At 36.3% G+C, this 144,179-nt stretch overlaps 2 protein-coding genes across 5 annotated transcripts; one reads left to right on the top strand and one right to left on the bottom strand.

Annotated features, from left to right (window-relative positions):
• Nucleotides 1-26,093: 26,093 nt before the first annotated feature.
• On the top strand, nt 26,094-80,489 carry LOC149806041 (polycomb protein suz12-B-like). Of its 2 annotated transcripts, none has more exons than XM_089950903.1 (15): nt 26,094-26,279; nt 32,324-32,370; nt 34,474-34,538; nt 39,418-39,486; nt 45,253-45,305; nt 49,744-49,811; nt 52,828-53,062; nt 55,649-55,860; nt 57,658-57,829; nt 62,392-62,618; nt 65,698-65,855; nt 68,299-68,388; nt 70,037-70,142; nt 70,673-70,752; nt 74,941-80,489. In XM_089950903.1, the coding sequence occupies exons 1-15, from the start codon at nt 26,180-26,182 to the stop codon at nt 75,140-75,142; spliced, it is 1,884 nt and encodes a 627-aa protein (XP_089807029.1). In that variant the 5' UTR covers nt 26,094-26,179; the 3' UTR covers nt 75,143-80,489. The 2 variants fall into 2 exon arrangements, with proteins under 2 accessions (XP_089807029.1, XP_089807028.1); XM_089950902.1 differs by having other exon boundaries at nt 55,646-55,860.
• A 17,075-nt stretch (nt 80,490-97,564) lies between these two features.
• Nucleotides 97,565-139,156, bottom strand: LOC149806040 (methyltransferase-like protein 22). 3 transcript variants are annotated; one of them, XM_089950901.1, is made up of 11 exons: nt 138,974-139,134; nt 134,044-134,158; nt 129,745-129,926; nt 126,536-126,749; nt 122,249-122,289; nt 118,263-118,407; nt 115,998-116,117; nt 111,989-112,069; nt 108,919-109,018; nt 100,347-100,518; nt 97,565-98,843 (listed from the first exon to the last, which is right to left on the bottom strand). In XM_089950901.1, exons 2-11 carry the CDS (start codon nt 134,102-134,104, stop codon nt 98,805-98,807), a joined length of 1,155 nt encoding a protein of 384 aa, XP_089807027.1. In that variant the 5' UTR covers nt 134,105-134,158; nt 138,974-139,134; the 3' UTR covers nt 97,565-98,804. The 3 variants fall into 3 exon arrangements, with proteins under 3 accessions (XP_089807027.1, XP_089807025.1, XP_089807026.1); XM_089950899.1 differs by lacking the exon at nt 134,044-134,158 and having other exon boundaries at nt 138,974-139,156; XM_089950900.1 differs by lacking the exon at nt 134,044-134,158 and having other exon boundaries at nt 126,536-126,746; nt 138,974-139,156.
• Nucleotides 139,157-144,179: the final 5,023 nt, after the last annotated feature.

The following is a 144,179-nucleotide window of genomic DNA, read 5'->3' as shown; positions in this document are numbered from 1 at the left end:
TCCTGGGTGTGATGGCAAGGCTGGTCTTGGTTGCACGTTTCGGCACAAGTACGGCACAAGGGAAACATCAGTTTGCCTTGACAATGGTGAGGTAAGACGGGATGGTATAGGTTCGTGGGAGGCAAAACTTTACACTTGATGAAACCTTCGTATTGTCGAATGTTTTTAGGGTCGATGTGTTCCGTCAGCAATTGCGGGTGCCCTACAGGAAAGTGACAATATTTGCACACGTAGGGATACAGCGAACACACGTCCAAGTATTTGATTTCTTCTCCTTTCTCTTCGTCGGCTTGGTACAGCAAACAGGTGGCATTGGTCCTTCCTCCATACAAACTATCCCTCGGGTTCAGCGGGTCCATGAACTGGTAACTTTCCACGAGGCGTTTAAACTCGGGATCGGTTTTCATACGGTGATCGTACTCGTGTTCCCACATTTCCACCACTTGGTATCCTTCCTGTTCCAACTTTAGGCGCCGCTGACAAGTGTCCTGGTACAAGTCTTCCATTATTCGTTGTAAAAACTGATTTTTAGTGCTAAGATCAGGGAAACAGACGGGACATCCGTGAAATAAGCAACCGTTAAACTCGTACACGATCTTTGGGTTTTCTAAGTCCCAACCATCTACCGAATACGTTCCGATGGTCTTTTCACCCCCTCCTTTGCGGGCATGCTGAATCCATTTGTCTTCCTTGTCGCACAAGTAATGTAACCAACGTAGGGCTTTGACCGAGTATTGACGTTTGACAAAGTTGGTCGTTTGAGGGCTGATGACAGCCACGGTGTTTTCAGGCATGAATCGTTGTCGATACACTAAGGAACACGCTTTGGCAATGGTGCAAGCTTCTTTCAAAGGATCGACCCCTCCGTGTTCCATGAACAGTTCTCGAAATTTTCCACAGCAACGCCGTAAAATGTCCACGTCGGAACGACAATACTTTAGCATTTCTTCCTGAAAGTCGAAAGGGTCCGAGGCTTGAGCCTGGTACCAAGCGTAGAAAGCTTCTCGTTGTTCGGTACGCATGTTGTCGGGGTCGTAATAGTGAGCCTCAGGTAAATGGGGTAGAACGGCGTGTTGATTGGCTTCCGTATTGAAAAAGTGTGGAAAGTACCCTTTAGCCATTTCTGTCATTCCAAACGTTTTAGGCATTCGACTCAAAGGCATGGCCAAGTAACTCATTGAATCTTTAAACTGTACTTGTCCCACTTGCATTAAAATGATTTTGGCTCCGTTCAAAGTCACTTTAGGACGCTCGGTGCCTTGTTCCGTATAGTATCCCAAAAGAAACTGTCCATCGTATCCGGAGAAATTGTGAGCCATCACCGTGGCATGACGATGACAATCTCCGTAACGTTCGATGTCCTCTTGGCTCCACGTCTTGTCGATGGAGTCTAAGACACATCGAGCGAAATCGGCTAGCGTATTCGGTCCCCGAAAGATTTTTTCACGTCCTCCAGGAATCTTGCTGCAGTGAGGGCAATGACTGAAGATAGGTTCTTGAATGCACTTCTCGCACGCTCGATGAGCCACGCAGAAATTAGGAATGTGAATGCCGGTCTCTTGCATGCATTCGAAATCGAAAAAGATGAAATTGCCTTTCTTCTTGTGACCGTCCTCTTTCTCTGGTTTGGGTTGGTATTTTTGCACGTAGCATTGGTGTTCCAAGTCCACGATGTGGTGACAAATGTGACATTTTTTCTTTCCTCGACATACGTGTACCTTGGTACTATTGGTACGTATGCCTTGTCCACACGTAGGGCACAATCTCAGGAGTTGACAAGCACATTTCTGCTGTGAACCTTGCGTCTTCAGATGTTGTTGGTAACAGGTAGGGCTGACAAACGTGCGCAGACAAGTTGAACAAGGCATTGGTTCTTCGCTCAGACAGGGTGGAGAGGCCAAACATCCTGGGCATTTCATTCCACAATGCTTGTGTTGATCTCGATTGTTATAACCATAATCACATTTCTCACAGTAATATCTGTATCCCAGGAATCCAGTGATGGTGGTAATGGTATCGAAATGGTCATCGTGATAATAAACATGAATGTATTTTCCGTCCTTAAAATCTTGGCCTCGAAACAACAGATGCCCGCGCATTTCTTGAGGGTGCACTTTCAAGGTGTAGCGTGGAGCTAGGACATCTTGCAATTTTTGCATCTCAGGAATGCCACAGGGTGCGTCTTTAGACAGGCCAGCTTGTTGCAACAGGAGTTCTGCTTCGTTTCGTTGTTTGGCTCGATGGGAACGTTGAATAGTGTTCCAGGTTCTTTTCCGTTCTACCGTGTCGTTCTTGTTGGCATAGGTTCGTCCCACCACGATGGCACGGGCTAAACACATCTGATCATGAGTGTTGTGAATTAGGACGAGACTCTTTTTGGTGCTGCGAAGGTCGTCCACCAATAACATCTTTTTGCGTCCAGTTCCTTGAGGAGGAGAGACGTGGGTCATGTCCAGTGTGGCTTTACCATCGGTGATGTCAAACTGATCATTAGATTGTTGCACGTGTTGAATCTTGTCCATGACTTTGGAAGCGGTCAATTCTGCAGGGGTGCTAAATTCGATCCAAACAGGGGATTTCAAACCGTCGTGTTGTATGGAAAGTCTCAAGCGATCGTTTTCTTTGGGTTGACATTGTCGCTTGAGTGAAGTGAGCAAAGAATCCCAGACCCCAGTGATGAACACTTCTGCTTTCTCTAACGGCACTTCAGCCTTGAAATCTTTAAACTTCACCGTGTAGGTGTAAGCCGTGGTTCTAAATTTTCTAGAGGAGCGCTTTTCCGTCTCTCGAATGGAATAGTATTTTTCAGGGTTGACTAAGGGTGGTGAACTTGGTTTAGAGGTTTCAAATTCTGGTTCACTCATGTCCTCTTCAAAATCACTGGCATGAATTTGTGCCAAGATTTCAGCTCTGGTACGAGGCGATAGATCACGTTTCTGCCTCTTACTTTCTTCTTCTTCTTTCTTCTCGAATGAATAGGATCGTTTCATCATGAGTGAAAAACATCAAATGACTCAAGTGTAAACACCATAGACTAATTTATAGTCATGGCAGACCAGCGTATATAAAAGGGTGTGTGTCTTGTCCTTTCACTATTCATTTCACTCTCAAGCCGAGCACAACGATGGAAGAGACTAACCAAATCGAACGTTTCGTCAGAGCTTTGCGAGGGGTCATTAGAAAATTCTCTTCAGACCAGCCCACGGACTACTCTCCTTCCTTTCGAGATAAAAGTCAAGATAGTTGCTATATCTGTCAGAAGAAAGGGCATTGGTCTTCAGAGTGTCCAGACCGTCAAAAAAGAACAAAAACAGGGGCTAAAAAAGACAAAAGTTAAGATACCTGTTATTATTGTAAAGAAAAAGGACATTGGTCTCCAGATTGCCCAAAAAAGAAACAAGAGGAGTCAGAAGAAAAGAAGGATTCTTCAGAAGAAGAGAGGGATTCTTCAGAGGAAGAGAGGGATTCTTCAGAGGAAGAAAGCAGACAGGTGAAGAAAAAGAAACAGGAGAAGAAAAGAAGAAGGGAAGAAAGTGAGGAGGAAGAAGAGGAAAGGAGTGTGATGGTGAAGAAATTCAAAAAACAGAGAGACTAAACAAGGAAACAGAAGAAGTCAATGAACTTTTTATTAAAGTGTTGTGATGTGAATTGTGAATTGGATTGTAATAATGGATAAAAGAATAAATTAATGATATAAGGTAAGTGTCTTTGAGTTGTGATTTTAAAATAAGAAGCTACACTCACGCACTCATACACAGACACGTACTATAGGGGTAAAATGGGCTGTTTTATTTTTTTTTTTTTGTTTTTCTTTGAGTTATTGGTAAATTGAAAGGCTATCTCTTTTCGAGAAATGTGGGTGGCCCTGAAAAGGGCCTTTTTATTTTGGTGCAGGGGTGAGTTTAAGCAATCAACTTTAACTGCCTTAAGCCTTTGCCACGGCCAAGGCCTACTTCTGGACTGCGTAATGTTGATGATGATGATGATTGGGTTGAAATCACTAAGGGTGGTACGGTAGGCTTAGTCACAGGGTTAACGTGTTTAGCTCGGGAAGGTCGTATTCTCTTCGGTCGTAATAAAGAAGTCTGATACATTTGTTTAAGACTTCTTAACTCCGCTAAAATGTCCAACAGTAGCGTGACCGTTTGATTATCACCCTCTTGTTTCTTTGCTGCTGCTACTTCTTCTTGCTGTTGTTGTTGTTTTTTTCTTACCTCTTCTTCTTGCTGCTGTAGGAGAAAAGCTTGTTCCGCTTCCTTTTGTCGTTGTATAAATTTCTCCAATTCTTCTTTCTGTCTCTGTCTAAAATTCTCCACTTGCGGTAATGAAGAAGGTAACGAAGGTTCCGGAACAAATTCTTGCGAGGTAAGAAAATCCACAAAATCCCAATTCACCTCTTCTGAAAGTAAGTCCGGGTTCCCTTGGGCAGTCTCCCCTGCTGGTGCACCCCAATGGATCGTTTTCTGAGTTTCCGTCATGTTGAATCACTGTCGCATAGATTGACTGCACACAAGTGCTAGCGAATCTATATAAGTAGTTAATAGGGTCACCCTAGCCTCCATGGGAATTATCATTACAGAGACCCCTGGGTCACTCTAGCCTCAATTGAAATTTAACATGGAGAAAAATCGTGGGTCACTCTAGGCTCAAGGGGAATTTAACATGGGAAAAAGTCTTGGGTCACTCTAGCCTCAAGGGAAATTGAACATGGGATTTTTTTTTTTAAATTTTTTAAAAAAATTTTTTTTAAAAAAAGGGGTAGGCAATTGAAAGGCTATCTCTTTTCGAGAAATATGGGGGCCCTGAAAAGGGCCTTTGGGTTTATGTTAATGTATTCATTAACATAAAGGGCACCGCATTGGTCTTCTTCTTGTCCTTAGGCTGCGTCTCACTGTTGGCCCGTAAAACAGGACTCTTTTGAGGCATCCTTGCCTCTCCACGTAAATCCTACGTATCCACAGACTGGTGTTTGTCCTGTGGACAACGGTCCACTTGGATCGGACATACATGAGCATGTCCGTCCGGAACATCATGGAAGACACAAACGTAGAAGATTGCACATCGGTCCACATCTTGAAGCGACGAGAACAGGTGAATCAATGCAGTGAACTGCGCTTATTTATAGGTAGAGGAAGGATTGAAACGGATTGAGTTCATTCACCAATCCAAACACGCGTTACAAAATTCAGTCAGTCCGCATCCAATCCGAAGAGAGTAGTCTGTGACGTCACGTGGTCTATATAGATTCGCTAGCGCTTGTGTACAGTCAATCTATGCGACAGTGATTCAACATGACGGAAACTCAGAAAACGATCCATTGGGGTGCACCAGCAGGGGAGACTGCCCAAGGGAACCCGGACTTACTTTCAGAAGAGGTGAATTGGGATTTTGTGGATTTTCTCTCCTCGCAAGAATTTGTTCCGGAACCTTCGTTACCTTCTTCATTACCGCAAGTGGAGAATTTTAGACAGAGACAGAAAGAAGAATTGGAGAAATTTATACAACGACAAAAGGAAGCGGAACAAGCTTTTCTCCTACAGCAGCAAGAAGAAGAGGTAAGAAAAAAACAACAACAACAGCAAGAAGAAGTAGCAGCAGCAAAGAAACAAGAGGGTGAAAATCAAACGGTCACGGTACTGTTGGACATTTTAGCGGAGTTAAGAAGTCTTAAACAAATGTATCAGACTTCTTTATTACGACCGAAGAGAATACGACCTTCCCGAGCTAAACACGTTAACCCTGTGACTAAGCCTACCGTACCACCCTTAGTGATTTCAACCCAATCATCATCATCATTACGCAGTCCAGAAGTAGGCCTTGGCCGTGGCAAAGGCTTAAGGCAGTTAAAGTTGATTGCTTAAACTCACTCCTGCACCGAAATAAAAAGGCCCTTTTCAGGGCCACCCACATTTTTCGAAAAGAGATAGCCCTTCAATTTTGCCAATAACTCAAAAAAATAACCCACCCATTTTACCCTTATAGTACGTGTCTTTTTGTATGAGTGCGTGAGTGTACGTTCTTATTTTAAAATCAAAACTCAGACACTTACCTTATATCATTAATTTATTCTTTTCTCCATTGTTACAATCCAATTCACAATTCACAACATAACACTTTAATTAAGAGTTCATTGACTTCTTCTGTCTCCTTGTTTAGTCTCTCTGTTTTGTGAATTTTTTCACCGTTACCATCTTTTCCTCTTCTTCCTCCTCACTTTCTTCCCTTCTTCTTTTCTTCTCCTGTTTCTTTGCCTCTTGTAAATAGAATTGTCTTCTTTCTTCCTCTTCTTCCTCTGAAGAATCCCTCTCTTCCTCTGAAGAATCTCTCTCTTCTTCTGAAGAATTCCTCTTTTCTTCTGATTCCTCTTGTTTCTTTTTTGGGCAATCTGGAGACCAATGTCCTTTTTCTTTACAATAATAACAGGTATCTTTACTTTTGTCTTTTTTAGCCCCTGTTTTTTTTTCTTTTTTGACGGTCTGGACACTCTGAAGACCAATGCCCTTTCTTCTGACAGATATAGCAAGTATCTTGACTTTTATCTCGAAAGGAAGGAGAGTAGTCCGTGGGCTGGTCTGAAGAGAATTTTCTAATGACCCCTCGCAAAGCTCTGACGAAACGTTCGATTTGGTTAGTCTCTTCCATCGTTGTGCTCTGCTTGAGAGTGAAATGAATAGTGAAAGGACAAGACACACACCCTTTTTATATACGCTGGTCTGCCATGACTATAAATTAGTCTATGGTGTTTAAACTTGAGTCATTTGACGTTTTGCACTCAAGATGAAATGATCCTATTCATTTGAGAAGAAAGGAGAAGAAGAAAGTAAGAGGCAGAAACGTGATCTATCGCCTCGAACCAGGGCTGAAATCTTGGCACAAATTCATGCCAGTGATTTTGAAGAGGACATGAGTGAACCAGAATTTGAAACCTCTACACGAAGTTCACCACCCTTATTCAGCCCTGAAAAATACTATTCCATTCGAGAGACGGAAAAGCGCTCCTCTAGAAAATTTAGAACCACGGCTTACACCTACACGGTGAAGTTTAAAGATTTCAAAGCTGACGTACCATTGGAGAAAGCAGAAGGGTTCATCACCGAATGTGGGATTCTTTGCTCACTGCACACAAGCGACAATGTCAACCCAAAGAAGACGATCGCTTGACACTATCCATCCACCACGACAGCTTGAAATCCCCTGTTTGGATCGAGTTTAGCAGACCCGCAGAACTAACCCCTTCCAAAGTCATGGACAAGATTCAACACGTACAACAATCTAATGATCAGTTTGACATCACCGATGGCAAAGCCACACTGAAAATGGCCCACGTCTCTCCTCCTCAAGGGACTGGACGCAAAAAGATGTTATTGGTGGACGACCTTCCCAACACCAAAACAAGTCTCGTCCGAATTAACAACCCTCAAGACCAGATGTGTTTAGCTCGAGCCATCGTGGTGGGACGAACCTATGCCAACAAGAACGACACGACAGAATGGATAAGAGCCTGGAAAACTATTCGACACTCGGACCGAGCCAAACAACGAAACGAAGCAGAACACCTGTTGCAACAAGCTGGCCTGTCCAAAGACACACCCTGTGGCATTCCTGAGATGCAAAAATTGCAAGATGCCCTAGCTCCACGCTACACCTTGAAAGTGCACCCTCAAGAAATGCGCGGGTCTCTGTTGTTTCGAGGCCAAGATTTTAAGGACGGAAAATACATTCACCTTTATCATCACGATGACCATTTCGATACCATTACCAGTATCACTGGATTCCTGTGATATGTTTATTATTGTGAGAAATGTGATTATGGTTATAACAATCGAGAGCAACACAAGTCTTGTGGATGGAAATGCCCAGGATGTTTGGCCTCTCAACCCTGTCTGAGCGAAGGACCAGTGCCTTGTTCAACTTGTCTGCGCACGTTTGTCAGCCCTACCTGTTACCAACAACATTTGAAGACGCAAGGTTCACAGAAGAAATGCGCTTGTCAACTGCTGAGATTGTGCCCTACCTGTGGACAAGGCCTATGTACCAATACTGCCAAGGCACACGTATGTCGAGGAAAGAAAAAATGTCACATTTGTCACCACATCGTGGACTTGGAAAACCAATGTTACGTGCAAAAATACCAACCCCCACCAGAGAAAGAGGACGGTCACAAGAAGAAAAGCAATTTCATCTTTTTCGATTTCGAATGCATGCAAGAGACCGGCATTCACATTCCTAATTTCTGCGTGACTCATCGAGCGTGCGAGAAGTGCATTCTAGAACCTATCTTCAGTCATTGCATACACTGCAGCAAAATTCCCGGAGGGCGTGAAAAAATCTTTCGAGGACCGAACACGTTAGCCGATTTTGCCCAATGGGTCTTAGATCCCATCGACAAGACATGGATCAAAGAGGACATCGAACGTTACGGAGATTGTCATCGTCATGCCACGGTGACGGCTCACAATTTCTCCGGATACGATGGACAGTTTCTTTTGAGATACTATACGGAACAAGGCACCGAACGTCCTAAAGTGACTTTGAACGGAGCCAAAATCATTTTCATGCAAGTGGGACAAGTACAGTTTAAAGATTCGATGAGCTATTTGGCCATGCCTTTGAGTCGAATGCCTAAAACGTTTGGAATGACAGAAATGGCTAAAGGGTACTTTCCTCACTTTTTCAATACGGAAGCCAATCAACACGCCGTTCTACCCCATTTGCCTGAGGCTCACTATTACGACCCCGACAACATGCGTACCGAACAACGAGAAGATTTCTACGCTTGGTACCAGGCTCATGCCTCTGACCCCTTCGACTTTCAGGAAGAAATGTTAAAGTATTGTCGTTCCGACGTGGACATTTTACGACGTTGCTGTGGAAAATTTCGAGAACTGTTCATGGAACACGGAGGGGTCGATCCTTTGAAAAGAAGCTTGCACCATTGCCAAAGCGTGTTCCTTAGTGTACCGCCAACGATTCATGCCTGAAAACACCGTGGCTGTCATCAGTCCTCAAACGACCAACTATGTCAATCGTCAATACTCGGTCAAAGCTCTACGTTGGTTACATTACTTGTGCGACAAGGAAGATAAATGGATTCAGCATTTCCGCAACGGAGGAGGCGAAAAGACGATCGGAACGTATTCGGTCGATGGTTGGGACTTAGAAAACCCCAAGATCGTGTACGAGTTCAACGGTTGCTTATTTCACGGTTGTCCCGTCTGCTACCCTGACCGTGACACTAAAAATCAGTTTTTACAACGAACCATGGAAGACTTGTACCAGGACACTTGTCAGCGGCGCCTAAAGTTAGAACAGCAAGGATACCAAGTGGTGGAAATGTGGGAACACGAGTACGATCACCGTATGAAAACCGATCCCGAGTTTAAACGCCTCGTGGAAAGTTACCAGTTCATGGACCCGCTGAACCCGAGGGATAGTTTGTACGGAGGAAGGACCAATGCCACCTGTTTGCTGTACCAAGCCGACGAAGAGAAAGGAGAAGAAATCAAATACTTGGACGTGTGTTCGCTGTATCCGTACGTGTGCAAATATTGTCGCTTTCCTGTAGGGCACCCACAATTGCTGACGGAACATATCGACCTGAAAAACATTCGACAATACGAAGGCTTGATCAAGTGTAAAGCTTTGCCTCCCACGAACCTATACCATCCCGTCTTACCTCACCATTGTCAAGGCAAACTGATGTTTCCCTTGTGCCGTACTTGTGCCGAAACGTGCAACCAAGATCAGCCTTGTCATCACACCCAGGAAGAACGGGCCTTGACGGGAACCTGGGTCAGCGTAGAATTGTTCAAAGCTCTGGACATGGGATACCAACTGTTAGAAGTGTACGAAATTTGCCACTTTCCCAAGACACAACAGTACCACAAGGGTGACCCTACTCAGAAAGGCATTTTCGCTGACTACGTGGATACCTTTTTGAAACTGAAGCAAGAAGCCAGCGGCTATCCTTCCTGGTGTCACACTCCCGAAGACCAAATACAATTCAAAGAGAAATACTATGAACAAGAAGGCATCTCTTTAGACCACATCGAGAAAAACGAAGGCAGGCGATCGTTTGCCAAAGTGATGTTAAATTGCTTGTGGGGTAAAATGGCACAACGACCGTGTTTACCCAAGACGGAATATTTGACAGAACCTTCCCGTTACTTCCAGATGATTCACGACAAAACCAAATACATGAAACACGTGGACGTCGTTCGAGAGAATTTGATCTTGGTCAATTACGAAGAAGATCTGGACTTTGTACAAGACGACCCTTTTGGAAATGTCATCATTGCGGCTTACGTGACAGCCCATGCTCGCTTAAAATTGTACGAAGCTTTAGAACTGTTAGGGGAACGCGTCCTGTACTTTGACACGGACAGTTGCATTTACATCCATCACCCGATTCAACATCACCCTGACATCGAAGGAGACCGTTTAGGAGCCTGGACAGACGAGCATCCCGACGACAAGATTCTAAGTTTCGTCAGTGGCGGTCCCAAAAATTACGGCTACGAATACCGTGACAAACAAGGAGAAGTGCACACGACGTGCAAAGTGAAAGGACTGACTCTGAATCATCGTACCAGTCGAGTGGTCAACTTTGGGGTATTGAAAGAAGCCTTGCAATCGGGAGAGGATGCAAACTTTAAAGTGACCACCTATCAACCGAACAAGATTGTAGGTTTACCCACTCACCACATCGTCAGTCGGCCCCTAGAAAAAGTCTATCAAATCGTGTACCAGAAGCGAGTGAGACTTCCCAATCATTTCACCTTACCGTATGGACATGTTGGTATAAAACATTGGTTGTAAGAGGATAGTTACCCTACCAGAAAGATGACTTCGCCACAGCAAGAATCGAGTGAGAAACCCGATGAGAACTCCAAGTTCAAACCCTACCATTTTCCAGTCTTCTTACCTGACTATTGTGTTTGTGCCCGTCGACTGGACACGTTTCAGAAATGGCCTACGGATAGGGAAGGATTACCTTCTTCGCATGTTTTAGCTAGAACAGGATTTGTCTACTTGGGACCTGAGTCAGGATTGGGATACGAGGTACAGTGTTTCGCTTGCGGACTGAAGTTACGAATGGATCTATGTATCTATAAAGATTCAGCTATTCTGGAACATACTCGATGGTCTCTGCACTGCCCTTACCTTTCTATGGCCTTTCCACCCATCACACTACGGTACAATGTTGACGGTACCTTAGAGACGGTACCTTCCAGAACAAGACATAAAAAACGTAAAAAAGGAAAGATGTACAAGCTTGAGACTGCATTGCGACTAGTATAAAAAGGGGGCTGTGGTCAAGATCGATAGTTCATTGTGACTACCAAGACCGAGCGAACAAGATGAATACTTTCAGAGAAACACAGAACAAGTTGTTTAGAAAGGCACAATTCAAGTGTGAGGCTTCGGAAGTGGAATGCGATTGTGAGCCTTGCGATGGGTACGATGCTGTACCTTGTGACCTGAGCGATGCCGTAAAGCATCATGGGAACTTTAGTGTCCCTACCCCTATCATGGAAAGTGATGCTGTGCGTGTCAAACCTGAGGGATGCGAAAGTGATGCCGCTCGTCCTCTTGGACATTTTACTGGGTTTAAAGGGAAATGTCGACCTTCACGTTTACCCCCCTACGGATGTCATCCAGCCTTGAGCAAACTCCTGTTCATGTCCCCCAACCCTCATCGAAACGAACTTGTGAAAGACGAATATTCGTTTCCTGTGCGTTTGTCGGAATACTGCGACTTTGAAAATCGTCTTCAATCGTTCAAAGGAAAATGGCCTAAGTATCTGGGAGGACCGACCCCCGAAGAATTAGCCAGAGCCGGATTTTTCTACTTGGGCGAAGGAGATAAAGTCAAGTGCTTCAGTTGCGTGTGTCACTTCACCACTGGGAACCGCAAGATTCGGCCTACGTTGAACATGCTCGATGGTCACCGAATTGTCATTACTTACCCTTAGTGGGACCGAGACATTGATGTAACTTCTTACCATCATCTGTTCATGGATACTTTACAAGAGAACATTTGTGCTTTGCCTGTGGAGTTGAGAGAACGCATTTACCGAGAACTGATCAAAATACAAGTGAAACGCAAACTCAAAGTGATTCATCCGTTTTTAAATTATGCTATGTTCCAAAGTACAAGAAGACTGATTATGAGTGGATATTACATTAGGCACAAAGTTAAACGAGGCTATTGGCCACCACCCAACGATTCCAAAAACAGTGTATATACTTATGGATACTTTACAAGAGAACATTTTGGGCTTGCCTGAGGAGTTGAGAGAAAGGATTTACCGAGAGCTGGTGAAAATACAAGTCAAACGTAAAGAACAATTGCATCCGTTACGTCATCAGATCTTTAACCACTGGTACCTGAATGGTATAAGAGAACTGATTCGTCAGAAATTGTTTCAATGGTCAGACATTGTTCAAAACTTTGAGGTCGCTAATGATCGACATGTTCATAATTATGGTTACTTCGACATTCACCTAGTGCAACGCATTGAGGAAGACAAGTTAAAGGATTACCAACATTTGTTACGTGGAATCTACTTAGCGGAAGACGAAACTTCTAAACGAACTCTGACGTTTCGGTTACAGTATGCAAGATTTAGATTCCCTACTGGAGTACGAAGATCTCTGGCTAGAAAGTACGTGTATTGCATCCGAAAAAAAGAGAATATAAAAACAGGCTGCCATGCCACGGCTTATGTCACATGTCATTGAACAGATTCCGTGGAAGGAACTCAATGACCATATTCAAACCGTGGATCATTACCATCGATTATTACAAGAATTTTATCCATTCAATTTGGGACGACAAGTGGTGTGTGTCTTAGTGACTTGGTTTCTGGGATTTCGTTTACCAGCCGATTCCTTGTGGACTCTTTACGATCAGTACTTACCACCTCAATGGCCTTAAATGGTCACGAAAAACTCCTTTTGCTCAAAGCCTTGCGTTTTCATCTGGATACTTCTCGACCTCTGCGGGAAAAAAAGATTCGTCAACTTTTAGCTACCCAAGACGTGTATGACGATGTGTGTGTAGCTTGTGACTTACATCCCCATTGGACAGATGTCCGTGCCTGGAAAGAATGGGGTTTTGAGGCTTGGACCCAAGAAGTGGCCCAGTATGCACGAGAGTTGTTCAAGGAAAAAAGTTACTTTTCCACCCGTGTTAGTGACGGTGCCAGAAGAACCCGTCACCCAGGACAGGACTGTCGTAGACAGACCTGAAAGACCCTTTCGGGAGGACACTTGTGTGACCTTACCCCCTACTATAGAACTGGTTAGAACATTACCCAAAACATGTTGTACAGACACTTGTTTTTATTCCACGTTCATAGTTATCATGTGCCTTTTATCCTTGTACTTAAGCCTTTGGCTTTTATGTATTTTTCTCTTTCGTATTCATGTTTGAAAAAAAAAAACATTCAATAAACGTGTTCTGAAAAAGTATATAAACTCTTGTCTTGTTTGTTTTTTCGTGTCACAAGTGACATTTCTCACACAATGGCTACCTCTGCTGTCTCTGCTCCCTCTTCCTTTCCTGTCAAAGTCATCGACGAACACTTAGATCGTGCCAGTTGGGAGGCTTTGTATCTTCGCCATCCCTTTAACATGCTCATTGCTGGACCTAGCGGTTCAGGCAAAACCGAATTCGTCAAACGTTTGATCGAACATAAACATCATTTGATCGATCGGTCCCATCAGCGGATCGTGTGGTGTTACAAAGAGTGGCAATCGGCGTACAGCCTCTTGCGAGAAAGTCAAGGCGATTCCATCGTGTTTGTGGAAGGCATTCCTAAAGAAGACGATGGCATCGTCTCTGACTCCCGTCAAACCCATTTGGTCATTTTTGACGACATGTTAGGAGAAGACGAAGAAGAAATTAAACTGTGGTTCACGCGCAAAGGGCATCACCGTAATGCCAGTAATGCCAGTGTCGTTTACATCACCCAAAATTTGTTTCAACAAAGTAAAGCCCATCGCACCATCAGTCTCAATGCGCATTACGTGGTCTTGTTTAAAAGCCTTCGAGATAAATCGCAAGTGCAAGTCTTAGCCAAACAGTTAGGAACGCCTTGGCTGACTCAGGCGTACGACGATGCCACTCAAACGCCACACGCCTATTTACTCGTCGATTTGAAACCTACGACCCCCGAGGATTTGCGATTTCGTACCCACTTGTTTCACCACTGGTGCCAAGACGGAGGGCCTGTCCTGTACACGTCTCCGTCCTCGACTTCATTTCACTCCACATAAAAAAATCTATAAAAACCTCAGACCCTTTTTCGTCTGGCTCACACAGTGTGAATATGACGTCCCTTCAGTCGCATCTTCCCGTCAAATTGATTCGTGCCTTGTATGGCATCAGTCGAGAAAAAATATCCACAAACACGAGCTCGTGTCTTAGAAGCTAGTCTCAAAGAAGTCTTACGATGGTTCACGGTGACGGCACGTCAATTACTCCATCAAACCAAACGCTTTTTCGATCGAAACAAAGTCGCTTTGGTCCAACTGGCCGATCCCCGCATCGACACTCAAACCAAAAAACAAATCATTTTGAAACCTGGAGGGAGCGGTACTCTAGGAGGGGTCATCATTCGCTCTCTCTTAAGATGGGATCCTAATGCCCCCAAAGTTATCCCCAAGACAAAAGTCCAACGAATCCCCAAGAAGAAGAAAAAGACCAGGTCCCCAAGGAGAACTTCTCCAGTGGCAGGACCCTCCTCTGACCAGACACCACCCCGGAAAAAGAAAAGAAGCCCCCAGAAAAAGAAACAGAAAAAAGTCCCCAGAAAAAGAAAAGTCCACAGAAGAAAACTAGTCGCAAGAAAGGTACTTCGGCCAGGACGCAAACTTACACTCGCAAACCACGACCTGCCACAGCGGTGACTGCGTCTCCGGCAGCCTCACGTTTGTCCACTTCTCCGTTAATGACACCCAGAACTGAAGAGTACTTGGAGACGTTAATCACACCAAGAACTTCTCCGTTGATGACCCCCAAAAGAACTTCCCCAGTGGCAGGACCCTCCAATTTAGTGGCAGTGGCTGCTGCTCACAAAGTACCTTCTCCCAAAATCAAAGTCCATGAAAGATCGGGCATGTTACAAAGTTTACTGGATTTGTCCAAGCAAGAACTGGCTCGATTTAGTCCGTTGCGTACCACTGCACGACGTGTCATGCCTGTCCTCAAACTGATACGACGTAAAGACAATTAGTGGCGACGCGTTCCAGTATAAAAAAGACCTGTGACCAAGTCGGGGGTATCAGTGTTTTTGTTTTGGTGCTCCTGAAGACTCAAAGATGTCACCCTCCAGAAAACGCCAAGGAAAGAAAAGAAAAGGACTACCACCACGTTTAGTCAAACATGGGGACCTGTTATCTATCCTGTCCAAAGCTTCTCCACCTCTACGAAAAAAAAACTCATTCAATCGGCCTCCAAAGAGGTCATCGATACCGTGTGCGAATGTTGTTTGAACGTTTTGAAAGGCACGATCCCTTTGTCCAAACACCAGAAACAATGCTTAGGCAAACATCGTCACGTTCTTCGCCAAATGGTTCAAAAGAAAATTCCCATTCGTCAAAAAAAGAAGATGTTGGTCCAACGTGGAGGCATTTTACCCCTCTTGTTAGGTCCCATACTGAAAGGAGTCTTGGGAACTATGTTGGGAGGACTGGTGGGAGCAAGATAAAAAGGCCCTCGGAAGTCCCAGGATCTCGACCCCTGACAACCCCATGGAAGGACGAAAACTAGCTTTAGTGCCTTACAAACGATGGATAGAATACCATCGGTGGCAAGAACAACGCACCCCGCATTTACCTCCCAATCCCAATTTGAGCGAGATGTCCCAATTACAACACGAATTGCAGTACTTGATGGATCGCCAAGATTTGTCCGAAACAGAAAAATCGCAAAAGTACGGTCAACTCTTGCAACGACTGCAACTCTTTCACCAGAAAGCTTTAGACGAAACAGCTCTACCCACGCTGAAAGATTTTAAGACCTTCATGAAAAGTCCAGCACCATCACCAGTACCAGTACCACCACTACCAGTGACCAAGACAGAAAAAGAAGAAGAAGAAGGGTTTCAAACTCCACCAGAAAAAGTACGCAAGTTAACAACACCACCTACCTCCAGAATTGGATGGATTAAAAAGATGATGGCCACCCCTTCTTCATCACAAGAGAAAAAGAAAGTGAAGACAGAAGTGAAGACAGAAGTGAAACAAGAACCGATATCCCCCGCTCAGACATAATCCTATTCAACACCTATTGCCGGTCGCACACGCAAGGCGTTGCAATCCAAGAAAATACCCCAAGAGATAAAGAGTAGCATCCTCCAAGAGTGGGTGCCTTATTAACACAGCAACCAACACAAAAAAATGGAAAAAGTCTTAGCCAGCATTTAACACGATCCCTCGCATCCTGCAGCTTACGCAGGAGTTCAAAAATTGTATCGTGCTGCCAAAACTCGACTGAAAATTCTCCGTTTACCTCAAGTGCAACGATGGTTACAAGAACAAGCTACCTACACTTTACACAAACCCATTCGACGCAAGTTTGCCAGAAGTCGCACCCGAGTGGAAGGCATCGATCATCAATGGCAAGCCGATTTAGCCGATGTCTCTCATTTGGCCAGCTACAATCGTGGCTACAAATATTTGTTTTGTGTCATCGACGTCTTTTCCAAATTTGCCTGGGTCGTGCCCTTGACTTCCAAATCGAGCAGCGAGTTAGTGCGAGCCCTGCAACGGGTGTTGAAACAAAGCGGTCGTCACCCTCTTCGATGGCAAACGGACAAAGGCACCGAATTTCTGAACCAAGCTTTCCAAAAAGAATTAAAGAAACGTGACATTAATTTTTTTTACCACCGAGAATCCCGAAACCAAAGCCAGCATCGTGGAACGTTTTCAACGCACTTTGAAAGAACGCATGTGGAAATATTTTACGCATCACCACACTCTGAAGTACATCGACATCTTACCGCACCTGGTGCAAGCGTACAACCAATCTTACCATCGAAGCATCGGACGTGCCCCGCAAGACGTGACTCCCGAGAACGAAGTGTTGGTGTTTGAGCGCCTGTTTGGTACGTCCCCGACGAGGGCTGTCCCCAAGAAAAGTGGAGAGTTGACCGTAGGAGATTGGGTGCGCATTGGCAAAACCAAACGCACTTTTGACAAAGGTTACTTACCTAACTGGACGACCGAATTGTTTCGCGTCACTGGACGAGTGCATGGCCGTCATCCTGCCGTCTATAAAGTGGAAGACATGAACGGAGAAGTGCTCAAAGGAACGTTTTATTTGCCCGAGTTACAACGTGTCACCAAAAAAGAAGACGACGTGTACGACATCGAAAGCATTCTCGAACGCAGAACCCGTAAAGTGGGCAAACGACGTGTCAAAGAAGTCAAAGTACGTTGGAAAGGATATCCACACAGTTTTGATTCTTGGATCGACGCTTCGCAAGTCATCGACTATAAAAAGAAGTGACCATCATGCCCTTTCACACAGCAGACGCAGCTACGTCGACCACTCCTCCTTCATATAGTTCTTCTGTGCAAGATTTACAAAAACAACCCTTGTGGGTGTGGTGTGGAGAACGTGTGCCTAAAACGCAAATCGTCTTTTTCTGCCAAATCTTCGTGGTGTATTGTGTCATCGGGGCAGCCATCGCCAATTTGAGTTTGCAACAAAGAGACAAACAATTGTGGACCATTTTATTGAGCAGTTGCATCGGTTACCTGCTTCCCAATCCCTCCCTGAAATTCTCTTCCAACGGGAACCTTGTGTCCAGTGCCAGTGTCAGTCACCACTCCAACAACAACCAGAACCCCATTTTGGGCGGAGACACGCCTCTGACGTCCACTAACCCCTCGGAGAGCCACAGAACTCTGGAATTATGAGTCACCAAAACCAATTTTACTTAACCTTACCCAGTGACAGTTCCATGGAGGTGTTTCCCCACAACACGTTGTGCTCTTACACGGCCAAATTACCTCAGGCCATCCCCTTAGATCACGAAGCCCATTGGGAAGTGGCTTTAGTGGAAATCATTCACCCGACCCAAGTCCTCAATGTCCTTCCCAATCAAAATTTTTTTGATGTGGAAGTTCATGACGAGCAAATGCAACAGTGGATGGATAGCAATGTCAAATATGACAAGAAAACCCGTACACAAAAGTACACCACTTATCACTTGTTCATTCCCCCAGGCTATTATTTTAGTGGTCAACATTTGGTCAGCACCATAGCCACCAGGTTTAATGTCGTGTTTCTGAAAACCTTGGAGCATGTCAACAAAAGTGTCACCATGGAGTACCACAAAGCAGCTTCTCGATGAAATTTGAACGAAGTAAAATCATGTCCATTTTATTTTGTCCTGAATTGTTTGACATGTTGGGCGGAGACATGAACATGAGAATGGCCATGCTCAAGAAAAACGAATTACCCATCGTTTACGACAACGAGTCTTTTAGCAAGTTATTTCGTGCCCCGGTAGAACTGAACCAAGGACTGAATTTGATGTTTGTGTATTCCGATGTGGTGGAGTACAACGTGGTGGGACACACCTCCGTACCGTTACTGCGTGTCATTCCTTTCAAAGTAGATTCTGCCACGAACGCTGACGAGGAAGGTGGAAACACTTACCACGTCCACCGCGAATTTGCCCATCCTCACTATTTGCCGGTCAGCAAGTCGTATTTGGACACGGTCAACATTGCTATAAAAGGAGATTTGGGACAAAATATTTCATTCACCAAAGGAGAAGTCACGGTGAAACTCCATTTTCGAAAACGGTTTTCTCACGACTCTTAAGTCATGTATCCAGTGTACCGAGGGGTTGCTCGACAGCGAGGACACGGTTTAGGAGATATGTTAAAATCGGCCTTTCGTTCGGTGGCCCCGGTGTTGAAACCGATGGTGACACGCGGATTGCACGCCTTGAAAGATGCGGCACTGACGCAAGGCAAAGAATTTCTCCAAAATTTCATCATCGACAAACAAAACCCTAAAGAAGCCTTCATGAGGGCAGGCAAAACTGTCTTGCTGCAAACGGGCAGACATTTTGGGCCGACGAGACACACCTATAAATGCCCTGCACGCTACCGAGTCAGGCATTCAGCAAGGACAAGGCAGAAAGAGACGACGAAGAAAACACCCTTTCACCAGACTTCAAGCTAGAAAGGCCAAGAAAAGAAGAACCGTTCGAGACTTAGACGTTTTCGATTATTGAGAAATAACAAAAAATGATGCACCGAGAATCTTGCGCCTGTTCCAAGACGGAACTGGATCTGTTTGCCATGCCCCCCACCATGATGACGATGCAAGAATCCCAATGGGTGGAATTTCACCCCGTCTCCTCACTGACCGATTCCGCTCCCATCGAGTTTGAAATCAAGGGACAGCCCGAAGATTACATCGATGTGAATAGCAGTTACTTGTACCTGAAAGTCAAAGTTGTAGATAAGACTGGAGGTCCTATAGACACTGAAGTAGTAGCTCCCGTCAACAATTTCATGCATTCCTTGTTTAGCGGAGTGGACTTGTACTTGAATAACAAACTAGTCAGTAGCAGCATGGATACTTACCCTTATCGTGCCTACCTGGAAAATCTCTTGACGTACGGAATAGACGCCAAGAACACTCATCTCAATGCCTGTGTGGTATGGGAAGCTGACGATGCAGGCCAGTTTGAAGAAACCGAAATTGATACAACCAAAGAACACAATGCGGGATTTGTAGAACGAAGAGACAGAATCAAAGGAGACAACAAAAGTTTAGAACTGATGGATCGTTTGCATTTGGACATGTGGTTGCAAGAAAAGTATTTGCTGAACGGGGTGGATGTCCGCCTGAGACTGAATCGTAGCAGTACCGCTTTCCATTTAATGGCTGATAGTGACGGTTACAAAACCAAAATCCAAGAAGCCAGACTCTACGTACGCCGTGTGGAAGTGTTACCTAAAGTGGGAAACGACATCAGTCAGACGTTGAGCAGAACGACCGCCAAGTATCCCATACGACGCGTGGAAGTGAAAACCTTCACCATTCCCAAGGGACAGCGATCCATGATCGAAGATCATCTGTTCCAAGGACAGCTACCCAAACGTTTGATCGTTGGTATCGTCGAGAATACAGCCTTCAACGGAGCTGCCGAAAAAAATCCTTTCTACTTTCAACACTTTGGCGTGTCCAAAATCGAAGTCAGTCGCGATGGCAAAACCTTGTGTACCCGACCGTTTGAACCTGACTTTACCAAGAAGAATTACTTGAGATCGTACTTGTCCTTGTACGAAGCCACCGGACAGTTAGGAACCAATACAAGTCACGGTATTACGTACGAGGATTATGCAGGAGGCTATGCTTTGTGGGCTTTCGATTTCACTCCAGACCAAGGCAGCGACGAGGGACATTTCCACCCTATAAAATCCGGCCAGATTCGTGTGGAAATTCAGTTTAAAGACTGAGACCCTGATGAAACTGTGAACGTCATCCTGTATGCAGAATTCGATAATACCATAGAAATCAACAGTTTGAGAGAAGTTATTCTAGATTACTAGAAGCCATGGAAGACTGTTATCCCTCTTTACCTAGTGGAGAAACTTTGGACATGAAATGTGAGGAGACTGTGGAAGAAGAAGTGATCATGATGAAGTCGAGATGGCCAGAACAAGAAGCCCATTTAGACTCCTGTTTTGCCAAACACTTGGTCGAGAAAATAACGGAATTGATCAAGAAAAATTGTTATGGATGTCAAAACGCTCATCCCAGTCAAATTCAACACGATAAATGCCTAATGTTAAGTCAAGAAGAAAAATTGGACGAGTATCTGGACGAAGCCTGGAGTCTCATCTCGAACAAAGACGTGTTGCACCAGTGGTATAAAGACTTGCGTGAACATTCTTGTCCACCATTAACCACTCAAGAGATCCATCGTATCGAAGCTCTCCTGAATCAGAGTGAGGAAACAGAACGAATAACCGTTTATTCGTCAGACATTGTCAAGCAAAAAGTCAGGATCGAATTGACGACTTATTATTACCTGTGAAGAAGAAAAAAACACACACAAATCAATGGATACCTGGGAACTTTATTACCTTTTGAACCACAGTTCGTATACGGCTTCTTGGAATCCTGTCGTCTGTGCTAAAGATGAACTCCCTCATCGCAAACCTAAAGACCATCAAGCTTACGTGATCAACACGGACGACAGTCATCTCCCAGGAACCCACTGGGTAGCCGTCTACTTTCCTCAAGAAGGATGTGTGGAATATTTCGATTCGTACGGATTGCCCCCTTTGGAAGACGATATCATTGACTTTATGAGAAGAAATGCTCAAACCACCCGATTCAATAACGTGAAATTACAAGGCACAGATTCCTTGGTGTGTGGACAGTACTGTGTGTATTTTCTGCATCATCGCAGCCTGGGCTATTCCTTAGAACATTTAGTGACTCATTTTGATCCTCGTTCTTCTGCTAGAAACGATGTGAAAGTAGATCGATGGTTCTGTGACCATTATGCTTATCTTTTGTCTCAAGCTAGGAAACGTAGTGTCCATCAATGGCCTAATGATTTCCAACAGTGGAAATCACAATTTCATTCACAACGTTGTCAGCCCTGTTTAAAGTAGATTGTCAATTGAGAAAAAAATGTTTGTGATTTGAAACGATTGTTTGATGTTATATTGTTGGATTATTGTTAAAAATGTTAGAGTTGTTGTTTAGTGTTAAGTGATTTTTGAATAAAAAATGTTGTGTTTTGAAAAAAATGCCTTTGTCTTTTGTTTAGCTATAAGAATGTTGGATTGATGCTCTTTGACTTCTCTCTATCCCTCCCATAACACTATTTGAACGTTGCGGCTCGAAAACCGTGTGGGGATGTTTTCCTTCACGTCCGCGCTTTGACTTTAAGAACCGGGGTTGTTTCCAGTCTAACCATCCATTGTCGACTCATCCTCCTAAGAAGATGTGCTCCAAACTAGCTAAGCTCAACGAAGCCTACGTGAATTTGCATAGGGTCAGACACAGTCTGATACCGAAGCCAGAAGAAATAGAGAATGTGAGAATGTTAAAAATCACTGAAGACCTGATAGAAGAACTCTTCAGAGAAGAAATGAACAGGGAAAAAGAAGAATGGACAGAGAAGTACAGACTTCAGAGACAGCAGCAACAGCAGCAACAACAGCAACAACAACAGCAGCAGCAACCTGAACCTGAGAGAGGCTTTGTCGATTGCCGTATCGACACCAAAGAGTTCTTCTTCTCTTTCCGAAGAAGCAGACCTATCGTCAGAAAGTCAATCCTCAGAGGACATCGCATTCTTAGAAACTAAAAAAGAATGCCATAGCAAACAAAAAAAAACAGCCCTTTTCAGGGTTACCCCAATACTCTAGAAAAGAAATAACGATCAATTTGCCAATGTGTGTAGGTAGAGTAGTGTGAATATAAACACTAACTCTTTATTGATAGTGAGAGTGTATGTGTTTGTGTGTTTGTAAGTGCTCACGTACGTTGGTGTGGATAGTAGATTAATATGATGTTAGGTTTTTTTTTATGTTTGAGGTGTATATTTGGAGTTAGATTGGATTGCTTTGCGTATGTAAATAGTCTATTGAAGTGATTTATAAAATTATAAAAAAATTTAAAATAGTGATGGGTGGCATAAAAAGAGAGTGAGTGTTTCTTTTAGGTCCGCGCGTTGTTGTTTTGGGTCATGATCTAGGTAAGATCAGTTTTATGTTTTTAGGGGATGTTTTCCTTCACGTCCGCGCTTTCACTATAAATTGAAACTCGTTCGGCAGTTTAGCTACCCTTGTTGATTGATCAACACCAAAAATGAACACGAGACTGGAGAAACTGTTGGAAATTCATGTGCATCTGGAATATGCCAGGCGCATATTAAATGAACTGGCTGCGGAAGCCATTGTGGAAGAGGGAAGGATAAAAGAAGAGGAGGAGAGAAGATATAAAGAAGAAGAGGAAAGAAGATACAAAGAGGAGGAGAGAAGATACAAAGAAGAGGAGGAGGAAAAGGAGAGAAGAAGAAAAAATTTTAGAATCCCAGAAACCGAAAATTGGGATTCTGAAGCCACATATCCTGCCTCTGCTCTCTCCCCCAAAAAGGTAAAAAGTAACTGGGGGACAAGATGTGTATGTGGCGCCAGGCCTGGAAGGTGCCACCATTAACCAGGTGTCCATGAAGTTCCAAAAAAAAAACAGCCCTTTTGTAGGTAGAGTAGTGTGAATATAAACACTAACTCTTTATTGATAGTGAGAGTGTATGAGTTTGTGTGTTTTGGTTTGTAAATGTTCAAGGAAGTTTGTGTGAATAGTAGATTATGGGTTTCTTTATTGTTTCTTAGCGTATGTGGAGAGTATAGTTTGGGTTTGATTATATGAAATGAGAAAAGTAGGGGATGTTTTCCTTCACGTCCGCGCGTTGTTGTTTCTTTGGTCATGATCTACGTAAGATCAATTTTATGTTTTAGGGGGATGTTTTCCTTCACGTCCGCGCTTTCACTATAAGAACCCACAGTATTCGTCGTTCAAACCATTCTACAAAGAAGATGGCTTCTAACCAAATGGACAAAATACAAACATTGCAAGACGTTTTAGACAACTTAGGAATGATGGAGCAGATGTTAATAAGACTCGTTGAAGACCATTATTCCTATAGTCCCCATCGTGTAAAGATGGAAATTAATAACTTAAAAAAGGTAAAGGACAAGATTAGTGGTGTCATGAAAGAGATAAAGGAGGAGAAGGAGGATGAAGAGGAAAGAATAAGAATAAGCAAATGGAACGAAAAAATTGAAAAAGAAGAAGAAAATGAGAAGAGGAAGAAAGAAGAGCAGGAGAAAAAAAAAGAAAGAGAAGAAGAGAAAGAGTGTAAGAGATAAAATAAGAACTTGGTGGAGAAAAAGAAGAAATTAGAAGCAGAAGAAGAAGAAAACCCAAAGGCCCTTTTCAGGGCCAGCCATATTTCTCGAAAAGAGATAGCCTTTCAATTGCCTACCCCCTTTTTTTTTTTTTTTAAAAATTTTTTTTTATTTTTTTTTAAAAAAAAAATCCCATGTTCAATTTCCCTTGAGGCTAGAGTGACCCAAGACTTTTTCCCATGTTAAATTCCCCTTGAGCCTAGAGTGACCCACGATTTTTCTCCATGTTAAATTTCCATTGAGGCTAGAGTGACCCAGGGGTCTCTGTAATGATAATTCCCATTGAGGCTAGGGTGACCCTATTAACTACTTATATAGACTACGTGACGTAACAGACTGCTCTCTTCGGATTGGATGCTGGCTGGCTGAATTTTGTAACGCGTGGTTGGATTGGTGAATGAACTCAATCCGTTTCAATCCTTCCTCTGCCTATAAATAAGCGCAGTTCACTGCATTGATTCACCTGTTCTCGTCGCTTCAAGATGTGGACCACAGTCGAATCATCCACCCTTGTGTCTTCCATGATGTTTAGGACGGACATGCTCATGTATGTCCGCTCCAAGTGGACCGTTGTCCACAGGACAAACACCAGTCTGTGGATACGTAGGATCTACGTAGAAAGACAAGGATGCCTGAAAAGAGTGTTGATTTACGGGCCAACAGTGAGACGTAGCCTAAGGACAAGAAGAAGACCAATGTGGTGCCCTTTATGTTAATGGATACATTAACATAAACCCAAAGGCCCTTTTCAGGGCCACGCATATTTCTCGAAAAGAGAATGACTTTTCAATTGCCTACCCTTTTTTTAAATTTAAAAAAAAAAATCCCATGTTCAATTCCCCTTGTACGTAAAATGACCCACAATTTATTCCCATGTTAATTCCCCTTGTACGTAAAGTGGTATATGATTTTTCTCCATGTTAAATTTCCATTGTACGTAAAGTGGCCCAGGGTGTTTTTTAATGCTAATTCCCATTGTACGTAAAGTGGCCCCATTCACTACTTTCGTATAATGTTTTTGAAGTACGTTTGATGGTCAGTACTTGGGTTTAGGCTTGTATGATGATTCAGGTTCGCATTGATGTGTGCGAGGTCGTTTTCTGAATCGTTCTACTACTTGCATAAATTCTAGAAATTTTTCGTTACCCTTGTTAACGTCAACTTTTTATTTTTTATTTTAAACTGCTTCAAGCGTTCCGTTATATTGATGAACCATGGGGGCAGTGGATTATTTAAACCCAATCATTCTCCTGTATACCCGATTGGTCCAGACATCTTGTATATTCCTTTTTGTGTCTTTTTCCATGCAGGTACCGTTCCGGTTCTGGGGTCACTTTTATAACATCATTTATAGGGCTTTCAAAGCTCTATTTCATGTAGTAAGGTGACATGTGCGCACATTGGTCAAGGCTCACCAATGGTTATTGTTTACTTGCCTAAATCATATACTCGCGTGTGATTTAAGGGAAAGTTATAGAGTATAGAAGGCGTATAACTGTTGGGTCTGGTTTAAAACGCCCATAATGAAACTACTTGAATAACACGATTTAGGAATGGATGTAGGACTGGATGTTTTATTCCTACAGCTCAAAGTATTCTACTTAATGTATCTGAGGCTTTGTACATCTCAGTAGCCTTGCGAACTTCATCACACAACAGAGACTTTATTGTAGTTGATAGAAATGCATTGAAAATGAGCGTGTAAAGTTTTGTTCTATTTGAAGTGATCCAGCTTTGCTGTCATCATAGGTCACTAAATATCCTTTTGAGAACACAGTTTCTCTAGACCATTACAAATAGGTCTAGTGACTTAATTTAGAATAAATAAACTTGAGTGTTCCCTCGCAATATATTTATAACATTATAACGTGTCAAATATTATTACTGAAGAACCGAAACATGAGAATATTGCCTAATATTATTGATCAAACTTTTTTATTATTATTGTCATTGGGTATACCCATCTGCTGTGAAACAGGTAACTCTCAAAACAGGAGTTGAATGACGTGTTATCATCATCATCAAAAGCACGAAAGACATTAGTTTCCGCGGACGACAGCCTACTATTATCCGGGTTTTTCATGTATAAAAACAGCCTGGTTCGGATTAGAACGTAGGTGCGGAGAGGAAATGAGCCTCGGTTTCGATTGCTTTGTATGGTGGGTTCGCGCGAAAGGCAGAGTGAGGGTGAAATGTTGATCGTTGCAGCATGAGATCCAAGAAGAGAGAGAGAGAACAGAAGATCGAGGAGGGCGATGAAAATGAGAGTATTGAAGCGGATCGAGAATCTTTTCTGCAGGCGTTCGAGAGTAAGGAGGAGTTTAATTTGGAAACAAATACCAGAAGACAAGACAGATCCCGCGAATTTCGATAGCAGATAATGATTTTTGATTGGAAGTTACAGTTTGTCAGATTATCGTTGTTTCTTTTTGTTTGTTTGTTTAGATAAATAAGTATTTATAAATCAAAGCAAGAAAAACACACCATACCTAAACACTCATCCTAGACTTAGTAGTCTGTCAATAATTAACAGATTAGAGGAAGTTAAACCCATTGAAAACCACACATAGACATTATCATTTTTAAAAAATAGAAAGCTCTGTTATATGGAAAGATGGCCCATTTTCATCATTCTTAACTTGTCCAGTAATAAATGAAGTCGATGCATAAGCAGGGTCAAATTAAATGGTACCCGAATTTTAAATCTCTATTCGAACAAAGAGCTGACAAGTGAGATGTATGTATAGTTAGATTTGATGTACCTACCCTTAAACCGCATTTACCCTGTAAAGTGCTTGTCATGACGTACCTACCCCAAAACCACATTTAACCTATAAAGTGTTTGTCATGACACATGTTGTGTACTGTCAGAAGAGTCTTGTAGGGCTTTTTATTGCCTTTTTTTTTTAAAGAATGCAGTTGTTGACACATCTGGGTATGTTGGCTTGATCACAGGGGCTCCAGAAATTTGTATTTAGACATAGGCTCTGGGCTGGTGACTTAAATAAACTCGCAAGCCCTAACTGAAATCCCACAACCCCAGACTATAATTTCCACATGCCCAAAATGTCCCTTTTTAATATTATCACACAACATTGCAATAGCTACAATTCAGATATAAATTCAATAGATTTCAAAGGGATTTGAAGGTAATGCAAGTGTCATTAATGTTTGACACTGCACTCACTTGGGACTGGGTGGTCCTAGTTTTCAAACTTTTCTGCTGGATTCTCTGAGTGAATCCTAGTCAGAACCAAGCTGACATATGTCGATGTGTTGTTTGCAGTATGAGCAAAGAATTCATATTCCCTACCCCCTGGCTTGCTTCACAAAGTAAAACTTTGTCGACCAAGAGTTCTGAAATGTTTATTTTTGGGCTCTTCTGCTAGTTAATGCTTCCAAAATCTGCTTAAAAAATGAATTGCACTTGAACACTAATCTCACAAATGAAATGATCATCCTTTGCATTCTTTATTTGCAGTAAAATCCAACTTCAAAGAAACACTGTCACTGTTCACAGATTTGTCAAAAATATAATACATATGGTTTAAACATTCTCATTCAGGCAAAAATATGTAATAACTTTTATACACGCATCTAGCATCTCATTGATTTGCCTATGATGAGTTGTTCCACTTCCTGATCCTACATATGCAAATTAGTGCAAAGGGCTCACCCACTGCAGCATTCAAAGACATCTCACTTGCAAGGTTAGTGCTGGCTTTAAAAAAGTTGTCACCCCAAAAATCGCCAACCTCAATATTTTGTTGCCAATTTTCAAAAACTGTAACCATTTTCATAATACAGCACAATCTCTTGATCTCGACACCCTCGGGACAAAGGTAATATTGTCGACATGCATGGATGCTTAAGGGCGGGGGGGGGGGGCTGAAAATAATTGAAATTTTGTATACAGGTGGAATTTTTTATGTGACCTGTCGGTGACTAGAACATACAGAGAGAGAGAAGAAAAAAATGGAAATTTTGATTAAATGAAGACAGCTAGTCTGAAATACACTTGTATATTGAAAAATCCATAAATTCAAGTATTTGATAATATGTTAGAAAATTTATTTCAGTCAAATACCATTAGAAAATACAACTAACATATGTTTAGAAAAAAATGGTAGTCCTTGTTTGATCTATATCACTTTGACAACAAACGTGTTTCATGAAACAATTCACACTGATATTCATTATCCTAGAAGCACGTGGCTGTATAGCTGTTTATATGTTACATGTACGTGTACTTAAATTGACCTAGATTTTTGTCAGCCAGACAACTACCATGATGCTAAGGCTAACAAGGGAATGAGGCTATTCATAGGGAAATGAAAACGTGAACAAATTAAGAAGTTTAGGAAACATTGTTGCAAGATTTCCACCTTTCTTTAATTTGATGGCCAGATATCTATTGTTTCAAAAAATTGGAACAGTAGTTTGGGTTTTACACCACGATTGGTAGCGATCATAAGCATGAACTTTTTTGTTGCAAACAGGAAACTTTCATGGCACAATAAATATAATCTAATCATTATGGAAAAAGAAAAAATGCTTTTATTTCAGTTTGTTGATGACTTCCTTTAATCAAAGGTCTTCAGCTTGCTTTGGCGAAGGTATGTGTTGAAGGTGCCACTAAATGCCCTCTTTAACGGACCAAACAAATGTCCGTTTGTTATTGCTGTGGCAACATCAAATAATTGTAGAACATTAAGATAGATTTTTTTTCCATTTGCTTAGTATATTTACAGAACGATTCGTGATATAATGGCAATCAGTTTTCTTTGAAGTTTCAGCAAAACTATTTTTTTCTAGTACATATTTCAAAAAGAAAAAATTATTTCCATCGTCTTGTCAATTGTAGTCATTCTTATTCCTGCCTTCAGAGGTGGTCAGTTGAAGCAGTAAGGTAGCATAAGTGGATTAAGATATAGCCACACTGTGTTAGAGTGGTTTGACAATATGAACGAAGGATTTGTTTATATAACAATAGGTTCCAGTGCAATTTTATATCCAGGTTTGCAACTTCCTGCCATGGTACCTTTGAATTTCTCCATTCCAAACCCAAGACTGTATGTACAATTTTTAGCAGCCAAAAAAATCGCCAGATAATATATTTTGTTGCCAATCAGGAAATAAAATTGCAAATAGATTAAAATCAGATCTCAATTTCACTTAGGACAGTGTGACCTGATTTAGACTGTGTTGTGTTATGGCAGGTATGTCAACATGTTGAAACTACATTTACACATTGAAAAATTGTTAAAGGTACATTAAAAATCCAATCACACATACATTCATCAATGCAATCAAAGTTTCCTCAGGCAATTTTTAAAAAATTCGACAAGCGCAACAGGTTCCTTACTTAGAATACAGTACGGGCCCGATCTAAAATGAGAGGGGACCTGGGTGTCAGGCTATTTGATTTTTTTAGCACTGAGCTCGTATCATTGATTACAATTTAACTATCAGTAATACATGTAGTATTTTAAAAAATCAAGCAATGATTAGCGCATTTACAAACATCTGCAACAAGATCTGGCAGACAGGAATATGGCCATCAGCATGGACTCAATCACTGATCATCACCCTCCCCAAGAAAGGCAACTTGCAACAGTGTCATAACCACTGTACAATCAGTCTCATAAGCCATCCAAGCAAAGTCATGTTGAGGATACTGCTGAACAGACTAAAGCCACAGGCTTGAAAGATCATTGCCAAGAAGCAGGCAGGTTTCAGAGCAGGGCGCAGCACAACAGAGCAGATCTTCAACCTCAGGATATTGTTTGAGAAGTATCTCCAACACCAGCAAGATCTGTACCATGTTTTCGTGGATTTCAAGAAGGCATTTGACAGGGTAGGGCATGCAGCCTTTGGGTGACCATGAGACTGTACAACATCACTATCAACCTCATCACAGTAATAGAGCATCTCTATGACAAGGCCACCAGTGCAGTATATTTCAACGGTAGCATAGGGGACTGGTTCAGAACGAGTCGGAGTTGGACAAGGCTGTCTGCTCTCTCCCACACTTTTTAATATCTTTCTGGAGAGAACCATGGCTGACGTACTTGAAAAGCATGATGGGACAGTCAGCATCGGAGGTAGAACAGTCACCAACTTATGTTTTGCAGATGACATTGATGGCCTAGCAGGAAATAAGCAAGAATTAGCTAGCTTAGTAGAGAGCCTCAACAAAACCTCTGCAGCCTACAGCATGGAAATCAGTGCAGAGAAGACAACACCGAGGGCATCAGCACTGACATCAGGGTTCAAGGTACGAAGCTAGAAACAGTCCACAACTTCAAGTATTTGCAGGCAACTGTTACAAATAAGGATCGTAGCCTGAAGTACTCTTCAGGATTGCACAGACAACAGCAGCGCTGACAAAACTGAAGCCCATCTGGATCGACAAGAACATCGCACTCAGTTTTAAAGTCAAGATGCACTCGCTGGTGATCTCCATATTTCTCTACATCTGCGAATCATGGACCATAACAGCTGTCTTAGAGAAAAGGATACAGGCCACAGAGATGAAATGTTTCGGAAAGATCCTTGGTGTCACATACAAAGACCATGTCACCGATGAAGAAATACGGCAAAGGATCAGACAAGCCATTGGGGCTCACGAAGACCTCCTGATCACAGTGAAAAAACGTAAACTGCATTGGTATGGGCATGTCTCACAATCATCAGGACTTCACAAGAATATCATGCAAGACTCTGTACAAGGAAGAAGAAAGGCAGGCAAAGAAAGAGGTGGGAAGAACACATTCGAGAGTGAACAAGCTTGACATTGAGCGACTAACTGAGAAAGATGGGAAATCGAGAGGAATGGAGGAAGCTGTTTGTTAGGTCTTGTGTGCTGCCTTAACGGTATATCAGACTACGCGACGGATGATGATGATGATGATAAAATAATACAAGGGAGAACATTTCTCTCCTTTTTCACATGACCTATTTAGGAATCAACACTGATATTTCAAGTTAAATTTTTGTGTAACATAATAAATTTGGTACCGATGTTTAGCTCAGGTATTCGACTTTGTATGCATATCCAAAATTTGGCTTAGTATCATACCTCTAACGAAGGCCAGAGCATTTTCCCACACTGTTGCTTGATATATGGCCATGATCGTGCCTGCTGAAGTTTTTTCTCCCAGTTTTGACAAGAAGATTTGTTTATTTACTTAATCTGACCCCCAGCGCAAGCTGACTGGAAAATTGAGCTGGCCCTTGGAAATTTCTAGTTTGCCCTACCAATAATATCCCTACATGAGTATAAAAACAAAAGAAAAAGTAACAGATGGAATGTTTTCAGGAAATTGTATTATAATTATATTAACTTCAGTTTTGATTTTTGTCTTTGGTGGCATCTTAAAATCTTATGCTGATAAATAAAGACATAACAAATATATATGTAAATAGTACATGCAGATATGTATATGATAAAGGGTTAGAAGAGCAAGAAGTTTAATTTTCCACTCAGCATACCCTGATTATGCTGACTTTTATGAGGTTTATTAATCCCTGCAGAAATTCAAATTTCCCTTTTTTATACTTAGATAACATAACATACTCATTTCTTCCACTACATGAATATAATGAAACTTGACTGTTGGTAATGATTTAATTAGAATGAAGGATTTGTGAACACTTATTTTGTCCATTTCGCCTTGAAATCAGTGACATGCCTAAAAATACTTGACAGGTGGACTTTTGAGATTGTGTACAATTGTCTTTGTCCATTTAATTGTTTACCATGTTGTAAGTATGTATGTCTCCTGTTCTTGTTGCGTAAATAATCGGTTGTAAACACTGCTTGTTGGTACTACATTTTCATCACATCGATCATGTTTTTAAACAGAGGCCTTCTGGTGAGATAATCATTAGAAATGAATGCCAAAAATATCAAACATACCTGTGAAAGAAATGCGTCTTATATCACTAACAATTTACACCTACCTGCCTTAAAATCGGCGACATGTATTAAAACAATCTTTGACTAGCCGATTGTTTAGAGTTTGCAAGCTCTTAAACTGACTTGAGGCTAGGTTAGGATCTGAAAGTCAGATACATACAAGGATTATGCTTTAAATGTAATTGATAAGTTAAAATACAAATATTTATTCCTTCAAAGTGTTCTCTCATATTGGGCAGACTGCTGATGTTGCATCAAATATGAATGTAGACACAAAACCATGAGAAATCTTTATACAATTGTTTTTGTGACATATGCAGTCAGGATTAGAAGAAATTTCTGCAGAAAACATCTGGCTTACCCAGGTTTCTTAGTCAACTGTTGCTGTTGGCATTAACTTGATATTATAAAATAATTATTTTGTTCTTGCAGAACCCACTCAGATATACAGATACCTGCGGACTCGACACCTTGCCTCAGTAAGTAAAATTGGACAGATCTCCTTAGCTTGTATTTTTTCTATTTTGCATGGCTTGTAGGATGGAATTCCACGGAAATAATTAAAATGTATTCATTCTGATTGGCTGCCTTTGAATCGGGTTACTTTGCATGCTGTTGTTACCGTAGCCATACTACATGTACCAGTATGTTCAAATTGCTCTGAATTGTAATGTGATTCATTGCAAACCTCCACAGCAAGAAAATAATACAGAAGTTCAAGACGAGATAGTATAATGCAAGAAGTAACCAGCTACAGCAGTTAAAAAGAAGAGAATGTGCATTGAGATGTAATTAATGATAATGTTCTTTCTGTTATTGGCTTTGGGAGAACACTGATAAACTATCTGGTGCTAGCGATCACCGAAATTGGCAGTGATGATGAAATTTTTTGGATGGCAGTTCATCATAATAAAGCATTTGGTGATTGAAAATTGAGGGGCTTGTTCTGTTAATCATGTTTAAAGGTTTTACATGATTTACCTTTACCTGTTATTTTTTATATATTGTACAGAATGTTTATTTGTTCACATTTTATAATTTATTTTGTCCTTAATTGTACATTTATTTGAAAGTCTTTATCTTTGTATGTGTTTGTGCAGTTTAATTTTACATTTATTGAAAATAACCTTTTGTTGGCACTACATAGCCGCTGTTAAGTGGCCATAAAGAACTACACCAACACACACATTGTATAAATCGTTAAATTGGTTGTTTGATGCCAGCAATACTATGATGATTAAATTATGCCATGGCATGTAGAATTATAAGCCTATCCCCAGCTTTAGTCAATATTCACTGATATGATGATGGGAATGAAAAAGGAACCTTCTGGTCCAGTGCATTGGCCACTGAACTTGATGTACAGCATTAAATTTCTTAACAAAGCTCCATGCAGAAATGCATTTTTTAGAAATAAATAAAACTGAAAATAGTGGGACTGCTCTAGTGGCCTAAGTGCTTAGAGTGTCTGTCTCAGATGCAGAAGGTCGTGGGTTCAGACCCCTGGCCATTCATACCAAAGACTTGTAAAAATGTTACTAGCAGCTGCCTTGCATGGCACTCTGCACATATAAGGTAGTGTCAGGATAATGTGACTGGTTTGGACATATTGCTACATGTCTGCTGCATGGTGCCACAGTGCTAGACATCACTGTAAGCTGCCTCACTGCAGACATTGTAGCGATATGACAGAATTTTTTTAAAGCTACATTAAGTAGTTGAGCACCAAGTGGTCCAATCTGCGAACTTGACAGTAGTTAACACCCTACTGTAATGGTAAGTATGTTATTTTTATTGCAGTTTTTCTGACACCATCTTGTCTTCTGAGCTTGCAAATCCATCAAGGCATTAGAGACAGGTATTGTATTAGTGCTATTCCAGTGTAGTTGGGGAGGTGTTAAACAAATTTTAATAATACAATACTTACCTGTTGCTATTGAAAGATTCCCTCCTCCCACCATGCTTGGATAGTTTTTGGTCCTGTTCAGAGCAGAAGAGTATGCCTCATGAACCTATGGCATATAGTCAGACAGGTTTTGGGTTATTTCTGTTATTATAACTTATAGATTCTAGAACATTCTATCAAACGGGAGGTTGAAATTGTGAGCTTGGATGAGGGGACTTGCAGTTATTGTAGGGTTTAACGCCATTTTTCAGCACAAGATACATGCCAGCCAGTATCAGCTCTGGAGGAACAACCCGGGGAAAACCCCGGAAAAGAACCACTGACCCATGAGAATCTACTGGCATTCTTTCTCAAATACTCACATTAATAAAAAGCAGAAAAGAATAATAATGCAACTATGGTGTTTGTAAATGAAGTGGTATAAATGAGTTTTTGAAAATCTTTCTGACCAACGAATCCATTTTTTGTGTGCATGAAAAACGCTATGAAATATTGTTACTCCTAATAGTGTGGCAAGTCAATCCTCCAAACGTTTCCGTACATATATAAATATGCTTTCAGTCTTACTTTAGCCTTGTTGTAAGCACTCTGCTTTCTTGTGCTTTTGGTAATTGTAAGAAGAAGAAAACAATATTTTAATAGTTTAAAACTTTTATATGTGAACTTTGTTTTGCAGCCCCTGTATCTCCAGAGGAACCTCAGCTTCATGAAACACAGACGATCAGTCACAAATGCCAAAAGGTAAAATTAGGGTCCCAACTAGATGTTGTTTGACAGTCATCTATCTGTCTACATATTTGTCCATCAATACTTTGCTTCAGCACCCCAGCATTAGCCAGATTTGATGGTTTTCAGTAAAAATTAACATTCAGCTTTATTGACAATATCTTTAGTTGTCAACATTCTGTGATGTACTTTGTTGGAGCTACGCTCATGAGTGTCCATTCTTTCACATTTTTTTTTTTTTAGGATAACTTTAAATGGAAAATCCAGGCTTGGGTGTAATATGCTCTTTGGTTTCATAGAGTTCATATTAAAATTGTAATTTTTTTAAAAAATTGCATCAATTTGTGAGTACCCACTTTGAAAGTGTCTTCCCTGGGTCCCATGTGATATTTAATGAACAACCCTTATATTGACCAGATCACAAATGATGGTGATTGTCATTTAATGGAGTTGTGGCCCCTGATGGTCCCTTTTTTCACACATTTGGGGTTCTGTGATATACTTTTAATAGGAATAATGCTGTTTCAATAGAATTTGATATGGGGCCTTATATTGACAAGATCATGGATCTTTATAGTCCATCATCATTTGATTGTACTTTTATTTTTGTACTATGATGATGCTTATTTGGTATCCCTTTAATCTGACCTTTTTAATGACACCAAGTGCTAGCAACTCTGAATACAGCTGTCTAATCCCTGTTATGAGATGACTAACTGTTGCTTGTCTTTTACCAGCTTTGCTTTCCCTTTAGATAATTTAATCTTCATTTATGGTAGTTTGATAAGTTTATTACCAACTAAATTGTCATTATTTTGTCTCAGCAGCCATTTTGTTAAAGATCAGAACCATTAACTAAGATTGATTATACTGGTCACTTATAGGCTCTTGTTTAGATTACTCACATGTTACTTCGGCTTTATGTAGTAATAACCATTCTGACAATGACGATAAGATTATGCCATGGATGAAATTGTATTGGCTGAATGCATATAGTGCAAAATTTGGTATTTATTTGCAAGTGTTGATGTCATTTTATGTAGCCACATTATGATTCGGCAGTTGACAGCTTTCGCTCGCCAGTTTTGAACTTGTGGCAGATGTGACCATATATCAGTCACAACTTGGCGTGCTGCTTTGTAGTCTACCACGTTAGGTCCAGGCCTATTTCATGTACACCTTGACTTATTGATAAATGTATGGTGCATGGATAATGAAAATTTTAATTGTTTCGCATTGTTAAGGTGGTTTATTCAGGGATCTTATGAAAACAAAAGAATGTTAATTGTTTCGCATTGTTAAGGTGGTTTATTCAGGGATCTTATGAAAACAAAAGAATGTTTTTGCATGGCATATTTAATTTTGGTATTAAAAATTCTATAAAATTATCCATACAGTTGAATACTGACTATTCCATCAATGATTATCTCTTGTTGGCAAGGACTCCAATCACACTCCCTACAATCTAGGTAGTATAGATTGCTTGTTTGTGTGAACTCCTACCATTCTTAATCTGGATTGTTGGTTGTGCCAGGAATCTTAACTTCCCAATTGATCTTGGTTCATACTGAATAATTCTTGAATTGAAAGGGTTGCCATAAAAACTTGCCAAATTTAGAATCAATTTTATCATTTAAAATTTTTTAATTTGTTTCAAAATTCATTAATTATTTACCCAAACTTATTTGAATTTCCCAAATGGAATGCAAAAAGTTTAAATTGAATAAAATTTATCACTTTTTCAATTCAAATTTTAAAATAATTTTTTTCCCCCGAAATTTGTATAAGTACCTTGAAGATTAATTGAAAATCATTTATCTGTGGCTGTATGTACCATTTTGATTAAAATTGATTATTTGTAATGTATGTTCACAAAAAATAACGATGTATCTTCAAAATCTTAACTTTACATCTGGTTAAAATTGATTATCAGGAATGGACTTGTTTCATCTCTCCTGCTATCTTAACTTTCCAATTAAAATTGATATGGATTGTTTGTTAATAGGGACTTTCACCATGTTCCCTGGGATCCTTATTTGCCATTTATATAAATTTGATTGTCCATATTGATTTGGTGGGTTTTTTGTGTGTGACTCCCACCGTATATTATGCAAACTTTTAGGTTGAAAAATTAATTATCTGGATTGTTTATTTGTAGCAGCTCCCACCATGTTCAATGCATACCTGACTTTCCAAGTGAACAAAACTTACTGTCTGGCTTGTTTATTCATAGTGACTTCGATTGTGTCTTCATAGCTACAGGAACACAATGTGTCACTCAAAAAATATTATTGTTTGCCACACCCAGGCATAATGATATTTATAAAACACAATTTCTGTGAAAAAAATATGTCTTCCTTGACACCACAATGTATGCTTGTAAAGCATATACTCTTCAACAGTAAACAGTCATGAATTGTTTAGCTACAGGGTCTATTTTAGAATACGCGACTGCAGTAGTCACACTGTAAAAACATTCATGCTGAAAAATGTACTAAAGTGCAAAGATCGGATATCATATAATTCAAGCCCTGTTTTTATTTCTTAATCCATCAAGTGTTCAGAAAATTACACTCTAGAATACACTCCATAGCTTCATGCTTAATGCTCATGGAAAACTGGGTAGTTTATGAAGTAAAAGTCAGATGTGATTTAAAGATCAAGGAAGTCAGTGATAAACAATGACAATTCCATGTGTTTTCTGATTGACAATAGCTAGGGCGATTTTGAGTTTGATAAGTCCTTTTTATATTGCAATGAGATAGCACATTAGACTAATTTGCATCGGTTAAATACATAAAGTATATATATATGTTTGAAGATGGGTAAATCATAGAAGCTGTTGAAGAAACAGAAGGTATTACACATCACTGCCTTGAACAAGAATGTTTGTTATCTCTATTCAAAATTATTGGCAAAGTTTCTTTGAAGTTGGATTTGACTCTATACATACAATTTAAAACATGATTAGTTTTGTATGTGGAATGATAAAATTAGGAGTATTGTCACTCAAGAAGATGGGTTTATTTTTTAAAGCATATATGTCAGATTGCAGTTGTGATTATGGGAAGGATGAACCATCTCTGATTTGATTAAAATCCAGCAAAACTTAGTTTTAGAGCCACTGGTTAATAAAGTTTAACCGTGTTGTACAGCTACAAACACTATATGGACATCATTCATGACAGTGTAGTACAGATGTATAAAAACATTCCCAAATTATTGCGATTGATAATTTCAAGTATTGATTGTACAGACTCCCACTGTATAGTCCATAAATTTTTGAATTGATTATAATTGATAATCTGGATTGTTTGTTTATACAAGCAGAGTAAGTTCATATTCAGGGCTCAAGTTAGGTCAGAAAGTTAAAGAGATGTTTGTTTGGTCATGGAGAGAGTTGGTTCAAGTTAGAAAATATTTTCCTATATGCATTTACATTTCAAGTGTATTCATATGTATAAAGTATTTGTGTATGTATATTGGTTGATGGTGACTTGATAAATAAATTTAATTTGCATTGTGTCAGGCTTGATTATTTAATATTCTGTTGGTATGTAAATCTAGTGAACAACAATAATGGAACAATATTATATTTTATTAATCTATCCATCACATATTTATTAATGATGATGATATTCATCTAATATTTTCTCAATTCTGAAATACCAATAAACTTGTTAGAAACATCTTGACAAGTATAAAGCAGAATTCATTACTTTATCATTAATTAAAAATAAATTCCTATGTACCCATCACAATTAAAAATACAAACAGTTGAACTTATCTGATTAGATGATACCACAGGAGTTTGACAATTTGCCCAAAAAAAAACTAATTTTTGTAACGACAAAACGTCAAACTCCTGTAGTGGTACTGAGAATTAGTGATCAATTGCAAATTTTCTTTCAAATGTCAACGTTCACATATCAGTTGCATGCATTTCATGAGTAATTCCATTGCAAGTACCTCTGCAAATTTTTATCCAAGTTAGGTATGTTGTAAATCAGTTATTTTGGTAAATAAAACTAGATTTGTTTGTGTCAGCCATGGAAGCCTCTGAAATAGGTGGTGGTATTGGTCACATATCATCACACACATTGTACATGTAGAAATTTATCCCATAATTTAGCTACGAAAATATGAACTTCATCTTCACCCCAAGTAACTAAGCAGGGTAATGTTGGTTTCCGAAAAATGAAGTTTTGTTCTGCTTACCAGGCTGACCTCTGTTATTGATTAAATTTAATATCTGGATTGTTTGTTCATATGGACTCCACAATATCACCAGCAAACTTAACTTCCTATTTTATTGTACTTAATTATCTGAGGGGCCCCGAGTGGCCAAGTGGTCTAAAGCGCTCTCCATTACGGATCACTGCCATCTCACCTCTATCAGCGCCGGTTCTAGTCTTGGATTCAGCCAATGTGGGTATGTGAGAAAGCTTGCCAGTAGCTTCTCGTGGGTCGGTGGTTCTTTTCGGGTCTTCCCGGGTTCTTCCTCCACCAATAATACTGGCCGCCATGTATAGCCTATCGTGTGCTGAAAAATGGCATTAAACCCCACAACAACAACTTAATTATCTGGATTGATTCATATTTACTCCCAGTATGTCCTCCACATAATTAATTTCCCAAGTTATTAAAATTGATTATATGGAAAACTGATTTTTGGAATTTTGCTGTAAGTATAATTTCCAAGGCTACCAGATTCACATTCTAATACATCAGCCGTCTAGATTGGTAATACTAATTAATTGTTTTAGCTATTATAACCAAATCACATCCTGGTTATCTGTTTATATTGTAAATAAATCTGGTGGAATGATTTTAATGTATTTGTATTATTAATAAATCTGGTGGCCTGATTTTAATATATTCTTAAATATTGCAGAAAAGTATTCAAGGTGGAGTCCATCCTCAAAACAGCTGAGGCAAAAAGGAAAGAGCCAGTTTCTGGAAGGTAATTCATATTTGAAAAGAAGCTTTAAAAGTTTTGTTTTCTTGTTCCTTCAATCATTGGTTCCATTCAACAGTCTTTTTAAGATAGTCACATTATCTTGTATCCTGATTATCCATTTGTTTGACCTTCTCACTTGCATTGAGAAAATGAATGTTGAACCAAGGTTTGACAGCTATCAAATTAATTTCATTAACCTTTCACCTCTTGAAAAATAGCATATGAATATCCTGTTGTCTCTCAAACTTATTAATCTTAACAAAGTTTTGTCCATCTGACTGTCTGAATTAGTAGCAAGTATTCATTTAGATCGAGGAAAACATTTCATGTTAATATTATGATTAATATTGAGTTAGCTACACAGTCATCGACCAGAATAGATTATGGGATGGTATGGCGTTGTTGCTGCATGAAATTTTACTCACACATTCATCTCATAGTCTAGTTGATCCCAAATGAAAATGGTGTAAATCTGACATCTAATATGATCACCATGGCGACCATATTAAAAATCTTGATCCTTTTCCTGAATGGAAAGTCATGTTGACGTGGGGATTTCACCAGAACGCTTCTTATGATGTCTAGTTGGTCCTAAATAAAAATGGTGCTGATCTGATATGGCTGCTAAAGTGCACATTTTGAAACATTGTTATTATTACTCCTAAATGGATGGTTATATCAACATGGAGTTTTCACTGAAGGACTTCCTGTGATATCCAGTTTGTACTAAATGAAAATGGTGCCAATTTGGCATCTAATATGGCCACCACAGCATTGATTTTGAAAATCTTGTTATTGCTACCCCTCCTGAGCGGAAAGTCATATTGAAATGTTTTTTTTTTTTTTACCAGAAGACTTTTTATATAATGTCATGTTGATTCTAAATGAAAATAGTGCCAATCTGACTTGCAATATGGTCACCATATTTGTTGCCTTGAAAATCTTGTTATCACTTCACTTCAGCAAAAATTTATTTTTCCAGAAGACTTCATATGATTTCTAGTTGGTCCTAAATAAAAAGGGAGCTGCTGGCACATCCAATGTGGCCACCAGAGTGGCCATCTTCAAAATCTTGTTATTATCAGCATGGGGTTTTCACTGAACGACTTCTTGTGTTTGGTTGGTTGTAAATGAAAATGGTGCCAATCTGAGTTCACGTATGACTGTCACAATGGCCATTTTGAAAATCTTGTTATAGATACATCCTCTAGATGGTTGGTTGGATCAATATTGTGCTTTCTCCAAAAGACTTTTCCAAATGTCTGGCATGTCCAAAATTAAAATTGTGCCACCATGGCAGCCATCTTAAAATTCTTGTTATTGTTACCAAAAAGGAAAGTCATATCAGCATGGGATTCCCATCAGAAACTTCTTAGGGCTGTTCCATTTGAACATATATGGTACCCAGGGAAGGCATATTTTTAAAAATATATGCCAGGGTGCTTTGATTTCACAAAGTTCATATTAAAATGATAAGAAAATTCTAAATTGCATCCATGGGTGAGTACCCTTTTTTAAAAGTGCCTTCCGTGGGTCCCATGTATGTTTTTATGGAACAGCCCTTGTATCTTTTTGGTCATAAATGAAAATAGTGCCAATCTGACACCCATAGCAGTTAATTTGACAGTCTTGTTATTTCTGAAGAATATCAGAGGTAGTTTCAACCCTTAGCATAAATGGTTCTATCTTAATTTTCAGTCCATTTGAGTGACTACCTTTTGATGTGTGATTCAATAAAGTCATTTAACAGCATGAATTTTAAAACATTTAGCTTTTCCTATAGTGGAGGGGAGGCAAACAAATTTTTATGAAAGTAAAACTTATCAGTCACTAATTTGCCTTGCTTACCTTTCTGGGATGGCATTATCCTCGTCCACATTATAAAATTGCATGATCGCATAGAAGTCTAGAAGAGAAAGAACACAGACCCAGCTTGACTCCCAACATTATTGCCCATGTGCTGTAGCCATACTGTTTTTCTTGGACCAGGCTACTGTGGGACATAAGAATGTGGTGGGAGAAGTGAATCTTGCATTAGTGATACCTACCTGCCACATCATTAAAATTTATTTATCGCCCTCTCCCCATTTTAATAACAGTATTATTTAACCTGTCACTATTGCCTTGCTGAATTTGCCAGTTCATGGGAAGCCAGATGGCCTCAAAATACTGGTTTAAAATTTTGATATACTTGCCCTTTCTGTAGGAGCGAGCACTAAAATTGGTGACAGATTGGGCCACTTTTTATGCAGTTAATATTGGACCCAAGAAAAGTATGTTTTTGTTTGTATGTACCAAAGACCAGTGTTAGAAGGAGTACAAAATAGTATCAGACCATTCAAATTTGGCTCTTCTGATATCCTCCAATGATAAATGAGTTATATAGGCCTATGAAGTAGCAGTAGCCTTTATATCACTTGCTTTATTTCTGATAAAGGAGGGATTCCTCTCATTGAGACTGATTTGCTCTCTTGATAGAGAGGACAAATACAACTGGAAATGGTTAATGCCAAGATATCGGCAGAACCCTAAATGGGTAAGAAAGACAATCCATTCCCTTTCTTATCCCTGTTGAAACAGCCAGATATAACAATAAAACCCTGACTGGGCATAGAAGTCTATATTGATCATCCTCAGTACAGATAGAATTGAGACTGAAGATATCAATATGAAGTGGAACTACTGAAGACTTCTGGTTCTTAGCCAGAAACCCAGGTTTACAAACGAGAGAAGCAAAATTGTAATTACCATTGAACTGTAAATTACCCTTTTGTACATACAAGGTATGAAGCGTGCTCGTTCACAGATGATAGAGAGAGTGGAAGACAGTTTTAACGATAAGGAGAGACACTTCACCCAACTGTTCATAAAAACTTGACAAAGTCATGAAATGCCAGAGTGATTCTATGTGGGCATTAGTGAGTGTGATACAGCTCTCTGCAGCTTAAAATACTTGATCAAATCAGGGAGGTGAGGATCAGAGCTAATGGCCAGACCCTTAGGAAACTTTTTCATGATAGACAGGGCTTCGATATAGCCCTATAGCCTCTAATTGTAGAGACTGAACATTCTCTCACTTTAAGCAGGAAGAGAAGAAAGTCTGCCAGTGCACTTTGACAGGAACAGCTAGGATCAATGTGCTTCCTACTACACCAGTCACAGAAGATTCTCCACTTTGCATTGTAGACCTTAGACATTTACCATCTTTTTGCTTGGACAATGCAGTTGGCATCTTTGCTCGAAAAGTTGTCCCAGTAGACTGATAGTTTGATATGAGCCATGTGTTAAGGTGGAGAATCTGGGCTGCTGTGAAGAAGATGCCTCCTGTGCTGTGACAGCTTGTCCCTTCTCGGAGATAATGATTCCCTTTGAAGAAACATTGCTGAAGCCCCAGAGAGGTGATCAGGACAAATACATTTCCTGGCCTATTTATTGACTGGCCAGGTGCTGGTGCAAGAGACCGGTGTTGCATGTCCCTCAGGTTTGGAATTCCATATAGGGAATGAGACCTCAAGGTGTCCAGGGCAAGATCCCCGCTCGGGTGGAGCAGCCCCACTGACGGCACAGTTGACATAAGCAAGGTTTTTGTGACTGCCTCCAGCAAGTACTGTAGTGCAGATAGAGATTCCTCCTATAGAAGGCTGTATGAGGCTGTCCAAAATGATTGCCATGTGATGTTAGGGTGACAAGCAACCTAGCTGTAAGCTCCTGTCTTATTTGGAAGGCAAGACCAGGTTTCTGATGAACTCCCCACTTGTGACGCTGCAGCATTCAGAGAATGTGGGCTGTGTGGTTTAAGGGGCCGTACAGGAGTGCGCTCTGTAGGTGGCTGCTGAGCCCAGTCATAGTAGGGGGCAGGGATAGACGGTTGCTTTTGTTGCCTAGCAAACTCCTTGCCGCTCAAAAACCTAATGCCATAATAATAGTCTAATAGGGGAGCTAAAGTAGATGTTGGCATGAAGCAGCCCTCAAGAGTCTCATTAAAGTGGAGAGAACTTTCTTGTCTTCTGTGTATGAAAGCTTGAGACACAAATCCAGGGAAAGAAGATGGTACCACCATTTCAAATTAGAATCCACCAAGATAGAAGGGACATCCTCATCATGCACTTGCTCTTGAGAAGCAGTACTTCCAACCCACCCCATTTCTCTGTGTCATGGGGGAGATCTGGAGGTATGGATATCATTGTCCACCAACTTCTCGTAGGGAGTTGGGAGTTATGGGACTGTCATACATGGCAACCATTACACATTTCGCATGTCTTTCATGTCTTACACTTGCTTGTAAATGGATTACCGGGTATGCTTTTTTTTGGTACAAAAATAAAATAAAACAATGCAATAAAAGTTGTTGTTTTTTTGTCATTTTTTTATCATCTTTGAAATTTCACTCATAAATTTGAGAATATTCTTAAAAAGATGACTGCTGGATAAGAATAGCATAAGAGTACTTTCCTGTTTATAGCAACTGTATATGACCCATTTCCAAGAAAACAGATGGGTTTTTTCAAATCTGAACTTATCATCACAGATTAATTATATTGAAAAGCTAGTTTGGTAGTGAACCAGTCTGTATTTTTTCAGTTTAATGCCTTACAGCATGAGTTGTGGATGTTACATTACTGAAAATGTATGAGCAGATGGATCTTTTCAAACTTCAAAACATGTCAGATCGGGAAAATGACAGATCAATTCTGCTTTTCAAACTTTAAAAGAAGAATGTGAGAATAATGTAATAGGGCACTAGGATTGAGCATGCCATGCTCATTGTAGAATTCCTGACATCATGTTTATGATCATTCAGCAAAAGTTACACATGTACATTAGTTAAAGCGAGTGCTGCATATAAATAATTTCTCAGTATATTCTGTGTTTTTATTCTGGTTCTAATCCATAAGGATTTTGCCCTTTGTGACAAGAATTTTGAACAGCTGCAGAGCTGGGTTAGTATAAAAAAATAAATATGTAATCTTTTCGTACAATGTACTGTAATTGTGGCATGTAATATTTAGATTACATGCTGTTTTTGCCCAAATTACACTTTTTTGTAAATATTAGCAATAATTATGCGTATAGCTTATACTTCTTGGGGGATTGGCATGTATTGACTGCCGCTAATAACATATTTTGCAGGATGAGAGAATACTTCTCAAAACATCTTCAAGCATCTGAGTGAAAAAGATCAGCCGTCCACCTTTTTCTTTGATATAACAAAGCAAACAGTCTGCATCCATGACCTGCACTATCAGTGCTGCTATTAGGGCAAAGCCCAGGCATCCATGGCACCATGAATAGGAATGGCAGTTCACTTCTCAGAATTGAATATCCCTTCATTCCATAGGGATTAAGAGGGATTGTAGGGAATGGGGTAAATCCATCTGATCCTCATCCCTAGCTGGATGCATGCGCATATATATATGTATATATATATATATATATATACACACACACATATATATATATATATATATATATATATATATATATATATATATATATATATATATATATACACACACACACACCAATGCCCTAATCACAGTAGGATTAATCAGTTCATTGGAAACAGTATGGACGATAGTTATTCCATCTTGGAAAAGGTAAACAAGGATAGGTATTTTACTATTAATGTTAGTTTACCCCCCTCCAAACCAAAACTACAATTTAATATGATTCAGTAAAATCATTTAACAGCATAAATTTTAAAACATACAGCTGTTCCTGTCACGCTATGTTGTATTTTGATGAACATTTTTTTTCTTCTTATCACAGGCCTCATCTACAATGTATGAATCTAGTTTTCTCAGGGTTTTTCAATGAACAAGGTAAGTTGCGGTTCTTTCTGTCCACCAATCAATTTCTAGTTAGTGGGATCTGATCTTAGATGCATAGATAGGGCACTGTTGTATGTACTTATCAAATATACATTAAGTGTAACATTATCATAGATGTGATACATTGGTTGGGCACAGTTGTAGATACTTTAAAAAGGCATAGTTAGCATAACATGTTCTAAGATGTGATATAGAGGTTGGGCTTTTAAGCTACATTAAAAATCCTAATCACACACTCTCTTGCAACTGACATAAAACCTTACAGAAAATATTTTAATTTGCCACTTTCCCGACTGATCCTATTTTTGTCTGCTTATGTACTTATACATAGGTTGGGTGCAGATGTATATAAAAGAAAAAAGATATGTCATGATTATTATATGATTCTTGTAATTTGCGTTCATATTTTTTTCATTTAATTTAAATTCACCCTCTTTTAATTATTCAGCCTGAAAATTCTGTAAAAATGTGTAAATTTCAGACTTGTAATTAATAGGTTCTGTCCATTCCCTGGAAATTCTAGAAGTGATTATGGACTAGTAATGGATGATAAAACTTCTTGTCAAAGTTTCTGGTAGCCAAGACAAATCTGCAATCAATTTTTGTGCTTTAGAAGTCCAATACAGATGTGGTACAGCATGGTATACTTTCTCTTTAGCTGGAATTGAGTACTGGATAACATCTGCTGAATTTATAACCAGAGTTTGTTTGGTTTGGAATTTTTTGCCACTGCAACATTATTAGGTTATTTAGTGCCATGGCAGTTGAAGTAAAGTGCCTTGCCCAAGGTAAATAAAATTATAAAGTTTCTCTTGCAACTGACCGCTCCAGTTGCCTAGTGGTTAGAGCATCTGCCTCGGATGAGGGAGGTCCTGGGTTCGATCACTGGCTGAGTCATACCAAAGACTTACAATAATAGTACTAACAGCTTCCTCGCTTGGTGCTCATCATTACGAGGTTAGTGTTAGGACTGGTTGGCCTGGTGTCAGGATAATGTGACTAGGTAGGACATCATGCTACATGTCTGCGACATGATGCCCCAGTGCTAGACATCACTATAAACTGCCACACTGCAGATATCATAGTGATATGACTGAATTTTTTTTTAAGCTACGTTAAAAATCCTAATCACACACTCTCTTGCAACTGACATAAAACCTTACAGAAAATATTTTAATTTGCCAGTTTCCCGACTGATCCTATTTTTGTCTGCTGATCCTTGTAATGTTTCTTACCATGATTATTTTTAAAAAGGCTTAATTCCATCTTCAGAATGTTGTGACTAGTCTAGATTTTGCTGCCTATTTTTCTTCATAATTAACAGGCATAATACTGATTATGGTGCTTATTATTTCTCCCAATATTTGTATGCATCCACTGAAGAGAGAATAGAAAGCATGATTTAATGATGGTTACCTTTGCATGCTGCTTACTAATCATGATTGGCTTCACATTTGCAGCAAATTGTGTTAGACAAATGCAAATTATGTAAGTAATTATACTGAGACTGCATATCTGTTGCATAATTATAGTTACTGTATTTGTATGGGAAAATTTGAACAAGCTTTTTGGATGGCAGTACTGCACGACCTTGGGAGTATATCCATCTGACAAAACGAGTTCAGATTTTCCCATACAAATGAGTAACCTTTTTATTATATGCTCATTTTCTTATTCTACCTTAGGCTTAATTATATAAACAATAAAAGAAGCAAAGTAACTGAATGTATGCCGTATTTCAAACTAAATACCCAACATTATTACACAACAACAATATTAATACGCACATAACTCCGCCCAGATAAATTTGAACTTAGTAGCGCACTAGACATTACTTTTGAAAGAAAATGGCATTTTGGTCTACTTAAAAGTGAAATTTGGAGTCATATTGGGAAAGAATGTGCATTACAACAACTTTTTCCATTTGATCTGGAATGAACAGATTTTGGTATTTTTGTCGATTCTGCAAAATTTCATGATGATGGACTGGATTTATCTGTACCAATTCTACATGAAATACATCAGATTGAAGCAGCAAGGGAGGAGCGTGTTGACATCTTCAAGTGTGTTTCAGTTCTGTCATTGAATGTTTTAAATCATAATGTGGAAAAAATATGAAGTCTTTCAATTGCAATTATCAGTAGGCGCGCTATGGAATTTATCATTTATTTCATTTTGAGTGCAGTAAGGAGGATGTAAATGTACTTGGAATATACTCAAAATTAGTACAATTTCGAAATGTGTAATGTAGCCCGAGAACCCATGACATAGCTCATGTAATTCGGATTTGCAGAACTAAGAAAGTACATTTTGAGGAAATTCAGGATGTAAAACTGTAAGTATATTTTTTGCCATTCTTATTACCAGCTAAAGAAGACAGTTTGTGCCTTGTCACTTGCATGATATTTGTAAGGACCCTGTCTGGCATTTATAGCTAGCCAAACTCCGAAACATTTATCAAAAAAGTTAACATGGAATATGCCAAAGCAGCTGGTATGTGGCAGTCCATGAAACATCTCGGTTTGTTCATTCAGAAACATAAACCGTCTACTATGAGAGTGTACACGATTTGTTTACAATGCAGTTCCTAATACACTGTTGTGCACACATGAGTTCAATACTGAAAGATTCTGACAATGTAAAGTTTACAGAGAAAAAATGAGCATATAATAATAGTGTGTATGTTGAGTAGCATGGAGAAAATTGTTATATATAAATAATAACGTTAGGTCATGCAACTATGGTTCATGTGGTAAATGGAGGAGAAAATTATTTTAAAAAAATAATTCTGATGAACCAAAATTTCGAAGCTCCAGAGCAGAAGAGCATGTGGGAGTGTCTGTTGTTTGTTAGTACAAGTTTGTTATCACCACTCTTCCCAAATTTCTTGGAGGATGGTCAGGTTAGTCCTATATGACAATGGTGCTGCTAGGACATCTTGTGTGGTCACCAGTTTCCATCTTGAAAATCTTTTTATTGCTGCTCCTCATGAAAAGATGGGCACATCAGCATAGGGCTTTGATAAAAAGATGGGCACATCAACATAGGGCTTTCATGAAAAGATGGGCACATCAATATAAGGCTTTCATGAAAAGATGGGCACATCAGCATGGGGCTTTCATGAAAAGATAGGCACATCATCGTAAGGCTTTGATGAAAAGATGGGCACACCAGCATGGGGTTTCATGAAAAGACTTCTATTATGTTTATTTTGTTCCTACATGAAAATTTTGCTGTTGTGTAGTCTAATATGGCCACTGACAGTCATCTTGAAATTCTTATTACTGTGGCTTCTTCAGAATGGAAAGACAATGACATGGGGTTTTTGATAGAAAACTTCTTAGATCTTGTTTCAAAATGAAAATGGTGTTGCTTGGGCATCCAGTATGATTGCCACAGTTGCATTCTTGAAAATGGCTATTGCAATCCACCTAGATTGATGACAATATCAGAATGGAGTTTTCACCAAAAGACTTCTTGTGATGCATCGATGGACCTGAAAGAAAATGGTGCTGATGTGACATCCAATATGGCTGCCATGGCAGTTATCTTGAAAATCCTGTTGAATTCTATGCATGATCAGTGTAAAATCATATTGAAGACGTAAGATCTTGATTCTGAATGAAACTGGTGCTAATCTGACCTCCACTGTAATGGCCATTTTGAAAATCTTGTTACTACTACTTTGAGATGAATGGTCATACCAACAAGGTGTTTCACCAAAAGACATTCTATCTTGTTTACTTAATTCTAAATCAAAATGTTGTTCATCTGACATCCATTATAGCCACCATGGTAGCCATCTTGAAAATCTTGTTGCTTCTCCTCTTGAGTGGATGACCATGTTGACATTGAGTTTTCACCAAAAGACTTCTAATGGTGTCTAGTTGGTCCTAGACTTCAAATGGTGTCTAGTTGGTCCTTGACTTCTAATGGTGTCTAGTTGGTCCTAGACTTCTGATGGTGTCTAGTTGGTCCTAGACTTCTAATGGTGTCTAGTTGGTCCTAGATGAAAATGATGCTGATCTAATTTGAAAATCTTGTTATAGCTAAAGTAAATGTTATAGACATAATTTCAACATTCAGCAGTTTAAAATTAGAAATGGTCCTATCTTGAATTCCTGGATATTCTTTTTGGTCTGTAGAGCATCAGTCCATGTTTATTTTTAACACGAAACTGGAAAGCATTGTTTTTTGGGGGTTTTTTAAGTCCATACCATTTCACTGTGGGCTGTGTGTTTGTCCAAAGTGTCATGAAAAATCATGTGAAGATGCAGGTACCTTCTATGACATTTTATATTACTTATGCCTTAAAAATGTATATAACAGTTTTGAGTAATTTTCTTGTCATTATTGAGACTGTAGTTCTATAAAAGTCAAATAATGATCTCATAAGCAGTATATTTATGGATACTATGATTTTTTTCAGTGCCTTTAGATACCAATGAAGTTGAGGTTGAAGCTATTCTTATGAAGATATGTCACAAGAAAAGAAAGGTAAAATAGAAAAAGGTAGCACTCAGGAACTGTCATGACTTTTACATGATTCTTAGGTTGAAATGGACAAAAGATCTCTCACTTTCAAATAAAATGCTTGGTCTGGTTTTATTTCATGAAGATAATTTCTGATATGCAGTAGTACAGCTGCTGTCTTCATTATTCCTTACAATATGGTTAATGAGTTGTTTATTTCAAAGAAATTTCATAAACTTTAGATAGATTAGCTGCAAGGAAGATGTTTGACATTATGTATATAAAAAATATATGCAGTCATTGTGATCATCCGTATTTTGTAGATGGTGTGCTGGTGTATACCCAAATGGTGGTAAAATAAAACTTTTCTTTGCTAGGCAGTTGATTTCTACCATTTCATTTTTTATTCAATACTGCTTTTCTTTGCATTTAATAGTGATGTATTTTACTAACAGAGTGAAATCTTAAGAAAGCAAGAACTGTCTATATGTCAAGGGCATAACCCCGTGGTGCCAACCAGGGGCATGACCCAAGGACAGGAATGCTTCAGGAAGTAAGGGAAGTATATGATGTTGTATATTCCAAACAATGCGCAAAAATTATAACCCCAAAATTGTACTTTTTGACACAGTAAGGGCATAACCAAACAGCAGAAGTGGCACATGGGTTAGAATGTGATTATTTTATAATCCATATATGCTTTGAATTGGATAAGGCTTGATTGAAATTAATATGATTCTAATATTAATGATAATTATAACTCTTGGGCATCAGGAAGAAGGGAAGTATGTGGTCGTGTATTATTCCAGTTAAATGAATTGTGTTGGGGTTTATTTGAATACAAGAAAAAACATTGACCAGAGTATGGCCTATTTCTTGACTCCATGGTCCGAGTCAGACAATTAACCCAGAGAACAACAGAAATACAGGGAAAATATACTGGAGTTTACAATTAAATAATGTTCTGAATTTAAAGTGAAGCTTGATAAAAAGTTCATTCAAACATAAGAGGTGGAATCAGAACTAATTAAAAGGTGTCCTATGTAATCATCCCATGGTTCCACAAGGGACAGGAGTAGTAAAGCCCAGAAGATCAGTGTATGATGATGTTAAACTCTATGGAAATATGGGTAATGGAAAATTTTTTAACCAAAAATATGACCATTATAATTCTTGACTTCGTAACCTCCACCTTGGGACAGAAGCAGGAATCAGGAGTGTTGTTGAGAGAAAGGATGTATATAATGACAGACCTGCCAACTCTTGATTTTGGTGTAAGTCTTATGGAAATGACCATTAAGATACGGACTTTCAGAATAAGAACAAAAATTACATAAATATAATTGTGTTAAAATCCCAGTACTGGCTTGTCTGTGTTTGATTTGGATGCAGGTTTTGTATTATATTCAGTGGTATTGGTCCGGGAGCCATACCAACTTACAGGAGACCATCAAGCACTTTAAACTGCACATATGTTGTGATGCAAAATGTCTGTATGATCAAGCTGTTGCTTGGTTTTGTTCTTGGATTTTTTTAATTGTGTCCATCAAGAGATACATTTTCAGAAGAAAGGGACAATAAACCTATTAAAAAGTTTGAATAGTACAGAAGAATAAAAGGGAATATTAAAATTCCTAGTGAAATAAAAGCAGGAAGGGAAACAATTACATTTAGTGGACACCATGTGTTGATTTCAGTATTTCTCATGGATGGAAAGATGATTGCTGTCACACAACCCATGTGAAATATTAAAAAAAATTGAGGAATATTTAAAGTTGAGAGATAGCAAGAAGCCACTGAACTTTGTAGGATTTGGAACTGCTGTTTGTGAAACGGTACTCGAGGTAATTAAGGTTCAAGTAAACTTTACACACTTTTAAGCCCTCATTAAACACAATGTTTACCGTTGCCGCATCAGTCTTGAATCACACTTCAGGACTTTTAAATGCAGGTTTTCCAGCTTAACACTAGCAGTACATTATATTTTGTTACACCTTACTTCCAAAAAGTCGCGTTACAAAACAAATTTTTAACTGCCTTATTTTAGAAGGTTGGCAGATCTGTAATGATATTCAAAACATTTAGTGAATCGGGTAAAGTGTTATGGAAGTGCAAATAGTGAAATAAACTTGACTTAAATCTATCCCAATATTCCTGTTCCTGTGAACAGAACCAAGGCACAAGAGTGGCATTGAGAGAAGGGGTGTTTGTGATAATAGTCTTCTCAGAATATGAAGTAAATTGTATAAGGGATTATGGAAGTACGAGTAATGAAATTTTCTGTTTAACCAAAGCTGTTATCAAAATGTATTTCTATCATAATTCTTGGCCCTATGACCCCAACCATAGGAAGAACCCAATGGTAGTATTGGTTCTGGGAGAAGGAAGTAGGTCATAACATTTGAATATATGACAAATATGAAGTAAATTAGAAAAAAAAACTTTAAACAAAATTTGTAGACAAAATGTGTCCCAAGTATAATTTTTGACCCCATGGCCACACCCGAAGCAGAACCATGGGTTAGAAGTGGTACAGAGCGAAGGGGAAAATGTGATGATGATGTGTTCCAAACCCAGGTTGTATTAATGCAGTCTATGGAAATATAATTGTTTTAAAAGAGCTTGAACCAGATTGTGTCTCCATAATAAATCCTGACACTATGGCCTCACCCATGGGCAGGAGTGGCACAAAGAGAAGGGGAATATGTGATGATATTATTTTCAAAATATGAAATAATGTGGTTTATAGGTTACAGAGGCAGAAATGCTAAATAAAATTGTTATCAAAGCTGTCCAAAACCCCACCCACATTCATCCATGCACACAGACACATACGCATGCATTGTATATAATAGGTTGGGGGGGGGGTCCAATTTTGGTCGAGGCAAAAACATATAATTATTGGTCTTATGGTAGGAGCCTCAGAAATGAAGCTGAATTTCAAGGACATCACTATCAAACTGATGATGCAAAATGAATTACTATTATTAGGATAATATGAGATAAAATCCGCAATACATAAGATTGTCATTTACTTCAGGATGCATCTTCCCCTGTGATACAAACCAGTCTCGGAAAAGTGAGGGTAACAGTCAACCCTTCCAGTGACTTTGATTCCAATGACATCACCACTCCAAGTCTGAATGTGTCACCAGAAGCCTTCACTCAGAATAATGGACACTCAGTCAAGTCGTACGTGTTACACCTCAGTGTCACTTGTCATCTGAGACATTCCATTCCTAATGGAATCTGCAATGGAGATCTAATGGACCCAGGTGAATATATTGGATACAATTTAATCTCCTGTATGTATGTATGTCTCAATGTTGTTGTATCCCCATGTTGAGAAAATTCTCAAATTTTGATTAGCTAGATACCCAGGTAGGTCATTCCATACCATTCCATCTGGGGCCCCGAGTGGCCGAGTGGTCTAAAGCGCTCACCGTTCCAGATCACTGCCATCTCACCTCTGTCTGCGTGGGTTCAAGTCCAAGGCTCGGCTGGCGTGGGTACATGGGAAAGCCTGCCAGTAACTTCTTGTGAGTCGGTGGTTCTTCCCTGAGTTTTCCAGGGTTCTTCCTCCACCAGTTATACTGGCCGCCATGTATAGCCTATCTTGTGCTGAAAAGTGGCGTTAAACCCTAGAACAACAACAACAACAACCATTCCATCTCTTTAGGTAGATTTAATTAGCTAGGTACCAAGGCAGGCCATTCCATACCATCCCATCTTAGATAGGTAATGTGGATTTTGGCAAGTAATATGGAAAACAAGACGAGCTAGATTTTATGTGGTTGGCAGGAAATCATAAGCATAACCTCATAATTTCTCATTGAAATAATATATTCTTTTTATATGCCTGCATTAGGATGGAGCATATTTTATTATGTTGCCTATCCATCCACCTTACAGTATTTCTGGCCTACCATCTAACCATTTCTTTTGCATAAAATTACTTGAGCTGTCCATCATCAACAATTACCAAATTTTGTGAATGGCTTGCTTGTAGAGTAAGCTAGAACCCTATTGATTTTGGGCTTGAAAGGTCATGGTCACTGTACTGAAAGAAGAAAAATAACTAGAGTTCTGTTCCATATACGGGCATACACTTGGATTAAAGAATCTTCAAGTTTGGGCATAAGAGGTCAAAAGTCATGTTCACTGGCTGAAAAAAAACAACCTTTTTTTTGCATGATGACTTGTTTTCCATCATCTACAGTTACCAACCTTTGTGGATAGCTAGCACTTGTGGTAAGGAAGACTTTTATTGATCTTGGAGTCAAAAGGTCAAGGCCAAGGTCACTGACTGATGAAATAAAAATGGTTTTCACACGTTAACTTTAGGTGTGCATGGCATACCTCAAACTTTGTTGAAGGCTTGCATGCGGGGTAAGGAAGAAGTATATTGATTTGGGGATTAAAATGTCAAAGGGCAGGAGTACTGTGACTAAATGAAGACAAATGGTTCACACAGTAACATTACAAGTAAAACAGACCTGGACCAAACTTTGTGGATGGTTTTCACTTAAGGTGAGAAAGGTGTCTTGATTGTGCGGGTCAGAATGTCAAGGTCACTGACTGAAAGAAGTGAAATGGCTTCTAATGTGCCTTTCATTTACTCTCGTTTTATCTCCTATTTTCGGCTACTTGCTGTACTATACTTAACTAATAATCCATCTATCAATACATCTCGAGTTTTCACCCATATATTCACACTTTTGTGTCTTGAATGAAATCCCAGAGTTGTTCAGCATGCCTCTTTGAAACTTTTTACATATATCAAGACAAATGGTTCAGATATGTCTTTCGCTAATTAAAATACTTAATGTCTGTTATTTGTTGAGCACAGCTGGGTGGAGGTATGACCAATTGAACACATATTGGCATCAGTGTGCGTGTCTGTACATCATCGGTATATCCGGACTGTGCAGTTGCAAGAATACAAGTGGCGGGGGGGGGGGGGGGTTTGTTGTTGAAAAGAAAGTAATTCCAGCATGTTTGATATAATGGTGCAGGAAAATTATAGTAAAAGTATTGTAAATTTAAATGCTTGTATCTTCTGCATTGATACCTGCCAAAAGTCTCCTTTCCAAGAGTTTACTTTTCAGTATGATTTATATTTAGAACTGGAATTTCCCAGAAATTAGCTAGTGCACATGCGTATATAAGTGTACCATGAACTATATTGAAAATGAAATGACTTGGTTGAGTCATACCATAGTTGTCATATTAAGCACATATCAGGTGTCATTAAACAAAGTTGATAATTTACTTTTTCTGATAAACCACCTAATTTGGAGAGTAAAAATAATGTCCTCCTGATAATGTTGGCACCTGGTGCAAATGCACCAGCCAGAATATTCCTTTTGAACTTGAATTTGAAATGACTGACATTTGTGTCTTTGGATTGGCGTTTGACCCTATTCATCCGATGTAAATGGAGCTTCTTTGGTGTGATGGATTATGTGTTGAAGGTCAATATTACAGGGTGAGATGTATTTTTGTAGCTGTAGGCTATATCTTCAGTTTCTGTGCATGGACTGTTATTAGATGGGTGGTTAAAATGTCCAATGTGAAGGACAGGAGTTGTTTGGTTATGTGTTACTAATGTCAGCTACATGTTTCAAGTGAAATAATTATTGTCAAAATAAATGGATATCCTGTTTGCTTCAGCTCATAAAATTATACAATATTACAATTATCTGCTTTCTGTGGTATGAGAACAAGTCAAAATGATTCTGTTTGCAAACAAATGTCCACGTATTTCAGTTAATTGGAAAGAGATGTATTTCTAAATTACATTGTAAAAAGATATATTTTCTCAATTGCTCATTTGACTTTTATTTTTATTTTTCAAGAAGAACCTCATCCCAAGAGGCGGAAAAATGGACGAACATCAATATCTCTAGATGACAGAGATGATCTGATAGTATATGGTTCTGAACTTGTGGTCTATGACCGCAGAAAGTGCTGCCAGCTGACAGAAGGGGATTATCAGCTTGTCTTACAGGAACTGGGGTCGAAGTCTCCACCAAAGAAACAGGGAACATGGGAAACTGTGCTGAACGGAAAGGTACAAACGTGCATCTTAGATGGCATATCAGTGTAATTATCTAGCTAATTAACCATATTGTAAGGAATAATGAAGACAGCTGCTGTACTACTGCAGATCAGAAATTATCTTCATGAAATAAAACCAGACCAAGGTTTCTTCTATAGTTTCTGAAGACAAAAGATAGATGGTACTAACTTTCCAAAAGTACACTTGACTGCAACAAACCTGTGACCAGATGATGGTGTTGTAATTGGTGAAAATACCAGGAAAAAGCTTGAAAAGTTACCTGGATATGAGAAAAATAAAGAACTTCTTGGAATAAGATCATTCTTGGATACAACTGGAGTGTGCTTGATCTTTAAACTGGGTTTGCTAACATGGTTCTTCAAACCCTGAGTTGTCTAAATCATACATCAGTCTGAAGAATTTTCAAGAAATTACAAGAGCAATCCAACCAAGACTCATCTGTATTGGTTGAATGGAAGCTGATTGAAATGGACACTTGAATCGGGACACCAGTGGAAGATACTAGCATGGACCCTTTCTGGAAAGAGAATTTCATACTGAAGTATTGGACCGAGGTTTAAATTTGTGAGACTGGAAATCTTATTTAAGGCTGCATTAGTTTTAACATAATAATGCTGATGTAAAACGTTTATTGGAGAAAAATCAATCGAAAGAGGGTTCAGATGGCTGAAACAGTCAAAATTGCATGGTTTAAAAAGGCAGTGAAATCTTCTGATCCACAGACTGGTAAATCCGTCTATATATCTTTCACAAAGGGCTTCAAATGTCATTAAGGTCTCTGTCCATTCTTCCTATCAAAAGAAATTAGATAAGAAAAAATTGAATGCAAAATCTGACAAAGTGAAACATAATAAGGAAAAAACTGTCAGAAAATGCAAGAATTACTGAATGAGAAGGCCTTGTCACTAGAAATAGAGCAAAGAATACCTTGTCCTTCTAAGAATATTTAGGTACTGGATGTGACTGACAACTATGTTTATAACCCTCTGTACTTGTAAGTTTGTGCTTTCGATCATTATGTTAGCTATTTTATAATTCAAGGAGGGATTATTTATTAACCTTTTCTTTCTGGGATATGTTGAACTTGTATGATTATGTGGTGGTGGGACTACACCATCAAAGGTATTCCCAGACCATAATGCAAAGATCCAATAATGTCATTACCCTTGTTTGACATAATGGTTCACTGTGAGTTTAGACATTATCAATGTAATCTTGCTTTGGATGCATTCACCCACATATGGGTAGGCGTTGAGAATGGCCTTCATCTCCATGTTTGAATTAATAAGGGGAGTTAATCTGTAAGAGTTATTCTACTCCATTTATATCATACATAGTGGGAAAGATGTTTTTTGTCTGTCAGGGAGGGCTGGGTTCTAGATGTAGCAGAAAATTATTCCTGATGTTAATGCGATTGGGTAACGTACTTGATGGAGAAATGTATTGTAATAAATCTTTCCTTATTATTTGGTGGTTTACACTGGAACTACATCATCATTAACATTAAACATTGTCATCAGTAGTAATCTTTGATGCCAATCCCATGCCCAAATTGCCTTAGCAGCAAATTTTACGATCAGACCTTGCTAATATGTCAAAATCTTCAAACTGCTGGGCCATTGTTCAGTGTAGAACACTGTGCACTGGGCATACTTGACAATGATTGCTTATAAAGACCTCGTCCAGATGGTACCCTGAGTGGTACAGTTTTTATTGTATGTGGTGATATTTTATTGAGGAATTAGCTGAAGTGTTATGAACTACAAGAGATTCTAAAATATATTGTAGGCTGTGGGGCCCTTTGAGGTATTTAATCGCTGTCCCACACTGAAGTTTTCACTGTCCTGGAAGGATGTTTCATCAAGCAGCAGCACGACAGCAGGATCAGAAGTATTGAATGCATACAGTGAATTCAACAATGCTCAGTACTCGTACCAACCTCATTTTGACAACTTCTCAGGTAAGTCTGGCATCAGATACCAAACCATATTGATTATATGTTGAAGACATGCAGTAAATATTAAGTTTTATCTTTATCAGTGGATGCAACCCTGACGTGCAGACCTGCCAACCCTTACAATTATTATTAAACTATGGACATTTGGAATATTAGCAAAAAATATAAACATTTGAATGTTGCAGTCAAATCCATATTTTGGCTTGTCATGGTTGTCTGGATCTGGGGTTTTTATATTGGAGTGAGTGAAGTCAGGGAACCAGACTAATGTTACAGGAGTAAGTCAGATGCTTTAATCTGCCTGTATCAGAAAGTATAAAAGAAATATTTAGATTCTTGGTCATACTTGAAAAAAAAACAGGAAAGGCAACAATTGGATTTGCTGGACATCATGTGTTGATTTGAATATTGCTTACAGCATGAGGGATGATTGCCACTGCCTTTACAGTTTAAAATGAGGCAGAGGCTACATTGAGTTGTGAGATCACGGAAGTCATTGATCTTCATGGGTTTAGGAGCTGCATATACCAAAACTTAGCTGGATGTAAGTTATTAGGGTCTAAATCTACTTTGTGAACTTTTTCATTGTACATTACTTTCACTGCATATAATCATATTTCAGAACTTATCAAATATGTGTTTTCAATGTTGACATTTTGCAGTACATATTTTGTCACATCTTCCTGAAAATTGGTCTGACATATATTGACTGCATTACTGAGATCTTGTTAGGGTTGGCGGGTCTGCATGTGTAAATGCTGGGCCGCTCTGAAATGTTTTAATGTCACCGAGTATTCCAAACAACTTTTCCTTTAAACTAGATTTTATATTCTCACATTTTACTATATCATGGATGTATACTTTTTTTTTTAAAGAATGCAGCTGGTTTTTGACATCTTCATTTCCCTTACAAAGAACATTCCATACAGTTAATTCTCACTTACAGAATGACTTGTGTGGAAACTGCTATTAGTACACATTATTATTGTGGATCTAGTGATGCATTTATCAATTCTATCTGATTTATAGTGAAATTTCACACTGAAAGTAATATGACAGATAACTGCAGAAATGTGAAAAATTGAAGAGGAGTTTGGTACTGGAGGTAAGCTCCTTCGCAGCACAGAATGGTATGAACAACTCTTGGTTGTATATTTATAGTGAATAGTAACTGCATACTTTCATGTCACAACATGGATGTTAGACTACAGCACCATACATGCCAACCATTACCCTTTTATCACTGAATTATGTTATTCGCTTGCCTATGTATGGGTTACGCTTTTTCTGTACATTAAAAAGTAAATGAAAGTAAAGTTATAAAATCCGTGTTTGTAATTTGTATTATCTCTTTAATTCCACTCATCACAAAAATTTGAAATTATTCTAAATGAAAAACTTCTGCAAAAGAATAGCATAAGAGCTAATTTTTCCATCAAAGAAGTACACATACCTTCCTAATTTTCTATTTATAGCAACTGTACATGATTCATTTCCAAGGAAACAGATGGGTTTCTTTAATTTTATTATTATATTGATAATAAGTTAGTTAACAGGCCACTCTTTGCTTTTAAAGAAAATGGTGCCAGCTATTCAGTGCTTTTATGGGTTGACTTGTGGATGAAAATTCTCTGAGCAAATGAGTCCTTTTAAACATCAGAACATATCCAATCAGAAAAATCCAAATTAACACCAATTTAAAATATGTTAAGAAGAATATGAGTAACTCATTACAGCAACCAGATTGAGGACAGAATCTTCTGTGGACTTCACAAAAGTTAGACATGAATGATGTAGACTAGTTAAGAGTGAGTGTTTAATATAAATAATTTTTCAGTATGTTTTATGTTTTATTCTGATTCTAATCCATATGGATTTTGTCTATTTTTCCCATTTATTTTGACCTGCAGATCCAGGTTAGTTGTATAACAAAATTATAAGTTTTTGTACAGTGTACTATAATTGCGGCATGTAGTATCGTAGCCTCACAGAAGTAGAGGTACTAATATTGGTACAAGTAATATATAGATTACACTTTTTATACTCTGATTATGCTTTTTTGCCATTATATTAGCAAAAATTATGCTTATATATCTCTTGTGGTTGACAAGTATGCAGCATCTGTTTAATATTAGATGTGTGGTTTATATCTCTTAAATGACTAAGGTCCCAAAAAAATTGTGTTTCTGGTTGCACTGGTTTTAAAATTAGGGTAGGCAGGTTTATTTTTTTATTTTTATGAAGATTATATATATAAAATGTGATTTATTTTTTTTACCATGAGAAACAGGGACAGTCAGCCAACTGGAAACACTTTGGGCTTAAAAGGACTTTGAATACTGGTTTTAAAATTAGGGTAGGCAGGTTTATTTTTTTATTTTTATGAAGATTATATAAAATGTGATTTTTTTTTTTTTTACCATGAGAAACAGGGACAGTCAGCCAACTGGAAACACTTTGGGCTTAAAAGGACTTTGAATACTGATAATAAACAACATATCAGTTCCTTGGAACTCTGAACCCTGCTAGATTCTGTCTGAAGACATCACTAATGCCATCTCCAGTTCCTGCTTCTAGCAAACTGGAAACAGCATCAGGACCAACTATCAGCTAGGGTTTCTGTGGGATCCTATTTTTGTCACCACCTGAGTTTGTAGCTAGATCAAAATTGGTTCCTGATGAGTCCCAGTTCACAGTCCCAAACCCAGCGTTGTGTATGTAGATGATCAGATTGGGGTGGGTGGCTTGTTGTTCACCTGGAACCAGAGAGGGTAGTTCTATAGATTGCACAGGTCTTTCCTACACAACAACCTACCTTTTATCCACCTTTATGTTCGGGTCTTTTTAAATGATCTGACAAGACCTGTTTTTGAGAAAGTTTTCCAGCTGCATCACATAGGGTAGGAGGAAATTTCCTTTTGAATTTTGTGATGCAGAATTTAGAATCTTGTGTAAATGTGTAGTAGGAAACATGGTGATCCTGTCTGCCCCTCGTTAAATGCAATCTAAGACTTTTATCTCTTTAGAATGTTCTGTTTTACTGTCAAGGGTAGAGGATAGCTCTTTCTAACACTCATGTTCTCTACAAGTTCTGCCATTGGGTTGGACCCTCATTTTTTAATATTTCATTGGGTATTTTGAACTTGGAAGACCAATGTCTTGCTCAGTGATGACAAAAAGGAATCTTTCTATGCTCCTCGTCCTTTTCAGAAGCCTCCTTAGAAACCTTACAATGAAGCTTCTCCACCCTTAAGGCAGTCTTTGCATCATTGTCACTGGAAATGTGTTGTGTACAGTTCGCTGGTTCTTTGCCAACCTGGGTTTCGGGGTAAGAATCGGTGACCTTCATTAGCTCCAAATCCTATTGAAATTCCTACACAGTTGTATCTATGCTGGGAATGATCAGTATAGGCTCCTTTACCTGGTTATGGCCCATCAGTTTTGTTTGGCTTCTCTTTCAACCTCTCAAGGGTTTGTCTGATATTTGGCAGACACCAGTTCAGGTAGATTGTCCTTACTGTCAAGAGAATTTATCAGTCCCTCAGGAACCCTTTATTTAACCATAGAGCTTTATGTTTATATTTGTCTTAATCCAAAGAGAAAAGAAAGCATCAAAGTGTTCCTCTGTTATTTTGACAGGCGCTATCGTGAGACAGATTTTTCTATCAAACGAGCTTATCAGTATCTCTGTGAGAAATTTTTCTTTGACAAGAGTCAAAGCCTGTGAGGTATGGGGCTATTGCAGCATCTTTAGTCTTTCTTAATCATTCCTCTCAGGATGTTGTCATGAAAGCAGCCTTAGGTGGTCCACTTCACCTTCTCTTTGTTTTACTTTCGATTCAGTGTCTCTCAGGGCAAAGGCATTTACAAATCAAGTCCATTTGTGTGAACCCAACATATTGTCAAGCCATCATGCTGCTGAAGATAACCCTGCTGACAGCCAATGGTAAATTCATGTGATGGCTAAGGCTAATCTCTAGGCCATCAGTCCCCCCCATCTCCCCCAAGCTGGAGAATTCTTTAATTCCCAAATAGGGAGTAATTAGAGAAGAGGTATAAAAACTCATTTCACTTTTTGTAATATGTATTTGCCATTATAGTCTAACTCCCTTCTCTCTCCCCATTTTGATGTCCTTTCAGACTAGGTACTAGTCATATAAGGAATTTATTCTGAATGTTGAAAATTGACTCGAGTATCAGACTAGATTTTTTTTAAAGGCCTCTAGTTATATTAGAATGAAGACATGCCAAGAAGAGATAGCAGTGCAATAACAGATGATAAGTATTGCATAAAATTAATTTCTCCCCACCCCGCCCCAAATATTCTTTGTTAGTTCTATGAGTTTTCTTTATTGACAGGTTTCACTGTATGTAGCAGATGCATAAAAGCCAAAATCCAGAGATTTTTCACAAAGACTTTTGTGTGCCTTTCAATGTTAGAACTGAAATCGGCACAGTGCAGTTCATTTTTGGTGCTAATTCGTGTTTGTTTGCTTAACATATGGATTGAAAATCAAAAGTTTACAAAATTATTTCTATTGTTGGACTCTCTACTATGCTTCCAGGGTATTTATCTGTGCCATCCATTAATGGACTAAAAGCTGAAAATCAAACCACACCTCGCAAGAAAACTCAAGTGGTATACCAGTTTTTGTACAACAGCAACACGAGGCAGCAGACTGACGCCAGAGAGGATATGTGTTGCCCCTGGTGTTCAGTCAACTGTGACAATTTGTACAGTCTCCTTAAACATCTTCGTCTAAGTCATGCCAGATTTAATTTTGTATATGTGGTAAGTTGGTAAAAGAAATTCAGTATTATGTTTTACACTTTCATTCCTCCTGTTTTCTCTCCATCCCTCTGTCCCTCACACAATCTTGGGAATGCATTCAGTCTCTTAGTTTTTCTCAAGCCCACATTAGTGGACGTAACAGTCACTTTTTGGACAGCAATGACAGCATCAACAGTTTGTTAAGGTTTCAGTTAAAGTATTTTAGTTGCATATATTTCCTGCACACCTTAATAGATTCTTATCATACCTGGCATGAGTCATCTTGAAACTCAGAGAATTAATTCTGCAACATACTTGCTCTCCCCTTTTACATAAACTTGGAGTCAAGGTCCCAGTCATAGAAGATTTGCATTAAGGATTTGTTTAATGTCTTTTCATTTGCTTATATTTTTTAAACCCCTCGATGGATTTTCTTCATACTTGTTTGTTTTGAAGCCAAGATGATTCATTATATGGCATGCTCACACTCCGTTTTTGGCCATGGGCTCAAAGTCACACATACCAATGATTTGATTGTGGACTCGACATGCAGGCTTTGGCCTTGTAATGTATTGCTGTGAAACTTGGTACATCATCCAAAAATGTGCATGTTGACAGATCACTCTGCTCCCATGACTTTTGTTTGAGTTATTATTATTATTATTATATATATATATATATATATATATATATATATATATATATATATATATATATATATATATATAATCATCCGAAGATGCAAATTGGGACAAATTACTAATTGCCCAACTTTTGTCCAAGACAAATTACTAATTGCTCAATTTTTGTCGAAGATAATGCTCTTGTAACTGTATATGATAGTCATGTAAATGCAACTAGTCTTGCTGTTTTTGATAGATTGCTTTGAAACTTGATATGTATAATTGTTATCATTTGAAGATGTGCATATTGAAAAATGACTATACAATTTTTATATACCCACCATAAGGCAGAGCATATTATGTCTGTCACTCTGTTACCAATTTAATTTTTGTGCTATAAATCAAGCTGTCCAGTTACCAGACCTTATGGATGGTTCGCAGTTGGGGTAAAGAAAAATCTTAAAAAGTTCTTTGCAAATGGGTCAAAAGCCGAGGTCACTGACTGAAAGAAGGAAAAACGGTTTCTGTACAGATATCTCAGTTACCTACTTAGGGAACTAGTAAAAAACATGGGGTAGGCTAATAACCATGTGGTCTTAAGTACCGTGTTGTACAAGTTATTGCACTTTTTTTAATTGAAACTTTCTACTGTCTTGAAACAGTCTTGTTAAAGTTGCTTCTTCTGAACAAATGGTTTTATCAACATATGACTGAAATACTTTGTATAATGTCTAGTTTATTCTAAATGTAATGGTGTATGTCAGACATCCAATGTAGCCTCGTGGCAGTCATTTGAAAATCTTGTACTTGAGTGGATGGTCATACTGACGTTGGATTTTAACTCTAAGACATATCATATTTACATGGTCCTAGATAAAAATATCACTGATCTGATACAGTGTGGCTACCATGGTGGTCATCTTGAAAATCTACTATTTGCTACTCCAGAAATACTTCTAATGAATAGATGGCCTGAAATGAAAGTAGTTCCTGTCAAACATGCAGTAAGGCATATAGAGTAGACATATTGGAAATATTGTTATAACTGCTTCTCCTGAATGGAGGGTCATATCAACATGGGGTTTTCACTAAAAGACTTTTTATGATGTCCAGTTAGCCTTGGGTGAAAATGGTGCAGATCAGTTTGACCACCATGGAACTTAACTCTTGATAGGATGGTCATACTATTGCAGGGTTTTCACCACAAAAAAATACTTCCTATGATATCTAGTTGCTCCTAAGTGAAAAAGGTGCTGATCTGACATTCAGATGGCTTTTTTTCATGGTCATCGTGAAACTCTTGTTGTTATTGCTGCAAGTTCTGAATGGTATGGGGGTTTCACTTAAAAAATTCATACAGTCCTATATGAAAATGATTTTAGTCAAACTGCCAGTGTAATGGCCATCGTGACATTTTGAAAATCCTGTTATCACTAATTTGTTTTATGATATTCTTTTATTTATTCGTGGTTTTAGTTGGCACTTTGACATTAATTTTAAATCAGTTGTCTTGATTTGGAGTTTTGGTAACACAAACAAGTATGAATTGATAATTATATTTAACCCAGTTGATGGATATATCTGAAGATTTCCTTGAAATGATACCACTTTAATAAACTTTCAAAATGAATCTTACTTATACATCTAATGAAACATATCCTGTGGTTATATCTTGACATTGCTGCAGACAAATTCATTGATGTTCAATCCATCTTGTGAAGATGTTAACTCGAACGTACGAAAATAGTTTTGATACCAATTTGTTATGGTGTAGTTTCTCAGGAATCTCAGAGATTGTTACACTACTCGGCAGTTAAAAAGAAGAATTGGTCTTGTGTTGGATTACAGCTAGATGCTGTATTTGACAGAATACTGTAAACTTGATGTGAGTTGCAGTTATAGATGGATTTCTCATACTTTTTACATATTATGGATGTCATTTAAAGGTGTACATTATGACTAATTGTTATATTCATTTAATTCTTAAGAGAGTTATTTCCCTTTTTTACATTTGCTGGGTGCAGTCAGTATATGACAAAATCTCAACTGCAGTATTGCAGTTACTAATGGATTTCAGTCATATTTGATAGACGTTGCGGTCATCATACAAAAATTGAGCAACATATATACTCTTATAAGCGAGTCAAATAGCAAACAACCAAGATCCTGATCTTCCATATCATAATGCACCTGCAGATTATGGTCACTAAGTTCTACTGATTACTCGTAGGAAACTGCACTGAACCAGATCTGACTGCACATTAGGTGATGGCAGATCTGGGTCTGTGCAGTTTGCAGTTGGACTCATCTTATAATTGAGTATATACAGTGTGGGTGAAATTGAAGTGAATGGCTTCTTGGGTTGTTTTGAGTTCATATACCTCCTGAAACTTGTTACTACAATGGTTGTATATGAAGTATACGGTTGTATATGAAGTATACAAGTCATAGAATCTTTGCAAATTTGTCTTTTTCAGCCTCATTCCAAAGGTGCTAAAATTGATGTCTCCATAAATGAACGCTATGATGGTTCATATGTCGGAAATCCTCAGGATCTTAATTCACATATCGGGTATGCCTTCAGTAGAAAAGGACCAGTGCGGAGGACACCTGTGACCCATGTTATTGTGTACAGGTGAGTCATAGACTAAGGAATGATCTGTTATTTATGAAGCTATATTAGTGAAAAACAAATGGTGGCGTTGGCAGCATCAACAGTTTCTTTATGGTTTTTATTACAGCTTTTGATTTTAATGGGGTTTTAATATGTATGTTGTGGTCTTCTTGTTTCTGCATCATTGCAGATCTGCTTATTTGATGATTATAGTAATATACAACAAATATGTAAAGACCAATTTGTCACATCAATATTTTTTCTAATTGTGGTAACACATTACCAGCTTCTTTTGCATTGCTTTCTTCATCTGGGATGCTAAGTTCCCTGTCCAAGCTAATGTTTCCTCCTCCAATTAGTAATTGAAGGCCTAGAATTAAAAAAACAAAACAATCCCAGTCTGACTTAAGACCTTCCTATTTTTAATACTTTGGACTGATCTCATGAGTTGACCTGTCAGGACACCCCAAAAAATGTAACTTCCATTGTTGTTATGAAAAGTATTTTCATTCAGTCATTGTCTGTTTTGTATTGACTGAGTTATTTTCGCCCTGATTCTTGCACAATTGAGTGTTTTCTTTCATGTTTCTTGTAATTGTGAAGTGTGTTGGTGCCTTGCACAGTGAAGCAGTGCTTCCGTAAATTGAGCCTGTGCTTAGTATTGGTGTCAGGGTAAGTATCATCTACCCATTTCTAGTTCAAGTTGTGTTGATTTATATTTTATTGTTCAGCGACATGTGTCTCGGTGTGGGTAAGCATGGGCATAACAGGGCTCCATTGGACATGCACTATATCCTCCTATCAGGTATGGCTCATGCAGCAAGTCACCTCACTTATTGGGGAAAGGAAAGTCCCTTTTTCTCTAATTAACTTCAGGGTGACTCCCTTCAGTTCCTAGAAAGAGTCTGGATCACTTCCAAGTGGAGTTAAATAATGGTGCCAATTAGACCTCCAATATGGCAGACACAACAGCAATCTTGGAAATCTTGTTATTGCTACTTTCCCTGAATGGACAGTCATATCAACATGGAATTTTCACCAAGACTTGGTCATAAATAAAAATGGTGCTGATTTGACAACCATTATGGCCATCATGGCAGCCGTTTTGAAAATTGTTTATTTTAATCACTAAAACTTATAATGTTTAGTTTTTCCCAAATGAAAATGGTGCTGATCTTATCTCCAATATATTTAACTACCACAGCCATCTTGAAAATATTAATTACCTCTCCTTGATCAATGGTCGAATCGACAATGGTGTGTGTGTGATGAATCCCAAAAGACTTCTGTGATATCTGGTTGGACCTTAATGAAAATGGCATTGATCTGATTTCTAACAGGTCCACCGTGGCAGCTGTCTTGAAAACCTTGTTATGGCTATTCCTCCTCAATGGAAGTCGATATGGGTCTTTAGCCAGATTTCTAATGGTACCTAGTTTTTCTAAATTAAAAATTGTGTCAGTCTGTCCTCAGTTATATTGATCATGGTGGTCATTTTGAAACTTAAATAATTTCTTCTCCTCCTAGATTGAAATATAGTTATTGCACCAAATGATTTCTTACAACGTTTTACTTGGTCTAAAATGAAAATGGTGCCAATCTGACATCCAATAAGGTGACCTCGGCAGCCATTTTGAAAATTTTGTTTTGACTATTCCTGAATGGATGGTTAAGTTCAAATGCCATCAAATGATGCATAGTTGTCTTAAAACATCAGTCCGTTTGAGGGATTCCTGTCACTGCAGCCATTAGTCTCCTGATATTTTCAGCAATGTAATAGTAGCAGGTAATGTCTTACTGCTATCATAATGTTTCTTTTATGATGGGGGTGTAAAACTAATTTTAGTTAAGTAATGCTTACCTGCTACTGCTGTAGATATTACTTCATACAATCCTGCTCCGATGTCCTGTGGCCTTGATTCAAGTCAGAGGAGGAAGGGTATTCTGTATGTTGGCCATTAGTAAGGAATCAAACTGGGGTGATCTTCTTTTCAAATCTGGGTGTCCAATTACTAATTGGAGGAGGGAGTATTTTCCTTAAACTGGTAACTTGGTGCCCAAGAAAATAAGACTAATGCAATTGTAGCAGAAAAGTATTGCATAATTAAAATTGGTTTTACACACACACATTTTCATTTTCAAAGGAAAAATTGGCTCTGGCATAGTTATTTGTCCTTTTCTAAAACTAAGTTGTAAGTAATTTGTAGCAAAATAATGGTTGTATCTTAAACATTAAGATAAAACCAGCGCTTTATCATAACAAAGTATAAAATAATTATACTCAGTTGTATTTAATAAAAATATACAGCTGGTTAATAAAAATATGCAGTTGGTTAATAAAAATAAGCAGTTGGTTGAGATTTCATTAATCAGATTTTTCAATAGAAATTTAGACGTGAACAATCTTATGTGAACTGTATTTTCTTTCCATTTGACTTAATTTGTCTTTCTTTCACTCCTGCAGGCCTGTAAGGATGACTCCATCACTCTCAGAATTCTTGGAACTGGAGACAGACAATCAATACAATAGGCAACTAGTTCAGGGCCATAACAGGTACAGTTGACTGCTCCTTTCTATAGTGTATGTATGATATCCATGCACAGGTAACTCTAATGTGTCAGTTGTTGACCTTTGAGATGGCAAGTAGCATTCTCTGAATGAGATGGTTTATTTGTTTCTGTTTGCTCGATTTTCATGCTGAGTTTGGGGGCCCCGAGTGGTCTAAAGTGCTCTCCGTTATGGATCACTGCCATCTTACCTGTCTGCATGGGTTCAGGTCCCAGATTCGGTCAGTGTGGATATGTGAGAAAGCTTGCCAGTAGCTTCTCATGGGTTGGTGGTTCTTTCCGGGGGTTTTCTCAGGTTCTTCCTCCACCATTAGTACTGGCCGTTATGTATAGCCTATCGTGTGCTGAAAAATGGCGTTAAACCCTACAACAGCAACATCATGCTGAGTCCCAGAACCTGCTGTACCCTGTAGAGGTGTAAATGCTATTTATGTATAACAAATTAAAACATAAACACATGACATATTTGCCAGTAATGACCTGTAAAGGTGAAAGAGAGCTGAAGTAATGCGATAATCTTCATTTTCATGTACATATTCTCAAGTAGTGTACAGTAGTGCTAATTTTCATGTACATATTCTTAAGTAGTGTACAGCAGTTCTAATTTTCATGTATTTATTCGTAAGTAGTGTACAGTAGTGCTACTTTGCATGAACATATTCTCAAGTGTAATTTGCACATTTCTTGCAGAGCACATGTACATTTTAATTTTGGTTAATTTTTATTTGGATTTATATCATAACTATAATGAGAATAATTTAGATCAGGCCAGATGGAGTTCTTTATTTTTGCTTTTTCTTGGCAAATTGCCTTTTTCAGGTTTTCATGCCCACATATAAATATATGTTGTACTCTGTCAAGAGATATCATGTATATCTCAAGAAAAAATATAAACAAACAACTCTGAAAAGGGGTTGAGAAGACCTGCTCTTTTTCTGTGATTTCTAGTTTAAGTGCATAGTTGACAGGGATTGCAAATTATATTTATCTTACGGCAACTGGCAAACAGTTGGGTCCATAAACTTTAGGGTCAGGGTCACAGAAAGGGAAAGTGTATAAAATCCTTGAATTGGTGGGGTTGCTTTAAAAACTTGTTGCATATTTACAAAGAGTGTCTTTTATCCTTAAAACTGCTTGATTTTGATGAAAATTCTTTGAATTTTGCCTAAATCATGGGGTCTTTTTTTTGAGAAAATACAACATTGGGTGGATCCAGTGATATATGGCATGTAGTTTGCCATATGGAGTAGCATATCTTAGCTGTAGTGGTGACATAAATACGTTATTTTTTGTCTCAACTTTTGTATCTAAGTATGCAGTAATAAGCAAAGCCAAATATGAAGAAGGTTGAATTTCTAAAAGAAAAAAATCCTTGAAAACCTTTGGAAGTCCTTGTTTTGAATAAAAATTTTCCCATGCCTCTTTGAGCAAAGACACACACGTCGCCAGCAGTGTTGCTTGGACCACAGATAGGTTATGTCATCAAACCCACTTTATTTCTTTTTGAAACCCCTGATCATGTGCCCTATGTGATACTATTGTTGACCATATTCTGCCAGACAAGTAATATCATACCCAGTTGGGTCTTCTGTTTACATATTCAGTATATAATAGTTGTATTTTGTTTTTTGCAGACTTTACTACCACACTGCCACTACTCTGCCATTAAAACCTCAGGAGATTGACTTTGATAGTGAGGATGAGAGTTATCCTCCATGGCTGAAACAAAAGACTACAAATGTGAGAATTGAAATATGAACTACTCTTATCTCAGATTGTAACTAATATAACTATTGTATTAAGGTGTTTTCACTGAAGGATAATATTTATAACAGTAAAGTGTTTTAGAAATATGCTTTCATTTAGATTACTATCGATGTTAACATCAAATTTGAAGCAAAAGGTTGGGTTTTGTGCTTGCAATACTACTTAATTTGTATATTTTATGTGTTGTTGTTGACCTTGCCATATTTTTTGAAGTGAGGTGTATATTTTATCCATGTATGTGATAATTCATTCACAAACTTTGGGTTTTTGTGTAAATAGCTTTTGAAGAACATTAGCTTACTCTCAAGAATACCAGGTAAAATGAGGTTTCTACCTTTTTTACATCAGAATTTTACTTGAACTCTGCCAAAATGGCAGGGTCATTAGTGTTCTGTGGGCATATTTATGGGCAAAGATCACTAACACCGTGCTTTTTTCATGTGATTGTCCTATCCTTCAGATTTAGAGAATTATCAGCTATTTAACATTTTCCTATTTTTTAGATGATTGACGAGTTTACTGATGTGAATGAGGGGGAGAAAGAACTGATGAAGTTGTGGAATCTCCACATAATGAAGCATGGGTAAGTTACTATCATTGTAGCCCATTTCAGAATCATATTTTTTCATCCAGAATACAGCTATCGTTACTAAACTACTTAAATATATTTGCAATATGTAATGAACACTTTATACGTATTTTTCTCATTTTTAGGAGGGGTTGTGTGTTTCAGTCTTTTTGTCTAGGTCATTCATAATACTGCACTGTTTACACACGTCATGTCCTTGTAAATATTGAATTTCTTGCATTGTAACAACATTGTTAATATTTAAGAAAAAAAAAACTGATTGGTTATGTTAATAAACTCATTTCATTTCACATTATTGTAAGTTTTTTTTTTTCTGTAACTCAACAGAATTACACACGAGACTGGTAACTTGTTCATCTACTTTGTCAAGCATACTTTGAAGATTTACAAAATACCTCGTTATGGTAACCTTGATACAAAATACATATGAAATTAAAGAACAAGTTACTGTATCGAACTTTCGAGTTTTTAACTTTGGTTCTTTGTTTTATTTATCATTTTAAATCACAGTACTTAATGTTTTGTGACTATACCATGAATAATGTTTCATTGACTCCTTGTGGTTTGTCAAGACAATGAGCACTGGCTAAAGCTTTGATTTGCTAAGCACAAAGACACTGCATTGTCTTGGTAAATGTGCAGTTTTTTCCCCTGATAAAACAGATTGGTTTATTGTTGATGTTTTTTCCAATCTTAAGTTACATTATTTGACACTTCTTTCTGACCATACAGTGATCAATAAATACTTCATTGACTTGGTGTTTTCAAAGGTAATTTGTACCGGCTAAATCTTTAATATGCCTAACATAATTACAATGCATTTTGTGGGCAAATTTTAGCCTAGACAGTGAGACATATTTCAGATGTTGGTAAATTCAAACAAGTATAAATAATGGACCAGAACTTTCACACAAAGTGCTGTGTTCAATCTTGAATCTGAATGGATATGGTCAGAATGTCAGCATGGACTGCATAAGAAATTCTTACACTAAGAGAGACAATCAGGCCATCATAGTCATGTACAATTATTAAGGATTGACAGAGAAAAACAAAGAAACAGTCAGGCATCATATAACCAGTCAAATATCACATAACAAATGATGATCAATGCACTAACCAAAATGGTGGATTGTTTCATGATAAAAATGGAGTGAAGTCATGAAGAAGTTGACAAGTTTTTTGCTTCAGCATGTAATAAAATTTAAATGTAAATTTTATAATTTAAATAATAAAGTAAAACTTATTTTATCAAATATTAGCAATCAGTGTATATTATCCCAATCCTTTTTTTTTGTCAGTAAATGAAATGGGTGTGTGTGTGTGTGTGTGTGTGTTACTGGAAATTGAGATGTTGTATTTATTATTACTGTTGAAGTTTACAATTAATGCTTGTTATTCCGTTTTTAAAACAAGTTTTAGTAGAATTCAGATCTGCCCAAGACCAAAAGATGCTGCTATATATTTAATAATAGCTGTAGTAAAGCTTGCCTCCTTAATCTGAATATTTAGTGCCTGCTTCAGCTCCTATAACTAAATGCAAATTTTCTTGTGTGGTACTATTAAGTACAGCACTAATGTCAGTCATGAGTTGCAGTTACTCTTTATCCAGATCTGCCAACTCCTATGATTTTGCCATAAGTCTTATGAAAATTACCCTTAAAATACGGACTTAAGCATACTAGCAAAAACTATGGAAAAGTGATCATTGTCACAAAATCCAGATAATTGGTTCATCCATGTTTTATTTGGATCCGGGTTTCATCCAGAGTAACTTTACAGCAGCACCTCAGATGCTATAAACTGCACCTATTTGTTCATGCTAAGTGTCTGCATGATCAAACTGTTGATTATAGAGTTGTTAAAAATGGTGTCCAGAAAGCAATGTATGTTTAAGATGAAAGGGAAAATAAGCTTCTAGAAAAGTGTTAATAATTGACACAGAAGAATAAAAAGAAGTAATCAGATTCTTGTGAATAAAAGCTGGAAAGAACACTATTGCATTTATTGGACATCGCATGCCAATTTGAGTATGACTCGTGGTGGGAGATACAATTGCCATCATCATGTGAAATGGAAAAGAATTTCCAAGAATTATGTCAAGTTGAGAGATAGCAACAAGCCATTGAGCTGCATAGTGTTTTAAACTAGACTAGTGGTAAATAAAGTATACACGTACTTTACAAACTTTTCAGTTGAACATAATGTTTATCATCAATGCATCGAACTTTTAATTACGATTTCCAGCTTTACAATAGCAGTTATTAATATTTTGTTACACCTTACTGAAAACTGGTAAATCTTATGGGGAAAAAATCAACTGCCTTACTGAGACGGACTCATTAGGGTTGGCAGATCTGTTTATCAAAGACATGTATTAGGTAATATAAGGTATGAAACTGTCACCAAAGTGATGACTGGATTTCTTTGGGGGTCAGGTTACCTCTTTGATCATGACCACCAAGTGAGGGTGAGAAATACATTACAGAATGTCAGCACTTTATGATCCTTAGGTAGGGGCTTTGGATTGTTGGCAGGTTTTTTTTTTTATAGTTCTGATGGCATTAAATTGACCTATTCATAGAATCCATCAACCATATAGGGATTATTAATATAATTCATTTGTGAAAACAATTGATTTATAGCTGTGATTTGGAAATCTCTGGTAGTCCAGCTTTTTGGTATCTTCAAAACTGACTTGTCACAAACAAGCGCCTTAGAAATTTTACTTGCCTGACCAAAAATTTCACTTCTCCCAAATGTCAAGCTGTGGGATTTGGTCAGCCTGCCTTTACCCTTGTGTGACAGATTTTAATGATTTAGAATGTGGACATGGTTGCCTCTCAGGTGACAAAACATCTTAATTTGCATACACATTCAGTAATTTTACACTGATGTGAAGTGAGTGATCACTGTATCAAATGTCAGTTTTGGTTCTGAATTAGATCATGTCAAAGTGCATAACTGTTCCAGCAAATTTCATTTTTACATGCTGCCATAAGGGCAGAGCATGTTATGATATCACGGTCCATTTGGCAATCTGTAGATACTAAACTTTGTGGATGACTTGCACTTTGGGTAAAGAAGATGCCTATTGATTTTGGTCACAAAAAGTCAAGGTCACTAGAGCTGAAAGAATAACAATGGTTTCGACACAATATATTACATTAGCTCTATATCACATACCTGTACGTTACTTTTGGATGGCTTGCATGTGCAACAAGGAAGACATTTATTGATTTCAGGATTACAATGTCAAAGGTCAGGATTACTGTGACGGAAAGAAGAAAAATGGTTTCCACACAATAACCCTAGTTCTACATAACAGACCTGGATCAAACTTTGTAGATTGCTTGCACTTTCTGCAAGGAAAAAAACATTCATTTGGGGATCAAAGGTCAAGATTACTTTGCCTGAAAAAAAAAGAATTTTGTTGTTGTTGACCAAATACAGTTTAAATACCAGTAAGTAATGATAGTGTGTACTATTATCATTTTCATTTGTAAGCTTAGATTTCAATAAAATAAGTATTTTGTTTTTGACATTCTGCATATACTCAATTCCTTTACTTGAGGTCATTTAACTTGGCAATTCATCCCATTGTTTGTTACATTATTACAATATGCTCAGATTCTTTCCTTACTTGCCTATATACTCGCTTGTAAGTCTAGTCCGACTGAAAACAACAAAGATCCTATTGAAAAGGTTGCTTCCTAGCTTTGGATAATTCATAATCATTAGTAATTTCCCATACTTGCTCAGAGTATAAATATCTTACAGTTTGAAATGTTTCTGCAATATTAAACTGCCTTCGTCAGCAACTAAAGTTGATCACGTGAATTATAATGGTCACCCATCTAAACCAGTTTCCTTGTATCATGTGACCATTTTAAGTCATGTTATCAACATTAGTCACTGATGAAGCAGTGTGATATTACCAAAACAAATTTGAACTCTTAAGATATTTATGCTAAACGCAATGGAAATTACTAATGATCATGAACAAAAATCATGATCTGCCATAGCATAATGCGCCTGCAGACAAGGGTATATGTTATTTGTTCTAGTGATTTCTCCTAACAAACAGTATAGACACAGACCTGCTGGCACATTATGGACTCGACTTATAAGATAGTATATATGGTAGTTATGTAGAATATCAAACTTGTATCCTTTTTATTTCAGGCATATTGCAGACTGTCAGATCCCCTCAGCATGTAATACATTTGTGGAAGAGCACGGCCATTACTTAATTGAGAAAAATTTGTGTAGAAATTTCTTGCTGCATATGATGAACTTGTTTGACTTCAGCTTGATCAAACCAGAGGTTGTTCACCGTGCTGTTTGGCAGCTTGAGATGCTCAAAGAAGAGATGGGGTTAGATTGATGGGGACCAATTTCTATCCTCTGTAAACTTTACAATATTCTCAAAAACCAGTATTGTATAAGAATTTGGACCAGTTAGTTTGTTGATGTGCATTTTATGTACATTTGATGCATCCGTGTTGTTTGTAAGAAGCATTTTAATTGTTTTGACATGATTTTTTAGAGAATTCAGATTTTATTTCTGTCAGGTGTATAGTATTCTGCATTGTCAGTTTGACAGCTCTTGCTGTCATTGACATGTATGAGTGCAACTGTTTACCTGGATGTATCATTTTTCATGTTCAGCATTGGTGTCAGAGTTTGGCATACTCCCACACTTTTTACTCTCATGTACAAATCACTGCACAAGGTTTGCTTTCTTGGAATGCTGCACACAGAGAAGACCAATAGTGACAGAACTTTATTTCCAACAGTCTTATTTTACTTGAGTGATTCAGAAAGTTCACATTCTCATACATTCTGGTTGCCTGTCAGCTAACTGTCATATAATGAAATAAGGAAAACTCAGTTAACTCTCATAGACTGATATGGGAAAACTGTCAATTGAATGTCATACATTGATATGGGAAAACTATCAGTTAACTGTCACACACCAAAATAGGGAAGACTGTTAATTACAGTCATACATTGTAAAAAGGAAATCTGTCATTATATTAACTTTTGCTATTATCAGTTTTCATGGTTTAAAGAAAATAACAATGTTGTTGGTGTTAAAATTCATAGACTGGAAAGGGTCCATTTGTTTCCACAGATCATTATTTGTGGGGTTTTCAAATTTCAAATCAAATCAGATGTAGGTTTTTTATCAAGTCATAATATGTCACATATCTGGGGTGGACTAAGATAGTGGTGATAACATTTTTATGCCAGATTATCTAAAATAGGTTCATGATCTTTGAGTCCAAAATTTTAAGAATTATTGACAGCACAAAGCACAATGAACATGAGTGTTTTAAAATGTGTAAAGGATTTGTGTAACATGTACCATGAACATTTGTGAGTTAATATGTGTATAAGCCTTATTTAGTATGTACAATAAATGGTTGTTGATGCAACTTCACAAGTAGATTAGGTCATTTTTAATTTCATACAGATTTTTATTTGAGGGTAGTAAAATTAATTCTACTGTATATTGTTCATATCTCATCACGGTATTTGAATGTTTCATCAGATTTTTGACAATTTAAACCACTGTACTGATTTGAAGTCCATGCACGCATAATGATTGACATCTGCAGCTATGTTCGAGTTTTATCCACACCACATAGTTGCAAGACTTACATTCTTTTATGTGCAAGGTAGAAGGGATTTTTGAAGATAAGTACAAGGATTCTGTCTGCCTCAGTTTGACTAGACTATCATGGAAATGCATTAAATAATATTGCTATTCATAGTATTTTGTGATGGTCAGTTTTATTGCAGAAATATCTTGAACTATTTTGTAGTTATCTTCAATACATGAGCTGTATCAAAATTCTCATTTGTGCATTTAGTATCTTTTTTGCATTCTGTTTGCTTGTGCAGATTTTGTACTCTGTATTCATTTTAAGATTTCTTGTGCATCTGTTTTTATTGGCCTGGTGGTGATTTGTTTTAACTTCCGTGGCTTTACTAGAATTAAATTCTTGTATGGTCAGTGTGGTGCAAGGTGGAAGTGATTTTTCCAAGCCCTTTCAAAAAGAGCTAAACATGATAAACTTATATAGTTTACCAAAACAACATTTTTAACACAGATTAGATTGCCCCACTATTCATATTTAAATTAGTGCCTTCCTACTTCATGATTGATTATGGAACACTTGTTAGCATATTTAAAAACAAAAAAAAAACAAACGCAAGTTCATCTTTAGAATTCTGAGTTTACAACTGGTTCTTTCCAAAATGAATGTGTGTTATAAAAATATCTGCAAAAGAATTTTAATCAAATGTAATTCATCCTAATGTATATGATGTTACGGTACAGCTTTTAAAAGGGAAGCCATGAAATAATGTGAAATTGCCACCAGCCTGCTGGTCCAATGCCAGCTTATTTCACTGCGGACTGGTGTAAAAAGATAAGTAGTCCATCTGACAACTTGGATTTTTAGGGACTTTGAATAAATGATACTCTAAATTGAATATTTTATCATATTAAAAGAAATAATAGAAACCATGTAAAACATAAATAATAGCAAATTGTTTGCAATGACCTCTGGTGAATCTAGAGCATAGCAATCCAATTTGCTGGGTGAGATGACATGGGCAATACCTTATTGTGTTTTGTTGTTTGTTTTTGTTTAACACCATTTTTCAGCACATGATAGGCTAGACATGGTAACCAGTATAACTGGTGGAGGAAGGATCCAGGAAAACCAACCACTGACATACAGGAAGCTACTGGAATGTTTTCTCACATACCCACAATGGCTGAGCCCTAGACGTAAAAGCGAGTGCTTTTGATCATGAGCCACCTGGAGACCCTGCAATAACTTGTGCATAGTCTGTATATAACAGATGCTTGCAGCTGTAGCTAAAACTCTTCAGTGTCCCTGTGATGTCTGATGACTCGTGCTACTTTTGACTGCTGCAAACATGTGGAGGCATTGGATGCTTCAGTTTGATAGATCTGATTCCTTCTCTACCAGCCAGTAGTGCCATGTGAGACAGTCTACTCAAATGAAGCAAACAAAGACAGAATGTAGAAATAGGATGAATATTAAAAACCATGATATTGCTATAGACTGTATAGTTGTATTTTGATGATGTGAATGCGTTTGATCCAGTTAACAGCAATCTACCACTGGAAAAAAATTCTGCATACTTAATTTCATGGGCAGCTATACTTTGGACAACCTGATTAAAATCAGATCTCCACTGTCCTACGTGAAGATCTGACAGCGACTACTTTGGAGTCATATTCTGTTGACCTATCTTGTTACGATAATCACAAATTTTGTTAGCCAAACAGATGAAGTCCTATGCCTTTGTGTTTGGGCAACCGAGAAGTATGTCCAAAGAGCATCAATTTATGAAAGCTGCATTTACGTTGGATAATTCTAAGGTCACCAGAACATGACCTCTAGGTGGTCGCTGTCAGATCTCCACATAGGACAGGGGAGATCTGATTTTAATCAGATTGTGCTTTGGATACGATAGCCTCATCTTTGGAAGCTGAACTAAAGTTCTTATTCTGTCTTTGATAACAAGCCAGTAGATGAGAATTCTTGTTCCTGTTTTGATTATTATTCAGACTGGTCATTTAATGTCCTGGTCAGTAAGCAGTGGCCATGTTAAGCTGAATTTAATAAAATTTCCTATTGTAATAAACTTAGGATATATACTATTTCTATTTACTTTGCCATTTATAGTGTTAGATTTTAGTGACTGTTTGCTTTTGGGGAGTCAGTGTTGGGATGATATTTCTAGGAGCAGATATCATAATGTGTGCACAAAACTTAATGACAGCATGTATTAGTTTCATAAAATGGACCCTCCCTAATTTTTTAACATAGGGAATCATCTTGATATGTTTAGGTACATTTCCTCAATAATTTGAGATAAGAATAATTCTTTGTATTAGTTGGTTGGGTCATGTTTTAAATTGCATGGCATTAAGTACTTATATTTGGCTTAGAAAGGCTTACTGGTGAATCATACAAATGTCAAACAAGAAAAACCATAAAAGTGTGTAATTAGAGTTTCATGATATATGTGGTAATTATGTCATTAGAGAAAAATTATTTGTAGTATTCATGTGTTCAGTTGACAACTGTTGTCTAGAGGTCCTTGGGAATATGGAAAAACATCGACATATTTATGCAGATGATTGATTCACTTGGTATGAGACTCCTTGCATTTGATAATTTGATTTAGGTCTCTTGTTTTGTGTTTTTCTTTATTTTTCATTACCTGTACAACTCTTTTTAAAGGCTGTTGTTTTTGTCTAATTTCATTTACCATTGACTGTATGTTGGCTGTTTGTATAATGAAATGTAGGACCAGTAGCAATTTCTATTTCCTGTGGGCTTGCATGGTTTTTTGGCAAGTTTCACTCACTGGTTATATCCAGTGATTCCATTTCCATCCACATTACATATTCACATTGGCATTAAATGCCAACATTTGAATACCAGCAAGCAGTGGAATATTTCAGTTTTTAAACAAAACGAAGGTTTTAATTGAACAAATTACAGTTGTATTTTGACTGTTTGTTAGACATTACATGTGCAAAGTTTTATCATACAAATACATTTTTCCTGTCAAAGATATTTGATATAGTCACGCATTATGAGGCAGATTTTAGCTGCATTGGCACATGTGATTTGATGTCAGCTTTACATAGACATCTTCATGACAGTTGTATGTTTTAAAAATTCTATCAAGTTAGTATTATTTGTCATAATTTAGGTCTTTTGTAAATTGATTGCATAAGAATAATGGCCATACACAGTTTACAATATTAAAAATGTTTGCCTGAACACTCTCAAAAGACTTGAAACCATCAGGGTCAAATTCCTCAATCATTCTTTGGCAAAACAGTGACAGACAGCAAACCATATGGTCCCTATATGTACATGATCCACTGCAGAAAGTGAGAGTTTATAATTATCTTACTTTCATGAAGGAAAATCTTATTAATATGTTGGCAGATGTTAAATTGTGTAAAAAATAATGCATACTTCACATGATTATTCAGCTGTCTCTGACCAAGCATTACATCATGTGCTATATGCATATATCTGATGAAGTATTGAATTTTATTTTCATATTTACTGTACATATTCTGAAGTTATAAATTCACATGATGTCTAATCTATACTTCAGGATTTGTTGTGCAGTGTACATCAATAAATTCTGATCGTTTTTAGTTGGCATTTAAATGTGCTTGCTACATGAGTTGAGATTACATGTTCTTGCTGTACTAGTCTACATTAAATGTGATTGCTACACAAGTCTAGGTTAAATGTGATTAATACCTAAGTCCAGGTTAAATTATGCTCATCCTCTAAAATATTACACATGAAATTTTTAAAATGCAAGTGGACAAAATGATTACTGAATGATAGATTTGACTGGAAATTTCAGGTTTGTAAAATAAATGGTTTTGAATGTAAACTCAAACCTTTTTTAATTATAAGCATCTGGTTTCATTGTAAGGTGGTTGTGAAGACGAGCTTGTTTCTCATGTTGAGGTCTTGTAATGTGGAGATTTTGATTTTCATACCCGAGTCATAAGAATAGATGTTGTGTTTAAGCAAGAGGTTGATACTTTATGCAAGTTTCTGTATGGATGTTATTTATTTTTTTGGCATGAGCAACATTTCATGTTTCTGCTTCATGTAATTGAACAATAAAACGGTTCAGTTTTATTTGTTAGTTTTTGCTGATTACTTGATCTACTTATTCATTTTTACATCGACTAGTTAAAGAGCTTGTGCGACAGTCTTCTTGTGCCCTTCAGCTGTCCATTCCTGCTTTTGGCATTAGAATACCTTCCAACCTTGACAGCAAAAATTGACCTCTCAAATATCCATGTCTTTGGTTTCTATAACACCTCCCTGTCTTCTTTAACAACCCAAAGTGCATAAAGGAAAGAAATGTGACAAATCCTTCCATTTTTCATAACTCTTATGAGGAACTTCTCTCCAAATTTAAGAACTACACAAGATTTTACACTAATGGCTCAAAGGAGGATGGAAAAGCTGCTGTAGCCTTAATTAGTTGTTGTTGTAGGGTTTAACGCCATTTTTCAGCACACGATAGGCTATACATGGTGGCCAGTATTAATGGTGGTGGAAGAACCCGGGAAAACCTCAGAAAGAACCACTGACCCACAAGAAGCTACTGGCAACCTTTCTCACATACCCACATTAGCCGAATCTGAGACTCGAACCCACACAGACAGAGGTGAGGTGGCAGTAATCCGTAACAGAGAGCGCTTTAGACCACTTGGCCATTTGGGGCCCCTCTTTGTTAGTTTAAATCATACTACAGCTGTTTGCTTACTAGATGATGCATCAATATTTTCAGCCAAAATCAAGGCCATAGACCTTGCTCTGAAACACAGAACCAAACATTTTTTAAGCTATCATCTCCAATTCAATATCAGTACCTAAGTCACTACACAAAAGGAAGTTAGAAAATCCATTACTGACAAATATTCAAACATGCAGAGCTGTGAACCTCTCACAATATAGTATACTGTTGGCTAACCTGCTATGTTATTATTAAAGATAATGAAAAAGCAGATTGTGCTGCTAAAATAACGTGATCAAACCAACCTTGAGTGAATGGCCTACTTACAGAACCATCCATAGGGATGAGGTAGTTAGTCATTGCGAGAATTAGAATTGGTCATATTTATATAACCTACTCCTACATATTAAAAGGTAAAGAGCCACCTGAGTGTTTCTTGCAACGAACCCTTCACTATGAAGCGCTTGATGATAGATTGTTTGAAAATCCAAGCTACATGCAATTGTTACTACCATGTTCAGCACATGAAAACAACATTTTGATTCAGTAAATGTGACGTATTTTAAATTTTTTTAAAGGTCACCGGCCACCTATATTGTACAAACGTGTGATATTATTATAGTTATAAACCAAACGCATTTGTTACATATGCACACCATAAAAATGTTTAATTAGACTTAAAATTCCGCTTCATAAAATGAAAAAATTATTCGGCAATCTCCGTAAACAATCAGTAGTTTCTGTGTGCCAAAACCGGATATGACGTACATTTATCCCTTCTATTCAACCTAGCCATTCAAGTGCTTAATTTCCCCATGTAAATGTTTATGTGGTAAAGCGTACAATCGTGCTTTTGTACAGCAAATATGGTGCACTGTGTTGCGTATGGATTTAACCAAAAGAGTGATCATGGGAAAAAGCGTTCTTTCTTTTTCCGAAAAACCATATTTACCAGAAAAACATATGAAATATGTGGGATCGAATGGGGGAGGGATGGGAAAGTTGTCATTTATGCCAGATTATAGTGAATTTGGCCCAAAGACAATTCGGCCAAACTTAACAATAGTTTATACGTTCTTTTTCTTCAACAAAATAGTAGATGCTATGTAAGATAGGTTTTAGGGGGAAAAAAACTAAATTTAAACAAACTATTTTGTTATTCTTTGTAAGAAAATAATCATACTTCATAACGTACATATTTATTTGATAAAACAAATAATATTCTACATAATACATGTACATTTTGCTAAGGGTAGTGTACATGAGATATAAAAAATATACTTAATTTTAGGCTTCATGTTGCAACACAGCTGCATACAATACATACTAGATTACACATGAGAGATAGAGAGAGAATAATGTTGAGCATTTTGTCAGTATTGAGTTGCTGCAATATGAAGCTCTTACCAGTTAATTTTATTGTTTGTTTTTATTTTTCAAGTTGTCTTAGTGTTTGCGCACGTAAATTGAAAGCTTGTCATTACTGATCAATATCATCAATCATATTTGCTCCATTATTCCGTACAAATTAGAAAGGAAATAATTTTGTGTTTAATTTGTGTACCCCCCCACACACACACTCACGGCACAAAATAAATTGATAAACATACACTTGTTTTAAAATAAAATGAAAGAAATTAACCTTGCATTGTTATCCTCCTTTTTTCATCATGCGAAAATTATTTTTTTTAAATATATATCCACGAACTCTGTATATGTAGCAAATGCCGGCTTGCGTATGCATCCTTAGTGTAGTGTGTATCGCTTATGTCAAAAAACAAAATCACAAATGAGATGAAAGTATCACCCGAATGCTTGAAGGCACCTGCCATTTACGCATGATGAGTTACTTATTGCAGACTGACCCATATTGTATTGTATCCAGGTTAACTATAAGTTGGTATCTCACAAAAAAAAAGAATCATTATTTTAAAATACATTCAATGTTAGTGCAAATGATAGTCTTTTTGCTAGCATGGGTTACAAAAGTATTATTAAAGCAAGTTACTATTGTGTAAAATATTTACCCTGCAAAAATCAATTATGATTACATATGGCAAACAAATAGAAGCCCGGGTGATAAACACAACTGGCATGGAGCAATAAACTCATTGTTTAAACTTACCGACAGGATATCAAATGCATAGGTTATTTTATTGCAATGCAAACCAACTCCGGAAACTTGACCTTGGTATCTTTTTTGTGCGCAGATTTTTTTCTTCTTAAGTCGGCCGACAAATGGAAGTCAAGTTTGGTTCCTTTGGATTCTTTAAGTGTGCCGATTTCTTTCATCTTTTTATTCTTTATAAAGTTTGCTGACACAGGGAAGCCAGCATTGATTCTTTTTACCTGTATTAACGGGAATTTTCAAAATGAATTGAAACAATGGAACAGTTTTGAAAGCAACACAATCTAGTGCGTCGTGCACGCATACCGATATAAGGCTGAACAGTAAATTAGTTTTCATTAGTTTCTTCTAAAATATTCCCTATCCATAGTTTATAGTGTTTTGTTTTTCGACAACATGAAGCATGTACTTTGTCTTGTAGGGATAAATGTACGTCATTTCCGGTTGCGTCCTCTATAGGTGGGAAATCGTAACTAAGGGGAAGTAACAGCGTTGTATACTTCTATTTCAAGTAATTAAATTATTATTTCTCTTTACACTTGATAATTTTTTATGTTTTTTGTGTGCGAGTATAACTATTTTTAATCATGTAATGTAAATCTGATATAAATAGGAAAATGTTGGAGTATGGCCGGTGACCTTTAAGGAAACTAACATTTATTCTAAATTACAGATTGTGTGCAACCCTATTTCCTTTGAGCATTTTAAACCAACATGTGAACTGTTATTTTAATTTATCTTTTATTCTCTAATTACCCTTTATACACTCCATTTACACACTCCATTGATTAGGATCATACATTTATTTTCACCATATTGATGCGTTTCTCCGCTTCTATTGCTCATTGGTAATAAAACATTTTGATAATACTTCTTATCCTATACCCTTTTTTGTGGTTCTATATAGCCTAACAGTACTGGTGTGCTGTAAAATCCACAATCAATCCATCATCTAGCATCGTAGTAGCTGTTTCTTATTACTGTTCCTCATAAATTCATTGGAGGAAATGAAACTTGGCATTCAGTCTTATCCAGAGGTTTACTTGGTCCTAAATGAAAATGGCGTCCCTCAAAACTATATTGAAAATCTTGTTGCTACCACTCTTGAATGGATGGTCATATCAACACAAGTTTTCATAAAAACACTGCATGGATGGTCTTATCAACATGAGTTTTCATAAAAACACTCCATGGATGGTCTTATCAACATGTGTTTTCATAAAAACACCATGGATGGTCTTATCAACATGAATTTTCATAAAAACAGTACATGGATGGTCTTATCAACACAAGTTTTCATAAAAACACTACATGGATGGTCATATCAAAATGTTTTCATAAAAACACTGCATGGATGGTCTTATCAACATGAGTTCTCATAAAAATACTGCATGGATGGTCTTATCAACATGAGTTTTCATAAAAACACTGCATATGATGTTGTCCTGAATCAAAATGGTATTAATATGACCTTGAAAAGTATGAAAATCTTATAACTAGATCTCTTGAATGGATAGTTGGGCTTAAATGAAGATGATGACAATCTGACCTCAAGCAGGGTGAGTAAGGCAGCCACAGTGAAAATGTTATTGCTGCTGATCTTGAATGAATGGTCATCTCAATGAGGGGTTTCACTACAGACCCTTTTTATATGTTGTTATACCTTGTTTTCACTTCTAGTCATTTTTACAGATATTTTAACTAAAATACTCATTATGAATGTAGTTGATCAGAAAAGAAAATTTTGCAAATCTTATCTCCAACATGGTCATCTTGAAATTATTGTTATAGCTACATCTATATCGAATGTGATTTTGACATAGGGGTTTTCATTAAAACGTATACTGCAAAGCATGGTTGATCTTCATAAAATGGTGCTAATCTAAACTGGTGGCCATCTTTTACATGTGGTTTTCATTAAAATGTTGTTGCAATGTATTTGATTCTGAATGAAAATTTTGCCGATAAAAGACCTCCAAAATGGGTGCTATAAGTACCATCTTCAAAATATTTGTATTGCTACTCACTCCTGAATAGATGACTACATTGACAGGGTTTTTACTAAAAAAACACTTCTTAAAATATGTAGTGAGATCTAAAACAAACTGGTGGCAAACTGATCTCCAACACGGCAGCTATCTTGGAAAACCTGCTACTGAATGGAATGTTGTATTGACTTTTATTTCTATAACCCAACCTCAAAAGAAAACATTTAAGAGTAAACTGCATTTGTTAGCACAACTAGTCCTAAAGCTTTTAATGAAAGTTGGAGAATTATGATCATCGTGAAAAGATGAAAATGTCAACAAATCACTTTGCTCCTGCAGTTTTTAGCTCAACTGGTCATATACAAGAATAGCTTATGGGATGGTCTGTTGTCTGTTATTCATCTGTTGCCTGTCATCCAATGTCCATCCATCCATTAACACAAACTTGTCACTCATCCTAAACTACTTGGGGGATTGCAATGAAACTTTATACACACATTCATCACATGGTCTAGTTAGCCCTAAATGATAAAGGTATTGATCTAACGTACAAGATGGCAGCCATTTTGAAAATTTTATAACAACTCCTCCTGAATGGATGGTCATATCAATATGCTAAACTGTTTGGAGGATTGCCTTGAAGCATTATACACACATTCATCCCATGGTCTAGTTAGTCCTAAATCAAAACGGTGATGCTCTTACATCCAGTATGTCTACCACAGTGGCAATCTTTAAAATTTAGCAAGCACTGCTCCTCATGAATGGTCATATCAACATGGGGTTTTCACTTAAAGACCTTGTGATGTCTAGTCCTTGCCAATAAGACATCCAGTATGGAAGCTATCTTGAAAATCTTGTTAACTCTACTCCATTTGAATGGATGGTCATATCAGCATTGAGTTTTCACTAAAATATTTCTGGTGAATCCTAGCTAGTCCTAAATTATGCCAATCTGAAATCGAATATAGCCACACAGAAGACCTCTTATGATGTCCAGTTGGTCTTAAAACATCACAGATCTGACATCAAGTATGGCTGCCACAGCATCCATCTTGAAAAATCTTGTAACTGCTACTCTGGAATGGAAAGTCATTTCTACTCCTCTCCAAATGGATGGCTATATCAACACTGGGGTTTTACCAACAGGTTTCTTTTGATACCTACTGGGTCCAAAATAAAAATGGTACCAGTCATACATCCAATATGGTTGCCATGAGGACTACCATAGCAATCTTTTTGTTACTACTCTGAATGAAAGCCAATATGGCCACCATCTTAAAAATATTATCACAATTCTACTTGAATAGAAAGTCATATTGACATGGGGTTTTCACCAAACGATTTCTAATGATTCTTCATTGCCCAAAATGAAAATGGTGCCAATCTGACTTCCAGTATGTGTTCAGCAACAATAAATTTGAAAATTTTGTTTTTGCTGAAGAATATCAGATGGTTTCAACACTCAGCAGTTAAAGGGAAGAAATGGTCTTGTCTTGAAGTCTTGGAAATTCTTTTTGCCCAGGAGAGCATCAGGCCCTTCGAGGGACTCTTGTTGTTATAATTATTACCCTTTTACTCTTGTAGCATTGTATGACACATCTTGTTACTGCAAGTAGCTGCACAGGTTTTGATTGATTGCTATGAAACTTGTATATATTATGGTCATCACCTGAAGATGTACATATCAACAAACCAATTTAACAATTTTTATTCAGAGTTATATCTTTTTTGTCATGTAGCTTAATGCAGTGTGTGACACAATCTTGTTAGTGAAAGTAGTCCCCCAGTTTTTAACTGTATTGAAACTTGACAAATATTATGATCATCGCCTGAAAATGCACACATCAACATACGAGTTTGTTCCTGCAATAATTAGCTCAACCTTTAATAGACTGGAGACTCTTATGGGAAGGCCTGTTGTCCATTGTCTGCCCATTTGTAATTCATTCATTAGCACAATTTTGTTATCACTTCTCCTCTTGAACTACTTGTAGTGAAACCTATACACATTCATCCCAAGGTCTACTTGGTCCTAAATGAAAAAGGTACTACTACCACAGTGGCCATTCTTCCTGAATGGATGGTCAGATCAAAATTAGATTTTCACCAAAAGACTTTCTTTAATGTCTGCTTGGTCCTAAATTTAAAAGGGTGCTAATCCAAGATGGCTACCATGGTGTTCATCTTGAAAATCTTGTTATCTTGAATGGATGGTGGTACTGACATGGAATCTTTATGTCTAATTGCTCCCAAGGTGTCACTGGACAATTCTGGGCATGACTGTAGATATGAATAAAGACCAATAGTTTTTTGTTGAAGCATTCTTGTAAAATTTTAACTGAGATATTTAGGTTAAACTGATAGCTTTTGTCCTGAATCAACAGTAATCCCAACCCATCTTTTATAATGTTCATTTCCAACAATCACAGGCATTTTTAATATATTCCTCCAACAAGGTAGCTTGATCAAACAATCTGGACCTTATGCATGATTAAAATTATTATAAAATGGACCTTATACATTATTAAAATTATAATATGGGCCTTATGCATGATTCAAGTTATAATAATATGGGCCTTATGTATGATTCAAGTTATTATAATATGGGCCTTGTACATGATTCAAGTTATAATATGGGCCTTATGCATGATTCGAGTTATTATAATACGAGCCTTATGCATGATTCAAGTTATTATAATATGGGCCTTATGCATGATTCAAGTTATACTATGGGCCTTATGCATGATTCAGGTTATAATATGGGCCTTGTGCATGATTCAAGTTATTATAATATGGGCCTTATGCATGATTCAAGTTATTATAATATGGGCCTAATGCATGATTCAGGTTATAATATGGGCCTTGTGCATGATTCAAGTTATTATAATATGGGCCTTATGCATGATTCAAGTTATTTTAATATGGGCCTTGTGCATGATTCAAGTTATAATATGAGCCTTATGCATGATTCAAGTTATAATATGGGCCTTATGCATGATTCAAGTTATTATAATATGGGCCTTATGCATGATTCAAGTTATAATATGAGCCTTATGCATGATTCAAGTTATAATATGGGCCTTATGCATGATTCAAGTTATTATAATATGGGCCTTATGCATGATTCAAGTTATTATAATATGGGCCTTATGCATGATTCAAGTTATTATAATATGGGCCTTATGCATGATTCAAGTTATTATAATATGGGCCTTATGCATGATTCAAGTTATAATATGGGCCTTATGCATGATTCAAGTTATAATATGGGCCTTATGCATGATTCAAGTTATTATAATATGGGCCTTATGCATGATTCAAGTTAAACTACGGACCTTACAGGTTATGATATAGACCTTAAAAATGATTCAAGTTAAAATATGGACCTTATTCATGATTCAGGTTATTATAATATGGGCCTTATGCATGATTCAGGTTATTATAATATGGGCCTTATGCATGATTCAAGTTATTATAAAATGGGCCTTATGCATGATTCAAGTTATTATAAAATGGGCCTTATGCATGATTCAAGTTACTATAATAAGGACCTTCTACTTTATTAAAGTTATTATAATATTGGCCTAATGCATGATTAAAGTTGTTATAATGTGGACATTATGCATGATTAAATTTATTATAATATGTGTCTTACAAATGATTGAAGTTATATTTTGGGCCTTAAGCATGATTAAATATGGACCTTATACATTACTGCAGTTATTATAATATGGGCCTAATATATGATTAAAGTTATTATAATGTGGACATTATACATGATTAAAGTTATTGAAATACAGGCCTAATGCATGATTAAAGTTGTTGTAATACGGGTCTAATGCATGATTAAAGTTATTGTATTACAGGCCTAATGCATGATTAAAGTTATTGTAATGTGGACATTATACATTATTAAAGTTATTATAATGTGGACATTATACATGATAAAAGTTATTATAATGTGGACATTATACATATGTAATGGGGACAATTCTTTACAAAATCTAAATAGGGCTTTCTCCGCTTGAAGGGAAGGGGGGCTGATGCACACCACCGAAGTCAGTGGACAAATGGACTAAGTGAAGCCTTGAAATAGTCCCCACTTATTTCATTTATTCTAACCTATGTTTATTTCTAATAAAAGGGTATTCAGTGATATAATTTAGTTATTGGAGAGAGAGAGAGAGAGAGAAAGTAAGACGGAAAGTTCTAAAAGTAGAATGACAGAGAGAAGAAAGATAGCTCATTTCATTAAAGTGAAATTATTACTTACTAAAATTAAGAAGCAAAGAGGAAATTCCAAAGAAAATAATAAGGTTTATTTAAAGTAAATAATTAGTTAAATAAGCAGTTACAAATAAAGGATATGTTTTAGGCAGATGGAGACTAAACAACAGCAAGGAAATTAGGGAAGTATAAAATAATCTGATAAATGATGTAATTAATGGGGCCAATCTGAATTTCTTACCATCTTGTATGCCAAAACAAACTAGACGATCATATCGTCTCGATATAGTAACTCTGTAACCACACAGGATTGGTCTAACACAAAGCAATGGTGACTGTACTACCTTCAACAACTGCAAACAGTGATTCCGGCCGACCCGATTCTGGACCGGTCAAAACGCATATATAAAATGAAATGTATACACGTGCCGCCACCGGACTATCTGACATGCGCAGAGAGTGGACGCATGCACTGACCGGTAAAAATGGTCCAACATAAACAGAGCTCAAGTAAACACTTCATGTAGAAAAGAAGGGGGGTAACTTTAAATTTCAGGGTAAATAAGTCTGCAAAAATTAGCCAAATCGTATATTAAAGAACTACTTCAAGTAAATTACACATTAAATTTCCATCCACCATCATATCCCCCCCTCTTAAACCCAATGTGCTCCACACTGAATCATAGAGAGTAATCATACCATTTCAAGATACAAATTATTTCATTAACATTAAACTAACATGCATGGGAAGTTACAGTATTAATAACATTCTGATTTATATTATCAAAAGGGATGGACATAGATCACATGCAAATTATCTTTATACATTTTTACCAAATACAACTATCACACTCTAATTTAGAGAATGACGTTCATATAGATTTACTTCAAAGAACTTGTCAAAACACATTTTAAAAAACAAATTCACTTCAAAATATTACATCATGACTAATTTCAATACAGTACTATTTTTTTTTTAAATCTACTAAAATAACAGCACGATCTTCAACAACAGTGAATAACTTAAGATTGGTTTGAGACATTAAAATAATTAATATCTATGTAAAACTTTATAGACAATCAATTTTTTTATTAAAAAAAAATAACGATAACTTTTAAAATTCATAGGAGAATCTTGACAATATTTGGATTTAATCTTTGGTCTTGAGGTCACTGGGTCATTCTTCCTGGACAGCGGTGTATGGTTTCACAGGATACCGTGGTGGTTGGCCTGTAAATGGTAGTGCCCCTGTCTTCAATCGCTTGATGTCTCTGAGGGTCCATGTGGTCTTTCCTCAAACTCGACTACTTCATCTCTGGGGACATAGACATTCAGCTGGGAATAGTCATGGAAGTCTTTCTGGGATAATGCAGCTTGCAGGCGTCTGTTGTCCTGCTCCAACAACCTTCGGGCGTCTCTTTCCTCTGCGACTCTGTTCTCTCCCTCAATGGTAGCTAAATGTGTTATGGCCGTTTGCAAAGCATCCGTTAACTTCTCTCGACCTTTCTTAATTCAGTCGATATATTTGTGAAGTTTGTCTTTAGTCGATGGTACTGGAGGGAGGACAAGGGGTCTGCTACAGGGACTTTCGGCAGTAACGATACACCTCTCTGGAGCAGATAGTATTGTCTGATTGCAAGAGAAAGCAGTGTTTCCTCTGATGGAGGATGACAGATATAGAAGAAAGAGTTGAAGATAAACAGGAAGTTGCACTTCCTTCTCAAGAAGGGAAAGGAATTGGATGAAATAAGAGTGTTGTAGAGCAGTTGCTGTTACAGGAAGCAGGGCCTCCTCTAGAGAATGAGGATGGATGCACAGGAATGCTAGTAGAGGAAGAAAGAGTCGAAGATGAGCTGGAAGCAATGCCTTTACTAGGCTTGTCTTTCACTCTCAGCAGAAGGAAAAATCTTGGGTCAATGTAGAGCTTATTGGCCCACATCTCTGTCCTTGCTTTTGCGATCAATTTTTTAGTCATATCCTGATCCAAATTGTGTAGCTGTCGCAGATGCCGACACAGGTCACTAGGTCTCTTGAATGTTTGTCAGTAGATTGGACATAATCTGTAAGTAAACACTGGGCGATGAATTACCTCCCAGTGGCGTAAGTATTTACAGACATCCTGGTACATGCAGTGATGGCATCCTTCAGTGGGACAAGAAATGCCATCCTTTGTTACTAGGATACGGAACCCTCTTTCGTCTTCTTGAATACTTCTTGAGCCAGGAAGTCCATCATTTCTTCATCTACATGTAAGTCAGTCTGGTCAGTCTATACAAGAGAAACAACCACAACTAATTGAAAAGTCTTTTGCAGACATTTTAAGAATACTTTTACTACAATTTGACTTCATGGGGAATAGCTTTCATGAAGAAGCTATCATATCTACAACAACAAAAAAATTACTGACTGTAATCTACTTGGTAAATTACCTTTAGCTATACAATCATTACAATTTAGGGAGAATATATGTGTAAAACATTCTTTAACTTAAAAAAATAAATCTTTATACGACAACAACAATTGTTACGAACATGTATATTCCACACAATTAATATTAATTAATAAACAATTGCCAATTTGCAACATGCATATTCAACTGACTATGCATTAGTCAATACAATCAAAGAAAGCATTCTGATATATAATCAAGGGGAATATCTAGCTGGGGGCTTTATATTTCTCCCTGTTCTGGAGAACTTTACTGGAGGAGTTTTTACCTCCAATGGTGCATTTTCCCAGACTAAAATTCATACCAAAGTAAGTATCATGGATGTCAGATTCTGCTGACGTGTCTAGCTCCTCTGCGCAATCAGTCAGTTTCTTCGATATTATCACTAGAGTCTTTGTGAGCATTCAAAGGTAGATTCCAACAATCGGGCATCTTATCACTTTGATATGGCTTTAAATGATCTATATGCACGATGATGGGCGTAGATTCAGGGGTTCTTTGTATTTTATAGGCTACATCTGAAATCTGCTGTAAGATTCTATATGGACCATCCCATCCTAGTCCTGATTTTTCTTTGCTTTTAGGTGGATACCACTTCCAAGCCCATTTTCCAACTTAAAATCGGTTCAAAACACCCTCAGCAAAAGGAGCAAAATACCGCACGTGAGGTGTTAGGCTTCAGCGGTAATGCCGACAGCAAGTCGAATTGGTTAGGCACTTGGAGTGTGGAACAACTAAGAGTTTCAACAGAATGACCCTTGTATAGGGTTAGTGTGGAAATTAAAGGAAGAAGGTGCTGAAAAACCTCTGAAAATGTAACGGGGGCAATTCTTTACAAAATCTAAATAGGGCTTTCCCCGCTTGATGGGGGGGGGCTGAAGATAAAGTTATTGTAATACAAGCCTAATGCATGATTAAAGTTATTATCATGTGGACATTATACATGATTAAAGTTATTGTAATATGGGCCTAATGCATGATTAAAGTTATTGTAATACAGGCCTAATGCATGATTAAAGTTATTATCATGTGGACATTATACATGATTAAAGTTATTGTAATACAGGCCTAATGCATGATTAAAGTTGTTGTAATACGGGCCTAATGCATGATTAAAGTTATTGTAATACAGGCCTAATGTATGATTAAAGTTATTGTAATACAGGCCTAATGCATGATTAAAGTTATTGTAATACAAGCCTAATGCATGATTAAAGTTATTGTAATACAGGCCTAATGCATGATTAAAGTTGTTGTAATACGGGCCTAATGCATGATTAAAGTTACTGTAATACAGGCCTAATGTATGATTAAAGTTATTGTAATACAGGCCTAATGCATGATTAAAGTTATTGTAATACAAGCCTAATGCATGATTAAAGTTATTGCAATACAGGCCTAATGCATGATTAAAGTTATCATGTGGACATTATACATGATTAAAGTTATTGTAATGTGGACATTATGCATGATTAAAGTTATTGTAATACAGGCCTAATGCATGATTAAAGTTATTGTAATACAGGCCTAATGAATGATTGAAGTTATTGTAATGTGGACATTATACATGATTAAAGTTATTGTAATACAGGCCTAGTGCGTGATTAAAGTTATTGTAAAACAGGCTTAGTGCATGATTAAAGTTATTGTAATACAGGCCTAATGCATGATTAAAGTTATTGTGATACAGGCCTAATGAATGATTAAAGTTATTGTAATGTGGACATTATGCATGATTAAAATTATTGTAATACAGGCCTAATGCATGATTAAAGTTATTATCATGTGGACATTATACATGATTAAAGTTACTGTAATACGGGCCTAATGCATGATTAAAGTTATTGTAATACAGGCCTAATGCATGATTAAAGTTATTATAATGTGGACTTTATAACAAAATGGTTGCATTGATGGCAATTCGAAAAGCTTTATATTGCTACTTTTGAGGTCGATTTCTCAGCACAAGATAGGCTTATACATGGCGGCCAATATAAAAGAAACACTCTGGTAAGAACAACGATCCATGGGAAGCTACTGGCAAGCTTTGTCACATAATCATATTGGCCTTGCCCAAGACTAAGACCCACATGGACAGAGGTGTGAGGTGAGATGGCAGTGATTTGTAAACGTGAGCACTTTAGACCACTTGGCCACCCAGGATTCCAAAATGGAGTTTTCACTAAAATGAGAATATAGCAATATCTAACTTGTTTTAAAGAAAATGGTTTTCAACAGACTGCCAAAGGCCACCATAATGGCCATCTTGAAAATCTAATCACTAAAGATAGCACTGACATCGGGTTTTATCTCAAATGCTTTTTTGCAATTTTTAATGGGTTCTAAATGAAAATGGTGCAGATCTGACCACCAACGTATTTACACTTTTATGAAAGAATTTTAAAAACCAAACTTAATTAACCTTTGACTTGGGTCATTTGCATTTTCGTACTTCATTGGGCTTATGAACAGCAAGACTTTTACATAAACAAGTGATTTTTGACCAGACATTTTATTTAGCTCATTCCAACAAATAAGTTGATAGCACTTTGTAATTGATTTGAAGGTCCTGACTTGGGTTTTAATGGTACTGGATCATGAGCATGAGGATGATAATACATACAAGTATGAATGAATCTTATCAAATCCAGTTTTTTTGTATATTTATGTATCAGATGAAAACCTTGCTTGATGTCCCTTAAATAATGGGTTGGGCTTTTCTGTGCTCATAAATATTAATTATAACCTAGCACATGTGAATATCTTAATATTGTCTAAGACAAGGTCATGGATTTTCATTTCATAAGATACAATTTATGGTCAATGGCTATAACAAAGAATTCTGTCCTGCTGTTACAAATATCTTGTAAGAAATTATATTTGTTACTAAATTTGATATATTGAAGGTTATCATGAATATGGTTTGAATAATCAAGTTTTAAAAAAATGGTCTTATCTTGGATTCCTTTAAATTCTATAAACACCATTCCCTTTGCAGTGACTCATGCCATTTGAGTTATTGCCCATTTTGTCTTGCAGCTTAGTTCTGTATATGACTTAGTTTAATTAGCACCACTAGTCCTAGTCCACTTCCAACAGCTTTCTTCCTTGTCTTCATGCACTTCTACTTGTGTCTCTAAGGCACTCAATGTGTCATCATTGAAGTCCTTGCTTAAATTTCATGTATCTGTTTCCTTTTTTGCTGAATTTGAGAGTTTTAAGTACCTTGCTAGCAGAGTGTTGCATATTTGTTATTCATCCCTTTAGCAATAACTAACATTACAGTTAAGTATTTCCGACTGAACCTTTGTTCTGGTTTATGCTGGTATTTCTTCTATTTCCTTTCAACATTGAAAAATGCCTCACAATGGAGGTTAATGCAGCCATGACAAGGCTGCATGTGACACAAACCTCATCTGCATAACATGCACTAACTATGCATGTATGTACAGAGAATTTTGTCCTACTGGTTGTCTTTGGCCTCACAAGGTATGGGACTTTTAACCTCCCTATAAGACAAGGAAAACATGGCCTGCTTCTTCCTCTTTGTCACTGGAAGACCCACTCCATTTCCAGGAGGCATCTAATGCACTTCCAGTTTTAGGGAAGTTACCTGTTCCTGTAAGGGAAGGGGCCATGACTCTTTCCTGGGTATGTAAGTACCTGTTTCTACTAGGGTGGGATCACTGACACATGGAAGTTGTCAGCGCTTCCCAGTGTACAGAAATTGCCATCACCCAGTAGTGATGCAAGGGATGTGTGGTCTTTTCGCTCAAGTGGATTTAAATTTAGGAGATCTCATTCATTGGATTTCCCAAGAAGGAATACATCATGTGATCGGTCTTTGTCTGGTGACTGGACACCAGCAACTGGGCGTCAAGAGACAGCCACAAATTGTCAGTTACCTATTATTTGGCACTGGGTAATGTGTCAAGTGACAGCCACAAAGGGTCAGTTACCTGTTATTTGGCACTGGGTAATGTGTCAAAATGACAGCCACAGATGGTCAGTTATTTGGCATGGGCAATGTGTCAAAGTGACAGCCATCAAATCTGTCAATAGGTACCAGGCACTGATCACTGGGAAATGTGTCAAGTGACAGTCACTGAAGGTCTTGTCAACAGTCACTGCACACTAAACACTGTGTACCAGGCAGTGGAAACTAAGTGTCATTCACCAGGTATATATCCCTTTATCACCAGTCACAGAGTAACTGGAGTCATGCACCAATCACCAGGTATTGTGATTAGTGCCAATCTCCTGTTTTAGGTCTTTAGTCACTAAAGACTGTACATCAGACACCAATTTTAGGATGGGGCACCAGGTTTTGATCACTGGTCTATGTGAAGGGATCATTTTCATAACCCCTCCATTCTCTGTTTCCATTTAATTCCTGTGGAGAACGGGGTTAGAATTGTGAAGGGGAAGGGATCATGTCAATGCTTCTCCTTTCTTGATGTTTCTTTTCAATTCCTATTGGGCTTGGGGACTGCCTCCACTCGGTGGTGAGTCATCCATATATCCATTTCCTACCATGTCATCACAGATGACTCAACCATGACTCCATGGACTGGCAGACTAGGCATGATGAACTGTCATTTTTGGTGGACACAGATGAGTTCCCAGGTAAAAAGAGTCATGTCAGGTCCTTCTCAACGTTTGGAGTTTTCATCTTTGTCCCACCCTATGTGATGGTAGAGGCGAAAGTGTGGACTTTTGAGAAGACAGTAAATGAGGTTTCCAACTCCTTCTGCCAGATCTGTATAAAAAATCCTCAGAATCATTGAATGCCAGGAACCTCTCCAGTCTGAAAAGGCTCTCCAGTACACAACGTAAGTCAGACATGCTGTGGCTTTCTCACTCACGATGGTGATGGAGCTGATTCAGAATTTGTCTCTAGGCCAAGAGGCATCCAATGAGTAAAATGGGTGGTCTGGCCCCTCCTCTATGCTTTGGTCCCTTGTTTCAATCTCAAACTTTTAGTATGGCCGCAATCTATGCAGTAAAAATTGAGGCTTTATCTAGTGCTATGTAAATTGAATTTGTATTATTTGTTGGCTTTTCTTAATGATTATAAGTTATGTACATCAGTATTTTGTACTTGACCATGTCCAAAATCAAGTTCATGTTGTACCTGACCAATGACATTTATTTTGTAAATAACATAATACATAGCTGATATATCTCTAAGTGTATAGGATAAATATTCAGATCATTATATCTGGGGGTAAATGTTTATTTGAATCTGATGCTAGGACATGGTTTTCCACCTGGAAATTCCTTAACTTGTTGACAAATTTAAATATTCTATAAAGACTGACCTACATCCTGGTTCTATTATTTAGCTTTTTATACAATGTTGTTTAGGTGAAAAATTACTCATTCTTACCTTAACATTTGAAGCAGAATTGATGTGTTCAGTTTTTAGTTTGGGTGGATTTATTTATTCACATTATTAATCACTGGAATTACAAAGTATTTTATGAAATTCTTGGACTGGAACATTTGGAATTATAGTGAATTCAGACAAGGACATTTTGGATTAAATTATTGTGACTGCTAGTATATCATCATACTCAAGGTCATTGGCACATAGGTGCATTCAAGACTACAGTCACATCAATACATTCGATATTGGATTTTATTTGGAATACCATTGGAATTAATAATAATAATAATAATAAAGACTTTATTTAGAGAAGATAACTCAATTAGTTAAAGAACTAATCTACCTTGGGGCCTTCTAGCTATTGTGTACAATAATATACAGTATATACAATACGATGTGAAAAATCAGGCTTGACACTAAATAATTAAGTGATTTTAAAAATCAAAATATCAAGCCTGAATGTATGCACAGGCATCTGTGAACACATAAACATATATAAAATGTATCATCCTGCATGGAAAAATTCAACTGTGTAAATGATGCAAAAGTACAGAAAGACGGACAATGTTTATATTACTAGAACTGATCAACTGTCTAAAGATTTCATCCATCTGAGGCATCGATTATGAAAAGAAGAAATGGTAGGTGCCTGCCTTATGTCACTGGGAATGTTGTTCTATACCAGCGGACCAGTATAATGAAAACTTTTTGGAAACAAAATTCCATCTTTGGTCTTGGTATAATATAATTTTTACTTCAAACAGACCTTAAATTTGGAGTACAATCAGCATCTCGTTGGTGAAAGATATTGCTTAGATAGACAGGAATTGCTTTTTCTGGATACTTTATAGATCAATCTGGCCTTACTAAGAAATATTCTTTCATGTATTGTTAAAATTTTTATATTATTCATTGGATCCTGGAAACTGTCATACACTGATCTAGAATTATATGGCATAATCTCTTTTGGAATCTTAAAAGGTTTGTTATTTTTGAATTAGAGGTATTACCCTAAAGTACATTATGATAGTACAGATATGGCAGAATATAACTTTTATAAAAGATGACCCTAGACTAAAGAGGAATGTATGTTTTGATTTTCTTCAGTATCCAAAGATAAGAATTTAACCTTTTTTGAAACATATTTAATGTGAACAGACCAAGTAAGATTGTTATCTATGAATACACCAAGAATTTTTCATGAGAGGTCATATGAAGGCTCACACTGCCAAATAGATCCTGGAGTTTGTTGGTATCCAGCCTTGCTCATTTTTGTTGTGTTGTAACAAGCAGGGCTTTTGTTTTTTCTGTATTTATGAACATACAGTGGCAAAACATATTCTTACATCACACTAGACTGGATTGTCAATGGTGGTTTATATCCTGCTTGATTGGATTATCTACAGTGGCAAAACATATTCTGACATCTTGCTTGACTGGAATGTCATCAGTGGCAGAACATAATCTTACAATCTGCTTAACTAGAATGTCTACACTTGCCAAAAAGACAATCTCCAAAGTTATCAAGTTTTAGGAAATCGTGATGTCACTTTCCAGAGTTCCTGCAAACAGAGAACACAAATGATTAAAGTTTGGGTAGAATGTGTCCTCTATGGTCTTAAACTAAGTGACAGCAAAGAGTGAAAACCAACAAGTTTTGTAAACTTCAATAAATAAGTTATTTCACTAGAATACAAAGTGAAAATTTAAAAAGAACTTATTGTGAGTCAAATCCCAAATAGTCCTAACCTTTCTATCATAAGTTGAAAAAGTAAACAGTTCCAAAAGAATTCCAGTAGTGATCAGAAAGAATTCTAGTTTTGAATGTGCTAATGTACCAATCATGGCCTGGAATGTGGTGATGTGCTAACAGTCTTGATGTATCAGAATAATATAGTCCAAAATGTCCTTGAATGAATTCACAGTAATCACAAAATAGTGACACAGTCCAAGAAGTATAATTTAAATAAATCCTCTCAAATAAAAAGTGAACACAACAATAAGACTTATCCCACTTTGGATGTTAAGGTAGAAATGAGTAATTCTGAAACAAACAACATTTATATAAAAAGCTAGGACACCATAATAGAACCAGGATTAGGGTTATTTTCGCATCAAATTTGTAAATAACTTGCTTCTGGAATATTCTAAATTTCTAGATAAAGCTAATCTTTGAACTCAACATCTGTAAATATGTTTACCTCCAATTAATAATGATAGTACCCCAAATGCTGAATGCATTACACCTTCAAATGATGATGTAAAGGAATACAATGTTTCATTTGGTAATGTAAAAAAGGCTTGAAAACAAAAGTGTGATGGAAATCTTAAAATACTCATCCATGACCTTGACAATAGAACCCAGTGTAATATGCAACACACCTTTTACTGATGATGTATAAATAAACCAAGTTTCAATCTCAAATGCGTTTAGAGTTATAAAGCAGAAACAAGAATGCATCAGACAGACAAATCAATGGATAGACATGCAGATACTATTACCATTATTTTTTTGAGTATCAATTTTCATGATGTTCTTTTTTAAAAAAGACAGTTTCATGTGTACTTAAATTCCTGGCTTGTGGATGGGATCAAACTGTTTCCTCAGAAGGATCTTTGTTTGTTGGGTGTTTAAATTTGTGATTGGTAGCAACCATGAATTCCACCAAATTTGGCATGCCATGAATTCCACCAAAATTTGTATGCAATGAAATCCACCAAAATTAGTATGCCTAAAATCAAACAAACTTGGCATGCCATGAAATCAGTCAAACTTGGTATGCCATGAAATCCACCAAAATTGGCATGCAGTGAAATCCACCAAAACTGGCATGCCATGAAATCCACCCAACCTGGTAATGCAGTGAAATCCACCCAAACTGGTATGCACGAAATCCACCAAACTTCATATGCCATGAAATCCATGAAAACTGGTATGCCATTTAACATAATAAATTGACAGTATTTGATACTTATCTATATTTTATGTTACTGTGGCAAAGTAATCTATAAGATATCATACAACTTAATTAGTACATGTAAATAGTAATTGTACCAATACTTACCAGGTATTTTGATCTGTTGTAGTTCAGATATTGTGGAAATGTGGTCGAAAGCTGTTCACAATGAAACTGAGGGCCATTCAAATCATCATGACTTTGTAATATATCTAAGCACTCTCTGAAGTGTTCATAGCCTGGACTGGCAATGTCAAGGTCACTCACGGTAAATACCAGTCTGTTGAGAAAGTAAATAAATATTTATTATTTATATGTTTTAAAACATCAGAAGTCTAATATATAACTTCATCTGTTCAAATTTTGCATATGGTGTTCACATGTTGATGCTGATTAACCTAATATTCTCTATGCAAGCACGGGTTACAGGGCAAGTCTCATTAAAGCTGAAATAGAAAAGATACTGGATGGCTGTATGCAATTAAGGGTTCTGGGGCAATAGTCTCATTATAGTTTAAGTAGAGAAGATACTAAATGACTATGTGCAAGCAAGGGGTAAAGGGTAATAGTCTTGGTACAGTAGAGATGATACAGAATGTTAATACTGGATATATATGTACCTTTTTACCATAAAAGGGTACCTCTTTGTCACCATGACGTCATTTTAGGTTTGGAAACAGCACTATTAATATCTTGGACAGCATTTTCGTGTTCAAATCCTAATTTTCACTGTTTGGAAATAGCAATTTTTACTGTTTGGCAATAGCAATTTTTACTGTTTGGTAATGGCAAGTTTTACTGTTTGAACAGTCCATAATACTTCTAGCATAAAGACTACATATACATAAAAGGTTTTAATTGTGTTCTATCATAAGAAATATTTCATAAAAAACCTTTTGCAATTGTCCAAAACCTGCAAAAACCTATCTTTTACACACACACACACACATACATATATATATATATATATATATATATATATATATATATATATATATATATATATATATATATATATATGCCAAAGGGCTTCATTACAAACATGTCACCTAACTAAAGGGAAATTTCTGGTGTGAGTTAATTTATCGATATTCAATTGATATTTACTTGATAGGAGTGGAATGTCACTTTTGTTGCTAATGCCTGTCCACTTCCAACAGATAAGAACTGACCTGGGTAAATCCCCCAAAACCCCATTGGTTAATCAGAACCCACACAATGTCATGCACATTAATTGCAAAGGTAATCTTCTTCTGCACTCAATAGATCAATCTCTACCACAGACTTGAATTCTATTAATAATTGATTTTTCTTTCTTACACTCACCATTAATAGATAAGAATTAAAAGTACATCTTTAATGAAAATAAGAATAACAAGAGTCCCTTGAAAGGCTGATGCTCTACTGGCTGAAAAGAATTTCAAGATAAGACTATTTTTCCTTGTACTAATGAGTGCTGAAACCATCCTTGATAGTCTTCAGCAGTAACAACATTTTCAAATGAGCTGCTTTGCTGGACATACTGGATGTAAACTTGACTCTATTTTCATTAAAGACCTACAAAGCATCAAAGGAAGTCCTCTGGTGGAAACCTCGATATGACTTTCTGTTTGGAAGAGCAATGATAAAAAGATTTTCCAGATGGATGCCATGGTGGCCACATTCAATAAAAGATTGGTGCCATTTCTTCTTAGAACCAACCTGACATCCAAAGTCTTGTGGTGAAAACACAATGTGGATATAACCAACCATCTAGGAAAAGCAGTGATAAGATTTTCAAGATTGCCATTGTGGCAGTCATATTAGAACTTTGATCTGTACCATTTTCAGTTACAAACAGACATGACAAGTCTTTCAGCAAAAAATCCATGTTGATATGACCATTCATTCATAACAAATTGTTATAATAAGCTTTCAAGATGGCCTTTTTATATACTGAATGGCCCCAATAGCAACAACTAGATATCATAAGATGTTGTTTGGTACAAATTCCATGTTGATCATCCAATCAGGCACAGTAGTAATATTTTCATGATGGCTACTGCTGTAGCCATATTGGACATCAATTCAATACCATTTTGATTCAGGACCAAATATTGTATTTATATAATTTTTGGACACGATAATTTTTGGGCAAAAATAATATTTTAAATGCCTTGTAATAATTTTTTTCTAGAACTGTTTTCAGACATAATCTAATATGTTCTGCTGCATCATTTTCAAGTAAAAGTCTCAGTGTATGTATGTATGTATGTATGTATGTATGTATGTATGTATGTACATATGAATGCAGATATATAAATACATTTTTATATTAAGCCATACATAATAAAAGACAATATCAAAGAATGAGAAAATATGATTTAATGCTGTAATATATTAAAATATATTTACTTAATCAATTTCAAGTAGCATATTCATAGCTTCTTTTAGGTTCTCTGGCCATCATCATAGTCTATATCAACTAACTGTATCAAATTCTGTATGACAGCCATCATCATAGTCTATATCAACTAACTGTATCAAATTCTGTATGACAGCCATCATCATAGTCTATATCAACTAACTGTATCAAATTCTGTATGACAGCCATCATCATAGTCTATATCAACTAACTGTATCAAATTCTGTATGACAGCCATCATCATAATCCATATCAACTAACTGTATCAAATTCTGTATGACAGCCATCATCATAGTCTATATCAACTAACTGTATCAAATTCTGTATGACAGCCATCATCATAGTCTATATCAACTAACTGTATCAAATTCTGTATGACAGCCATCATCATAATCCATATCAACTAACTGTATCAAATTCTGTATGACAGCCATCATCATAGTCCATATCAACTAACTGTATCAAATTCTGTATGACAGCCATCATCATAGTCTATATCAACTAACTGTATCAAATTCTGTATGACAGCCATCATCATAGTCTATATCAACTAACTGTATCAAATTCTGTATGACAGCCATCATCATAATCCATATCAACTAACTGTATCAAATTCTGTATGACAGCCATCATCATAATCCATATCAACTAACTGTATCAAATTCTGCATGACAGCCATCATCATAGTCTATATCAACTAACTGTATCAAATTCTGTATGACAGCCATCATCATAGTCTATATCAACTAACTGTATCAAATTCTGTATGACAGCCATCATCATAGTCTATATCAACTAACTGTATCAAATTCTGTATGACAGCCATCATCATAGTCTATATCAACTAACTGTATCAAATTCTGTATGACAGCCATCATCATAGTCTATATCAACTAACTGTATCAAATTCTGTATGACAGCCATCATCATAGTCTATATCAACTAACTGTATCAAATTCTGTATGACAGCCATCATCATAGTCTATATCAACTAACTGTATCAAATTCTGTATGACAGCCATCATCATAGACTATATCAACTTACTGTATCAAATTCTGTATGACAGCCATCATCATAGACTATATCAACTAACTGTATCAAATTCTGTATGACAGCCATCATCATAGTCTATATCAACTAACTGTATCAAATTCTGTATGACAGCCATCATCATAGTCTATATCAACTAACTGTATCAAATTCTGTATGACAGCCATCATCATAATCCATATCAACTAACTGTATCAAATTCTGTATGACAGCCATCATCATAGTCTATATCAACTAACTGTATCAAATTCTGTATGACAGCCATCATCATAGTCCATATCAACTAACTGTATCAAATTCTGTATGACAGCCATCATCATAGTCCATATCAACTAACTGTATCAAATTCTGTATGACAGCCATCATCATAGTCTATATCAACTAACTGTATCAAATTCTGTATGACAGCCATCATCATAATCCATATCAACTAACTGTATCAAATTCTGTATGACAGCCATCATCATAATCCATATCAACTAACTGTATCAAATTCTGCATGACAGCCATCATCATAGTCTATATCAACTAACTGTATCAAATTCTGTATGACAGCCATCATCATAGTCTATATCAACTAACTGTATCAAATTCTGTATGACAGCCATCATCATAGTCTATATCAACTAACTGTATCAAATTCTGTATGACAGCCATCATCATAGTCTATATCAACTAACTGTATCAAATTCTGTATGACAGCCATCATCATAGTCTATATCAACTAACTGTATCAAATTCTGTATGACAGCCATCATCATAGACTATATCAACTAACTGTATCAAATTCTGTATGACAGCCATCATCATAGACTATATCAACTAACTGTATCAAATTCTGTATGACGGCCATCATCATAGACTATATCAACTAAATGTATCAAATTCTGTATGACGGCCATCATCATAATCCATATCAACTAACTCTATCAAATTCTGTATGACGGCCATCATCATAATCCATATCAACTAACTGGTCATCAGCATGTTTTCACTTTCACTAAGGTTGCGACTGATGCTGCACAACTTTTAAGATTTCATAATCATTGTCTGCTTTTCTTTCCATGTGTCCATAGCTTTTATAATCCAATCCAGTCTATTTGCAGGCTGTCTTGATACATCCATTTTGCTTTTCCTCATATGAATTTATGCATTTGTAGCATCTCTGACATATTTTGTCCAACTGCAGATGAGGTAGCTCTTCAAATTATAAGATTGCAACTTGGACATGCGGCTTCTAGGCATTATCAGTGGCACAACACTTCTATGCCACAACAGTTTCTTCACATCATAAATGATGTGAGCCTGGAATGAGTGTATAACTAAGAGTGATTTTTCTTTCTTCTTCTCTGATTGGCAAATAAAGTTTTTAATCCAGCATTAGCATTTTGTCCATCCACTCTTTCTTTTGCTCTGTGATTATCCATCCTATTGATTTGCTTGAGATCAAGATTTCTGCTCCTTGAAATGGTGGGTAATACATAGCCATAGTATGCAATGACTAAAATGACAGTGATGTGTCTCTTCTTCAAGCCAGTTGCATGAATCGTTTTACTTTTCATTCCTACTTTGTCCACGGTTTTTCCTGGCACAAGATCAAAGTACATAGGTGTCTCAACCATGATAATGACAACATTATTGTCAAACATGGCCTGCACAAGTCTAATGATCTCAAATTTGTGGAATGAAGCTATCTTGTCTTCCAAATCCTTGGTCAAACACTGAAAGGTCCTGCTTCTGAGCACAGACCCATGTCTATTCATGAAACTCCCTCACCAAGACTGACAGGCAATGAATTTGCAGTCTGAACATTCTTTAGAGACAAGCTCCGTGGAAAAATGTACATACTCTGTCAAAATGACAGGAATTTGTAAGTCAAATTGAGTGAGCACCTGTTGAACTATCTTGTCATCTTGTCTACATGAAGCATATGAAGAGGGGTGTCCATTCTTAGGCAACTGTCAATTCAAGTTCAGATCTGCTGAGAAGTCAATTATCATTCATGTATTCACAATGTATTTAGGATGCTTGAATTTTTCCCTGTCGATCAAATTCCTTGGAGTTAACAATGTCCTGTTGTTGCTTCAGTGTATACTATTTATAGTGACCCTGCATTGATCGGGTTCAAGATAATCAAACTCATAATCTAGAGCAGCTTTTTTCATGGGTGGTTCTTTTTGAGATGTATTGTCAAGAGTCATTACTTCAAGGTCACTTCTGTGGATAGTCTATTGGCCTCTTTGGAGATTTTGGCATGGGATAGCCCCTTAATGAACAAGGCAGTGCCGCCTTGCTTGTTGCCTAATGCAAAAAAAAAAACTTATGGATCAAAGTTATTACCAATACTAACATTAGGTTTCATGATAAATGTTATCCAGTATTTAAATTTAAATAACTTTTGATAGTGGTATCCTATTTATACTTTAACATGTAATTTTTCCAGGAGTGGTTGGTTATCAAAATGTACTGGTTGTCGGCATAAACATTATTACACATGAACCAACTTTTCAAGCCACTGTTACAGTTATGGTTTGATATAAAACAATGATGCTCTGCTCTATCTCATTAAACAGTATGTCAGAGAGTGGGCGTGGATTAGTAAATTCATTGGAATTATGCAACAAAATAAACCCAGTCTCTAAGGCATTACTTACCACGGACTAAGCATATTTACAATTAATAGCCTTATAAATAGTCAAGCAAAACTCGATGATACATGCTGATTGTGGGTACTAAATTTTGGGAGAAATGAGTGTGATTTCAAATAAAATCAAAGTGGCTGCCTTTTTAATTCCAAACACACCTGTCAAAGAAATCTCACCAGTTATGATAAAACAATTATGACTTAGTCACCGTGGAAATATCAGACATGTATCCAAACAATCTTTGATGGCCATTATTTTCTGAGACAGCAAGCTCTACCCATGGTTTGGTTAAGAAACAGAAGCACAAAAAATAGGTCATGGTTAGTTAAGAATATCAATATATTAATCATGCTGATTAGCATATTGCTAAGTACTTGCTTCTTTCCCTTCCTATGTGTGCATTCAACACAAACCCCTATGAAGCCTCTCTTCCTCTTATTGCTTTTTTAATAACCATTGTACATTTATTTCTACTCTTGATACCAAAATGTTTCTGTCATAAATACCTTCAGAATTCTAATTACAAAATCTTGTTTAATTTTGTTTTAACTTCTTTTTGACACTTAAATCATACTTGTGCACATTTGTAGGTTGATTTTAATGATAACTGATTAGCAAAGGGTTAAAAAGTAGACTGAGAGATTACTAATATGGTCGTTCTTGTGGAAAATACACATATAATCAACATCGCTGATACATGTATGGCTGCATTTTCTGGTGAATGAACATGTATGAAATAGGCAAAAATAGCCAAGTAATACATATTTTTCATTCATTATCCTACCCATAAAGTTAGAAACTATGCTTGTTTTACTTCATGTCAGCATATCTTATGAGCTACCTGAAACGTGTCATGGGGTGGGAGTGGGGCAAAGTTATTTTTTATGTAAGTTTTCAAACACCTGTATATATCATGTCTTTTAGTGAAAACCTCATGGCAATTTTACTTTTCATTCAAGAAGGAGTAGCAATAACAAGATTTTCAAAATGAATCTGTGGCAGTCATACTGAAATTCAGATCAGCACTGTTTTCATGTAGGACCAAGTAGAAAAGCCCATAGTAATATTACTTTTCATTCAGGAGGATTAGGAATAAAAAAAATTTCAAAATGGCCATTGTGGCATCCATATTGGATGTCAGATTGGCACCATTTTCATTGAGGACTAACCAGAGATCTTAAGAACTCATCTGGTGAAAACCCCATGATAATATTACATTTGATTCTGGAGAAGAAGCAATAACATGATTTTTTAAGCTGACCATATAGGACATTAGACTGGTACCATCTTATTTTTAAATAGAACCAACTAGACATCTTAAGAAACCTTCTGATGAAAACCTTATGGCAATGTGACTTTCCATTCAGATGAGGAAGCAATAACAAGATTTTCAATATGTCCACTATGGCATCTATATTGGACATCTGAAAGGCATGATTTCCATTGTGGACCAACTTTACATCATAAGAAGTCTTTTAGTAAAACCCTGTGTTAATACGACCATCAATTCAGGAAAAGTAACAAATACAAGATTTTCATGATGGCCACTTTGGTGGCCATGCTGGATGTCTGGGCAGCACCATTTTCAAGTAGGACCAACTATGGGATGAATGTATATAGTGTTTCATGGCAATCCTCCAAGTAGTTTATGAAGAAGTAGTGATAAAAAAAATTGTGCTAACAGATAGATGGATGATGGACAACAGACCATCCCATTAGCACTTCTGATCTATGACCAATATAGCAATAATATAATAAAAATGAAAACAAACAACAAGAGGTCCATGTGGCCCTGAGACCATTCACCTTGCTGATGTATACCTACAAGTTAATTGAATTGAGAGGTTGGTCAAGAAATATGGATTAACATGATGGCTGTCAAAATTTCCTGAAATTCTGTTGATTGGTTACCAAAACATTTTTTGAAGATTTCTCTACTTTAATATCTTGATTTCAGATAATCATTTGTATGAAATCAAACCAGGACAAATCATACAAGGTTTGTCTATTTTTAGTAATAGCAGCCATACTGGATTACAGAGCTGCATCATATGTATACTTTTTAAGGCCTTTATACATGGGTGCTTCATGTCAGATTTAACCTAATTCTGTTAAGCCATTGTTGAAAGTAGTCATTTGAATGTTTTTCTTTTCATGGTAACAAAAACCATATTAGACAGTGTATCAGCATCATTTATGCAGATCTGAAAGTCTTTATGCCAGGATGTATATTGCCATATTTGGTTGCAACTAGTCAAGTGTTTTTTTGTGAAGTTAAAAATAGCAGATGTTGATGAATAATGCAGCCTGGGTTAAGGACCATGCCATTAGCTCATTTGACCTTACAGCCAATGGGAGAAAAAAAAAATAATGAATATAATGATGAAATGAAGCATGGAAACAAAGTTCATTCCTATATATTTCCAATGAAATATTGACCAACTGGTCTTAATGCATCAACAGACTGACCAATTACCTTGTGATTCCAATTAATACAGATTTTCAAAACAAAAAATATAATGGAAGGCTTAATTCCCATTTTATATGTACTAGTTTGTAGCTTTTTAATATGGTAAGTACCTTTTCTCCAGAGCAATATAAAGAGACTTCTCTGGTGGGTGAGACATCAGGTGTTTGATGGTCTTGAAGAAAGCAGCTGTGGCATCAATGTCATAAATAACTAACAAAAAATAAAGTGAGTAATAAAAGTTTATGCCTGATGTCAATGTGTATTCTAGGTTGTTTGATGTTAGACAAATGTGTTCTATGCATTTATGTAATGCATGGTCTCGTTGACACTGGTAAATAAGAGGTATAAACAGTGCTCAGTTTGATAAGATAAATACTGTGCTTGTAATTGCAATTGCCAAAATATAAACAGTGTTCAGTTTGACAAGATAAATGCTGTGCTGGTAATCGCAATTGCCAAAATATAAACAGTGGTCAGTTTGATAAGATAAATACTGTGCTGGTAATTGCAATTGCCAAAATATAAACAGTGTTCAGTTTGATAAGATAAAAACTGTGTTGGTAATCACAATTGCCAAAATATAAACTGTGTTCAATTCGACAGATAAATAATACTGTGTTGGTACTAGCAATTGCCAAAATATAAAGCAGTCCTTTTGACAAGATAAATACTGTGTTGGTAATAGTAATTGCCAAATATGAACTGTGTTCAATTTGACAAGATAAATACTGACCTGGTACTAGCAATTGCCAAAAATGAACTGTGTTCAATTTGACAAGATAAAATACTGTGTTGGTACTAGCAATTGCCAAAATGTATGGAAGTCAACTAAACTTTTCTGATGTCAATTCATTTCACTTACAAGAAAGTAAGGGCCTGCATTTCAAATCTGTGATAAAAGGCATTGCTGTGACATGTGTGACCTTCACTCTATAACCGGAATGGTTATTACCTCAGTATTAGTGGTTAAATGTAGCTCAGCACATTAATGGCTATATTGTGTTAAAGGTAATGTTCTACAAATGTAAAAATGAAGAATTTCACAAACACTTCTGGAAGATAACCCTTTCCAAATATAAAGTACTACAATATAAAACAAAAAGGTTGAGTATGCATGCCACTGAATGAATAATCTTAGCTTCATAATGACTGATTCAAAGAATAATGATCAATCAGTTTAGGAAAAAAAACCATGAAAAAACTTAAAATAACTGTAACATATACTTTCTATGATTGTGACCCCGACTGCAAATTAAATGGGGAGAGCATTTTGTTGAAAGAATTGGTCTGTCATCATACTGACCTATGTCAAGAATAATGAGATTTTATCATGAGATTCAGATAAATAAACAAAATAAAAACTTGTACCCAAACATTAACAAACTGTACTTGCTGTTGCTTTCACTACCGGTAAAGTGACTACTATGTCTTGCACTAAGATGGACTCCACAAAAACAACAAAGAAGGTGATTTAAATCTTAAGGCTGCTGCCTGCAGTGTTTTGCCTTTTAGTTATTCATTTTCACTAGTGTGAAGATCATGGACACAGGCCATGTAATTACATTTCCCCCTGCTGTGAATTTGACCTTGAGGCAGGGTGTATAGCTATAATATATGACACACTATTTAGTAATGATACTTGGGTAGAGTTTCATTAAAAATATTTTCAGAAGCTGAAAAGGAATACATCAGACAATAACAGAAGTCTCAGATTTGCATTTTCCTTTGATATGACATTGATGTGGGGGTGAGTGGCTGTGGTGTACACCATTTAGTTATGATATGAACTTGAAACATATTTAATGAAAATTACAAAGTTATGGGGAAGACAAGCAAATTCACACCAATGGACATAGAGATGCATTTAAAGATGGACAACACCATAACTTAATATGCCAGACTAAAGACACCATAATATAATATGCCTTAATAAAGACACCAAACCATAAGATGCCTGATAAAGGAACCATAGCATGACATGCCAGACTAAAGACACCATAACATAACATGCCAGACTAAAGACACCATAACATAATACACCAGACTAAAGACAACATAGCATAATATGCCTGACTAAAGACACCATATTATAATATGCCTGACTAAAGATACCATAACACAGTATGCCTGACTAAAGTCACCATAACATAATATGTCTGACTAAAGACACCATAACATGCCAGATTAAAGACACCATAACATAATATACAGAATAAAGACACCATATCATAACATGCCAGTCTAAAGACACCATGCCATAGTATGCCAGACTAAATACACCATAACATAATATGCCAGACTAAGGACATAATAGCGAAATACTCCAGAATAAAGACACCATAGCATAACATGCCAGTCTAAAGATACCATGCCATAGTATGGCAGACTAAATACACCATAACATAATATGCCAGACTAAGGACATAATAGCAAAATACTCCAGATTAAAGACACCATAACATAATATGCCTGACTAAAAACACAAGAACATAATATGCTAGATTAAAGACACAATAACATAATATGCCTGACTAAAGACACCATAACAATATTCCTGACTAAAGACACCATAACATAATATGCCTGACTAAATACACCATAACATAACATGGCTGACTAAATACACCATAACATAATATCCCTGACTAAAGACACCATAACATAATATGCCTGACTAAATACCATAATGTAAAGCTAAATAAAGGCTGGATCCAGAACTGAAAATATTTCAGACATTTTCAGGTACACATGCATGCCAGTATTTTTCAGGGTAAAATTTGGATGCTACATGTGAAATTGTAAGAGCAGCCTAGTAAGTAATAACACAGTTCTCTATCCTGTCAAAAGGTTATATTCCTTTTAACATGAACAGTTATCTGCAAAGAGTTAAAGATATGTGAATAGTAAATTTGTTTGGTGTTAATTGTAAATCATGCTTATGATATACATGTATGTTGACTGGAATATCACCTACATTTGGTGTGGTTTAAAGTTGGTCATATTGGGCAAAAGTGTAACCAATGGCCACAAAAGTAAACAAATGCAGAATTAAATGCCATGAATAATATATTGATATATACATGTATACATAGGTCCCATAACCTTTAGCCTGAGCCAAAGTTTAGAAGAAAGCATTATACATATGAATATGGCAAATCAAAGCAGTAAAAATGGACTCACCATCTGCTGCCATCAAGATAGGTATGTTTTTAACAACCTCTTGCTCTGACTCCAAAAGGTAAAATTCTGACTCGGTTCTCCCTATGAAGTAAAAAATTATAACAGCATTCGGGCTGACAGCCTTAAAACATGGAGCACTGAGTACCAATATTTGGCATTTGACCTCATCATCAGAAGGGTCAAGTCTCAACCCAGTTCAGATGGGTTAGCCAACATGGTGCATCTCGAGGCAAGGCACGTTATTTAAGCCTTTATGATTGACCAATTACTGCACATAAAAATGTTCTCTTCTTTATTTCAGATGAACGTCTGGTGGCTAATGGCTATGTTTGTTTGGACCTATGTAGGAATGTCAGTAGAAAGAATTTATTTTGATTCTGATTTGAACAGTTTAGTTGATATGCTTCATCCTGGAACTGTTTATCAGGTGTGTTTTTTGTGGAAAGAAATTGCAGTAGAACAATGATAATAAACTCCTGTGACTTTGTAATGATTATATATATGCATGACCAAAACGAGCACCCTGACCTGTACTACATATATTCTTTATAAACAGACACAATATACGAAGAATCATTATGTAATTTTGCTCCAGTATGCATTTTACCCTCATTTCAAGATATACATAAATCTACAAATTTGTAGTTTTAGTTCATCCATAAAAGCTATCAATATTACATATTCCCTTATATAATGAACATTCCGGATGAAATCATAATGTTGCTTACAGGAACCATACAAGTATACTGCCATATAGAAAAGGTTGCCTTATACTGAGTCAGAGTACCTCAAAATGAGGTTGCGTTATATTAAAAAATTCTACTGCTAATAGTGGACTGCCTTATAGGTGACATTGCCTTATACTGAAGTATTCTATTCATAAAAGTGGACTGCCTAATAAGTGAGATTGCCTTATACTGAGTTATTCTTTTCATAATAGTAGACTGCTTATAGGTAAGGTTGCCTTATATTGATGTATCTATTTATACATGTGGACTGCCTTGAAGTGAGGTCACCTTATATCAAGGTATTCTATTCATGATAGAATGAACCCTGCTATAAGCTTTGTTGTAATACGAATTTCAATATAGCATGGTTGTGGTTTGGCATCCAAAATTTTACAAGAAATTTGACCAATTTTTTTCAAGTACTACAAAAAGCTTTAGTACTGGCAAGCCTTTTCACATACCTACAGTGGTCCTGCTGAGACTCAAACTCACATGTATGAAAGTGGCATGTAATTGGGTCTGTAAAGGCAAATGTCTAAGACCAGTTGTATCCCCTATGTTACCCTTTTTAACCTGTACTAAGAGAAAGAGATCATGACTATTTTAGTCCACTGTCCTATTCTGCCAAACTTCTGCATCATCTGTGTTAACAATGGTGAGACACAGATATCACTTTTCCACTGGCATGGTTTTCAACAATGTTAGGAGTGTTTTAAAGATTTCCCAATGTCAGGTCACATCTAATCAGTTGCTGCATTCAAGCAAAACTTTCCCCCAGTAGTACTATATACCAAATTTTTATCATCTGATATGCGAGACTTCTGATTGGGACATTAGTTTGTGGGAGAAATCAATGAATTTGTGCTCATTTTTTATTAACGCTTTGTTGTAATGTTTCTATACAACCATACCTTCAATATTTACCTAATATTTGAGCATGTACAGCCATCAAACTTGAAAAGTTCAATTAAATTGAGGAGGAATACTATAAAAAAAAACAAAAGTAGGTCCCAATTACCAGTTTTCATGTTCAGCACTGATAAGTTTTTGTAACTAACCCAATTTTATTTATACTGTGAAGGTACATTTATTGAAACTTGAAAGGTACATTCATCTTAAGCAGTACTGCATTTAAAAATAGTAGGTAACATTGACTTACATTCATTTCAAACTCCAGAAATAATATTTGGGTTTAGTCTCTCCTGCTTAAGCATGACAAGATGCAAGATGCCAGCAACAACATTAAGGTTCTATGTACAAGCTTCATGAAAAGTGCTTTGCTTGTCAGAAACAGATGGGTGCATATGTCACAGGCTCAACATCATGTTCTGGGGAACTCTTGTATTTTGTCTTTTCATAACTATCACACATGCTCCACTGTTCACTGCAGCAATAATTACAGATTTAGCCCATAAAGCATTGTAATGATTATGGACCTTAGACTGATTTAGCCCCTCAATGATAGTAATTAATATGAACCAAAGATATATTTACCCCATCAAGCATGGTAATGATTATCGACCATATATAGATTTAGCCCATCAAGCATGGTAATGATTATGGCATCTAGTTAGATTTAGCTCACCAAGGATGAAATTAATATGAACCAAAGATATATTTACCCCATCAAGCATGGTAATGATTATGGACTCTAGTTAGATTTAGCTCACCAAGGATGGTAATTAATATGAATCAAAGACAGATTTACCCAATCAAGCATGGTAATGATTATGGACTCTAGTTAGATTTAGTTCACCAAGGATGGTAATTAATATGAACCAAAGATATATTTACCCCATCAAGCATGGTAATGATTATGGACTCTAGTTAGATTTAGCTCACCAAGGATGGTAATTAATATGAACCAGAGACAGATTTAGCCCATCAAGCATGTTTATGATTATGGACCACAAAAAGACTTAGATTATTATCAAGGAAGGTTAAAATTGTGGACAATTTATGGACAATATATAGATTTACCCCATCGAACATGGTAATGATTATGGACTCGAAACAGATTGAGCCCATCAAGCATGGTAATGATTATGGAGCACAGAGACTTAGGTTATTAGTATGGTAATATTTTTGGACCAAAGATAGATTTAACGCATCAAGTATGGTAATGATTATGGATCACAGACAGTTTTAGCTCACAAAGCATGGTAATGTTTATGGACCACTGATAGATTTAACCCATCATTTATGGCAATGAGTATGGACTATAGATAGATTTAGCCCATCAAGTATGGTAATGATTATGGATCACAGACAGTTTTAGCTCATAAAGCATGGTAATGTTTATGGACCATTGATAGATTTAACCCATCACTTATGGCAATGATTACGGACTATAGATAGATTCAGCCCATCAAGTATGGTAATGAGTATCAATTATAGACAGGTTTACCCCATCAAGTATGATAATGACTATGGACTCTAGATTGATTTAGCCCATCTAGCATGGTAAAGATTATGGACCACAAAATTAGCTTATCAAGCATGGTAATGTTTATGGACCATAGATAGATTTACCCCATAAAACATGGTAATGATTATGCACTCTTGACAGATTTAGCCCATCAAGCATGGTAATTATTATGGAATCTTGACAGATTTAGCCCATCGCATGGTAATTATTATGGACTCTTGACAGATTTAGCCCATCAAGCATGGTAAATATTATGGACTCTAGACAGATTTAGCCCATCAAGCACGGTAATTACTATGGACCATAGATTTAGCTCATCAAGCATGGTAATGATTATGGACTCTAGAGAGATTTAGCCCATAAAGAATGGTAATAATTATGGACCATAACTTTGTTTAGATATTGTAATATTTCTTTTAAAAATCTTTATATGTCATGGAACAGTGCAAATTCTTTGCTTCTTAGTCAAGTGACAAATGGTATACATACCAGTCAGATCCGCCTACAGAAAATGGCATGAAATAAATTAAGTTGTACATTTGTATGATCTGCAAAGAATTATAAATGATAATAAACCAGGTATATGAAACAATATTTTGCAGTTCAGAATCAGTTTATTTTTTCTGAATTCCATTTAAATTTGTTGCATGAATAACTTATTGTCACACCTACTGTCATCTAATACTATGTCATAACCTTGAACTGGAATATAAATTAGGTTATTATTTAAGATAACTGGCTTGAGGTCAACACCATACTACTGGAATATAATATTTTGAGGTATAAGAATGTTTCAAGTAAGAAGTTATTTGTGGTGTAATATTTTGGGTCAGTATGTGTTGGAGTAACTCACCTTCAGATATGTCTTTAAACCAGTCCAGTTCTCTCACAAGAATCTGATGACTGCCTGGGTATATTGACACATTCCTTTCACAGTTATCCCTAGCAATCTGAAGAACATTGTCTCCCATATCTAGAAAAGAAAGTAATATACGGGTCTTAGTGACTAAGAAAACAAATTTACTTTTTTTTCTGGGGGTACCAATTATTGTGGATTTTGCATTTGCTAAGGACCCAAGAAAAAATAATCTGTATGTCTGTGTGGACAATAATATTTCCTTTCCCATCAAGAAGCATATTCACAAATATAAGAAATAATTTTTTTTTACTTTCTTCAAATACATATAACTGATACTCATGAAATAAATGAATTCACAGTATACAGAATTAGAGACAACAATTTAAAATTTGTGAACAGAATTATGACTAAATTATTGACTCATTTGTTTCAAATGTAAAAGTCAATGGATCTTAGTTACTTTTCAAAATAAATGTATGTGCACTGAGACTGAACCTATTAGTATGTAAATTTCTTCATCGACAACTATTTTGGAATAAAATGCACCTATCTCCACACCATAGCTGTCAAGAACATAGGCAAGTGTCTGAAACAAAATTACATCTACACTACAGCAAGTGTTGAACAAGAGGCAAACTTAAACAATAAGCATATAGTACTTGGTGCACATTATTATTATACAAAAAGGATTACACTTGTATTGATATTTGTAGCAGACCTCTTATCCACAATGAGGAATAAGCTTGCACTAATATTTGTACCAGACCTCTTATTTACAAAGAGGAATACACTTGATTTTATATTTATAAAATACCTCTTATTCACAATGAGGAAAACACTTACACTGATATCTGTAGCAGACCTCTTATCCACAATGAGGAAAACAACTTAACTGATATTTGTAACAGACCTCTTATTCACAACGAGGAATACACTTGCAATGCTATCTGTAACAGACCATTTATTCACGATAAGGAATAAACTTGCACTGATATTTGTTACAGACCTCTTACCCACAAAGAGGAATACACTTGCACTGATATTTATAACAGACCTCTTATTCACAATAATGAATAAACTTGCATTGATATTTATTCACAAAGAGGACCACACTTGCACTGATATTTGTAACAGACCTATTATCCACAAAGAGGAATACACTTGCACTGATATTTATAACAGACCTCTTATTTACAATAGTGAATAAACTTGCACTGATATTTGTAACAGACCTGTAATCCACAATGAGGATTGCACTGATACTTACAACAGACCTCTTATTCACCAAGAGGAATACACTTGCATTCATATTTTTAACACCTCTTATTCACAATGAGGAGTAAACTTGAATTGATATTTATTCACAAAGAGAACCACACTTGCACTGATATTTGTGAAAGACCTCTTATCAACAAAGAGGATTACATCTGTATTGATATCTGTAACAGACTTCTCATCCACAAAGAGGAATACACTTGCAGTGATATTTGTAACAGAACTCTTATTTACAAAGCTCCTAACCCAAACTCAGAGTGAATTTTCTAATAATCAGTGGTGAACACAATGATTTATACAAGAAAAGTTTAAAGGTTGCTATTTAAAATTAATTCTGATTCAGAATGCAGTTAAAAATTCTAATGATTTATTCTATTAAAATTGAGCTAGTAATATATACTGAGTATAGAGTCAGAGTTTATAATGAGTAAGTGCTCAATTTAGAAGTCTTGCAAATATTAAGGCTTACTTTGAGCTTTTTGACATTTCCCATCCCATGTTAGATATCTGGTCAGTTCCCACTCCAACATAATTGTTTTAAGATCTAACACTGGCTAGTAAAGGCCAGATGAAACTCTGACTGAACTTTGTGTAAAAAAATGTGAACATTTCTTAGATTGTCACATCTTATACCCATGTTTTATCTGGATGTGCATGGTTAATGTCACACAGTTTGTCACACACAATTTACAATAGAGACTTCAAATTTTAGATGGTCTGTATATAAGCACAATAGTTTTTGAATTATGATCCATCCCCTGGGGTCGAGCTTGGTAGTGGGAACTCGTCTGCATATATGTATGATGGGTTGGTGTGGTATGGCAGTCTGAAATAAGAACTGAGATATTTTATTGCTGCAAAATTCAAGTTTAATTGGTCCCAAACTTCAAGACTTTATGGATGATATGTACACCCATACAATGTATTGAACATGCATTTCCATTTCATACTGGCTGACTTTGAACTGTAAACCAGTCCAGTTACCTGTACAGAAGACTGTGTGTGCATACATGGCTGCCACAATACTTGTCACTCCAGTGCCTGCACCAAGCTCTATCACAGACTGGTCTTTAAATGTAGTTTTATTGTGGATGATGAAGTCTGACATAAGCATTGCACCATTCCAGATCTGAAAGGCAGAATGAAACCAATGTCTGGAGTGAAATATTTCCTTGTTAATACATACCTGATCATAATACCTTAGGTATAGGGCCATTACCTTGCCAATCCCACCATCCCAGGTAAACTATGAAAGCCAAACAATGCCTGCCCACAAAGGCGGTAATCAGAATGATCTCTCCTTGGACAAGGGACTGCACCAAAAATTCTGTGAATACTTCAGTTACTAGTGAAGCTGAGTGCACATTCTCTTATTAAGATGTAACTGCAGGGAAGCTGGGAGGCTGAACCAATATTACAATCATGTAAGTATTATCAAAGAAACATATTTCATTAAAAAATTAGTTTCTTCTTCAAATGCATAATACCTTAGGGCAGCAGTTCTTAACCTTTTGGGGCAGTGACCCAGATTAATTTTGTGGTGTTAGCCTTGCCATCCATCAAATGCTAAAAAAACTCTTGGGGAGGAAATTTCAAATTACTAAAGTTGATCTCTGCAGACCACTCAAACAGCATGGCAATCACGTTTTGGGTCATGACCCATGTGTTAAGAACCACTGCCTTAGGAAAATAGGTGAGAGGTGGAGGGAGTTACAACCCTTGCCCAGAAAGGACATTTCCAGTCCTCTAAGGTATGTGACACAGCTTCCAGGTTAAGAACCCAGCTGGAGCCTGATTCCATATGCTGGATTTAAGGACAGGGAAAACAATTTTAGCAGAAGTCATTATGTTGCATCCGTAAGAAGCTGTAGAAAGTAAACTCTAACATCCGTACACAGCTTGTATAATTTCAGTTAGGAAATAGTTTCTCTTTAATGCTGCAACTGCCCAAAACTTCATCAGTCGAACTGAAAGTTCATTTGATCTTGGGTTGATTCTCCATATGCAGAGAATATGACACTCTTATCCATGATGACAAAGGCTGGGATATCATCCTTTCCCTTTCAGAGGAAAAAATAGATGGGATCACCCTCTTTGCACTGGCTCAGTTCTTTTCATTATTACTTCAAACTCTCACGATTTCCTGTTGATGGCCTTGAGCAGAAGGAGACTGCAACATAAATAATCAATTGGCCATGAGTGGAAGCCGATTCTTGAGAATGGAAGTAGGAGCGTCATAAGAGACACTGACCCATCACATTGGAACTGTATATAGCTTATTTATGTGAACCAACAAAGCGTATATTTTGCTAATTCTGCCTTCATTGGTGGTATGAACAGAAAGCAGGTCTAATATGAGAGGTGAACACTTGAAGCTCTTGGGAGCAGTTCAAACCATGCCGTATTCAGCCTGGTTAGAACCTATGATAGATTTCACTTTGGACACAGAGCCAACATGTTTGGGCTAGTGAAATCAAGTTTGACAGAAAATCAGAGAGGTCTTTGTTATGTCTTATATACTGATTCAGTGTGTCATAAATGATGGAATGGCAGCCTTTTATAATAATTGGAGCAAACCGTTTCTGTTCAAAAAGTCAAAAGTAGGAAGTTAGCTATCTAAGGTACTAATGCCTTCAACAGTGATACATGTTCATGCTCACAACACTGTGAGAAATTTATCAATCTCTGCTCATACGCTTTCAAAGTGGAGGGTGTGTGTGACTTTTTATGTAGATTTAACAACTTTTCAGTCATATCACTACAATGTCTGCAGTGTGGCAGTTTATAGTGATGTCTAGTACTGGGGCATAATGCCACAGACATGTAGCATGATGTCCCACCCACTCACATTATCCTGACACCAGGCAAATCAGTCCAAATACTAACCTCTTAATGCTGAGTGCCAAGCGAGGCAGCTGTAAGTACCATTTCAAAGTGGAGGGCATTCTTGCTCAAGAGATTCTCTCCACCACTTGTTGTGAGAACTATTTGTTATTGATGGCTTGTTTAATGTGATCCAGGTATGCAGGTTCAACAGTTCTGGGTTCAGATGAAACAGCTGCTGCATTGGTTGGCTGGGCAGATGATGAAGTATCTCTGTTTTCCTTGAAATTTCCACTGCCAGATTTATCAGTCAGTTTTTTTTTCTTCATGATTCATCCCACTTGATTGGAGTAATGTGGATGAGGTATCACTCAGATTCTCTTGCTTTTTGTGGAATTTATGGAATTAGAAGATAAGCATGTGTCCAAGCAGTCCCAATCTGTAAAAATAACATCAACTGCTTAGGCTTTCACATCCAGGGCTGGTGAGATAAAGATTTGGAGTTTAGCATTTTACCTTTTCACAAACAGACTCACCACAGATCAACCTCAGCAGGTATATAATTTGCAATGAGTTGGCTATTACATAATGTACAATGAGTTGGCTATTACATAATGTACAATGAGTTGGCTAGTACATAATGTACAGTGAGTTTGCTAATAGAAATCTGCTGTTTGTGACTTAATAACTCATCAAAGTTAATATTCTGGTAGTATTCCTTGCTGAAATGTGATGCTACATTAAATAAAGATTACTGCTGTTACAATAAAGAAGAGTCAATCAGGTCTTAATTTTACTTACCATATATCATACAATGATCAGCTATCATGGGGTATATACTGATTTGATATATTTTCATCAGACTGAGATAGTAACAGAAAAATGGCATTTGACAGAGGTAGGAGACAGTACTTGCTTAACTATATTTGCGTGATTGGTATCATTTTAACTAATTCTTTACCATGTTATGAGACTATGCTCTTAGGATAAGCAACAGAAAAGAGTGAAAGACAACAAACTTTGTAAAATTTAACATATATAATTTATTTCCCTAGAATACAAAGTGAAAATGAGAAAAAAGAAATTATGGTATTGCAAATTAAATCCCAAAATAATCCAAGAATTACAGACAAAAATCCTAATAATTTAAAGTCCTGAATAAAAGTACAAGTGTGGAAGAAATCCAAAACTGAAGGTGATGACGTGTTTGTTATAGCTTATAGAGTGTTGATGTTTCAACAGTCTTTTGTTGAATTACAGTAATATAATTCCAGGTTTGAATTCAGTATAAATTCCATTGAATGTCTTTATCCAAGAATTTTATCAGAGTACTTTTGTACTTCCAGAGAAAATAATCACTTAAATTAAAGAAAAAGATTCCAGCCTGAAATATAAATATAATGGATACAACATAAAACTTGATTCTACTAAAACTTAAAGCACAAATGGCCCAGTCCTCACAGTTGCAAGATTATATAGTTCTCTACTTGATCTCAGGTCACAATAGCATTTTCTATATATAAAAAAAATTACCTAATGGAAAATAATCTTCTAGAATGATCCTGATGTTTACAAAACAATAACCTGTATTATGTATAATTAATTAAGAAATTCCAAAACTTTGACCCAAATAAACAAATTTACTTCTTCTAGTAACAATAATACTGATTTTTAACCCATATACATAGATAATAATTTAGCTATATACATAACAACCAACAACATGATGCATGCAGCAAAACATCCTCCATCAATGGTTAAAATGCATTTTTGGTACTTCTCATTTTTCATACAACATCAATCAATAAATGTTATATTTTGTCATAAGTATCTTAGTACAGATACATTTTTCTCAATAAAACTTTAAAAAGTTTAATAAATAATAAACTGATATTTAATTAGCCCATATTTGCCTGAGATCTCTAACCCAGCTGAAACATATATGAAGACCAAATGCAAGTGCAAGTGGATAAGGAATCTAGATTAGTGATTATTTATTGGGTGACCATTGAGCTGAGATAGCTCAATTAAAAATGCCAATTGATATTTACCCCTGTAGTTATCCATGTAACATATATATATATATATAAAGTTCTGTTCCTTGTGAAGGCAAGAAAGTTTATATTTCTTTCTGTCGAATACCTTACCTGCTCACCTACTGAGTCCAAACCTGTTGCCAAACTGTGCTCTGAAACAAAGAAAACAAATGTAAAACAGGCATTTACAGTAAAAAATAACAAGGAACCTTTATTATAATCATTTTGGTGTAAGAACAATGAATCCTTTTCATCTCTGCATAGACAAAAATCATCATCAAATATCTTATTTCTCTAGCAAAACTTGCAACAACAGTCCCTCAGTTTAACACATGATGCCACATATTGCCTTGAAGCTCATTCAATTAGTCTTATCTTCTTTTATTTTTGTTAATTAATACGTGCCACTGCATATTTTTAGTTCTTGGCTATAGAGAATTATATATGTGTTTTCCCTCAATACTAACTGCAGCAATTTTTGGTACTTCTCATTTTTCATACAACATCAATCAATAAATGTTATATTTTGTCATAAGTATCTTAGTACAGATACATTTTTCTCAATAAAACTTTAAAAAGTTTAATAAATAATAAACTGATATTTAATTAGCCCATATTTGCCTGAGATCTCTAACCCAGCTGAAACATATATGAAGACCAAATGCAAGTGCAAGTGGATAAGGAATCTAGATTAGTGATTATTTATTGGGTGACCATTTTGGTTGGCTGATTGACACCATTTGTATAAACTGAAAGGTCTTCATGCCAGGATGCTCTCTGTTAAATTCAAATTCTGTTGAGCAGTTATTTTAGAAGTCATATAAAACTTTTGTCTATTTTTAGTAACAGTGGTCATATTTTATAACAGATCTGTATCTTGTACAAATATGAAAGGCATTTGGTCAAATTCTGTTGAGCAACTATTTAGAAATTAACCACAAGTTTTTCTAGTTTTAATAATTAGTTGTAAAACTTCAATAACCTTGGTCAAATACTGTACAGTGTTTTTGACAAAAAATTTCAATTTCATGTAGCAGTGGCCATAATGGATGGCAGATAATTTATACAAACTTGAAAGGCCTTCATACCTATATGCTTTCTGTCAATCTGATAAAATCTGTTAAGCCTGATTTGAGAAGTTTTCTATTAAGGTTTCAACTTTCTGACAAGGAGGTGTTCCATCAGAAGTGGTCAATTCTGCTGAGTAGTTATCAGCTCAGTAAGGCAAAGTCAGTTTAAACATGGCTCTTTATATGGCATACCTTGATTATCATCCATTGTTCCTCATCTATCTTGCATCATTCTTTGTCAATCAAATATGTTTAGGTTTCAACTTCTGAACATGACTACCATAAATGGTGCATTATACACCTGCCCTGTGTATAAAAGGTAATAGAATTTGATAAAGAAAACTACCTGCCCAGTGTTTCAAAGTACTCTATTTAGGCACTAGAATTTGATTAAAAAACACCTACCTGCCCTGTGTTTCAAAGTCAAATCCTCTATTTAGGCACTAGAAGTTGATCAAAAAACATCTACCTGCCCTGTGTTTCAAAGTAAAATCCTCTATTTAGGCACTAGAATATGATCAAAAATTATCTACCTGCCCTGTGTTTCAAAGTTAAATCCTCTATTTAGGCACTAGAAGTTGATCAAAAAACATCCACCTGCCCTGTGTTTCAAAGTAAAATCCTCTTTTTAGGCTCTAGAATTTGATAAAAAATTATCTACCTGCCCTGTGTTTCAAAGTCAAATCCTCTATTTAGGCACTAGAAGTTGATCAAAAAACATCTATCTGCCCTGTGTTTCAAAGTGCTCTATTTAGGCTCTAGAATTTGATCAAAAAACATCTACCTGCCCTGTGTTTAAAAGTGCTCTATTTAGGCACTAGAATTTGATCAAAACACATCTACCTGTCCTGTGTTTAAAAGTCAAATCCTCTATTCAGGCATTAGAATTTGATCAAAAAACATCTACCTGCCCTGTGTTTAAAAGTGCTCTATTTAGGCACTAGAATTTGATCAAAACACATCTACCTGTCCTGTGTTTAAAAGTCAAATCCTCTATTCAGGCATTAGAATTTGATAAAAAAACATCTACCTACCCTGTGTTTCAAAGTCAAATCCTCTATTTAGGCACTAGAATTTGATAAAAAAAACATCTACCTGCCCTGTGTTTCAAAGTCAAATCCTCTATTTAGGCACTAGAATTTGATCAAAAAACATCTACCTGCCCTGTGTTTCAAAGTCAAATCCTCTATTTAGGCCCTATAACTCGACAGCAGAAAATCTTAGTATGAAGGTTATTCAAATCTTAACAAATGATGCAAGTATGCCATCAAATATGGACACCACTACTAAATTAGAAAAACTATAAAAGAGATTCTTCTCATAAGCTACTTCAAAAGAATTTTACCAAATGTGACATAAAACATTCTGGCTTGAAGGCCCTTAAATCTTGTAGCAACAATGCCCATCTGAAATCAAATATAGTCACTATTAGTAAAATAAAAATTCAAATCACAAAACAACCACTTCACAAAAAACTACTCAAAAGAATTTGCACCAAAAAACATCCTGGATTAAAGGTCTTTCTGATTTGCTAAAATAATGGTGCTGAACCCTTAGGTAATGCCACTATTACTAAAAACAACCATAAGTCCCTCAAAGGGACCAATAATCTACTGGCCAAAAAGAAAAGAATCAAAGATAAGACCATTTTTTCTTCTTTTTAACAGCCATCTTGAAACCATCTGATAGTCCTGAGCAATAACAAGATTTTCAAGATGGTCACTGCAGCAACATTACTCGCTGTCAGATTGGCACCATTCATAATGACATGGGGGTGACCAAGTGGTCTAAAGCATTCACCAATATTAATCACTACCATCTCTGTCTGCATGGGTTTGAGTCTTGGGCTCAGCCAATGTGGGTACATGAGAAAACTTGCCAGTAGCTTCCTGTGGGTTGGTAGTTCTTCCCATGGTTTTCCCAGGTTCTACCTCCACCAGTTATATTGGCCACCATGTATAGCCGATCATGTACCAAAAATGGCAGATGATTATAATTACAGCCATATTGGATGTAAGATCAGCACCATTTTCATTTAGGACCAACTAAACGCCATAAGAAGGCTTCTGGTGAAAAAAAACAAACATGTCAATGTACTTTCCATTTAGCAAAAGTAGTGATAACAAGAATTTCAAGATTGCAGACATGGCAGTCATACTTAATGTCATATCAGTTTCAATGTGGAGCAACTAGACACCATGTCTTTGATAAAATCCCATGCTGATATGACCATCCTTCCAAGAAGACGAGTGATATGAATTTCACCATTGTGGCATCCATATTGGATGTAAGATTGGCAGCATTTTCATTTAGGACCAACTAGATCTTGGGATAAATTTGTGTGCAAAGTTTCATGGCAATCCTCCAAGTAGTTTAGAAGGAGTAATGCTAACAAACTTATGGATGGACATATGTTGGAAGATAGATGACTGCCAATGGGCAACAGGAAATCCAAAGGCTCTTCAGGTCTATGACCAAGTCAAAATGACAGACAATACAGTACTCTATTTGTATATATTTGTATGTGTATAGTACCTGTAAATATGTTGGAACATGACATACAATACAGTACTCTATTTGTATATATGTTGGAACATGATATACAATACAATACTCTGTAAATATGTTGGAACATGAAATACAATACAGTATTCTTTTTATATATATATGTTGGAACATGACATACAATACAGTATTCTATTTGTATATTACGTTGGAACATGACATACAATACAGTACTCTGTTTGTATACGTGTTGGAACATACCTCAGTATAAGGACATTTTATGGCTCTCATGAAAACGTACTGTCCTGAGGAAACACTGCTGAAATCTTTCTGATTTACTGGTCATTTAAATTATACATCTTATTTCAAATTTGCTAAAATATCTGTATTTCCTAAACACTTGGTGTTAAACAGAAAACTGCACACCTATATTATTATCAGCTACTAAAATTTTGGTTTTCCAATGTCCAACTATTTTGTGGTTGTTAAATTTTACAGATCTACAAGTCATGTATTTCATATTCAAGAAAGAAAAACACACAATTCATGTCAATTAGATTTTGTGCATATATTCCACAAAATGAATTTTTGGAAATAAACAAAGTGTGAATCATAAATACTAAAACATTTTCATGGTGAATTATATTTGTGAATGTATAAAGAAAAAATAAATTTAGAAGCTGATCAAAAAATTATGAAACAAAATGTTTAAAGTGATACCTCCAGCATTTTTGACATAATGTTTGTATTAATAAAAGCTTTCAAAATTTCTACACTTACAAATTCCAAATTAATTTTTATGTAAAACATTATTTCTAATTACGGATTGTTAAAAAGAGAACATCCTCCTGTGATTGGTGCTTTTTTCGTCTCAAAAGCAAGTCCCCATCTTCATCATGTGATACTTCCTCAGTGACTCTTTTCCTGCTCCTGACGTTTTCCTCCACTTTGGGCTCCAAATCTTCTAAGAAATAAGGACATATCTCCAAGGACACAGTATCAGAACCATCGTCTACTCCTTCACCATCTGCAACCTGCTATAAATTTCAAAATCAAACTTGATGTATACAATTCACTGCGATCACGACTTACATATATTACTCTTAAATGCTAAAGTATTACTAATGGCTGGTCTCTGATGTAAATAAAAGTAAAGAATTCTGCATCAATACTGACTTTGGATTGGCAACCACTTGATTCTATCAGAACCATGGATTGAACTTAGGATCAGAGGTGAAACATGGTGTATTCCACTTCATGATTCAGAAGTGTTTTTTAATAATAAGCCCATATAACTGATTGTTGCCACCACTATCTGAAACTACATAACTGCAAATCCTATATCAAATTCATCTGAAGGCCACAACACAAACTATGTATCACATTCATCTAAAGGCTGCACATTATTATGTATCACACCCATCCAAGAGCCACAAGAAATGATGCATCCCACACATCTAAAGGCCACAAAAATAATTTATCACATCCATCTAAAGGCCACAAAATATTGTATATCACACACATCTAAGGGCCAAAAAAAATGTATCACACCCACCTAAAGGTCAAAAAATATAGTGTTATCACACATCTAATGGACACAAAAATTATGTATCACACCCATTTAAGAGGCACAAAAAATGATGCATCACACATCGTAGAGGCACAAAAATATGTATCACACATCTAAAGGCCACAAAATATTGTGTATCACACACATCTAAAGGCCACAAAATATTGTCTAATACACCCATCTAAGGGGCACATAAAATGATGTATCACACACATATAAGGGGCACAAAAAATGATGCATCACATCTTAGGGGCACAAAAAATTATGTATCACACACATCTAATGGCCACAAAATATTGTCTATCACACCAATCTAAGGGGCACAAAAAATGATGTATCACACACATTTTATAGCCACAAAAAATATGTATCACATCCATCTAAAGGTCACAAAATATTGTGTATCACACACATCTAAAGGTCATCAAAACATTATATATCATTTCCATCCAAAGGCCACAAAACCAAATGCATGAAATGACAAAAATTCCATTTACCAGTAGATTAACAAATTTGGATGATAACCCTTAAGCTGTCAACTCACATACAGTAATCCGTATCTTGAACTGGACTGATTATATCAGGTGTTCCAGCTAGCAAGATTTAAAGGGGTGCCCCACCCTGCCCCTCAAAATGGTCTGCCCTGCTGCCCCAACAGTGAATCCCTCTGCCCATTTTAGTATGCCCCAATGCATTCCTGAACTGCAAAATTAACATCTTTATAAACATTTTCATTTTCCACATGCCTCATTAGTTAAACTAGTTGTTTTAATTGTTTTTCGGACCTGAATAACTTGGTTAATTGATGGCAAATCACATCTTAACCAGATCAAATGCTAAGTGGCAGGTGTTACATCTTTGCCTGAGCTTAACATTAAGATCAACAGGTGTTACTGCCAGTGGTTTGACTTGGAAGAGTTTATTGTTACTGCCAGCAATTTGACTTGGAAGAGTCTATTTCATTAAAATTTGTTAACCCTGAAGATGATTTCCTTTATTTTGTCTGCCACATTAAATAAGTGTCAAAGCCCAAATATTTCAGGCATAAGCCAATATCTTAAAAAAAAAGAAAAAAAAAAAACAAAACAAAAAATGCAACCATTGGCAAATACGATCTAATTTTGTAAAGGATCATACTTTCTGATCCCAACAAGATTTGGCTGAACCTTTCACATTTATTATGTAAGGTTTGAAGTGCTATTTCAATACGCTCATAATGAATTTATTAAAAGATTCTAAACTTTCTACCAATGTAAAATTGATTCAATGTAATCTGTAGTTCAGGGCATTCTGCAGCTTGTACCCCTAACTAAATATATGCAGAATATTGTTATGATCTGCACCGATAACACAGACATCAATGCAATCTTATCCATTTCCACACCAAAACTAATGGAAATTCCATAGTATCTTATCCATTTCCACACCAAGACTAATGGAAATTCCATAGTATCTTATCCATTTCCACATCAAGACTAATGGAAATTCCATAGCATCTTATCCAATTATACACCAAGACTAATGGAATCTCCACAGCATTTTAGTCTAGGTGACTTGAACATTTGCTGATTATAATGATCAATCATGCATTTCTATCTTCTGGGTGAATCAATCAGTTTGTGCTTCAAGGAGTGAGTAATTTCATACTGTTTGGATAGCTTCTGATGTGTCCCAAAGTGACCATTTAGCAAATTGGTTTGTTTCTATGGTGTTCATCCTTTCTCAAAAACAGACTTATCAAGCATCATAACATGTATCAGGCTGATGTCAGTCATGATTACCAGGAAATATTTTGGTTTCCATGGTGATGAATTTATAAAGCCTTTCACTTAGATTGGAAATAAATTGCACTGGAATATGAAAAGAAAGTTTAAAGATTTCAAATATCTGACAGAACTGATTAATTCTCATGCAAATTTTAGCAATATTGTGCCTTGATTTAGTCAGATGTAGATGGGAATACAAAATGCAGAACGCCCAGGAAAAAACTTTGGTTGAAGAAACCTGAGCTGAAATGAAATACAGTAAAAGCCATTTTTAAAAAGCACCAGCAGACCTGAGAATTTTTTAAAATTAAGAATGACTGTCAATAAAGACAGAAATAAAAATGTTAATAACATAATCATTTGAAAGTAAATTAAGACTTTTCTATACTTGAAAATTTACTCATTGTACCAGGCATGTTCAGCTTCAATTTCCACAGCATTTCTGATATTTATAACGAACCAATACAATAACTTCAATTCCATGGCATTTCTGATATTTATATACAAACAATAAATCATTGTCATTTTTCTAAACTGATAAAGGGACATAAGGATGGTATGAATAATACAATATTGCATAAAAGAAAGTAACAGATATCCTATGATATTTCTGTTATTTAGGTTCCTTCAAGAATTTTACTAATTAGGGTTTCGATAATTATGACTGCACTGTACATATCAGATTGTTTTACTTACATATTTATGCATAACATTTCCCTGTAACTTCTCACTGCTTTGTAAATGAAGAGACCCTGGCTTGACCCTTGTCTCCTTAGAGCCCAATGGCTCAGTGCCACCTCTATCACAGTACTGGTGCTCTCCCTTTTTCCATGGCTCATTAACTGCATTGTTAGGGATACAAATTCTGACACGAGTCACTGAAAAGTCATCAAATAATGACCATTATAGCATTTTGAGATATATGTAATGTATATGTGTCCGTCTCTCTCTGATGGGGAGGTATACTATTAGAATAACATCTTAGTGGTAGACACTACTGTAGGTTAAATTATCTACTAATGTATAAAACATTTATTTCAGAAATATTGTGGAACTGTAACTAACCACAGCAGTCTTTGAGGTGAAGTCTGGGCTCTAGGTACATATACCACTGATCTATTTATATTTAGCTTAATTTTTCTACCTGAGTTTCATGTCACATTTTTGTACTCTCAATCGCGGGAGAACCCGAGTTTCTACTGTCAATCTAGGGAGAACCTGAGCTTCAAATCACATTTATGTACTGTCAGACTGCAATTAATTTTCAAAATAAGCCCATTCAAATGATTTTTTAAAATACCTTCAAATCCTTTATTTAAAAAAAATGAGAAAGCATAACCCCTGAAATGGCAGTCAATGGGAATAAGGTCCTTAAAGGCCCAAATTTAGAGAATGCATGCTTTAGTCATTATATTGAACAGAGCAGAAATTATAAATCACTGACCACCTAATCTTTGGTTTGTGACATTGGTTATGTCTAATGGAATCTCATAAGATGACCCTTTAAAAAAATCAAATTCCATTCATTCATAGACAAATGTTTTATGTATGTTCTTTTTTAAATTTTCATAAAGAAGAAAATGTGTTATGACCCTATTCCAATCTGGGAAAACAATCTTTGCTGTAGATATATTACAGACTATAGTCTATTTTAAGAAATTAATAAACTTTCTGCATGCTTTTTATTGTGTTTTTTTCTACTCTCCAAATATGACGAGGTTTAATAAAGGTTATTGTTGTCAACTAATTTCAGCAAAATCAAAAACAAATAAATAAATATAGAAAGATACAAATAAAAATGCAGATTTTTTTACCAGTATCACTGATGCAAGTAATTTTTACTGTCAGAAGGAAAAGGCATGTATTCAAGTAAATAGTAACAGAAATGGGTGGGATCTAATTAGTTAAATTTGTTAGGCATGATTCAGTTCCCAAATTAGGGAATGTTCTTTTTCTTATCTTTTTCTGAGTTTGAATTCTTGTATTGAACTTTTGGTGTAACAGTCTTGTATAGTTGAACACCTTTAGCACAAACTATAGCCTGATTCTTCCATGCACAATTGCCCATATCAGCTTTACTGAGCTACTTCACTTTGACACTGATATCTGAAAGCTCAGAATATGCAATGAACAAGATCACAAATGGTACCATTGTCCACTGATTTAAGACTGTACATACAAAACAGGATATATTTCAATGGCATATCCATCTGTTATTCAGCTCAAACAATGTGGTGGATAACATTACTTAAGTTATTGATTATATGTGCAGAAATACATCAAAATCCACGGCTCAAGAAATTTGCCTTTCAATATGTTCAGTCTATGAATATACTATAAGAATGAAACACTAAACAAAGAAAGGAAAGTGTCCAGAGGCAATACACATATCTACATTCTGATCATCAACCTATCTACATAATTATCATCTCTATGTCTACATTATTATCATTTCTATATCTACATTATTATCTAAATTATCATCATTATTATGGAAAGAATACAAAGTTTTGATAGAAGCATTTACTGATGATTATGATAATGATGAAATTGTATTTTCAGTTTCTCAGTCTAGCCAGTCCAGTTAATGAAGTGACAGTTGCGTTTCAACCCAACAAGCTCTAGAAATCATGAGATCTGTCTATACTTCCTTATACATGAAGTCAAACTGCAAAAAACAAATATCCTGATCAGCCTTAGCACAACATTACCTGCAGATCATGTTGTTTGTTCTACTACTTACTTCTAACAAGCTGCACGGACCCAGATCTGCCAGCACATTATGTGGCAGCAGATCTGGGTCTGTACAGTTTGCAGTTGGACCTGTCTTATCAGCGAGTATAGATGGTACTTGCAATTTGGCCTTAAGTTGTTCTTAAATCTTCAGAGAGGAGAACTTCTGCTTGAAAGATGCATCTCAGTTACTGCAGGTGTGTGTGTGTGATTTGGATTTTTAACATAGCTTTAACAATTTTTCAGTCATATCTCTATGATGTCTGCAGTGTGGCAGTTTATAGTGATGTCTAGCACTGGGGCATCATCCCACAGACATGTAGCATGATGTCCCACCCATTCACATTATCCTGACACCAGGCCGACCAGTCCTAACACTAACCTCTTAATGCTGAGTGCCAAGTGAGGCAGCTGTTAGTACCATTTTTGTAAGTCTTTGGTATGACTTGGCCGGGAATTGAACCCATGACCTCCTGCATCTGATGCAAATGCTCCAACCACAAGGCCACGGAGCAGTACTGCAGCTGGTATAGAAGTCCATAAAGGATCTAACACTGACAAAAGACTATATTTGTTGAGATTGTATACTGCCTAAATTTTAAAGAATGATTTGATCTTATTCAAGAAAGATGCAGGAGTGAGGAATTCTGGGATATTACATGGGTTTTGATGATTTTTAATAACATTATAAGCTGCTGTTGGATTCTCTTTGTTTCCAGTGACTTCGAGTCAAGTTGCTCAATCATCTCATTAACCCTGATTCATCTGCAATCATCTCATAAACCATGATTCATTTTCAATCATCTCATTAACCCTTTTTCATCTGCAATCATCTCATTAACCCTGATTCTTTTTCAATCATCTCATTGGCCCTGATTCATCTGCAATCATCTCATTAACCCTGATTCTTTTTCAATCATCTCATTAACCCTGATTCATTTGCAATCATCTCATTAAGGGGGCGCTCACCAATTAATATGTACTTTAGAGAGAGTGACGTATGTAAGGTGAAGTAGTTTGCGTTTAAAACATGCACAATGGAGAGAATGTTGGCGTACCTATATGCTACAGTAATGTAATGTGGATGATATTTCTTTGGATATTGTACTTTTGGAAATTTTACATGATTTAAGCACACTGCTAACTAAAATGACTGCTCCCTTGTGTTAAAAAATCAGCCTGAATTAGTCTAAAGTACACTATACATAGCAGCTATTAAAATAGGGAAAATGAATTTTGCCAGACTAGACAATACCAGCTTCTGAAAGTGCAATGAATGAATTACCAAATATATAAAATGTAAAAAAAGTTATCAGCTCTTTTTTATACAATTTACCTCTGAAGTTCAGGAAGTGAAAATGACCAAGTAGAGCTAGCACTTTTTTGAAAGGTGCACATCTGAAGTAAGGCCAAGCTGTATACTCTATAACCCATAGTACACCCATCAATCATACACCAAAATAAAGGGAATTAAAGGTTCTTTGCATTATACCTAAGATATACAAGGTCTTTTTTAAATAGCCAGTATAACCAGTGAGGAAAGCCGGGGACATTCTTTTTCTTTAAAATCCTAACCTATGCAAAATGCGAAACTGTAGAGCACCACCTCATTAACCCTGATTCTTTTTCAATCATCTCATTAACCCTGATTCATTTTCAATCATCTCATTAACCCTGATTCATTTGCAATCATCTCATTAACCCTGATTCATCTGCAATCATCTTAGGTGGCGCTCACCAGATAATATGTACTTTTGAGAGAGTGACGTATGTAAGGTGAAGTAGTTCGCATTTAAAACATGCACAGTGGAGAGAATGTTTGCATACCTCTATGCTACATTAATGTAATGTGGATGATATTTCTTTTGGATATTGTACTTTTGGAAATTTTACATGATTTAAGCACACTGCTAACTAAAATGACTGCTCCCTTGTGTTAAAAAATCAGTCTGAATTAGTCTAAAGTACACTATACATAGCAGCTATTAAAATAGGGAAAATGAATTTTGCCAGACTAGACAATACCAGCTTCTGAAAGTGCAATGAATGAATTACCAAATATATAAAATGTAAAAAAAGTTATCAGCTCTTTTTTATACAATTGACCTCTGAAGTTCAGGAAGTGAAAATGACCAAGTAGAGCTAGCACTTTTTTGAAAGATGCACATTTGAAGTAAGGCCAAGCTGTATACTCTATAACCCATAGTACACCCATCAATCATACACCAAAATAAAGGGAATTAAAGGTTCTTTGCATTATACCTAAGATATACAAGGTCTTTTTTAAATAGCCAGTATAACCAGTGAGGAAAGCCGGGGACATTCTTTTTCTTTAAATTCCTAACCCTATGCAAAATGAGAAACTGTATAGCGCCACCTGAAAGAAAATAAAAAAATGTTTGCAATTATTTTTTTTTATTTTCATATAATTATGTATGATGTTCTGAATAAAATGGTACATTCATATTGCATTTAAGCATGAAAATAAGCTAATTATGATCATTTTTCTCTTGCTTACATAATTTGCCATGAGGTATGTTTGTGTGAGTAGTGACCTTAATTATGGGGAAATTAGAAGACTTAGAATATAGGAATAGAGTCAACTGAAATTTAAAACTGTTGCAATAAGTGACAGAAATATATGGTGAAAATGTTTCTTTTCATTTATTTGCAATGAAATAAAAAAATAAATGATGAGAAAGTGAATTCGCTTCTTCCATATTAAACAATAGGCAAATATTTTACACTTTGACCTTTGACCTTTATGAAGCTGAGGAGTTACCTCCCTTTTCTAATTGTAAAATTCATTGTTGATATCTCAGAAATAATTCTGGCTAGTTTCATGTTCCTGTCATTCAGCATAACATTGGTTGCTATGTTTACAAAATGTAATGTGCATTCTTAAAATAGCTCACTTTTATCATGGGGGTGGGTAGGCTGGACTTGTTAGAGACTCTGACACTCATAAATACTGTTCTGTGGGGAAAAAGGCAGGAGAATTATTCATAAGGATTGTTTTGATGCTTGCGACTTAAATGTTTCAGCCATATAAACATAATTAAATCATAAAAAAATAATACCTACATCTTCTTTATGGTGGCGCTCACCAGATAATATGTACTTTTGAGAGAGTGACATATGTAAGGTGAAGTAGTTCGCATTTAAAACATGCACAGTGGAGAGAATGTTTGCATACCTCTATGCTACATTAATGTAATGTGGATGATATTTCTTTTGGATATTGTACTTTTGGAAATTTTACATGATTTAAGCACACTGCTAACTAAAATGACTGCTCCCTTGTGTTAAAAAATCAGTCTGAATTAGTCTAAAGTACACTATACATAGCAGTTATTAAAATAGGGAAAATGAATTTTGCCAGACTAGACAATACCAGCTTCTGAAAGTGCAATGAATGAATTACCAAATATATAAAATGTAAAAAAAGTTATCAGCTCTTTTTTATACAATTTACCTCTGAAGTTCAGGAAGTGAAAATGACCAAGTAGAGCTAGCACTTTTTTGAAAGGTGCACATCTGAAGTAAGGCCAAGCTGTATACTCTATAACCCATAGTACACCCATCAATCATACACCAAAATAAAGGGAATTAAAGGTTCTTTGCATTATACCTAAGATATACAAGGTCTTTTTTAAATAGCCAGTATAACCAATGAGGAAAGCCGGGGACATTCTTTTTCTTTAAAATCCTAACCTATGCAAAATGCAAAACTGTAGAGCGCCACCTCATTAACCCTGATTCTTTTCCAATCATCTCATTAACCCTGATTCATTTTCAATCATCTCATTAACCCTGATTCATTTGCAATCATCTCATTAACCCTGATTCATCTGCAATCATCTTATTAACCCTGATTCATTTTCAATCATCTCATTAACCCTGATTCATCTGCAATCATCTCATTAACCCTGAGGTGGCGCTAAGATGGCGCTCACCAGATAATATGTACTTTTGAGAGAGTGACGTATGTAAGGTGAAGTAGTTCGCATTTAAAACATGCACAGTGGAGAGAATGTTGGCATACCTCTATGCTACATTAATGTAATGTGGATGATATTTCTTTAGGATATTGTACTTTTGGAAATTTTACATGATTTAAGCACACTGCTAACTAAAATGACTGCTCCCTTGTGTTAAAATATCAGTCTGAATTAGTCTAAAGTACACTATACATAGCAGCTATTAAAATAGGGAAAATGAATTTTGCCAGACTAGACAATACCAGCTTCTGAAAGTGCAATGAATGAATTACCAAATATATAAAATGTAAAAAAAATTATCAGCTCTTTTTTATACAATTTACCTCTGAAGTTCAGGAAGTGAAAATGACCAAGTAGAGCTAGCACTTTTTTGAAAGGTGCACATTTGAAGTAAGGCCAAGCTGTATACTCTATAACCCATAGTACACCCATCAATCATACACCAAAATAAAGGGAATTAAAGGTTCTTTGCATTATACCTAAGATATACAAGGTCTTTTTTAAATAGCCAGTATAACCAGTGAGGAAAGCCGGGGACATTCTTTTTCTTTAAAATCCTAACCCTATGCAAAATGCGAAACTGTATAGCACCACCTTAAAGAAAATAAAAAAATGTTTGCAATTATTTTTTTTAATTTTCATATAATTATGTATGATGTTCTGAATAAAATGGTACTTTTATATTGATGTTAAGCACGAAAATAAGCTAATTATGATCATTTTTCTCTTGCTTATATAATTTGCCATGAGGTACGTTTGTGTGAGTAATGACCTTAATTATGGGGAAATTAGAAGACTTAGAATATAGGAATAGAGTCAACTGAAATTTAAAACTATTGCAATAAGTGACAGAAATATATGGTGAAAATGTTTCTTTTCATTTATTTGCAATGAAATAAAAAAAATAAATGAAGAGAAAGTGAATTCGCTTCTTCCATATTAAACAATAGGCAAATATTTTACACTTTGACCTTTGACCTTTATGAAGCTGATGAGTTACCTCCCTTTTCTGATTGTAAAATTCATTGTTGATATCTCAGAAATAATTCTGGCTAGTTTCATGTTCCTGTCATTCAGCATAACATTGGTTGCTATGTTTACAAAATGTAATGTGCATTCTTAAAATAGCTCACTTTTATCATGGGGGGGGGAGGCTGGACTTGTTAGAGACTCTGACACTCATAAATACTGTTCTGTGGGGGAAAAGGCAGGAGAATTATTCATAAGGATTGTTTTGATGCTTGCGACTTAAATGTTGCAGCCATATAAACATAATTAAATCATACAAAAATAATACCTACATCTTCTTTATGGTGGCGCTCACCAGATAATATGTACTTTTGAGAGAGTGACATATGTAAGGTGAAGTAGTTCGCATTTAAAACATGCACAGTGGAGAGAATGTTGGCATACCTCTATGCTACATTAATGTAATGTGGATGATATTTCTTTTGGATATTGTACTTTTGGAAATTTTACATGATTTAAGCACACTGCTAACTAAAATGACTGCTCCCTTGTGTTAAAAAATCAGTCTGAATTAGTCTAAAGTACACTATACATAGCAGCTATTAAAATAGGGAAAATGAATTTTGCCAGACTAGACAATACCAGCTTCTGAAAGTGCAATGAATGAATTACCAAATATGTAAAATGTAAAAAAAGTTATCAGCTCTTTTTTATACAATTTACCTCTGAAGTTCAGGAAGTGAAAATGACCAAGTAGAGCTAGCACTTTTTTGAAAGGTGCACATTTGAAGTAAGGCCAAGCTGTATACTCTATAACCCATAGTACACCCATCAATCATACACTAAAATAAAGGGAATTAAAGGTTCTTTGCATTATACCTAAGATATACAAGGTCTTTTTTAAATAGCCAGTATAACCAGTGAGGAAAGCCGGGGACATTCTTTTTCTTTAAAATCCTAACCCTATGCAAAATGTGAAACTGTATAGCGCCACCTAAAGTACATATTAATTGGTGAGCGCCCCCGATTCTTTTTCAATCATCTCATTAAAATCATCTCATTAACCCTGATTCATTTTCAATCATCTCATTAACCCTGATTCGTCTGCAATCATCTCATTAACCCTGATTCTTTTTCAATCATCTCATGAACCCTGATTCATTTGCAATCATCTCATTAAGGTATAATTGTACCAATTGTAAAAGCCCAGGTGGGCAGAGCATAATGTGTGGGGAACATTGTATTCAGAAATAAACAACAATACTAGCTGTGATTGGTGCATTATGTAAGAGTTGTACTTTCTGTTAGGCTTTTAAGAAAAGTTGAGCCTCTTGGCAACACATGAGATTATGTTAATTCACATCTAGATCATATTTTGAATAATTTTTTTTAAAATGTGGTACACGTGGCTGAAAATGTGTCTGTTGTGACTAGATAACTCTTACCCCTGTCTAATTCTAGCTGAGTTATCTTTCTTAAATGCAATGGAGTACCTGGTTTTGTCCTTGTCAAATTGACAATCTAACACTATTCTCTATGACAGTGTGTGACATGCATGCTGAGGTAGGGTAGAAAGTATATATATTTCACAAAACATTAGCAATAAGGTATATGGAAAAACAATTGGTACCGTGATACCTTAACCCTAATTCTTTTATGGTTACTATTAGTAGTGCACCTTGCTACAAGATGCTGCAGGCACAAAATTTTCAACTAATTCTGGTTAGTGTACTGACTCCAAGCTGTAGCAAAGCACTCCAAAATTGGTATGAACAAGTGTGAAACATGCCGAGGCCTTGTTCTGTGTCCCGCCGATGCATAACACTCCTTTGCAAAAGTCCTAACATGACCTTGGCCTTTCACTCGATTCTGTCAATATGGTTTTGCCAGGAGCTTCCGTTTAGAATGAAACGCCGACAAGCTGACAAGTGTTTTGGACCTGTACGTCGACAATCAGGTTAGAAATTATAAATCTATCAATAAAATGACTACGTTTTGTGCATTTTTATATTCTTCGTGCTTTTCCTTTTTAAAATCAGTAGGGGTGTACACACAAACGGGAGGGTGTGCGAATACTAAAGTTTAGACCAACAAGTAGGTCTCCGTTTTTATTTCTGTCAGAAAAAAAGAGCGGAGACCTACTTGTTGGTCTAACTATATTTATGATATTGTCTTCGTCTGACAGATTTGGATAGGATAAATAATATTGTAGAAGAATTCACCTGCACAAGAACTGTTGGGATTCAAGTGGTACGAAGAATATACGTGAACATCGGAGAGAACATCTCCATGTTCTTTCTGATTCATATCTTACTGGAGCAATACGAATTTGGGCAACAAACACCACTATAGCACACGAACAGTTTCCACGCCTCGAATTCTCATACCGGATAATGTAAACTTAAGAGTAGCCTCCCCTAAAAAGAAACCTATAAAACTCAATACGAAGGACAACTGAACTATTTTTCAAAGCGTATATATTCGTCTTTACAGCCCAAATCGGGAATTCGCGCAGTTTTGAACTCCCAAAAGCCCAATTTTTATAAAGTATAATATTTAAGGTCACATTCATATTTTCAGAAATAATAATAATAATAATAATAATAATAATAATAATAATAATAATATTATTATTATTATTATTATTATTATTATTATTATTATTATTATTATTATTATTATTATTTCATACATAGTTCTTTATTTCAGAAAGAAAGAAAAAAACTCTCATTGAATAGATTATATTTGCAATCCAAACAAATCAATAAAATAATAATTAAAAGACTTGTTAAAATCATGCAATTTAATAAAATGACAGATGCAAGGAGTGTACAGGTAAAATAAAGTTGCACAGAATACTTGTAAGTAAACAACAAAGCACAAGGTATGTAAAAAGCTTGGAACCAGAAATTAAATGGTCAGTTTTTCAAAACTCAACAAAGGGTAACAAAAAGCATTTCTCTAGATAAAAGAGCTGGACAGTGACATAATTTACTTCTTAAAACGAAAACTTCTTCCAGATGACTTGTACATTTGATACATGATCATGATTTCTGATCATAAAACGAAGATATATATACATACAATGAACAATGATTTTTGTGTGTACAAAAGACAATTACATATTTGCATAGATAAACAATGACGTTCATGTACACAATAGACGATGACATGTTTGCATACAATAAACAATGACATTTATGTACACAATAGACGATGACATGTTTGCATGCAGAAAACAATGACGTTTTTGTACACAATGGACAATGACATGTTTGCATACAATAAACAATGACTTTCGTGTACAAAATAGATGATGTCATATTTGCATGCAATTAACAATGACTTTTGTGTACACAATAGATAATGACAGCTGCATAGAAAAAACAATGACTTGTGTACACAATATACGATGCCATTTGCATAAAATAAACAATAACTTTTATATACACAATAGATGATGACATATTTGCATACAATAAACGATGATGCAAAACACTTAAATCTGGCACATGCAAAATAGTTAGATATGTCTGGATATATATGTCTGGAACTATTTTTATGTCAATAAATCAAAATGAGTACTTCAGTACTTAATATGCCAATACCAAAAACAAATAATGAAAATAGCCACTTGAACAGATATCATCAAGAAATCATCAAGAAAAACCTTTGAGATTTATTTAATTTCAGAGTAGTAAACGAAGAATGTTTTATGATGTTAACAATATACATTTGCATTATTTTTTTCAATGACATTCAATTATATGTGGATTAAGATCCGTAAATTTATGTTAATGTAGAAATACGAATAATACATTTCACACGTCTAAATACTAAAAAAAATAAGGTTCTCCGCAGACCATGGAAATATCATGTATATAGATGCTATCACTTTTTTAATAGGTGTAAAGTTTAAAAAAAATGGCGAATGAAAAGTTTTAACATAAAGTTGACATATTTGCAAATATTTGTAACTTGGATGAACCATTTACACCAAACAGCTAAGAAAAACTGAAATAGAAAGACAAAATATGCTGACATGTTAACCTTATTTATCTATAGTGGTCCTAATTACAATAAAGCTTTAAGGTATCACTATGCTGGAAAAATATGTTTAAGATTAACGTTATCACAGACAAATAAACATCATTGACAGGAATATATTTTCATGCTTGAGTTAATTCTACACGCAAGAAAAATTACCAGATCACAAATGACTATGTTAAAATGTAGATAATTCAATGCCTGAAGAAGGTTCCGTCATAAAATACGAAAATTGAACACTAATAGACGTTTCTTATGTTATTCATGATGAGTTTGAAAGTAGTTACGGTCAAAGTTGTATTCATTTCCGACTGATAAAGACGAAATACAGTTTCTATGGAATTAATCATGGAACGTACAATTCGGAATGCACAAGGATTGCTTAATATAGGAAATTAATTTACCCAGATCGTATAATAATAATTTGTATAACATTAGAAATGAACAAAGTATAATTTTGAAACTATGACGAAGATTCGTTTTTGGCTGCCAATAGAAATGCATAACTTTACGAACATATAAATTAATTCAAAGCACATCAGAAAGTTTGTTTACTTTATTTTGTTTCAGCTTATATATGATATCTCTTTGTATATCATTTGCAATGAGACTATTTTGAATTAAGCCAATTTTTTCATTGTCTGTTTATCTTTGGAGTAGACTTTCACTAAAAACGCGCATTCTTTCTGAAATCCTTTACATTAGAGTTCTCCTTTTGTAGAATCACCCATCTGAATATTTTCAGATGTATACAACTAGAGGAGCTTGTTAGTTTAGGTTAGATGCTTTTTACTTCGCAAAGACTGTCATAGTCATTACTCAAAAATAGAATATTGTTCCTTAATAAACATCCTGCAGTCACTAATAACACTTATCTAATTCATATCCAGGATCAATCACGTTTTCAACTTCGAGTAATCACTTTCTTTTACAAGTCCTGTATCTCGCGTAATAAAGTCATAAAAGAAAGTAAAAAGCAACTTCGTTTGTGTATTTGTCACTTACGGACTGAGCATTTATAACTGTGTCATACTAAAGACAAATGTTCAAATCCGTCATCTGATTACCACCTTTTGTCACTTTAGAAGTTTTAGACAGTGTCATGTTAAATCTAAAATGTTGCAGAAAAGCACATGGATTGAAGGGGCAATGCTCTGGTAGGATCTGAAAGTGAAATGGTATTCTAAACCTTGTGCTATACACTGCAATCTGTATGGCTTCAGTGTTTAACCAGCTCCTTATTGTAACTCTCTCAAAGAATGTGTTGTATGATTTCTAATGATTTTGTTCAATCACATGCATTCTCATGCAACCACAATCTTAGTATGTCGTACAAATGTCATTCAACCTGAAACGATTATTGCTTCCATACTATATCATGATGTCTTTCACAAGCATTAACCTGTATTGTTTATCTCTGTATTGTTTGCATCTTATTTTGCTTTTACATTAAATGAAGCAAATAAATTTCCTATTTTGAAATGGCCTTGCTATCTGTAATGTTTTCTCAGGTTTATTGGTACTTGGAGAATGTGATATAATGACGTATTAAATTGATTGAGACATTTAATTAAAAGTGGCATCTTTTATTCCTTGTGAGGAGTTACGTATTAACCGTAATTAGCCAAGTATTGTGCTGGAAGCGCAAAAAGACTGTTCCATGAAAGTCGTTTAAATCAATTCTACCATCAGCACTGGTGTTAGGGTATACTGTGTGAGTAACGCATTGGTTGATTACCTCTAATCCAATGTAAATAACAATGAAGTGCTAGTTAAAATTATTGCATCTTCAATATACAAGTTTAATGGGGGGGGGGGGGTGTCTAATCCTGCTTTTTTATTAGAGCGAAATATCTCTCTCAAGTATATATTGTCTGTAGCTTGTTTTTAGCAAAACCTGGTGGCTTATATGTAATGTTTGAACTATGCTCTCTTTATCGTTATTTTCGAAATTCTTATATTTTCAATTTTTTAATAATTTTAGTGGGGGCGGGGATTATTGTTGTTTCTTCAATATGGGTTAAATCTTTTCTCATTTGTTCCATCCGTTGTCTATTTTTTCAGTACTATCTGGTACCACACTGATATTTTAACAAGTTATCGAGGAAAATAAAATTGTATATGCCTGTATAGTGTATCAAATATCAGCCTGTCACAAGATTTAAAATTAAGGAAATATAATATTTTTAAACGTGTTGGTAATATTTTTATTTTCCTCCATTTGATTTGGTTATTTCAGAAAAAAAATATTTTTCTCTTTCAACAAAGATCAAGCATTATTTGTTATTGTGTTGTCCAAGTCATTTATTTTGGTGCTAAAATCACCCACAAACTTTTAATCTCATGATCACTATGTTGGGTTTAAATATTCAGATTACTGTTTCATTTTGGATTTACAGTATCTTAGTGATCAATAAATGATTTTATATTTTAATGTCGCTATCAGAAGCATCCGTTTCACTAGTTATTATCTGGTCAGATCGTAGCAAATACACTCAAATGTTTGATATTTCGCCTCATCTTTCTCTTGCGATTCCTGTTGAATAAACAACAACATAGAGAACATTAAACCTTGCTTTAGTCCTATACACCAATATTTCTTTCTTTCTGATCTTATTAATCTATTTTATATTAGTTCATGTTATTTCAAATTGTTATCACCCAAAGTCTTATGAAATTTGAATATCAACACACATCTTTGTACAAAACAAGCAGAAGCGGTTGATGTACTTTGTCCTTGTTTTGAGACTTGACATTTTACATCCGCAATATTTAAAGAAAAACCTAACTTAAGTAGCCCATCTGCTAGAATTTTTTTCTGTTATAATTGTATTATGTATCTGACGTGATACAGAAATACCATGAAAAGCCATACTTCTCCACGTCTATCTTTTATACTCATATTCAGTCTATTTTTTACACCTCTGCAAAAACCGATGTCATTGCAGAAAACAAAGCATCAGTAAAAATGCATTCAATAGCCAAGGACAGGACTCTAACAATGTTTAATACTTACCACTGAACTATTTTTATGTAATTTATTTGAATGTTTGATTTTAAAACCCGATTAACCACATCAGATGTGAATGATGCCCGTGTAGTATATTGAAACCTAATCAGTATATTATTTCTCTTGTTGAAAATTGTCCGTGTAATTGTGACTCAGACAGAATATAACTTATGAGTTGTGTTTAAAACATTTAACATCAACACTTTCATCGCTGTTCTCATTTGCAGTCATTCTCCCAATTACATTTTAATGTGCATCTCAAACCTGAAAAACAAAATCCCTAAGGAATACAACAATATTTGTATCCTTCTTATTGTTTATGTAGTAGCATCTATTGTTTCTTGATTCATTGAAACCATTGTAATATGCAA

Source organism: Sinohyriopsis cumingii, chromosome 2, assembly GCF_028554795.1.
Source record: "Sinohyriopsis cumingii isolate HCF-2022 chromosome 2, ASM2855479v2, whole genome shotgun sequence".
Lineage (NCBI taxonomy): Eukaryota > Metazoa > Mollusca > Bivalvia > Unionida > Unionidae > Sinohyriopsis > Sinohyriopsis cumingii.
The sequence above is the reverse complement of the archived record's forward strand: the minus strand, read 5'-3'. Positions and strand labels throughout refer to the sequence as shown.

Excerpts from the sequence above, each read along its gene's own strand:
- LOC149806041 (XM_089950902.1), top strand. The coding sequence starts at position 26,180 with ATGAGATCCAAGAAGAGAGAGAGAGAACAGAAGATCGAGGAGGGCGAT. Across the intron at positions 62,619-65,697 it reads GATTTAATTTTGTATATGTG|CCTCATTCCAAAGGTGCTAA; the intron begins GTAAGTTGGTAA and ends TGTCTTTTTCAG. Across the intron at positions 65,856-68,298 it reads ACCCATGTTATTGTGTACAG|GCCTGTAAGGATGACTCCAT; the intron begins GTGAGTCATAGA and ends TCACTCCTGCAG.
- LOC149806040 (XM_089950899.1), bottom strand. The coding sequence starts at position 139,058 with ATGAATCAGAAAGAACATGGAGATGTTCTCTCCGATGTTCACGTATAT. Across the intron at positions 129,927-138,973 it reads TCCCAACAGTTCTTGTGCAG|TGACTCGTGTCAGAATTTGT; the intron begins GTGAATTCTTCT and ends ATGACTTTTCAG. Across the intron at positions 122,290-126,535 it reads TGTTCTCTTTTTAACAATCC|AGCACAGTTTGGCAACAGGT; the intron begins GTAATTAGAAAT and ends TCTTTGTTTCAG.